Source organism: Anoplopoma fimbria, chromosome 2, assembly GCF_027596085.1.
Source record: "Anoplopoma fimbria isolate UVic2021 breed Golden Eagle Sablefish chromosome 2, Afim_UVic_2022, whole genome shotgun sequence".
In the NCBI taxonomy this organism is placed as follows: Eukaryota; Metazoa; Chordata; class Actinopteri; order Perciformes; family Anoplopomatidae; genus Anoplopoma; species Anoplopoma fimbria.
Window position 1 is genome coordinate 30,686,458 of NC_072450.1, and position 144,179 is coordinate 30,830,636.

Sequence of the window (144,179 nt, forward strand, 5' to 3'; positions counted from 1 at the left end):
ATTCAACAGTACCTTCCTTTATTGGAATTACCATTACTTAATAACCTTTGAATTCTTACCACCAGAGTGTACACCATTAGGCAAAAGTTTCTAACAGTTTCTACACAAGATGTCTATCTTATTAACTAAATTTAAAAAAGCGGACCATCTGCATTTAGTTCAATACCATGTCTCAATATAACAGAGGACTAACTTTAGTCCATCCCAGATTGACCATCTTGTTGATAGTGCTACAGGCTCACTGCGAATGACACTAGACTCTATAGCTCCTCTAAAAAAGAAGATAATAGAACAAAGGATGTTTGCTCCATGGTACAACCCTCAAACCCACAAATTAAAGCAAACATCCCAAAAACTTGAAAGGATATGGCATTCCACCAATTTGGAAGATTCTTGGTTAATCTGGTGAGATAGTCTTAAAATATATAAGAAGGCACTCCATAATGCTAGAGCAGCCTATTATTCAGCATTAATAAAGAAAAAAAAGAACAACCCTAGGGTTCTCTTCAGCACTGTAGCCAGGCTGACAGAGAGTCACAGCTCTGTTGAGCCGTGTATTCCTATAAACCTCAGTAGTAGTGACTTCATGAACTTCTTTAATGATAAGATTCTAACTATTAGAGACAAAATTAATAATCTCCTGCCCTCAACCAGTACCGATCTATCCTCAAATACAGTAACCTTAGAAACAGCTGGAGAACCTGATATATATTTAGATGGCTTTTTTCCCATAGACCTCCACCAATTGACCTCAACAATTCTACATCTTAATCATCTACCTGTCTTTTGCTTAAGGAAGTTTTACCGTAGTTAGCACCTCTTTACTAGATATTATCAATCTGTCTTTACTAACGGGCCATGTACCACAGGCCTTCAAACTAGCTGTAATTAAACCTCTTCTTAAGAAACCCACTCTTGATCCAGAGGTGTTGGCTAACTATAGACCTATCGCTGCGCTTAGCTGGTTTAAGTCATATTTATCAGATCGATCCCAGTTTGTATATTTAAATGATCAATCCTCAATAAACACCAAATTTTGACAAGACGTTCCACAAGGTTCTGTGCTTGGGCAAATTTTTGTTCACCGTATATATGCATCCTTTAGGCAATATTAGCAGGAAACACTAGATAAACTTTCATCGTTATGCAGAAGATACCCAATTGTATCTATAGATCAAGCTAGACGAAACCAACCAGTTCGCCAAATTTCAGCCATTCGTAAGGACATAAAAACCTGGATGACCTGCAACTTCCTGATGTTATTCTACTAGGCCCAGATCACCTTCGAAATCAATTATCTAGCAATATAGTTTCTCTACATGGCATTGCTCTAGCATCCAGCACTACCGTAAAGAACGTCAGAGTTACCTTTGATCAGGATCTTTCTTTTAACTCCTATATAAAACAAATCTCAAGGAAAGCCTTTTTTCACTGAAATAAAATTTTGAAAATCAGGCAAATCCTGTCTCAAAGCGATGCAGAAAAATGAGTTACTGCATTTGTTACCTCTTGACTAGATTACTGCAATTCCTTTTTAGCAGGCTGCTGTAATGAGTCTCTTAAATCTCTCCAGTTGATCCAGAATGCTGCAGCACAAAACTAAGAAAAGAAAATCATATTACTCCAGTATTAGCTTCTCTGCTCTGGCTCCCTGTTAAATCATTAATTTAAAATCTTCTCACCTACAAAGCTCTAATTGGCCAGGCACCATCATATCTTAAGGAGCTTATAGTTCCATATTACCCAACTAGAAAGCTGCGCTCAATCAATGCAGGGTTAGGATGGGAGCCAGAGCCTTCAGTTATCAGGCTCCTCTTCTGTGGAACCAGGTTCCAGTTTCAGTCCGAGACACGCTCACCACTTTTAAGAGCAGGCTTAAGACCTTCCTTTTTGATAGCGCTTATAGTTAGGGCTGGTTCAGGTTCGCCTTGGTCCAGCCCCTAGATATGCTGCTATAGGCCTACACTGCCGGGGGACTACCTAGGATACGCTGAGCTCCTCTCTACCCACAGCTTATTATTCATTCATTCATTCATTTTCCGTAACCTGCTTATCCAGTTAAGGGTCGCACGGGTGCTGGAGCCGATCTCAGCTGTCAATGGGCGAAGGCAGGGTACACCGAGGACAGGTCGCCAGTCTGTCGCAGGGCACTGCTTATTATTATTCTATTATATGCACACACACTAACTCCTAATATTGTCTCAGAAAATAACATTTTTACTTACAGTGAAAAGCACTTTTCTTGATGCAGTTTAGCAAAGAGGTTACCAATAGCTAACGTTAATCACCAAACAACAACACACATTGTGAGACAATGGGGATAAGTTCTAATGTTTTTGGTTGTATTAGGCAGTTTTGGGACATTACTGTAGCAAATAGATTTATAAATGAAAAGAATTGCGCTTTTGCATTGATTTGCATTTACCTCAACCTGCTGTAAGCTTATTGAGTAGTAATACGTCTATAAGTATTATCTCTGAAGTGAGAAGATGAGAAGGATACAAACCTAAAGGTTGAGGTTTAACTAACAACATGTTTCTATGGTGTGAGATGGAGACTGTACAGCTAAAATTAGCAGCAGAACCTCAGCAATAATGCTGTTGGCAATATTGATTGTGTGTTGTATTTTTACTGCCTTTTGAACCCCTGCTGTGTGTCAGCATGATGCAGTTAAGCTTAGATGGGAAACGCTGTGTGTTTTTTTGTGTCTCATAGGCCATATTCACAATAATGTGGATACATTTAAAGACATCCCTCAGATAGATAGGCTTCCATCCAAACTAGTGTTCCCAGATCGTTTTTTACAGCGCCTTTCAGACATTGCACCTACTGTTATATTTACTGTATTATACAAGTATGTAATTTGAGTAAAAAATGTAAAAAATGTAAAAAGCTGTCTGTCCTCCCTGAAACACCTATACATTAGGATTAGCATGAATGAGAAGAACAGCTTTGGGCCCAGTTAAATTACCACTTGTGTTAAACTGTGTGCGAAATGTGAAATAGTGCATAATGTCAAAAAAAATGTAATCAGTCCAAAGTAATTGTTTTTCCACCATTTGTTTCGGTCTAAAATGCCACTGACCATATCTGTAAAGATCAGCAAGTGCATTGGCCAGTGGTGACCTGGCTTTCTTCTTATTATTTTATTTTATTCCAGGTTACCATTTAGACTACTGAACACTGCAGTCATAACTGTGAGCCACTTTTACACACACTCGGGCAATGTTCAAGGCACTGCTACCCCAACATCCGCTTACTCTCTCTGTTCTCCTACCGCCTACTCATCCACCCACACACACTCTCCCAGTAAGAGTGCACAGCCCTCCAGCATCCTGTGTTACTGGTGGTCAAAGCACCACGGCGTCCCCTGAAGCTGGAGCCAATTACTCCCAGCAGCCCCAAACACTGTTAACAGACCGGTGTATATTTCTGTCATCTCAGGGCACACTTTTGACATCTGGAGATCACTACATGACTGCTGACCCATCAAAAATTGGAATGGGATGAAAACAGACACTGTCCTCCAGAAAAAGACCAAGATGCTGGCACATGCACAACACAAGGTTCAGCATCTGTTCAGAGTCTGTGAATTAGAGTCTGTTCACAGTGCACAGTCTTGCACAGATTTCATACATTCTTTTGGACAGTAAATATCACAACTGGGACAACTTTTATTTTGCCAAAGACCACTACCAACGCAGGTCAAAGGTCACCAAAAAACAACGTTTTGTTGCGGCCCTCAGGATCTGATACTGACCCAAAAGGCACCCTTTAGTGTAAATAAAGTGATTTATTTGTCAGTCCAAGTTTTTTTTTATATGAAATCAACATGACACTTTGTGATTCTAATTAATTGTCTCTTAAAAGCTTATGTTATTAAAGCAGAGGTGAAGCTTTCATGAAGTCAGCTTATTATTAATATTATAATAATTATCATTGTTATTCTTATTGTTATTCATTTTTCATTCTTCTTCTTTATCTTATTATTATTATCATTATTATTTTTATAACTTCAAAGTAGCTTACCTTTTAAGTAAAAGGCCTTATCAGCTCTTTGAATGGCTTTGCCTCATAACCACAAATACCTACACAGGTTTAGTCCCAGGTCAGTAATTACTTATATTATTATTGTAATATATAATGTACAATATATATAATATTATGTAAAATAAAGTCGGTGGTGGTACCAAGTCCAGAGGTTTTTAAATTAATCAAAATGGTGCATCACCATGTTTTTTCTAGAAAAACGCCACTGTCTGCAGCTTATTAAGACTACCTCTGGTTTAATGTCAGCTTTGACCCTTCAGTTGAACCTTTGATGCTCCTATTTTTAGTTGTAGTCTTAATTAATGGCCCTCACATAATTAGCATAATTGATGCTTGCTTCAATTCTCCATAGTGGATCACCTAATACAATTCTATTATTTATTAGAAAGAATTAGACTATAGATATAATTACAGAATATGCAATTCTGCTGCCTATTTTATACACACTTTATACAAGTTAATTTGCAACTCTCCTTTTCCCCTTTTGCTGTATTGTAAGTAAAGTGTTTGGTTGGATATTTATACAGCGAGCAGTAGACATACATTCCAATTCATGGAGGAAGACAGATTTTGACCCACATTGCCATGGGAAAAAGATGAATAAAAACACAATTTAGTTCATAAGAAGATGTGAAGATGGAACATACAATCATTTTTATTTTCATAATATCATGTTTATTCTCAAATGCACAAAGAATACAATCATACACTTTACATCTCATTTTTCCTTCCCCCCACCCCCAATCAATCCCCCCTCAAGTTCCTACCTCCAAGTTACCCCAACGTTCTGGGTTTTATTTAACTCATTTCCTTTTTTTCTCTCTCCGTAAGACATGATTTATTACATTTGCATGAATAAATGCCATATAGGGCTTTTATTTTTGAAATGTTATCAGTGTGTGTGCTCTTATCAGAGCTCCTCTGTGTAGCTGGCCCGGCTGTGTGTGCATTTTAGTGCATGTGAACCTCTGCTGTGACCCAGAGTCTAGCTAACCTCTACCGCTCTGCACTGCCCTCATACGGCGGTTACAGCTGACTTTGTTTGCAGCGTTCATGTCGTTGGCACCGTTAGCTGCTAGCCACCGGCTCAGCCATCCCAAAGTTGAAAGGCGTATTGAAGCATCAGCTTTTTAATTTTAAATTTATCACCATGAACTTTTTTAAAATTGAAATATTTAGTCATGTCATTGTAACCTTTCAATACCCAGCCGTTTTTAAAGATTAACACTCATACCGTCATTCAAAACCAGTCATTCACCCCTAACCCTGCATTGGGCAGGTGACTCCTCTTAAGAGGTTAAGAATTTCTGACTCAGCAATTAAAAAAAACAGCACAATAGAATATTTGTAAAGAAAAAAACACATCTTATATTTGCCTTTCAAATCAATTCCCAACTGGCCACAGCTGGCGTTCAGAATGTGGGCATTGCTGGCCCAAACCAAAGCTCATACTCAGACGAAGATGTCGAAGACATTAAATCCAGACTAGTTCTCACAAGCATAGAATTTCAAGATGCAAAAAACACACGCGCTTAACACTGGCCTTTGGCTTGGCACAAGCTGGCACAGAGGCCGGGTAATTGGCCTCTCACACACTCCGCTCCTCTAGAGCCGAACAAATAGAGAGACAAAGACGGCAGAGTCAGCTGGCACGTGAATAGAGAGCCAGCCAGAGATTTCCCCAGCAGACAATGCAGAGTGCAGCGACCACGAGACAAAGCGTTCACTTAACCACATCGCTGTCCTGGCATCAAGATGTGTGTGTGTGTGTGTGTGTGTGTGTGTGTGTGTGTGTGTGTGTGTGTGTGTGTGTGTGTGTGTGTGTGTGTTTGTTTGTTTGTTTGTGCAGCCTTGCCAGATGGACAACAGTGAGGGATCCTATGTGTTCGGTCTAAAGGGACTTGCCCGAGCGCTCCTTTAGGACATTTCTCCACGAGAGAAAATCAACTCGACTCTGCAGAACACTGAGTATTGTCTCAGCACAGAGAGTGTGAGAGAGAGAGAGAGAGAGAAGTAGAGGAGTAGAAACCTCTGTCTACCTGCAGGTCATTCCCCTGTGGCAGCAGACAAAACAAGCCTTATGGAGAGCTTCACTGGGTGTGAAGCTCTCAGGGGCTCCGCAAACAAGCACGTTCCTTTTTTTTTACAAGTAATTTAATGAACTTCAATTTCAATTAATGGATGAACAGTCTTGTAAAACCTGCAGTGCACTCTTACTCAGCTTAGGAGCTGCTGTAAAGATCTATGGGGCTTTTATTTTTGAAAAATACACAGCCTTGTTCTGAGTTCCCTGTGACTATACTTTAACTTCTGGGGCTTTTATTCTGAAGAAACTAGGTAATGGTAATGGACTGGTATTGGAATAGTGCCTTTCTGGTCTTCCGGCCACTCAAAGCTCTGCTGTTACAGCCCCGGACATATTTTTGAAATGTGTTTCTTTTGTATGGCTGTATTTTGTGTGAGAGTGAGTGCTCTGTCTTGTGAGGATCCTTTGCATCAATTTAGGTGTCTCTCTCCCTGATTGGCTGGAGTCTAGGGAGTGGTCTGGAGTGTGTGTGCTGCTGACTGGTCCATCCATGAACTGTAGGCTTTCCAGGAGTCTGCTAACCTGTGATCATTCCTGAAGACTTTGTTCAGACTTAGTGCCCTTGTTGGCATTGTGAGTATTTAAATTAAAGCTAGGGTGGGCGATTTTGGAGAAAACAGCCGTTGAGATTGTCGCGTGCTCTCTGGCCTCTCCCTGCCACGCTACTGGCTCCTCCATCGTTCATGTGAATTCAGTTACATTGATAGGAAGACGAAACACGCAGGGACGCACCAACGTCTGCTGCCAAGGTGACCGGACAGTCCCACAGCCAATAAGAACGGAGAATCGGAGCCTCGCTCTGATTGGTCAAAGTGTACATGAGCGGTGGCAATTTTTGGGTGCGGCCCACAGAGGCAGGGGAGAGCAAAGTTATGAGCAGATATTCTCAGAGCACTTCACCTACATATAGCTGACTGGCTATTAGGACAGTTTTGCCAAATATTACAGTAAAGAAATTACCCACCCTAGCTTTAATAGAATATTTTTGTTTGAAATAGCACGGAAACTTGAGGGGGTCAACTGCTATTTTATTTTATGATCTTTTCTACCGTTTTGCTGTATCCGAGGGTGCCAAATTTAGTAACAACTGTTAACTGTCAACTGTTGACGGTTTACTGTGAGATTTACTACAAACACTATTAATTTCCATATTAAAATGTTACAAATTACATAAATCTACCAAAAAAAACTGTCAAATAGTAATAAAGACCATGAATATTGATACATTTTCACATATGACTGAAGAGCTCCATGCTATAAGACAGATAAATGGACAAAGATTCCTCTGAATCAGGTGAATAGTATCAGGCTTGTTGCTGTCTGGAGGCTGAATCAAAGTATTAAGACCAGAGCTCGCTTGGACCTGGAAGTGAAGGTTGAGTCTAGTTGGAGGCCTTTCTTTTCTCCCAACCTCCCATCTCTGTGGCTCTCTGGTGGTTTATGGCTACAGACATGTTAGTAACTAAATCTGCCGTTTTGGGCAAAAATAACATTTCATAACTACTAACAAATGTTTTGACAATAACATAGATTTATGTTTGAAGTTTGAATGCTTTGTTTCCCTGTTTACAGCCAAACTGTGTGTTTCAAGTCAAGTTGCATTTAGGTGCATTTGAATGCTCAAAATTTCTATCTTCCAGCATAAGAAAATTATCCAAGAAGTTTTGAATAAAACTTGCTTGTAAATTCGCGAAGTTTAAATTTGTGCAACTTTATAGTTAAAATACATAATTGGACATTGTTTTGATAACATACAGTTGGTTTATGGAATCTGAAAGCTGAAGACCTCATGTCGTGTCTTCAGTATAACATGCATGTCTTCTATAAATAGAGCATCTTCCATCATGATTACAGACGTGCTTGCTGAATTGCATTTGAACGGTAAAGAGGTCCTCTTCTTGTGTTGATAACCCTTCTCCGACCTCAGAGTCACATTAAGTGCTCATTCAGAGACGGACACAATCTAAACCTATACCCTCACTCAGACTCACATAAGTCTGAGGTTTAAAATAGCTCAGCTCAACTCACAGGAAACAAAGGCAATTCATTTAAGGATGGCAGCCTCCAGCCGGGCCTCGTCTTACCTCACTTCTCTGAAGACATGAGAGACAGACAGCAAACTGCAAACTCAACACATTTACCTTCTCCGCTGTGTTTTCCACACATTTTTATACTCTTTACAACCTGCCGGGGGAAAGACAGGAAGAGTCTGTTTTTTTTTTTTACTGTCCATGCTGATGCTGCAATAAAAAAGCTCCCAAGAACCCTCTGTCTCCTACAGGGGGATGAGATCTTCTATCTTTTTATAGCAGTATTTGGACCTCACAGACAGATGTGGGACAGTAACCTGAAGAGGACTGACAACAATCTCATTTATTACTTTAAAAAACAGCTTCTTCACAATACTAACTTCCAGTTAGTGTTGCTTGGGAAGATGCTTTAATCAAGTGTCATTTTTGATCCCTTCCTTACCGTCTTTCACGTTTACATAAGAGAAAAGGGTTTTGCTAAAGATTTAGTATACATACAGTGTTTTAGTTTAAGGGTAACTTCCATATTCTGTTTTCATTTCCCATGTGTGTGTGTTTAAGTGACAACACCTTTTGAAGTTGGTCCATATTGAGGGTGAGTGCTACAGATGTCATCGCTCGGGGAAACTCCTCACCGTCCAATGTTTCCATTGACAGGTCAGATTGTTGTTAGAAGTAAAACCATTATGGAAAGAATCGTATGTCGTCTTTTTTTCTGTGGTTAAAGTCTGATTTGTAGAAAACAAATGCATGTGCATTATGAGCTGTAAAAGTATATCTACAAGGGCAGCAGTGAATATTTTGGTGTTAGAGGGTTATTGTCAGTGTATGACTGATGTTGAAACTCTCGTCTGTTCTGTAGCCTCCGAGAGGAGAGGAGTTGAAGCAGGTTGTGAAAGGTCTGCAGGGATGTGTCCAGATTCTGGAGGTGTTTCTGTCCAATACACAGAGGTAACCCTTTAATGGCTTTAAAGAATTACTGTAAAGCGGAGTTGTCTGCTCTCACCTTGCACATTTTGATGCTTTTGCTGGCATCTCATGATCTATTTCTTCTATATCTTTTTTTTCAGGTTATCCAAAGAATTCACATTAACAATATTATTGCGATATCTCTCTTTACTAGCAGCTGTTGCGCAAATAATTCTGCATTTGATAATTCTACTACTGCCGACATGCGGAAGAATCAGCTGTTATTGGAGTGATTAGCGAGCGATCAGCCCTTCCGAGCTGACTTTTTAAGTCACGGTTTGAGGCTTTGAGGAGGGCACTGGATGCAACCGAGATCTTTCATTTTCTAATAAATGCTTATTTTGTTCTCAACAACTATTGTGAAGTTCACAAATAACCGATAAGGAACAAAAGCATAAATGCTCTCCATTACGACAGGGACTTCAGCCACTGGAAGAGCTATGTGTGAGAGAACAGACAACGAAACCGGAAGGAAACGAGTGAGACGTGTGTTGACCAAATGTATGGGTCCATAATCTAGAAAACTTTGTTTAGTAACTGTTCATTTTAAAGTAAATTTGATGTCTGTGTGGGAAAGATAGTTACAGCACTGCAGGTCTTGCTCTAAATGAGTCTGTTTGAGCTTAAGGAGGAAGATTTTAGAGGAAGTTCTTAAGTATCAAGCAAAACCGTTTTTTTTTTTTATTAAAGAGTAGTGCAATCGTATTATCTGTAACCAAGCAACCAATGTACTTCCTGTTTAAACCAGCACCCACCTGCTCAGTGTACGTGAAAAGGCATGTGATATTCGTTTTCAGAGGAGCAAGTCTGGACGGAAATCATTTCGAACAAGATGCTGAAAAATCGATTTCGTTTTAAAACCCTGATTTTAAATGAAAACGTAGTAGTGTAGACAGGGCCTTAGACATTGGACAGCCTGGTGATATTTCTGCTGTGGTTATTCCTTCAAAAAGCAGCACCAAAGAAAGCTGACTGCAAGTAACATGAACGTTACATTCACATCAACAGCACTCGACAAATCACTTTAGCTCCTCTTTGTAGCTTGCCGGCTGCTTTGTGTTCTTGGTTTGTCCAGAGGCTTTGTGTGTCTGCTTCTTAGTGGGACGTAGATGAACTTCTTTCAGCCCTCGTTGAATAAGTCTTTACTTTCACATATATAGTAATATATATAGTTTAAGTTTCCTTTTTGTTGTGAAAGGTTTTTAACTAATACTTTCTGTTGGCTCAACACTACTGATCTGTGGCCACGCTCATCTTCAGTGATACTAGATTACATCACGCTGTTCTATTCTACATAAAAGATCAATACTGACAAGACGACACATCTGTCTAACACTAACAAATACGTCCATGGAGAGGGACAGATGAAGTAAAGTAGAAGGGAGTGGGTGGATGAGAGTGAGGTGTGAAATAAAAAATAGATTCATGGAAAAGGTGTGAGGAAAGCTGGGAGGAGACAACAGGTTCTTTATTATTCTGTGCTGATTTCAGCATAGCTCAGAGAACCATGAGTCATTATTTCTGTTTGTACATGTAAACCACTGCAGGAAAACATTGAGACTCTCTTTGGTTATTTACATGGTTTCAAATTCACAAAACGTTCTCTTATTGCCATCGTTGCATTTTCTGTCGTTTGCTTATGCAATTCATGGAGAAAAGTGAAACTGGGTAGCCTCGTGGAACGGCCTTAGCGCCTAGCTGGGTTAGCTTAGCTGCACTTTCTGTGGCGTTTGGTCCGGCTGATCTGGCTGGGTGTTGGGGAAATAACGTGGACGGTGAACGTCTCAAAGTTGATGAGTGTATTCAGTCATATGCCATTAGTGCTCTGCCACGGGGAAAAAAAAAGTTATGAGAAAAGATCTAAATTTCCCCGCTATGTGACTAATAAAGGATTATTTTACATAATTTTTCCTCATCAAGAATTATCACTTGAACATGGTGGGAGTGGTTTGTGTGTTCCTGTGACCCCAGGTGTGTTCTGGGGCAAGGACTCCTGGTGGGGTCCCCCAAAGCAATGTGATTTTCTGGGAGGGGCCACACTAAATTCCTAGAACATGAATCGGCCAAAAGGATCTGCAGAACTTCGCCCAACACTCACTGTATGGTAATGCTCTGCATGTTTACTTGCTAAGTCCTAGTTCCCAGTGCACAACTGTAGCCCTTCTTAGCCGCTCTTGGACAAAAGCCCCGATCAGAGGCAAAGTGTGAACTATTCTAATACTCACCAATTCAGCCCAGACAGATTAGTCCAGATTAAATACATTTCAAGCCAGCCTAATTTATTTTCTCTCTCAGGGTTTTTGTAATTTTCTATTCTCAAACTCTCAGATTTCTTCTGCCCCAACACTTGTAAAGAGTCAACTGAGCACTGTGTGTTTGCAATTTGATGTTTTTATGATTGAAATGTATTTTGACCAGATTTTCTTGGAGTTGTGGAAAACTATTAGTCATTTAATATTGTAATATGTATGGCAAAGTACCTTGACGATGGGGATCAAAGCCATGTCATACAACAGTGAGTCTGTGAATCTATAATCAAATTCCAACACATTTCTATATTTACGCATCCAATGGGGCCATTTGGTTGATCAGTATTTATTGCAAATTTAGCAGCCTTGGTGATACAAATTTTACTCTCAAAATGTACAAATCACCCCCCCCCCCCCCCCCCATTAATCAATCAAAAGTATTCTGTTGTGCAAACAGTAAGACTTTAACTGCAGCTCCACTGCTACTGATCTTTGAAAACACACTTCTGATAGTTGAACTATCTCAGAGGACCATCTTTCAACATGAAGGAGAAAAAACATCCCATGATATGAAACTGCCCCCCCCCAACCCAGATGTTATGTATTCAGCTCATATTTCCTCACCACACACTTTGGAGCTTTTACAAGTTGTCTCCTTCATCACTTTTTCATTTCAACAATCGATCCTTCTTGTGTCACTGTGTCACCTGATGATGTATTGTTGTTGCTGTGGTGATATTCAACAGAACTGCTCATTGAAAGAAAGCATTTCAGTTTGACTCTTTTTTTATTTATGTGAATTCTTGAGCACATTTGGATATAAAAATGAGCTGTGTTTAACCCCAAATATTGTTTTTAAATTCGGTCTGAGGCCCTCCAGTAGTTGGGGACCGAACAGTGCTGGGAAGTCGTGCTGTTGTTGTTGTTTCGTTAGAATGTCTCTAGCTTGTAATAACCACAGACATCCAACCAAAAACACACAAATAACCCGTAGACGTGGAGACGAGGGAGCCGGAGGTGTCTGTGTTTTAGGACCCATTCCTGCAGCCCTCTAAAGCAGGTGTCCAGCCTGTGCCTGCAGTCCTGGATGGACGTCAGCAGTGTGTCCCTTCAGACAGACAGAGGAGCTGCTCCTCGAGGAGTCTTCTGTGTCTTCTCTACTTGTTCTTGCTGAGTGTCCTCTGCTTCTCTGCATGCTCTACTATCTTCTCCTCCACGTAGAGGCCTTTACGGCGGCGGACAGCATTCATGTATTTCAGGGACTGGTTCGCAGAGTCGGCTTTCTCCCCGAAGTGCAGGTACTCTTCCTCAGTGGTGGGAACCCAGTATGGATCACTGCTGATCACCTGGAGCACAGAGAGGAGAGGGATAGAATGTCGTCATGTTGGTCCTTTTTGGTCCATTGTACTGACGTCTAACATCTTGTGACACAGAGCGTCATTCTCCCTACGACACAAACAGACAGCTGGTTGTGGATTACAGCAAAAGTTGGTGTTAGACTTTATCTAGCTCATATTCTTCATTTAATTGTTCATTACTGCATTCATACACACACACACACACACGAACACACACATTAAGAACTATCAGTAGCAGCACAGGCCGCAAGGACCTGCACCTGGGACAGATGGCAGAGGGCCAGCTCCATCAACAAGCGGATTACAGTGGACGCGCACACACACACACACACACACACCCGCACACACACACACACACACACACACACACACACACACACACACACACACACACACACACACACACACACACACACACACACACACACACACACACACACACACACACACACACACACACGCACAGAGTGATTGTCTGACTGAGTTCATGTCGGTGGACGGCTGGCAACAGTTTAGAAAGAGACGCCAGGAGCAGTGAAATGTGCTGAGGCAGCACTCGTATGAGTTACAATAACAGTGATGAGCAGTTATTTAAATGTCAGTCACTGTGAGGTATTGTCTTAGCTCTGGTATAACTCTGGAACAACCTGGGTTGACAAGAGGCAGCTGGGTTAAAGGAAGGTGTTTGCAGCTCAACAGTGGGTGCACGAGTCCATTTACCCATTTAGATTTAAATTGTCTGGTTTTTTTTGGTTATTTTTGGGGCATTTTACGGCTCGTAAAATCGGTGGAGAGATAAGGGGGAGTGAACTGGAATAAAGGGTGTGAACCAGGGACAGTTGATGGTTTTCACCTTGTCCAATAGGGCGCTCCCACATTTTGGAGTGAAGAACTAAATTGTAGCTTTAAGTTTCAAGTTCAGTTTCAGCTGAAATATACACTAATACAGATATAACTGTGATAAGCTTAAATCTGAGAAAAAGATTATATATATATATATATATATATATATATATATATATATATATATATATATATACACACATATCCCCCATGGGCTACCCACACACACATTCACGCACACACACACACACACGCACTAGTCGTACTGTCAGACAGATGCTTTGGCTGATCAATAAAAAGACTTATTCACACCATACTCAGTCTGCAGCTGAACAAAAGCTCCATTCTGATGGAAATCGAATGTAAACGTCCCCACAGGAGCCCCGAGCCTCCAGTTACACAACAATACAAAGCTGAAAAAACCTGCTCCCTCTGCCTCTGCGCTCATTCATATGTTAATACAATATCCCGGCCATATCAAATCGCTGTCAGGAAGAATGTTGACATCAGCACTAAGCAGCAGGCGAGTCCTGAAGCTGAGAGGGCTGGGGGACCGTGGGGGGGGGGGGGTTCAGGACTAAGTCTTTGTGAGGAAGCGTCTGCACAGTAATGGAATCGAACGGACAGGTTCTAATGAGACAAAGACAATGGCAACAAAACAAAGCATGCTGGGCTGGCTGGGGGGGTCGCATGTGTGTGCGTGTGTGTGTGTGTGTTTGTGCAGCCATGTGCTGCAGGATGGCGGGGGGTTAAAATTATGAAAAGGAGGTCATGGTGCGCATGCATGGGGCCTTACATGTGCTCTATGCTACGGGTCAGAAAGAACATTAACACCAATAATCCATTAATATAGTAAAGTAGAGTAAATATTTCAAGCTTTGCTATTTCAGCTTTTGGCCGCAAATACTTTATTTTGTGTGTGATGTGAGATTGAGTGACTTTACGTTCCATTAAGACTATTGGAGTAGCGTGAGCCTCCTCAGACCTCGCTCAGCACCGAGCATGTACAGAGGCGTTCAAACACTGCATTATTCTCCCAAACGCCAGAGGGCGTTCAAACTAAATGAACTGTAAAGAATCCAAAAGACAAAGAGAGTAACCCCAGAGATACGCCCATAGACTGTAGGTGTTACCGGCAAAAAAACACCAAAAAAACCAGGATTGTAATTATCCATAAACTCAACGCACCACACCGGCTGTGGTTTAAACCATTTTCTGCTGCGTCGGCTTCTCTACAGCGAGTTTAAACTAAGCTTAAATGTGGGCCCCATTAACAGAGCATATGTAGAGTCACTGAGGTATCACATTTAGATATCTCATAATGGGCCTCGTCTTCATCACCATCTACATTTGTCTTGTTCCCTTCTGAGGAGTCAGAGTTTGTATTGTCTCATTAAGCATGTTGTCGCGTACTGATAAGAGAAAGGTGTCCGTCTGTCTGTATCACCTCTTCGTTTCTATGGTAACCAAAGCCCTGACTTAAACCTGGCTCTGATAAGAGCTGTTAGAGGTGAGGACACTTCTTGATTTTAAGATGCGTGGCGATGAAGACGTGGACAGAAGCGGTTGTTTGGTCGACGGGGCGAACCGCAGAACATCGTTCAAAGTTGATGGGAAATGTTTTCACGAATATTCAATGTAAAGATGTCGGTCTCATTATCCGCCCGGAGAATTGGAATGTTATTCTTTCTTTCTTTGTTTTGGTTTTCATGTTTTTCTTGAAAATGGGCTACAGCAGAATTTCTTTGTGTAACCCTGTGTTGCATAATGCCAATAAATGATCCTTGTAATTTCAGCTCAGTGTGAGTCTTGTTGAGTCAGCATTTTGCTGACAGTTACTGTCTGTGGCGCTTGTCCCCTCCTCTCTCTCTCCTCTGATCTCTCCTCTGATCTCTGTGTCTCCCGGGGGGGCGGGGCTTACACTCTAGAGACACCACTTGGCAGCCCGGGACTGGGACTGAAACCATCCAGCTTTTTATATTAAGTATTATTATGTAAACAGATTCATGAAAGCACTTTCATGTTTTCATGAATCCTGTCCTGAGGACCCGTCTCATTGACAGTCAGCCTCGATGACCTACAGCCACACATAACAAGCTCAGTGTGTGTGTGTGTGTGTGTGTGTGTGTGTGTGTGTGTGTGTGTGTGTGTGTGTGTGTGTGTGTGTGTACATACAGTGTATTTGTTGCCTTACAGACTCTTCTCTAGAAACAAGAGCAGCACATTTATCTAGTATTGAATGCACTTCTGTAGAAAGTGGATGAAAAGTCAAAGTTATAGACTCATGCATTTAGTTGTAAGTTGTATAAGTACTCCTGGCTTAAACTTATTCAGTCTTATACTAACTGTTGCCCTTATATCGTTTCTAATGTTGAATCTGTTTTAGAGATGTGTTGACTCCACCTTTTGGTCATGTGGAGGCTGCAGTTTGTGGTGCTGCTGAACTTTATTGGTTGTATTGACAGCGTCTCTATTATTTCGTCTACCCCATTTACATCAGAGAAAATAGATTACATAACAGACAACATAACAGTCTGTATAATGGAAACACTAGAACCTTCGTGAAGGGAGGACAGTGGTATTTGACTGCATTCATGTTGGATCGCTCTACCTGAGAAAAAAGTTGGCAAAGAAGTAGAGAACGAAGACAACGCAAATACGACATGAAGCAATCGACACGTCGACATGGACTAGTGGAGCCAGGGATTGACCCGCCGGTCCTTCGAATGAGTACGACCCGCTCCATCACGGAGCCACAGTCGCCCCCTCAGCTGTCTCCGTCTGTCACATGACCCCCTCACCCTTCACATTGTGGAGGTCCCTTAACAGCATCCTGCATTGCATCCATTGATCTTAAATGTGCCATGTTGTGGAGCTCAAAACATTATATTTTCATGCTTTTTTTTGTGAAGTACAGGACACTTTTACCCTTTACCCACTAAGATAAATTCAAATAAAACATGTGAGAAAAAAGAATTGGTCTCTGGTTAAAGCTGTCATGATATAAAATATGCAAGAGGTCCCACAGAGTTATACAGCAGCTCTCTTTTAACCCCTAGAACACCAACTATACGGTTAGTAACACCATCACTAACGTCGGGTATATTTTACCCGATATAATATACCCGATAAAAAATACTTCTCATCAAAATATATTAAAGTACAAAAATACATGGCAAATTGAAGTCCTCTTCTTTTATTTTCCCCTATACAACGTCTCATAAAACGAAAAAAAGGTATCATGGGGGGGAACCTATAAAAAGGCTCTAAAATTAGTGAAAAATTAGGGAATCGTTAACGAAAATAATTCCTAATTTTTTTTTTATGGAGCTGGGAACTCGACGTTAGTGTTCTAGGGTTGAACGTGTGTCAAAATGAGTGAAAACCACTGATATAACGAGAACAGGCAGAGAGGCAGATAGAATGCAGAATGTGCATCTGTCATATAAAATATATAGAAGGGTCGGGACTCACCAGAGGCGCCATGACATAATATAATCACGATACTTAAGTCACTACATGATATTATTGCGGTTTTAAACATTGCAACGATATTGCAATTTATGACCTTTTTTTTCCCAACTGCACATGAACAAGTTTTAACTCACTTGAGTCAGTTTTTATTAAAGAAAAAAATGATTTTGTCAGTCAAGCAGACAGACTGATCAACACTGTCAGTAAAGCTTGTCATTAATACTGCACTTGACAAACAGAACTGTTTGTATTACCTGCTGACTTTACCCATGACTGCACAAGAAAAAAGAAATCTAGTGGACTGATAGAGCAATTGTTAAAGGTTTCATTTGTGTCTGCAATAAGGGATGTTACTTAATGACATTTTGATACCACCATTATTATCAGAGGAAGACTTTGTTGGTTTTCACCATTTTTAAACCAGAATATTTCTATAGCCAATGAAATACAATATTTAATCTAATCATCAACTATTTATTTTGACTTTGTTCAAATCTATAGTGGTGATTTGCATTAAAACACACGAATTCAAATGAATAGGAAATAAGAGATTGTATTTTTAATGATGTGTTCTAAGCTGCTTCGAGCTAGTGTTAGGAAGCTAAACAGGTCATCGTCATTTCTACTATCTGTTTATGTTGTTGTGAAACATCTCCCTCAAACAACTGGATTTACTCTTTACAACATTTTACAAGGTTTCATTTGAAGCGTGATGGAGCTTAAACGCACCACAATGTAACTCAATGGATCCTCCTCATCAGGGCCATTGCAGCTCTGCTCTGTACGTCCTAACAGCTGTTGTAGTCAACGTTACCAACGTTACCAACGTTACCAACGTTACCAACGTTCCTAACTCTCCTCCTCATGATTTCAACACAGATTTGTTGTTCACAGTGTTTCATTATCAGACCAAAAACTAGAAAGCCTCAATGCCCATCTGATCGCATATTTTTTACTGAATCTAGGCCGATGACCACGGCAGTAGAACTGTTTTTCGCGCTGTGATTGTTAAAGTGTGTCATTAATCTGCGGTTCTCATAACCCTCTGCTCATTTTTAACATCAAAATGCTCCCTCACTGCTGATTTAAGGCTCTTTTTGGCGTATATAAGGCTATGAGGGTTGTCTCCCTCTGAAATGTTTACAGCAACGCTTCAGGTGAGTGGCACTACTCCCTCAAACACACACACACACACACACACACACACACACACACACACACACACACACACACACACACACACACACAAGACTTGACTCACAACATGTCTTCAATGCAGGACTCAGGACATGGTTATGAAACCGTTACTTATACAACCACAGTTGTGGGCAAATCGCAAAAAAATCACGACATCTGCAATTGCAATATTCCTAATTTATATATGGCTTTGCTGTATCCATAGAATTTTGGCAAGCAAAATAATCAAGTTTTCCCCCAGCCTTGATAAATACATATGTATATAATACTCACCTCCCAGTGGCTGAAGACCAGCTGTGGACTGGCCAAGCCGCTGGTCCTCTTGCGAATCTCGTCGGCGAATCCAAAGCTCTCAGCCACAGGCAGGACGGCCTTGATGATGAACATGTCCGTCCCCTCCTTCATCTCTTCGTGGAGGACGCGACCCTCTCGCTTCCCCAGTACTCCATACACTCGGCCTGGTATAGGAATAGACAAAGGGTCAGGACATGCCCAATATGGACACATAACACATGATCAGATTCCATTTCAACAATCTAAGACTAAGGTTTGAACTGTAGCCCAACCACTTTACCAGTAGTTTGGAATTTGTGTACAGCTATTTTTTTGTAACTTCTTTACAGACAAATGGAACGATACAGATTTATCTAAAAAAATATCTGGTTTATTTGTGTAGCTCTAGTTGGAACTGAAGGTCTGCATGGTAGTGTCACTGTTGCTTTGCCGTAGGGTCTGTTTCCAATGTTTTCAAAGCCTTGTGGGAGCTGTAGTTAATGAATGCTAATATCTTTAGCTTTAGGAAAAACTGTAGACTAGAATATGGACAGAAAACTTAAAAAACAAGTCACATCTTTTTAGACAGACCCATGAAAGGAGTGGCCTATCCTAAGGCCTTTACACACGGGTTTTCCAAACTGTTGTTTATTTCATAAATACTAATCACACAGATCAGAATATTACGCAATAAAAGCAACATAACTTTGCTGAACAAGGTTGATTTGTTATAAACCAACAACACAGAGTTCCAATATGTCCACAAGCAGTGAACGTTCTCATTTTCATTCAATTTTCATTTTCAGTTTATTCATCGTAATTATTATTTATGCAGATAGCAATGACCCAGGAAGTAGGCGTGCTGCAGCACCTCCTAAAACAAGCAACTATCAACTGATGCAGTTGTGTTATAAAAAATATAGTTATTCCCCTTTTCTTCCTGGGAACGGGATATGTGTGTAGGCTCCGGTGTTCAACACTAAAGAGGAGGAGGTGCTGGGTGGCTGCTTGTGAGGAAGTCTAATAACCAGTTAGAAAGTCAGGTACTGAAGCCCAGCGTGGGCCAATTTACCAATTTCCTGAGCGAGATTGTGTTGAAGGCTGAGCTGAAATCAACAAACAACATTCTGATGTAGGTGTTGTTATGGCTGTGTGGAGAGCAGTGGAGACAGTATCCTCTGTGGCTCTGTATGCAAACTGGTGAAGGTCCAGGCTGGCTGGGATGTTGATGTTGATGTGCTGGAGAACCAGATCTTCAAAGCACTTCTTCAGAATAGGGGTGAATGTCATTTAGACTGGACACTGCAGAGTTAGGGGCTGGAACGATGATGGCTGTCTTGAAGCAGGTTGGAACACTGTCCCGTGACAGCGATATGGGCAGACTTGACAGCTGGCTCTTTGTCGAGGAGAACCAAAGCGAGCATTGAAGGTGTTCAGCTCATAGGTTTCTTCCTTTTTTCTCCCTGTTAAAGGGGTTTTTTAGGGGAGTTTTTCCTGTGCCGATGTGAGGGAAGGACAGAGGATGTCTCATGTGTACAGATTGTAAAGCCCTCTGAGGGAAATTTGTAATGTGTGATTCTGGGCTATACAAAATAAACTGAATTGAATTGAATTGAATCTGGCATCGTGATTCAAACATGATGAGGCTCTCCTGCTTTTATAGCATGTGACATTCTGGATCTCCTGCCACATATCTTCAGTGTTGTTGGTGTTGAGGTCTTTCATGAGTCACTCTTGGCGCCTCCACTTGGCCTCCTTGATGCAAATTTTCAGTCTTGCTCTGGGGATGCTGTATGCTTCCTCTTCACCTTTTTTGGATTGGATAGTACCCTCAGCTCTCCACTCATCCAGGCTTTGTGGTTGGGAATGATCGTTGTGATCATCACATCATCAACCCATCATTGCTGATATATGATGTCACTGTTGATGTATATTCCGAGAGATGGACGTCATTCTCCTTGGTGGCGGCGTACCTGAAGATGTGTCTGCTGATGAGCTTATACAATTCCTGTAGTGCATTTTTTGAATTTGCATCAGGAAGAGCAGCAACAAAAACACAGGTGAATTCTCTGGGCAGATAATATGGACGCCATCTTAGCATTAACAATGTCGACATTAGGGGAACATTGTCCATCTACTTCGACTACTTTTGAGCATCAGGCATCATTGATGTAAACACACAGCCTGCCTTGCGTTCTGTCGGAGCGGTATATAGTCAAGTGAAATGGCTTGATCTGGGATGTTATGATGAAGCCAGGTCTCTGTAAAGATGAGTGCACAACATGCATCTCATTTTCCAGTGACAGGACATTAGCTAGGAGCAGGCTGACTAGTGGAATAACCTTATGTCGTAAAGGGTTTAGCTCTTATCCTGGCTCTCTTCCCTCATACTTGGGTCGGTCACATTGCTATCGATTGGGGTCGGTCTGGTTGTGCGGTCAGAAGATTTTGTAAACTTTTTATGTTCTCAAGATCCGAAGCACTTAATCCAGTATTCCTTCTTCCTTTTCTGAAGTTGATGTGCGTATTTTTTGTCAATAATGTAGAGAAGTATATTGAAAGTACCGGAAGCCGCATCTGCACACACTGCCACTGCCACAGCTCATGTATGGTGTAAGAGTGGCGGTGTAACGGCGGATCTTCTTTACAGCATTATTGCGGAATGTCTGTGTGAAAGGGGCTACGGAGATCAGAGGAATCAAACTGAACTCCCGATTACGTAGTCAATTACGTACGCATCACGATGCATCTTAGAATTGAGACTAGTAATCTGAAGGTCTTATTCAGGAATTCCATCAACATGGATGCTGACTGAGCAGCATCAGCAGAGGTATCGGTGCTTCTCAGCAGCCAGACGGAGCTTAAAGTCAAGAGATTTTGGGATGTTTTTAGGTTTCACTAAAACAGCCTGCTCTGATTCAGCCGACCGAGCAGTTTGTGTACCGAGGTGCTGAGGCGGGCTTCTTACAAGCCCTGAGATATTGTTTACCGAGACGTTAAATTACATTTCAAGCCTCATCTACATCATAATGATTTTTCAGAGGACTCATTTTTAGCAAGTACCGAATACTATACTAAATAATGCTAACTTTACCTTTAAATTCATTTTTGAGTAAACCATTTAGAGTATATGTACCATGCAGGTACAGAACTGTGGGTGGAGACCATTCTAGTCTCATTTATGCAACCACAGACCAAATCCGACTAACTTCCCCTTTACTGGAGTGGAGGTAACCCGCTCAGAGACTGATATCTCAAAACCTGGACAAATAAAAGCCAAACTATCTACATCAATGGAAAGATAGAAAATGTGTTTTTTTTCACAACTGCTATTGAAAATAAACGTAGAAACTAAAATACTAATCAAACGGATCATCGTCAGACCAAGAATATTTTCTTTGTTTGGAAGAGATTGGTTCACAATGCTCTCTTACCCAGCACATCAGCGGTGGCCATTATCTCGCAGGTATACATGGCAGCCATGAGTCTCTGGGGCTGAGCCTGGAAAGCGTGACGGCAGGCCTCTTTCATGGCGGCGATCAGCTGGCCGGACACCGGCCCGTAGCAGTCTGCAGAGGCAGCCTCCGGCCTGCGCCTGGCCTGGATCGGCCCTGCTGCCGTGCCCTCCGCCGGTGTCTCACTGCTGCCTTCCACCTGGCTGTCTTCAACAGTCTCTTGGGAGATGGAGTCCTCTGGATGTTGTGGGGGAGCTGAAGACTGGATGTCCCACTTCTCCACGGAGAAGCAAACTCCCATCAGGGGCTCCTCACACATGGGCCCCGACAGAGTGGCGAGCTGGAAGCCGCTGACGACGCTGTTATCCAAGTCTCGTATAACAGCGGCCTGAGATCCAGCCTCGCCAGCTTTGACCCCCCTGTCCAAACACTGCCACACCGAGGGCCGCTGGTAGCCCTCCACACTGTTCAGCAGAATGTTGGGACCATATCTGAAAAACAAGAAAAGTAACTAAATCATTCATTTCTGTTAATATATAAACCCCAGGTATATAGTTCAGCCTCATTCCAAAGGATTTTCTTAAGACCACATATCATTTCAAACAAACGCTAGGGCGACATTAACATTTATTTAGATTTGGGTTTGTGTCCACTTGATACATTTAAGTTCAATATTCACTCTCTTTTTAGCTCTGTAGTAAGAGAATCCAAACAGGAAAGCTGTTGGCCGCAAAACCAAAAAGGTGAGCTGACTCCGGTGAGACGAGAGGAGGTGTACTCTGAGTATACAGTACCAGTCAAAAGTTTGGACGCACCTTCTCATTCAATGGTTTTTCTTTATTTTTATTTTTTTCTACATTGTAGATTAATATTGAAGACATCCAAACTATGAAGGAACACATATGGAATTATGTGGTAAACAAACAAATGCTCAACAAACCAGAATATGTTTTATATTTTAGATTCTTCAAAGTAGTTGAATGAGAAGGTGTGTCCAAACTTTTGACTGGTACTGTATATCAATGATGCTTGGTGCCTTAAACATGAGTTGATGTTAAGTTGATGTCAAATATTTTATGTTAAGATGCCGGTCATTCCTCCTGGTGCAAATTCTAATTCAATACTACAGGAATGCAGTACGGATTTTGTTTTGCTTGGTCATGTTGAATAACTGATGGGTGATAACTGCACTTGTTTTGCAACCCCGTGCTGCATAATAATAAATGATCCTTGAATCCCTGGACAGAAACAGGACCACACCTAACCAAAATCAGATTCAATGTGTATAAAACAGAGCAAATGAGGAATGAAGGCCTGTCTCAAATAAAGGCCCGGTTCCTTGTCCTGCAGTTGAGTTAAATGAAGGCCACACTTCCTGTAGGAAAGGGTTCTTATAGTCAGTATAATTTTATGTTCCATGTGAGCCCAAACTGAGTACATTTTGCCTCCCCTGATTCATGTCCATGCTGTGTCTCTGCTTTGAATCTATCCTAAAGGAGACACAGTCCATTTGAACCATGTTGCTGAAGCTGGTGTCAGACCTGCGAGGCCCAAAGGCCCAGACATGCTCCACAGCGTTCCTCCACTTCCTCCCCTGCAGCAGACTCTCCAGCTGGGCCTTCAGTCCAGTGATGGCCTCCAGGGTCCTTTGGCTGATGTCCAGACTCTTCCCCTCATTTAGGGACATGTTAATCTGCTCCAGGGTCCGGATCAGCTCCGTGCTTCTCTCCAACAGACTGGTCACCTCTGGCAGGAAGAACATTGGTGGCAAAGTTTGATAGAATAGTGAGATTACGACACTTCACACCTCTGTCGCTTCACTGTCTCCATTATAGTGTCAATCATTTCAGAAAATGTGTTTTTAAACCAATCACTGAAAACTGGTTTTCTAACCAAACACTGGTATTATAGGCTGCAGGTGTTAATCACTCCCTAGTTACATCATTTGGGATTAAGTGTCTTGCCCAAGGACAAATCGACATGGACTAGCAGGGATCGAACCGCCGATCCCCGGACTAAGGGACAACCGCTCTACTGATTCACTGCCCGCTACATTTTGTTGTGTAAACTTCTCTGCTGGCTGAGACAAAGCCGCCAGGAGGACAGAGGACAGAAGGAAAGGAGGACAGAGGAGATAGGAGAAAGGACAAAGGCCAGTAGGACAGAGGACAGAGTCAGGAAGACAGAGGACAGGAGGATAGATGACAGGACAGAGGAGATAGGAGAAAGGACAAAGGCCAGGAGGACAGAGGACAGGAAGACAGAGGACAGGAGGACAAAGGACAGGAGGAAAGAGGACAGGAGCACAGGAGGAAAGAGGACAGATGACGGGAGGACAGGAGGAAAGAGGACAAAGGACAGGAGGAAAGAGGACAAAGGACAGGAGGACAGGGGACAGGAGGACAGAGGACAGGTAGACAGGAGGACAGAGGACAGGTAGACAGGAGGACAGAGGACAGGAGGACCGAGGACAGGAGGACAGGTAGACAGGAGGACAGAGGACAGGTAGACAGGAGGACAGAGGACAGGAGGACAGGAGGACAGAGGACAGGAAGACAGAGGACAGGTAGACAGGAGGACAGAGGACAGGTAGACAGGAGGACAGAGGACAGGTAGACAGGAGGACAGAGGACAGGAGGACAGAGGACAGCTAGACAGGAGGACAGAGGACAGGAGGACCGAGGACAGGAGGACAGGTAGACAGGAGGAAAGAGGACAGCTAGACAGGAGGACAGAGGACAGGAGGACAGGAGGACAGGTAGACAGGAGGAAAGAGGACAGGAGGACAGGTAGACAGGAGGACAGAGGACAGGTAGACAGGAGGACAGCTAGACAGGAGGACAGAGGACAGGTAGACAGGAGGACAGAGGACAGGAGGACAGGTAGACAGGAGGACAGGTAGACAGGAGGACAGCGAGACAGGAGGACAGGTAGACAGGAGGACCGAGGACAGGAGGAAGGACAGATACTGACGGATGTCTGTGTTCTTCATTCGTTTTAAACTTCACTCAGAAATGTTATTTATTTTATAAACATTTTACGTTTGTTTCCAGTGAGATATTAATGACTTCATATAGTTACTTGCTATTGTAAACATAACTGTTGCTGCTCTATAAACAATATTTAGATATATTTTAAATATAAATTCTATCCATCCATCCATTTTCCGTAACCTGCTTATCCAGTTAAGGGTCGCAGGGGTGCTGGAGCCGATCTCAGCTGTCAATGGGCGAAGCATATAAATAATAATGTAAATTCTAATCCTGAGTAAAAAAATGTAGTCCTGAAGAAAAGCACAGGTGTTTAAGTAGATACTGAAATCAATACTAAACTCCGCAGGCTTGCCTGTTGATCTCATGCTAAAGTTTTCAGGTCATCTTTCACTTTAAAATGAGGGATGTGAGAATTGTGACGATAATTTGTTGGGATTCTTTCATCAGAGGTGAAGCGTATTTGAGTATGGCCTGAGGATGTCAGGCGGGTGGCAGATTAATGTGGGTATAGATCTACAGATCTCAGTCAGGAGGGAAGGACACCTGTACATTTCTTCTCAACATGTTCAATCTAGTGCGAAACAATGAACCTGTGAATGTCTCATTATTCTCCCTGCTGTGATTCATGGTGTATTACATCTCTCTATGACGACAGGGCCCTACCAGTGTAACAGCTATGAACACCTTGACCTTTAGACATTGATGACACAGTTTGTTTAACATATGCTGACACCTTTATCCTGCTTGCTACATCCAGGTCTTACCCTGTGGCAGGGGGATCGCCCGGACGCTGACAGTGGCCAGCCTGTTGGGAGTGGTGAGGGTGACCAGACCAGCAGAGTCCACATGCAGGGTGCTAGACGAACGACCCTGAGAGGCCTCTTCTTTCACCTAACAGAGCAAACGCACACACGCACACGCACACACACACACACACACACACACACACACACACACACACACACACACACAGACACATTATATGAAGTTTGTAATGAGAGACAACTGTTCAGTGTAAATGTTGCTCCTCGCTCCACGTCTCCTTCTAACTGCCCAATTATTATTATCTTCAACACAGAACTGTAAAAAAAAAAAATGCAACAGAAGACTTTCCATAAACGGGTTCTATATTGACATGAACTTGACTTACCTGGTGAATGATGGCTACTTTATGCTGCCTGCCCAGGTCTTCATTCACCATGTCCACTTTAGGAGTACGTACCACTGTTTCTCTGAATGGAATGATGGGCTTGGACGCGCTAATTTCAATTTTAGCAAACCTTCAAAAAGATGAGAGAAAATCCTGTTATTGACACTAATTTAAAAGACGGTTTGATCATCATTGTCCAGTAACTAAAGATATAACTTGAGAACTAAAATTAAAATACATCTGAAGGTCTGGAATGGTGACACGACCATTCCTCCCGTCATATGAATGTGGGTGTTGACTTGAAACACCCACAAGTTGAAACACAATTAACTTTTCGGAGAAACGCAACTTGACGTCACACTGTGGTGGCCAATCAATGAGCAGTGATCAGCCCGGAAGACAATCAAAGGAAGAAGAAGCTTAGATACTATGTAGCATTCCGCTGTTTAGCGAGCAGCTAGATGAAGGAGAGACACACCAACACAACCCTGTACAACCCTGTACAACCTTGTACAACCCTGTACAACCCTGTACAACCCTGCCATGACGGAGAACAAAGACGTCAATCGTTGTGCAGTCGTTTGGCGCTGTACAGCTCTTCAACGCTGTCAACCAAACGGGCCATTTAAGGGACCCTCCCACAACTTGGGCTAATCGCCACAACGCAATAATTTGATGTGAATGCAGCCTAAGAGTAAGAGCTAATATCATTCGTCCCAATTAATATTAATGTCCGATTTAAAATTCAAGGCAATCCATCCAGTATTTGTCAAGGCATTTCAAATGTCAACCTCTAGGTGGCGTTACATGAAAAGTCAGAGAATCGTCAGAGCCAGTAGAATTTGTCATTTGTTTCTGAGAGATCCTGCTGACAGAGGGGCGAACACAAAAACCTCCTTCAAATAGTAACAAAACAACATTTCAGATATATGAGAGAGCTTGCCTTTTAAATATCCTAAATAAAAGACACATTTACGTGTACTTGAGGAATGCTTTTCTGGTCTTCTGACCACTGAAAGCAGTTTATCACCACATGTCATCATCCACCCATCCACACCAATTCATAAACTAATGGTGCCACCTGTCCATCAGGACTTACTAAGCATTTATACCCATTCATACATCCCAGGAACAGCCAGCGGAAGCAGTTTGGGGTTTAGTGTCTTGCCCTATGATACATCGACATGGACTAGCTGAGCCGGGGATCGAACTGCCGATCCTCTGATTGAAGGACGACCCTGCTCTACCACTGAGCCACAGTCGCAGGAATATCACCTTAGCCTTAAACAAACATATCATAACATAAATGTATTTTTCTCAATCTCACCGAAATGATTTTGTCCCAAAAGAAAGTTTAAAAAACAAAACTGCTAAGATGTTTGCAGTTGGTGCGACTTGAGTTTAAGGTGCCAAAACCAAATAGGCCTGTGAACGCGGCATGGGACACCAACAATGATTAGGCTGTCAGTCTGTATTAAAGGCTTTACTGAACAACACAGATGCTTCTTGGTCAGGGGTCACTGGGTCATTCCTAAAAAGGTGTCTGTGTCTATATTTGTGTTGAGGCGGTGTAGACACAGGGCTGGGACATGCTGATTTAATCTAGCGGGCAGCAACAGAAAGAGGTAATCCCTGTCACTCACTGTGCCTGCCGCTGATATATTCTCTACCTCTCCCACTTAGCAAACGGTAGATGGTACTTGTATTTGCATAACTCTTTTCTAGTCTTCCTACCATTCAAAAGAGCTTTAACACCCCCATAGATACACTGATGGCAGGGGCTATCACACAAGGTGCCACCTGCCCATCAGGACTCTGACTAATCATTCATACCCGAGCGTACACCGCATTGCTCACCCACGGCCTGCAGGAGTCATTTGGGGCTCAGTGTCTTGCCCATCCTCTGATTAAACGACCCTGATCAACCACTGAGCCACAGTCCCCCACAGTAGTGTTATGTAATGATTGATTTACAATGAGTCACACTCTGAGCTATCACGAAGACGCTTGTGGCCGCTTTAGCCTCACGATGTCCCTCCTGTTAATGGCAATGCAGGTTAAAATGTAGAAGCACATATTAGAAAATATAAGGAGACATCTTCATGCTGAAGTTATCCAACCAATAAAACCCATCATTCCCATTATCCCATTGGTGTACATGATAGAATAATCACTCACTGTGGTATGGAGTAAACATGCCATTACATAGCGCCTTTAAAGCTCAGAAAGAGTGTGGGCATCTTCTTTAAAGCTGCACCAACTTCATTAGTTGATTATTTAACGGTTGTATTTACAGATCCAAAAAAAAAAAATGTGAATGCAGCTTTATTGGACACCCATGTGAATATCCGAATGGTATAGTCCAGCACTGTATTCTGATACTGAAGATATCATGAGCCAATCTACAGGCTCATATGGTTTGAAGGTACGGTATTCTTAAAATGCACAGGTTCTATAAAGCATTGGGGTTGCAGAAAACATATGGTTGCCAATATATTTAAGGCAGATACAATGAGAAAATGTGCTTATTGCTATTGTTCAGACAACTGAACTCCAGCCAATAACTGTCTTATAATGTGGAGCTTTTTTTACAATAGTTGCGGACTAGGGATGCCAGCTGAAATATGCTTCTAAGTAGCAATCAGTTCGACAGAAGTGAAATTATTTACAGCTTCTAAAGCGGGGGAATGATTTGAAATGCGAGCACAAACTAAATAAACAGCAGTCTTTAGTTGATCATAAACACAACGACATTGAGGGTTAGGAAGAGGAGTGACTAGATCTTCTTTGGACTAAACAGAAATACTGAGCTTTACTGTGAGCATTCCCCAACAATGCAGGCTTATTGAGTTTGTTTCAACTCTTGAGATCCCAAACATCCTATATATATATATTCCTGGATGGAATGAAATGATCAGTTTAACAGGACAGCCTCTGAATACTTGGTACCTGACCCAGTTCTAAAGAGAGATAATCCCCTCAGAGCGCTGAGGCTGGGATGTCACAGTCTCGTGCTCACTCGAGTGGCAGAGCTCATTTTGAGGTCAGCGCTGGTCAGGCTGCTTGCCAGTGATGTCACAAAGAGGTCAGACTGCCATCGGCGAGACGACGGGACAACCAGTCACCTAACCGTCCAGTGAGCCAGCCAACCAAGCTAGTCAGCTGGTAGCCAACCAGCCACTTGATGAGCCAATCAACGAGCTAAGAAAACATCTAATGAGCTATCAAGTCAACTCGCCTTGCATCTATCCAATCAGGAAGCCACATAGTGAGCCAAGTAGTCAGCCAGCCGGCCATCTCCGTCCCGAGCTGACTGGCTTAGCTCTAAACATAGCAGCATTATTTCACATGGCCTCCTTTCTTTAGCCATAAATAAAGTACAATGGGCAGTAAAGTGGAATGACAGACAGAGGCTTATTCCTAAATCTTGCCTCAGCCAGCAAAAAAGGAACCAATTCACGTTAGGAACCCTGCTCTTCCTATGATTAGTCATTTTTTTCCTCATTTGAATCCACTTGTCACTTATATTTAGACTGATCAAAAAATGACCCCCTCTTATGAACACTTGCCCACCCCTGCTGAACATTTGTGCAATTTAAAAAAAATATTCAAAAGTACCTCGATTGCGACAGATTTCGACCTGCAGAAATATAACTTTGACCAATGAAATTCTTTATTTCTTCTGATTTAATAAAAGATATCGCAGCCACTCAGCGTTACATCTGTCAAGAAGTACAAATACAACATGCGCCTTCATCAGTAAGGTGACCAAGAAGCAGATGAGTACAAATACAACATGCGCCTTCATCAGTAAGGCCTACTCTACAAAAGCATGAAGGTTCCTCTGCAGGGGAAGGAGAACTTGACGGGAGGACATCTATCGCTCAGGCTCTCCACAAAACGGCCTCTCTCCGATAAGAGTGCTTATATTAAAGTCACTCCTGAGTAAAAGTCATATTAGAAGCAACCTCGAGTTTGTCAAAGATCTCTGAAAGCAGTCTGAGAGCACCATAACTGTAGTAATGCTGTTGGTCTGATGAGGCATGGTTAGGCAGGATCTGGGAGACATGCCAATGAGTGAAGCCAAATAACAGAGAGATCCTAGAGAAAAACCTGATCCATTGAATCATTCACTTTCTAGTTAATGTGTCTTTCTGTGTCTCTGCTCACTTCTACATCTGGTTAATTGAATCTACTGTCTCTTCATTGAATTCAGAAGTGGATTTTTGGTTTTATTTTGATTTTTATACAATAGAATCTAATCATTTAGGCTGCGGGATGATCTCAGGAAACAGACATGTATGAGGTATTGGACGATGTCATCACTACCACAACAGGCAATGGGTATTATGTAGAGATTTGCCATCAAGTCATGATGAAATAGAATGTGCCTTTTTTCCCCCTTTTTAGATCACATCCATGTACACCAATTTAACAATATATGCCAAAGAAATTACTAAAAATATATTTCATATTCTTCCTGTTAAACTAAATATGACTTGTACTTATGTAAGCTAGTACCAACCAATTTAAACTACTATTATGACATCCATCCGTCAATCAATCTGCAACTTTTAGCAACAGGTGGGATGTGTGGAGCCACAATCCTCGTCCATATCCAGGCCACTTTCTCGCCATCCAATCAAATGCGAAGGATTTGATTGGAAGAGCTCTGCTAAGTGTCTTTCACTAGGCAATATGTCACAATACAGAAGAAAAGACAAATAACATATTTCTAACCTAAATTGAGTGACGTACTTTTCTGTAATATTACATCTCTTAAATTGATTAAAACACATTTGACCACAAGCATTCAAATGACCTTCAATAACATCACACTGTAGTACAGTAACATTATCTGAACCCGTGAACTGTTTTTGTTCAATTTCACTCACACACTTTTTACTGCCTGATTGTATAGTCACTGCATTTCTACGCTTGCTATATTGTGTTACTTTAAGAATAAGGCCTATTATTCAAACATGGCATCATTTGTCAAATTAGTTGTGGTATACAACTTAAATACTGAATACTGATACGAGGTTCTTAATAATACCATTACAGCGCTAACAATTCCTTTGAAAACGTTTTTAAGTTCCTTTCCTTTTGACTGTAAAAAATCAATGGTATTTTAACATTCAACTTTGTCTTTCTTGTGATACAAACAAAGCATAGTTTTCGGTAGCACTGTTAACAAACCGTTAACTAACAATAAGAATTCAAACCGATTAATGCTATCAGTTAAACGTTTAAAAGAAAGCTAAATTAAGTGAAGCAAAACTCAGTGTTGTCACTTACATAAGAATACTTGGTCCACCTTAAGGGTCAGCTTCACTTAAGTGAGCCTGAGTGAAAAGAAAAAAAAAAAACTACTTATCTACAACATCACTTCAAGCTTCCTCCACAGAATAAAGGTCAAGGCCTCCACTTCCCTCTCCACACCTTTCACTCCTGAAGCCAGTGCCTGCAAGATGCAGTCTTCATTCCCCTCCTTTTTCCTCCTCTACATCTCTGACGTCCGCTATCCTCCTCCCACCAAAAGGACATGTCTCACACTTTGCTGATGTCTTCTGTCAAATCAGTTCCACCGGCTGCCAAAGAACCACAACAAACGTAATTCAAAACAAAAGAAACCTGGTCCGACATGCTGAGAATTAAACTGCAAACTGATCAAAACCCAGCTCATCCCGTTACAAAGCCATGATCCACCTCACCCTTCATCAACACACTCCCCCTCACCCTGGCCAAAAAGGCAACTTTTTTTTTTTTTTTTTAGGAGTCACACCTTCAACACCCAACACCAATTCAACAGATTACATACCATCCAAAACATAGCAATTCAAATTGCATACAGACTCCCATAGTACATCAGTACCCATTATATATATATATCCACAGTTTGTCCGGCCCGTCCCAGAGAGAAACATCATCCACTCTGATCCACAAAGAACAAAACAAACCACAATGACTACGCATGATTACATTTCCCTTCATTCCATTTAGAGTCCACACACCTCGTGCATGTAACACATCATCTTTTTAATAATCCGTCTCTTCTACTCCTCCATCTTCTCCCTCAAGGTATGACTTATGGATAGAAAATGGCAAAAAGCCCCGAGCTATCTTCAAGGCTCATGACCTAGCTGACTAACTAGCCTGAGCGTTTCTTGCTGCTAGCCCCTTCACTTTAACAATCAGGTAGCAAGCAGCACACAGGAACTTTGCTTGGGTGGCCTCACAGGTTGTAGCATTTATAAACCGACAAATAAACCGCAGACATACTGCACTGCTACGTTCACAGCTGTAAGCTACCTGCTGACTTCTTACTCCTCAGCACACACACACTCTGGGAGCGTGTCGAAGGCCATCTAAGTTAGTGTAGGTAAAACACACCGACTATGGTCGGACAAGGACATATGTGCATATGTAGAACATCATCATGCAGGAACCGACGTTATGTTACGAGGGAAAAGGGTTATGAAGGGCTTGGGAAAATAGCAGTTTGATAATAAAACATACATTCTTCGACCATCCTTTTAACGTTCTGATTTTAATACATAAGGAAATATGTGTTATAGAATGATATATAAACCTAATCAAATATTTAAATAATAATAATAATAATGGACCTGTTCTTTAATAGATTTCAGTGCTATACTTAAGAGCTGGAGCTCCCCATCCACCATATTGTAACGTCACATTTAGCAGTGGGGAAATAGACTGATACAAGGGGGGTTTTTCGCCACTGAAAAGTCATTATGAGGTGCTATTGTAGGAGATTAAAAGCCTATTTCTACGATTCCCAGTCTTGTTTGGAACTGGTTACAATGCAAAATGACTTTTCTATACAATTCATTTGTTTTTCCTGGGGAACGTATTGCCCAATGAATACAAGGTTACAGGGAGGGCCTGTGTTTTACAAAATGTTCTCAAATAAAGCTCCCACGTTGCTCTGGAAACCGCAAAAAAACCTACCTTTTAACCTGCTCTTTTACTGAATTGACAGGGTCATATGAGAGCACAGCAGGGACACAGGACAAAACCAAAAATGATGAGTGAAAATTCTCTGAAAAGATCTTTCTACTAGTCTGTCAGTGAGCCGGTTTTGTTCTCCTGAGGAGGCCTGCAGCGTCCAGACAGAGAGGCAGCAGTCAATATGTGATGATGGCTAGATAATGGTGGTGCTCAGCCTCTGTCTCTGATCTGAGTCACTCACAATATGAACTCACACTGTATTCAAGCTCCACTACATAATCACATACATGTACACAGTCGCTGCACACAAAAGAGATAAAGCACAGAGAGACGATCAATGTGACAGAGACAGGAAGCATGAAAATTGAATATAAGGAGAGCAGACATCCCATAAAAAGCACAGTTATTAGCTCCGATACACTCGATGAGACCTTCAGAAGAGATGAAGTAGACAGGGCTCTACTTTCTCATGACTATGGCACAGTGGTTAAAACACACAGGCAGAGATAAAGAGACATTTGGAGACGTCGCACACACTGACCGCTCTCTGAGGTCGTCCAGGCAGCGTTGGAGATGGACCTCACCAGCAGTGACCAGAACATGTTCTCCTGTTTCCTGAATCAGAACCTCAGCACAGGGATCTGCCTGGTTCAACAGACGCATCCCACGCACCAGCTTTGGCATGTCACCTAACACACAAACACATAACCATTGGGGTTCCATTAGTCTGAATGGGCAGGTTATTGTACAACTGCATCTTAGGGAAATACGGGGTAAAAAAAACAACAAAAGAATTACAAAGCCTTGGGAGGGTACTACTATAAATACTATCCTAAAAAAAAAAAATTCTCAGGATAGTACTTATAACATCTTAAATTTGTGAGAAAGAACTTGAGAGAGAGAGAGAAAAAAAGAAGAGAAATTGTGTTTTATTTTTCTCAAGGAAACACATTGTTCATCATACCACAGACGCCACCATTAAACGCTGCAGTATGTGAGCTGTCCAGTGCAAAATATCTTCATTACATAAAAAAACACAGAAAGAACATGAAAAAAAACAAACATATTTGTATCTTTCTGGACCTTCAGCTGGCTCAGAGGCTGTCCGCATGGCGTCACAGCTCCTATGTGAGTGTGGGGCTTTTAAAAGCATTAGTTTAGAGCCCCAAACATCAACCCCCTTTAGTTATTGTCGGTGGTGTAATTGTGTCACATTCTTGAGGTGAGATTTTTCGAATCTATGTGTTGGATGTTGAGTTATTTTCTTATATTTTAAATGTATTAAAAAGTATATATCACAGGTATATTGTTATCAAATGAACACACACATTGCTCAAACCTGTGAATTCAAAACTTTTGTGTTTTCTTCCTCATGCCAGTCAGTGTAGCCAGACAGAAGTAATAAACCACCAAAACATAGAACTGACATTTTCTCCGTGACCCCCGTTAGATTGTCCCACCCACATTTTAACGCCTTTCAGAGGACACCGTAAACAGCAATCTTTAGGATTTGTCTGAAAACCCATTCCCAAAAAGAAAAGCAGGTCGACCACAAGGATGAAGTACAATGTATACAGATGTCAGCATTGTGCCCATTAAATAACACTGACAGAACATGACATTAAAAGGACCCTCAGCTCCTATAATTAAACTGTGTAGCTCCATAAGGACAAACATATCCTCTATGAAAACCATAAAAAAAATGTAATCTTTAATTCTATTTGATATGGCTTTCAATGTAGAGCCTTGATTTTTTTACATCCTGCACAAACCTTTTTAAAATAGCCAAGCTACCACCAATAGCCACAACAATATTTGTATCCACCAAACTCAGATTTGAAAGATGGCAAGAATGAGAGTCCTGTTACACCGAGCGGTTCTGTCTGCAGAGGAAAACACATAGAGAAAAGGACCGGGTAGAAAAGTGAGTCCATTCAAACCATGCAGTGGAAATGAGGCTTGAGTACCAATTTTCAACCAACAAGTGGTTTCGGCTGCTACACTTCTGTTTCCTCCTCTCCTCTCCCACCACAATAAACACAGACTACTAAAAAACACCTCCAAGTCAGGACAACACCAAAGCAGTGCTTGAGCTGTCGTGGCGTCTCCATCATCATTGCATTAGTATCTAACATTCTCACAATGACAATAACAGCCGATGTTTCCCATGATCACCATGTGATTGTAACGTATTATCATGCTAACATTTGCTAAACACAAAGAGCCGCCAAGCTTGATGGAAAAGCCATTCGTTTTCCAGGTTTTCAGGCATTAAGAATTGGACAAATGAGGCTGATTGGAATGATGGGTCAACATCATTGACACCAACAGTTGGGTGACATAACACCAACACAAGTGTAAAAAGACATGAGCAAAAGCCAAGACTGTCAAAATAAATATAACCATAAAATGAACAAGGAATAGATTTTCCTCTTTCTACACTGCTAACCAACTCATTCTCAAAGGACTGTCATTACTGTCAACGCAATGAATCTATCCCACAAGTCTAGTGTGTCCAAAGTGCATTGCTGTCCAACAACTATGACAAAACACATGGATAAGCCAATTCTGTTACACTGGGTCCCATGTTCCTGCATCACTCACTACAGCACCAAATAGATTAACCCAGAACTATTTCCTCCTGTATATAATATATATATATATATATATATATATATATATATATAATATAATATTTGTGACCAGACAGTAAAGTCTCCAGAAGCTGCCAATGGATTGGGATGGGGAGTGCCACAGTGGAAAGTAGTAAGAACTAAAGAATAAGAGAAATGTGGAATAACACCAGCCTGATGAATTATTAGCAGGTGTGTTCACCCTTCTGAGAGCCTCATCTTGTCTAAAAAAAAAGCTGAAGTGTGGGAATGTGACTTTCTGGAAGAGAGAGAAGGTCTACACTGCCTCTAAAGTGAGTTCTGAAAGCTGAACAAAACGTCTGACTCTCTCTGTTTTGAATGAGGTACAGCTTTGATTTCTGTCCACATTGTGAACACAGGATCTCCTTTCATTCTACTGCCAAAGGAGTTCTGGCCCTGTTCCTGGCCCGTCCGTACATCAGGACCATATGCATGTTAAATGTCGTGCTAAAATCAGTGTTAACGGCCTTCAGTCACATTTTTATTGATATTGCTATAACTTCTGTATTATCATTATCATTCTATTATGTCCACTGCTGCTGTCATTGGAAGTAGTCAGGATTTATCTATTATTAGTGCTACTACTTCTATTACTACTCTCGTTATATGTATCATTTCTATCGTATTGATTAACTTTGATTACTATTCCCTGAACTATTACGCATATTGGCTTTGCTTCTACCCTGGAGTCTTTGTGCTTTCTCGCCTTGCAGGTTTCCATGAATTGTTGTTGGTTTTTTAGGGGAGTTTTTCCTGTGCCGATGTGAGGGTTCCGGGACAGAGGATGTCGCATGTGTATAGATTGTAAAGCTCTCTGAGGCAAATTTGTGATTTGTTCCTCACACATCCAACTCTGATGCTAGAGGGGAGCGTCGTAGTTTGAAGCTTAGGGCCACATTAGGGTGAGAATGTATTGCATATAGGCAGACTGTGAATGGTATGCACGTATTCAAATAAATAAAATTGTTAGTGTGGTGTATGTTGTTTAAACTCAATAGAACCCAGTTTGCATGTGCCTCCAAAGACCTACTTGGATGTTTGGGTTCTATGGCAACCCGAACAATGGGCGTGGCCTCAAAGTTGAGCGGGGTGAAGGGCGGGCAGGCAGGGGAGGTTGACAGGGTGGCCGACTTCAAGACGCTCTCCTCCAGACCTCCGATACCTGATGGGAAAGGATAGGAGAAGAACATCAACTGACTGAACATCAAGGACACTCAAAGAGCGCAGACCTCCACGGAGGCCAAAGGCCCCACCTCGCATATCGCAATGATGAAGATGATGATGATGATAATGAACAAAAGTAGAAAAAAAAAAATCGGTATATTCGCCCTGTGATTCGGATTCTTTTACCTTGAGGAATGCTATACACTTCCACCAAGTAGCATGAAATTCGAGCCAGTAGTTTTAAGTAATTTAGTAAAAAAAATAAAAACAAGAATTAGAGCAAAGATATACATTTAGTAAATTGTTATTTGAAAACAAAAATAATAAAAAATCCACAGAGATTACAATTCCAGTAGAAACACTTTTATTAAAATTAAACATTGAACAAAAATGACATTAAACAATGTTTATAGTATATAATCATAGAATTGACTTGAATAGGTTGTCCCTGTTGTCACGATACTGGAACCAGCTAATTGAGTCAGTATGGACCTAATAACAGCTACAGGGATGGTTTTCCCCGGATGAGGTGGAACCGGCTGTTTGCAGTAAGACTCTGCAGCAGCTGCGCTAACATTTCCTCTCATTCTTCAGTTTAGGAAAAGCAAACAAAAGACTAATCACCCCTTTATAAACGTTTTCAAAGAGTCAAGACTACAAACTTATTCGATATACTGACTTCAACGAAGTCAACGATGGCTGAAGACTTGACTGTTCTTGGTGTTGGCTTACTTGACTCTAAAGTGGACTTGAGACATGAATGCACTAGAAGCTGGGGCACGCTGCTGAGCCATGAGCACAGCTGTTCTGTTCACTGTGCAAACCTCATTTTTAATTTGTCTGGCCAAATTTGTCAAAAGGCTCATCATAACGTTTAGATTGACATGTCTTTCAATGGGTTGCACAACAAAATGCGGTTATATTCCATTTGTTACACAAGATAAACATGAACAGAACAAAAACAGTAAGTCAATCATGGGGAACATTTTTTTGAACTTGCATCATAAGGAATGTAAACAGCATCAACAAAACAGTCCTCAGGGCCGAAACTATGGCCGACATCTTAAACATAAAAAAGTTAAACTTCAGGGAAACATGGTCCATCAACTTTGACTGTGTTTGCTAAATAACGGGGCTAACAGCTAACGAACGAGGTCGTTTTCACAGCAATATAAAATAGGTATAAGAGAGGGAGTCATGAATTGTTACACTTTTCACTTTTTTTTTTTTAATGCATTGGACCTGGTTTGGAATCAGTACCCGCTGATACGCAACTTCAAGTATCATGATGGGAAATTAGTTGTTAATCAGGCATAAAACATTAAACCAATGGTCAATGTTATTTGGTCAATAGCTTTGTCATTGACCAATAGTATTGGCACCTTCTGCACACTGCGTTCAGACTGACTTCACCCCGCCTCCTCATTCATCTGAATCAGGACAGACCTGACACAAGAAAAACTACAAAAAAAATATAAACGGCTAAAAAGGCAATGCAACGCCATCCTACTTTAGTAGCACAACTCATAGATTAGCAAAGCAATCCTCGCTATGGAGGATTTCATCATCTAACATTGTCTTGTTCTAACCTTTTTGAGGACATTTGATTTGAATAAATAGAAATTACAGATACACACTAGCCTTGTTGAGGCAGAAAAGGACCGAAAGAAATTAAAGTAATATAAATAATAGCAAACAGATCTGTATGGATTATGATATAACAAAATCATACTGCACTTTTTCACTGAAGATAATTCAGACTTTTTTCGTTATCGCGACTCCTTCTCTCTCTCTCCCTTGTTTCTACTCAGCTTCCATTTCTCTCAAAAGGATCTAACCCCACTGGGTTAGATCCTTTAAGATGTCTCACACCACAGACAGATAGACCTGTGTCTGTCTTTGTTTCATATATGTAGCTCCTCTACACTTTATTTGGAGTACGTGCAAAGTCTTGGTTTGTGGCTTTGTGTACAGAGCATGAACACACAGACTGACTGCTGTAACAGATGCAGGACACTGTTGGCCGCCTCGCACATAACTTGACCCTGTAATTACCCGAAGGTGACTCGATCCTGTCGGCCTTCCAAGCTGACAAAGAACAATAAAACCAACAGAGGAGGAAAGAAATGAACCGAGAGAACCTCGCTCAGCCCACAAGCTCTGCTGCAGACGCACTAAATGAAATGCTCAGCGGCAGAGCTGCAGCCTGGACTCTCAGCAGGGTCCTAACAAAGCGTCCTTTGAATGTGTTTCATTAGAAACAAGCATAAACACACCCTCACTGGCTCCAACACACGCTTCCATCTGTCTGACTGGGACAAAGCATGGCCAGGGGCAGATATGCTAGCACTCTGGCACTGAAGGAACTATCAAATCGATTTGATTCTAATTGATTGATGAGCATCATCACAACTGTATGAACATCAGCATAGCCGTCTGAAGGCTAAATCTCAAGTCCAAAACACACCAGCACCATAACATGGTCCTCATTAACACGTTTTTTTGTTTGTTTTTCTTCACCAATCAGATATCAGCCGTTGGGCCCACACCGTCTCAAATAGCTGGATCCTGATTGGTTACATAAGGGTCGATCTGAGCTGAGGGAGCCTAACACAAACAATTACAGCTGCACCAACAACTTCTACGGCTGCTTGCAATAACTGAAAATGAGTGAATGGAGGCAACAGCACTGCAAAAATAAAACAGAACCAACATTAGTCAAGCTCCAGAAGTCCGAGCCTGATGTTTCCTTCCATACAGAGAGTGATCCAGGTCTCCTCCACACAGTGAGCCATACGGCTTGTCAATTAATTGCACCGCATGGAATTTAAAATTCTAGCCCCTGAAGAAACGCTAAGGAATACTAAATAAAAGCTCACAAATGGAACCATTTTCCAACTGATATGACCATAATAGGCAAAACAGGAAATGCCAGCAGGAAACTGATCCAGGATACATATTGAACTACCAACCGTGCTCTGGATTAATGTGAATTAACAGTGAACAAAGAAATCTGTCTTTATGTCCAGAAACTGTAAGACCTGTACATTTTAGATGTTGTAGACCTTGAAGATTATTTTGAAAAGATTAAAATTAAGATCATTTAGTTCAAGACTTTACTAGAGTTCACAAGGAACCTGGACTCCCATGTGTCACTGGATTCTAACCAGGAGGCGGATCAGCAACCACTCTTCATTTACCAAACTTGCTTGCTTTAATGCCAACAAATAAGCGCACACACACACAAACACAAACACACACACACACACACACACACACACACACACACACACACACACACACACACACACACACACACACTCAGAACCAAGACTTGGTTATGTCCAACTGCAGAGCTCAGAATGACTCAAGCCTGAAGACATTTCCTGCAACCACAAGTGCAGTTGGCTGTTCTTCAACCGCCATTAAAACTGGCTCTCGACACACTAAAAGGAATGAGGGCGAGGTGAGGTAATAAAAATGGAGAGGAGGTTTGAAGAGAGGGGAAAAGAGGGATACAGGGACAGTCAAGCAACTGGCTTTATCGCTTATCTCTGTTTGATACCAGGAAGCAGTGCGTCATCTCTGGTCCATTGAAACCCCCCTACGGTTTGGTGACGCTTGAAAACATTTATAAACAAGATTTATTGGAAGTATGGTAACAATTGATTAGGATGAAAGTGTTTCACCTATTTATTACATATGGCCAATGCATTAGCAAGCTGACGGTTTTAAATATTGTCTATTAAAGTTTTTTTATGAGATGCATTTAGTTAAAAAGTGTGTGTTTACATTAAGACCCTCATCTTTTCTGTGGCAGGTCTTAAGTTGTTTGGAGAGTAAGTAAAAAAACTCTGGTAAGAACATATTGATGAGTCCTGGATTTGTGCGTAAAACGTTCGTAGACGCAGTTCAACACAGATTAGTGCGTACACTTGTTTGTGATCGAGGCCCACGGTCTCCCCTCTGGATGAGAAACTATTTTTGCGCCTTCGTCTTCATTGACCTCTCAAAGCATGCAATACGGTTTGTGGCATCACAAGGGGCCAGGTAGTGGACGGGTGCTACATTCCCTTTGGAGATCGGCAGCCACACCACAAAATGGCCGCCGATCTACAAACTGCAGCTCCCAGAATGCCTCACCACTCCCCCAGGTGTGAGTGTTTAAACCACCTGATTGAGGAAGGACTTAAGGGCTGCAGGAAACAGACGAAGGGGAGAGAGAGAGAGAGAGAGAGAGCACATGGCTGGAAGGAGCATCGAGAGCACACGTGGACTGGATAGTTGGAGGACATGGCCCAACGAGGAAGAACTAAAAGGAAGAAGGCCCGGTAGCCGGTGAAACCGAGGACACTCTAAGTTGACTTTTATTTCTAACGTTATTCAGTTTAACAAACCATTATCTCCCCTTGGACGCTTTTTGTTGTTTTGTATTTTTGTCTGGATAACAGAACTACCTAAGTTGTTAAATTATAAAAGAATAAAACTTCGCTTTTTCTGAGGACCTTTTGCTTTTTGCCTGCTTTTGTGTTCACTCCCTTGCACCACCCCACCCCAGCCGCACTTGTGACCTCCCGTGACGTCACAGATGGTGGAGATCGGCAGCCATATAAAAATGATGACCAGCTAAAGGGGGAGATACTGAGCCGCTATGGACTCACGAAATTTGGCAGGGCTCAACGTTTCCATAACTGGACCTTCCAAGGTGGGGTAACTCCCCGTTCCCAAATGCACAAATTACTACGAGTGACGAGAAGGTGGCTGGAACCAGACAAGAGCAGCCCCACAGACATTATAGAGACCCTAGTTATGGACCGGTACCTAAGAGCACTGCCTTATGAGGCCAAAAAAGTAATAAGTCACCAAAGATTAGCAACAGTAACAGAATTGGTAGAAGCAGTGGAGCAGTACCAGGCGGCCTCAGACATGCTCCGCCCTACTCGTAAAGACCCTCTCACTTCTGTCCCCGTCCGACCAGTGGGGCATCTCCAAAAAGGTCCTAAACCAGCCAACCCTCTCTCTGGCCCACCCACTAGCAGTGTTAATCCACCTAGGCAGCAACAAGGGTTCTTGTACCCTGAGTTGCGCCAGTGCTATCGCTGTGGCGAATTGGGCCATATCTCATGGCAATGTGAAAAGCCTGATGAGCCAATGCCCACCGCAGAGTCCGCTAGCAGCCCCCATGTCCACTTTGCTGCCCTCCTAGGGGAAAGTGGAGACCGCAGACCAACATGCCCAGTAATGGTGAATCAACGGGACGTAGAAGCCTTGCTCGATTCTGGAAGTAACCGGACCCTGATCCATGAATCCGTGTTGGACGCATCAGCCCCGGCTCATGGAGACCCAGTTCCAGTTGTTTGTGTCCATGGAGACACCTGTGAGTACTCAACCACTGTGGTGAAGCTGACAACCACTAAGGGCACGTTTAATGTTGAGGTGGGAGTCATCAAGACCCTTCCAGTTTCAGTCCTGATAGGTCGTGATTGTCCAGCCTTCCCAAGGCTATGGAGGGAAACCCAAACGAGACTCAGACGGGAGCCCCGAAAACGTAAAATGAAATGAACAAATGTTGTGTTAATGTGGCCGAACCATGCCCTCCTTCGACAGATATAGTCCAAGCCTTGGCAGGAGACTCTAGTGACGCTAAATCGACTGGTTTCTCACCCTTTGAACTGTTGTATTCCCACAAACCAAGGGGTCTTTTAGACATAGCCAAGGAGACTTGGGAGGAGCAACCCTGTCCGCACCGGACCATGATCGAACATGTAGGGGCGATGCGAGACAGGATGGCAGTGGTGGTCCCCATTGTGAAGGAGCACCTGGAGAAAGCCCAGAGAGATCAGAGTGCCGCTTATAACCGCGGAGCACAACCCAGAGAATTCAAACCAGGAGACAGAGTCCTAGTTCTGGTCCCCACGGTGGAATGTAAGTTCTTGGCTACTTGGCAGGGGCCTTATGAAGTAATTGAAAAAGTAGGGGACGTCAATTACAAAATACGGCAACCCAGGAGGCGTAAAGGTGAGCAAATTTACCATGTTAACTTCTTAAAGAAATGGTATGATCGAGAGACATTGTTTACTTGCCTTCACCCTAGAGAGGCAAAAGAACCGGCCCGGGACGCCGTACAGTTTGGTCCAGACCTCTCCCCTCACCAACTGCAGCAAGCAAAGGAGTTAGTGGAGGGTAATCCGGACATCTTTTCATTTCTCCCAGGCTGCACCCACCTAGTGGAGCATGAAATACGCACCCTGCCGGGAAAAACGGTGAACCAAAGGCCATATCGGGAACCGGAGGCCCGCAAGAGGTTGATAGATGATGAGGTAAGGAAGATGTTGGAACTGAATGTGATTGAAAAGTGCCTGGTCAAGTCCCATCGTCCTAGCAGACAAGCCAGACAACACGGTACACTTCTGTAATGATTTCAGAAAAGTAAATTAAGTGTCGGAATTTGATGCATACCCCATGCCTTGCGTCGATGAGCTTATTGAGAGTCTGGGCAATGCTCGTTTCATAACTACTCTTGACCTAACTAAGGGGTACTGGCAGGTTCCCTTGTCTGCAGGGTCAAAGGAGAAGACGGCCTTTGCCACCCCTGGAGGTCTGTGGCAGTACCGGATGATGCCGTTTGGAGCTCCCGCCACATTTCAACGCTTGATGGATCAGGTACTTAAACCCCACAAAGAGTATGCATCTGCCTATTTGGATGATGTGGTGATTCAGAGTCCAGACTGGGAAAGTCACTTGCATTACATTACATTACATTACAGTCATTTAGCAGACGCTTTTATCCAAAGCGACTTACAATCAGTAGTATATTGCATATCATTCACCCATTCACACACTGATGACAGGCTACCATGCAAGGTGCCACCATCAGACTCTAACTAACATTCATGCAACATCCAGTCCACACCGATGGCAAGGAGCCATGGAGCAACTTGGGGTTAAGTGTCTTGCCCAAGGACACATCGACTGCCGAAGCCGGGTATCGAACCACCGACCCTCTGATTGGAGAACTACCTTGCTCTCCACTACGCCACAGCCGCCCCATTTGCCTCGTGTGCAGAAGGTCCTGGAGTCCCTCCGACAAGCAGGCTTGATGGCGAACCCCAAGAAATGCAAGCTGGCTTTCAGTGAGACAAACTACTTGGGCTACACCATTGGACGGGGCCATGTCAAACCTCAGGACGCAAAACTCTGCGCTATCCAGGACTGGCCAAAACCATTGACAAAGAAGCAGGTGAGATCCTTTTTGGGCCTGGCCAATTATTACAGACGGTTCATTCCTGACTTTGCTATGATAGCGGCCCCTCTTACAGAACTGACCACAAAGAGACACTCCCGGATGGTGACATGGACCCCGGCAGCAGAAGAAGCATTTGGTAACCTGAAGAGGGCCTTGTGCTCAAAACCCGTCCTTACTGCCCCCAGACTTCAGCCGGGAGTTTGTGGTCCAGGCAGATGCCTCGGAGGTGGGTTTGGGCGCGGTGCTAGCCCAGATCAATGAAGGTGAGGAACACCCAGTCCTTTATTTGAGTCGGAAAATGCTGCCTAGAGAGAAGAATTATGCAACAGTCGAGAAGGAGTGCTTAGCCATAAAATGGGCCCTGGAAACGCTCAAATATTACCTGCTTGGTAGGAGGTTCACTCTAGTGACGGACCATTCCTTTACAGTGGATGGCTAAAAACAAAGAGACCAACAGCCGGGTAACTAGGTGGTTCCTAAGCCTCCAGCCATTTAACTTCTCTGGTGTTAAGGCTTCCACCTTAACACCAGAGTGTCGTCAATGATTTTCCTCTTTCTAAAAACACGGTAAGCTAATTTACCAACGGCTCATCATAAAGTTTAGATTTCATTTGATTAGTAGTAAGTTGACTGTTCACTGCCTCGATGGTTGCACAGTTTGGCTAGAGGCTGGTTTTAACCATCAACCATGTTACTGTTTGAGTGAATTCAAGTCATTTCAGTTTCAATTAGCTCTCTGTGTTAGAGATTGTTCATTCGTACTGAAAAACGACTGCGCTGCTTCAACCTCTCAGATCAATTCTTAGAACATTTCTGTGGCGCTCCACGGTACCATAGCCCAGCCCTATTATAGGGAGGACTGTTCCAGAAAGAGATTTGGATTCCATCATGAGTGCTTGACAGAGATTCAGACCAGGACTAGGACACATGAGGAAGTGGGACTTTGGTTCCTGGACATAATGCAGGAAGTCTGACTGTCATTCCCAGGAAGCATTACAGAGCCAGACGTATGGCATGAATTAGGTTCTTCTATTAAGAGAAGCACTGTAGCAGTGGAAAAAAACAGCAGATTGAAAAGCAATAAATACGATGCGTGGCTGGAACTTGTTAAATGTTCTGTGTGGATCGTGTTTTATTAAGTACAAGGCCAGAGCCTCGGAAATCTGCTCCCCTTTAACATCCTATGGAATTTCCCTTCCACTGGAAAGTCCCACTTAAGCATCAGAGAGCCAAGTGTGTGTGTGCGTGTGTGTGTGTGTGTGTGTGTGTGTGTGTGTGTGTGTGTGTGTGTGTGTGTGTGTGTGTGTGTGTGTGTGTGTGTGTGTGTGTGTGTGTGTGTGCCTAGATGTAGCCTAGATATGAGCATATTGGGAATGCATCAGTAGTAGGGGGGGAACTGCAGTACTGGCCAAATAACCCACAGACTATTATATTACCATTGCTGGGCGATACGGTTTAAAACGATATCACAATAAATTTGAAAACATCATGTGACAGGTGTATTTATCTCAAATAAAAAAAGGGATCACTTATGCCACATCATAAAAAAAAAAAATTCAGGGAAGAAACTCAGTTTTAAAACATGATAATTGGAATACATGTTTAATACTGTGCTCTAAGGTACACTGCTTCCTACAAGCGTTGCCACCGCCAACCAGTCAGGTTGCAGTTTACATGTTCGTCTGTCGGAAATGACATCATGTAATAATAATTATAAGCATTACATTTTTGAATTACGGCCAAATGTTTTCTGTGAGGTTACAGTGACTGCCAAAATCTAAACTGCCAAATAAAAAAAACCCCACAGAAACACACAGCTCTCCCCCGACCTGCTCTCCCCTGCTTGCTTTGTATCACTTTGTATGAAGAGCACCGTACCTCAAAGCTTGGTACGCTGAGGAGCGTGACCAGCGGGGATGTCGGCATGTGAAGGAGACCGGACTGCACACCCCGATATCAGCTGGAGGTTTAAAGTGGGGGGCCCAAATGCTCTTTGAGAAAGGTCCCGAACACAGCACCAGTAAGAAGGACAGAGAAAGTCCATGGCAGAGGGCACTGACACCCCCACACACTTCTAGTGGGTCACAAGTAATGATTGAGAGGGATTCTTTTAGGTGACTGTAGCGTATTATACCTTTAAATGAGTAAATGACTCTGCATTAAGAGAAGAGGAGATGTATCAAAGCTTTCCTCTGATGGCTTCCTATACTATTCCGTGTAATACACAGTCATCTTCAGCATAAACAAAATACATCAGGTCAAATGCATGAGCCACAATAGCACACTTTAGGACATTGAGAACATAAAACAACTCAATGTAGCTCAGCTGGCATCAGTCAGGTGAAACTGCTGTGTGTGTTCCACTAAAGAACACTCCACCATATGCATAAATCATAATCATAAAGTAAAAAAAAAAAAACATACTTTTTTTTAATGTAATCAGAACCGTGGGATCAAACCTCCACCATCTCAGCACTATTTTTAGTGATGTCCACCAGTAGTACAGTGCAGCGAGTCCACAGCGACAACACTCTGTATGACAGATAGGAGAAACAATACCAGGGACTGTTTGTCCAAACAACCTCAGTCTCCATGGAAACCTGGCTACACATAGAATGTATATAGGTGAGCTCCTGGATAAAAAATATTTCTAAATTGTTTCCACAACACTAATCTATAGCAACAAAACAGAGAGAAACACTAGAATCCAAGAAAGAAGAAGTCCAACAAAGACAACAGTGTCGTTCCATCTGAAAACTTTGAAATACGTGTATTATACTATACTATAGTATAATATAATATGGTAGGCAGCTCAACATGTAGATTCTCCCTCACTCTGCTCATGATGGTGAAGCACGTATCAATGTTAAATCTACTATGACATCAGCATTTCAAACAACCTGTGATAAATCATTCATAAAAGACTGAAAACTAAAGTGAACCCAAGCAGCTCCCCTGTGGAACACCGGCAGATATTTTCTTTTGCTGTCACAAAAAACTTCCACTGAATGAAAATCCTTACTGTGTGCTGCCAGAGAGCTACGTCTTCATTCTAAAAAGAGCTAAAAAGGTAAACACCATAGCAACTGAGCTTGGCAATAACATGCTACAGTCGATGACATCAGATGCTGCAGCAAAATCCAAGAGCAGCCCCAGCTCCTGAACTGGGCTATGAAACCCCTACTGCGTTAAGATTCATAAATGTGTCTGAAAAAGGTCATACGTATACTTATATTAGATAATACCACATTAATGCGTTTCAAGTGTAACTGACCCCTACTGATAATTCACCTGAACCGTCACTTGAAATTCGTTCAGGCATGTCTCTGTCCCTCCTCTAGTTCTGGTCTCTCCTGTGTCATTGTCTACTACAGTCCTCATGTTGAGTGAAATGAGCTGTGCTCCACATGCATCTGTAGAACACTGGTTCCAGGGTCCCAGCGGTACTGTTACAGTCAGCCTCAGCCTCAGCTCCTCGGATATCTACTTTCCTTCCTCACTCCCACCGTCTACCTGCTCTGTTACTGCTGCATACCTGCAGCGCTCGGCCCACTCCAAGAATGAGGGCATGCAGCCAGCGGGAAAAATGGAGAACACAGCAGGAGAGGGAGCCATGGAGACACTCATTATGGCTGATTGCTCTGAAATGCGAGTGCCAGTGAGGCTGTGGGATGAGGTCAGCTAGGCCCCGAATCTCAGTCTGGGACCAGGTCCCCGCTGAACAGAGGTGAAACAAAGCAGATGAACAGGAAATAGAGGTTAGCGGCCAAACCCTGCTCTGCCGACATATGCCTGCTGCCAAGACACACACACACACACCCCACACACACAAACACAGACAAACACACACACATCTGGGTATATCTATGTAGGCCGGTGGCTTTCTAATTTTACACTGCTCAGAGCTGACCTGCCTCCAGCCGTCCTCCGGAGTTTTCTCCTACTGATCAGCAGATCAAGTTTGCAAACACTGTGTGCACGCCCTGAAGAACATTTCAGTGGTGGCCCCGATTCACGGTGCAGGTTTAAGTCATTATGAGACAATCTGCTTAGCCAACTAAAGAAATGTCTGCAGAAACATCTGAAGGCAGCCTTGTCAGAGGATAACCAAGTTATCGATCCACTGGGTTCCACTGGGTTCCACTGGGCAGACACCAGTGGGTGGTGTGGAACAGCAAGAAAACGTGCCCATGCTGGATGTAACGTTACCTGAGAGAAAATACCTACATCTCTGTCTCCTCTGAATAACATATCCAGTGTTTACTCGAGCTCAGTCCAATCTGTTAAATTCAGTCACAAAAAAAAACTGAGCTCACTGTTTTCCCCCCACTGTCTCATTTGCCGCCTCCAGGGGGCCCAGGGGCCGCTAGGTGAGGAGTGTGAGAAGTCGGCAGGCGGTCAATTGCAAGATGAAACAGGTTACAAGGAGTTTTAAGTTAGTGTAAGTGACTGCATCCTAAGATTTTTGCGTCCCCGTGTGCATGCAGCGCGCACACACACACACACACACACACACACACACACACACACACACACACACACACACACACACACACACACACACACACACACACACACACACACACACACACACACACACACACACACACACACACACACACACACATTATCTCCTGGCTGGGATAAGAATAGATATCTTCCATTGGAATAAAGCTTGTTTTTGTTTTTAAGACAGGGAAATGATTTGACAGTCGACCATCATGTCGACCAACCTTTTTATCCTCATTCGCCGCTCGCTCTACTGCAAGACTACTTGATGCAGTTTATTATTGTGCTTTGTTACAGGACAGAAATATTGTCCTCCTCACCGTGTAGTATTATTAAAAAAAAAAGGAGGACTCCGGCTGCCTGCATCTTTTCTTTCCTCAAATATGAAAAACCAGGACTGTTTAACTCCAGTAGCTCCCGGGTAAATACTGGACTTGGTGAGACTGCTTTGATTACTGTGCACCTTATAAATGGGATGAATTACAAACGATATATTCAAAGGTCCGTGTCTCATCCCACCGGCTGATTTTTGACTTTTAACAGTGTCTGCGATTGTCTCTAATGCGTTATTTTGATGCTGATGTTAGCAGCCTGAACAGCGTGTGTGTAATCATCTACCATCTTGTTGTGTTTCAAGTCCAACACACTGCTGGGGAGTCTGAATCACAGGGTTCTTTCATAAAACGCCACCAGAAAGACAGACATAAAGCCCGACTGTGGGAATCACATTGGAGCATGTAACCTGCTGCAAGAGAAGACCATGATGTGGAGCAACTGTAAAGGTTTTAAGTGAAGGAGAATCCCTGTTCTCTTTCTTTTCCTCGTGCTACGTCTTTGCTCAGACAGACTAACTGACATGGTTAATGTGAGCTTCAAAGACCTGAGACTATGTTTGAGGAGTAAAATCTAGAGCAGCCAGCCTGAGAGAGACAGTGTGAGGGAGACCTAGACAGAGAGGCCGTGAAGAAAAGTGCAGTGAAGGAGAAAAAAAATGAGAGGAGAGGAGAGGAGAGGAGAGGAAGGGGTTGTGAGGGAGGAGGTGCGGAGAGCGGAGGACTGATGAGGTGGAGAATGTGTCTCATGGCTGTGGGATCCCAACAGGCCTCGGCTGGGACTGGAAACTGTGTCAAGGACGGCAGAGGAAGAGCCGAATGAGACAGGAGCATCAGAGGAATACACACAACGAGCACAACTAGGCTGTGGAGCAATGGTGGCCCAATTCAGTTTCTGTTCACATCATCAAGGTCAATTCATTCAACAGCAGACAAACCATGCATTATGCCCTCCACGAGACAAAACAAGACTCTATGTAGGGATTGTTAACTCCAGCACTTATACATTACAATACTAATACAGGAAGATTATCTGGTAGTTCAGGGGAATAGAAAAACCATGACTGAAACTAGTTCCACTTTTTACAACACCCATCAGGCTTCACTCTACGGTGGAGGGCCGTAACGATGTGTGTATTAAGTAGTGTAATAAGTGTATACATGCATACACAAACACAAAGGAAAAATACTGTGGGTTGGGGGGGGAGGGCAGATGGATGATGCACATCTTACACCATCATTGTTGTTGTTGCACACTCTAAAAGGCAACTTAAATCTCTCAAAACACGAATTATAAAAAAAATTGTTGATTATTTGAGTGATGAATTTCATCACATTTTATTTTTCAGAAACATAAATGAAATGGTAAATGGACGTGTACTTGTTTAGCTCCTTTCTAGTCTCTTAACCGCTCAAAGCTCTCTAACACGCTTATTGGCTTTGCTTCTACCCTGGAGTCTTTGTGCTTTCTCGCCTCGCAGGTTTCCATAAATCGTGGCTGTACCTGGACTGTGGTCGTGCCTCCTGCTATGGCCCTGCTGACACCAACTGCTACTACCGTTATTATTATTAGTCACATTACTATAACTATTACCTGTACCATTACGCATATTAGCTTTGCTTCCAGCCTGAAGCCCTTTTGCTTTCTCGCCATGCAGGTTTCCACGAATCGTTGATACAATCTGCATTGTGTGAGATACCTGACCGTCCAAGCTCTCGTGTCCATGGCGAGCAACAGGAACACAAAAGCCTCCCTTTCAATGCCTAAATCAGTCATCATCATTCCTCGATTTGAGCATTCCTCTTCAGGACTCGTGCGTTAGCAACACGCAGTTAGCTGCCACTCAAGTTTTTTTCTCACAACCTTGTGTGTTTGCTACGTAATTGTGCCTTGCTCAGATTCCATATACATATGCATATAACTGGTGGTGGCGTTATGCTTCACAGCTACGTAGCTGCTCACTGTTCTCTCCGATAACCTGTTTTTCTGGTCATAGCTGAACTCGACATTACATTAACGTCTTTTTGGTCTCAATTATCATTCAGATAAGCTTATCTTAGAATGATTATACTTTGGCTGAGTCCTCATAACCAGTCACCTTAGTGTGAGGTGGTATTGTTTACACATTGTGCGTGTCATGAAATAAAAGTTGTCCTAGAGTCAACTTCTGTATCAGAACTACCTCAGAAGCAACAACGTGTTACAAACAGCTGCTCGTGTCCGTACATGTTTTAAGGTTAATTTTGACTTTAGAAACGTAGTATATTAAACCTGAATATAAGGGGACCTGACAAACTGTCAGCATGTAAAGAGTTTGGATGATAATGTGTTGGTGGAACCTAGAGCCTACAGGTTGTTCTAGGGGGTTTAGCTCAGATGGTTTCTGTTAAGTTCCCATTGACAAGGTCTTACTGAAGGTCCACTAACTAACCTCTGGACAGTTCATCCTTGATGATATAAGCTCAACTTTCAAGCCAACATGGACGGCCCTAAAAGGTCTCAATAGTGGTACAAGTTTGACATCTACAGTTAAATCTGTTAAATCTGTGACACGGTCCCAAATAATCGTTTGTTGAAAATGCATTTCCTTTTTTCCCCCCTGCTAAACAGTCTCTATGATAAGCCAGGCTAAACCCATCTTGATTCTGCAGTATCTTTGCTCTAGATAAACAAAGATTACATTCATACTGATACTTTAGCATAACTGGAAAAGTAAAGAAATGTCTGACAGCACAGAGATGAAATTGATATGAATCATCTCACCATAAGTGAAATAATCACACAACTCCTAAATGTTTGATTATTACGTCAAGAAGAAAAACCCTCTGCACCAGGCTAAAGAATCTCCAAAAACAAGCATCAACTTTAACAGAACTCTCCAAGAGACGATGTCATTATTTATGATGAGACCTGCGCTGCACTGACATGAACCCAGCTGGCCTCTGCCATCATCCCTGTGAGGTTGACATCAGTAAAATCATTCAGTCGGTGTTCTGCTGAAGATTTGGGTCACTAGTCACCGCTGACAGCAGAGAGAGAGAGAGGCCTAATGCAGAACAAATGTTTTCATCAATGTTGAATCAGCATCATTCTTTTTCCTCCTCTCTCCTCCCACAGGACTGACTTGGCAGACTCAGGCTGTGGCTGAGTCTCCTCAGACAGCTGCTTCACATTAGGCCCTGATGATGAGAATTTGATGTTGCCCACGTCTTTAGCCCCTGTGACAAACTGCTCCACACCAAACACCATCCAGCCGGCCGTGTACTCTCCCCTCAGCTGCAATCATAGATAAATCCTGAAGCTGGCTGGGTGTATGATACTAATGGAAACCAGTGAAGAGAATCCAACAAAGGACTGTGTTAAGGTAGTCTGAGATTGAACCAGCCCCAATATATGCCATGTATTGGGGCTGGACGTTTTAACACACATCTGGTCTAAAAGCTCTGAACTTCTAGAGGTGGTTCTTACTGCTCTGCTGCCCTCTGTAGTGCAGTTTCATAGAAATGTATGCTACAAATAGACTACATGGCCAAACAGTTGGTGGACACTTGTACAACCCACCTGGATGTTGTTGAGTTGAACATGTCATTCCAAAAACAATGAGTGTTAGTCCTCTGTTGGAGCAGCCTCCACTGATTTGGGGCCAGCCTTTCCACCAGATGCGGAGAAGCTACTGTGCTATACTGGGAGCGGTGAGGTCCGACACTGATGGGTTGGTGGAAAAAGTCTGGCTCTCCGGTGGTGTTCAAGCTCATCCCAAAGGTGTTGGAGAAAGCTGTCATGTTGGAACAGGAAATTGACTTCCTCAAAATAAAAAAATATTCACCTAACATATTTTCTCAAGATGAAAATGAGACTTAAATAACAAGTATCCTTTGAAAACAACACCCTTTTGGCCCATGCTTCACCCTTCCACCGAGCTTCATCAAAACCAGGCCAGTAGTTTTTCAGTCATCCTGCAGACAAACTGGAAAACAACCGACCCCACAAACGTAACCTCATTTGAGAAGGAAACGGCATGCATAACAAACATATGACAACAATATGACCGAATGTATTTTTGTTTCTGTTGACTACAGCTTTAAACTTAACAATAATCAAATACCTAAAATGCAATAAAAAATGAATATGCTTTCATCAAAAACCTTCCCTTCACTGGATCTAAAAAGAAGTAGGCCAACTTCTGAAGAACCGACCCAGGCCGAAACTTTACTGCTATCCACAGAGAGCATTCCCCAAAGAGTACAGAACCGCTCTGCTTCACCACTTTGTACTGTTAAGAGACCTGACAAAATAGCCAACTCTCACTGATCCTCTGAAAGACAGGATGAATCAGACGGCACCGCGCTGTGATCGTTTATGAGACGTCACCATCAATATGTGAGCTGCAGGCGTCTCAGCATGAAGACTGCGATCTGATGTGGTTAAGTGAGGAAAGGGAGACCGAGTGTACAGGGTCACTGTGGAAATAACTGATCCCAGACCAGGAACACACGTGCAAAACACCCTGAAGAGCCTTAGCATTGTGTGGTACTATTATTTCATTTAGGGGAAGTCTGTTATGCATTAAAAACTAACTTTTCCTTCAAAAGGATACAACCCTAAGGGAAATGGAAATATTCAGCCTTTTGCTTTTTTGAAGAGCTTTTTTTTTTTTGTTGAAATTTGTAAAGACAGGGTTTTACATATTAGAGTTCAAGTTGAAGCTGCAGTAATTAGCCTGTGACGGTTTCAGCCAAAGACGGTGCTGATGGAGAAGGAGGGGAAAAAAGGTTGTAGAAAGGGCAGAAAGGAGAGGAAGAGCGAGCGACAGATATTCATCAAAGGGGAAGCAGAGAGAAGATAAGATAAGATAATCATAATAATAATAGTGTCTGGCTGTAATACAGATTTCTAACAAGTGCCTTGCTCAACGGACTTTTAGCCGGCTAGTTGTTTTATCTAACTACGGTAACTTAACAGCTTATAACCAGGGCTTGACTTTAAGCTTTTTCAGCCACTTGGCCTTCAGGAAAAAAACAAACTCAAAAATTCTAAATGTTACCCCTTGAACTTTGTTACCGTCATTGATAGTGATTATTTGCATAAAAACACATAATTCAAAAGATTAGGAAATTAAAGATTGTATTTTTCTTAATATATATTAATATATTAGAATATCATTAATACATCATTGCTCTGATAACAAATGTTGGGGGGGGGGGCATAAGTAGTTTTAATGAGGTAGTGTTAGGAAGGTAAACATTGTAAACATGAGTTTATGGTCTCAATCTCTAGTTTCAAGTCTTCTTAAATACAGCATGATGTTCATTTAGTACATTATGGTACATTTAGAGTCAAATAGACCATAAAGCAGAGTATGCTTTAGGGCGGGGCTACACAGTGATTGACAGGTCGACACCAGAGACGTATACGACTTCTCTACGTCACTCCTCCTCAGTCCAAATATGGTCACTGACGTAGACTGGTTGCAAACAGTCAAGATGGGAGAGGGCCAAAACACCAAACTGGAGGCTTCAAAACGTCAGCTTACAAACCAATGGATGACGTCATGACTACGTCCACTTCTTATAAACAGACTATGCTGAAAACCTTCTTTAAAAAAAATTGATTTATTCATGTTGCTCCCAAAAAAGGGGAACACATCATGATATTGTTGGAATAAGCCTTTGCCCAATACCCATTTAGACAGTTTGGGGCTTGAATGAACCATTATGTAAATAAATGGAACCCCCGTACATTAGCTGTTAGCCTCAATATTAGTTTGGTAAACGGGTTAGTAGACAAGATGGTAGACAGGTAGACAGGTAGGCAGACACCTTGGTAGATAGTTTGCAGACAGGTAGGCAGGCAGGTTGGTAGACAGGTAGGCAGGCAGGTTGGTAGACAGGTAGGCAGGCAGGTTGGTAGAGAGGCAAGTAGCCTGTCCAATCGTTACATTGGGGCAGAATGAAATGATTGGTGAATGATTACAGTCCTGACTGGAGTTACCGTCAGTCAGTGTTGGTGACTTGGAGACCTTCCTCTATATTTTGTGTCTTTTGGAGCCAGTGCTGCTAGCTACTTTCATTGGAAAAAATATTGGCAACACAGGGCTGAGTTTTTAGGGAGGATCATTCCTAAAACCTAGCGTAATCTCTTTAAATGATTAATGAAAACCCTCCAACACAGCTCATCCTAACTTCAGCGAGCTGCAAACCTCATCCAGTGAAGGACTGGGGGGGGGGGGTCTGACAGAGACCAGGTTGTTGGGAAGTCTTAGTCTGCCTGCCTCCGTGTGTGTGTCCTCTGTTATTCATTTAAAAGCAACCACAGTGGAGGGGTCTACCAACACACAAAGACAAACAGTGCTCTTTGTCATGAAGTCCACGCAGTGTGCCGTCATGTGGTTAGCTACAAAAATGATGTTTCCCCACATCAAATGCCGCACTGCGTGTATATGTGTGAGAACGTTGTGTGCGTGCGTGTGTGTGTGTGTGTGTGTAGTTCTTTCCCCTCTCCTCCTGCTCCAGCCGTCACATCATAATGGGGGTCTAAACAAGGCCAGGCCTGGTGGGGGTTTTACACAATGGTGCTCTGCTGGCAACTTCCTCCCCGCCTGCAGTCCGCTAACAGAACAGGAACGATGACTCCCCATCACAGCCAGACGCAAGTGAGCGCCGCAGTGTGTTCTCATGGATGTGCACAGGGCACAAACAGTTTTCACACTGCCTGCCACTAGTTCACTTTTCTGCTTAGTCATCAAGCTTCTTAGTGGAATGCACTGAGATCCCTGGGGGAAAAAAACAAGCAGACTGTGTCTTTTTCATCATTACTAGCCATCACACTTAAAGAGGAAAATCAAGAGAAACTCCTCCCTCAGGGTTTGTTTTTTTTATGCCGCACCCAAGTGGCAGTTCTAGTGAAGGAATGCCATGTGAGAGGGGGCTGAAGTTGAAGCTGTGGCTATTCTCCATTGTGATCATTGAAGCAATAATGTCAGAAACAGTGGGAGCTAGAGATCTGTGAGAAAAGTACTGTTAAAAACATGATTAAAGTCTTATTTAATTACGCTAAAGTTAACATTTAATATTGATGTGACAAACGAGAGCAACGCTGAAAACATCTTATCTTATAAACCTCAGAGTGGACAGAAAGAGGACAGCTGCCTTCATACGACTTTTATGCTTTCCCCGATGATTTAATAACTTTGCACTCTAAACAGCTGTAGAAAAAGTACTGCCAACAAATATGAGGTGTCAGGGGGAAAAGGATGGTGGACAGTTTCTCAGTTAAACGGTATACAGACTTATATTTATTAAGCACCTTTCTTTTTTCCCCGACCACTCGAAGCGCTGGACACTACATGTCAACATGAACACATTCACACACTGATGACAGAGGATTCATACAAGGTGCCTCCTGCCCGTCAGGATCTAGACATTCACACATCGAGTTCAACATCTGGACCAAGACATGGAGCGGGGGGATCCAACATCCCATCATTGATTCTCCCTCCCTGAGCCACTTTCTTTGAAATGAGTTGCTGTGGAGAGCCAGTGGAGCGAGTCGTCTTCCAATCAAAAGAGTGTTGGTTTCCATCCCGGCTCTTCAAGTCCATGTCAAAGTCAATTCACCATTTAAATGAAATGGTGACGCACATGAAACACTTAAAAAAGGCACTGAATAATAGATTTATTCACATTTTTGCCACTGGCAGAGTGTGCTGTTTTTATGCACGGTCCAGGGTTCTTTAATACCCTTACCCACCTGACCCGCAAACCGCCAACTCCATGCATTAGAGCAGAGGAATCTATACTGTATATCCAACATGCATCCAAGTGTCCACAAGTGTTACCAACGTTAGAAGAAAAAGGCTGTGCGCGCTTTATAAATTGAACTATTTACATTTTTATGACCTTCATTCAGTTCAAGTTTCACAGAATGTTTGTCACATGACTGTTGGTCTCAGCTGAGTCAATCCTGGCTTCAGTCATACTGATGAGCGAAGAATTTAATGGGTTTTTTTAGTTTTTTTTTAGAGAATCTGGTTACTACTGACGGTTTATTTGGGGGTACGTTTTTTAAATGACATGTAGAATAAATGAAATATATACCAATTAAGGCAGGGGTCTCAAACTCGCGGCCCGCGGGCCAATTGCGGCCCGCTAGACGATATTTTGTGGCCCCCACCTTAATATGAAAGTTTAATGTTAGTGCGGCCCGCAAGTTTTATATGAATGGCACTTTACAGTGTTGTGTGCGCAGCTGAACGAACCTACCAATCACGGTGGGTATATGGCTCGGCTTGATGCAAGCAGAGAAACATTCTCAATGAGTGACAGTGACAGCAGCGTTGCCATGGAGAGTTACAGCAGCGTTGCCATGGAGAGTTCTCTTCCGTGCCTGGCTGGCTGCCTCGTTTCTATTAAACGCGGACATTCGTCCCAGCGCGCTGCGTTCACAACACCTCCAAAAAAAAGTTTTTTAAGTTGCTGCCCAGCGGGACATTATACGTATATATGTCGCTCTCTGACAAAATAAATCAAAGTGATGCGTACGCGGCGAGATAAAAGAAAAGTAAGAAAATAATGTAGCCTAATGTGGTCTGCAGTCACATACCGACACCTGTCCGTCGGCAACAACAGTCCCCGATAAAGCAGAAGAGCTGCTGAGTTTGTGTCCAATGCACGGCCGCACCACAGCCAAGGATATATTTCAGGAGCTGTGCGAACAGACTGGTGGGCATTACCACGGATGGAGCCCCGTCTATGACCGACTGGTAGCGCTGGTTCAAAGAAAGTTAGAGGAAAATGCAGATCCAGCAGTCGTTCTGCACTGCATCGTACACCAACAGGCACTGTGCAGCATGTCATGTCTGTTGTCCTGAGATGTATCAGTTACATCAGGTCCAGGAGTTTACAGCACCGCCAGTTCAGGGCCTTTTTACAACATATGGTGATGTACTTTACTTTAGTAAAAGTACATCATTTAGTAGTGTCCTGAAGAGATTTTTTGACTTAAGAGCAGAAGTGAAGAAATTCATGGAAGATGACAGAATGGATGTTCCTGAACCTGATGATCCAGGGTGGGTTATGGACCTTGCATTCCTAGTGGACTTAACACAGGAGCTGAACATCCTTAACCTGAAGCTCCAGGGCCCTGGTCAGCTTATCACTGCAGCTTATGAAAATGTGAAAGCCTTCTCCGCTAAACTGAAATTGTGGAAAACTCAGCTTTCTGTAAAATATCTCAGCCATTTCACAACATGCAGGTCTCTCGTGGAGGAGGGCACAGCCTTCAGTGGTGGTGAATATGCCTGTGCTAGTGAAAACCTTCTGCAGGAGTTTGATCAGCGTTTTGCTGACTTCAAGGCACGCTGTGACACTTTCCAGCTGTTTGCTGACCCCTTCTCAGCTGATGTGGAGAGTGTCCCAAGTATGTTGCAAATGGAACTTATTGACTTGCAGTGCAACAGTGATCTAAAAGCTAAATTCAGAGAGGCACAGGGAAAAGCAGACATGACTGGACAATTCATGAGAGAATTACTTCCATCCTTCCCTGAGCTGTCAAAAATGTTCAGTCGGGTAATGTGCCTTTTTGGAAGCACGTATCTGTGTGAAAAACTTTTCTTGACTATGAACTTTAATAAATGCAAGTACTTAGTGATGCCCATGTTGAAGCTGTACTCAGAGTTTCTACTGTAACCTTGATCAGGGCAAATGTTGCTCAGCTGTGTGAGCAGAAGCGCTGCCAGGTCTCTGGCAAGAAATAGAATAAAGCACAAATGTATTCAGGGATTGTATGTGTTGGTTCAGTGCAATGTTTCAATAAGTTATTAAAAACATGGAAATAAAAAAGTAAATTTTCAAAAATATTGCGCTTTCTTGTAGTGCTTGAACATTGAAGTGGCCCTCCTATGAGACGACAATACCAGCAGTGGCCCCAAGCCAAATTGAGTTTGAGACCCCTGAATTAAAGCTTCGTTTCGGCTTTTTCTGCCAGAAGCGTTTGTCACACATGATACGTTCAAGGACCGTAGGTATTTACTATACAAGTATACGCATAAACAAAACATGCGATAGTACACACACATTTTCGAGAAGTGGAACCTGACTAATGCTGGATTTGAGGATGATACTGACATCAAATGTACAGACGAGCGACTGAGATACGTCCTGTAGACATCAAAGAGTAGAGAGATTGAAACTTAACTCTGTGAAGCAGCAACTACTGATCATTTTCATCATCCATTTATCTGCTGATTATTTTCTCAATCAATCTTATCGTCTTATAATCATCTAGTCAAATGTGGTTGTTCCATTCCCCATTGCCACAGATGACACCCTGCAAATATCTTCGTTTATCCGACCAACAATCCATTCATTTTTCGGATGATCAACTAAATGATTGTTGTTCCAGCTCTAAATTACAATACAGGGACACAGCCAGGCTTAGGTGGTGTCTATCTTTTCATACCTCCCCCTGTCATTTCACCAGGGTGTACAGTATATGGTGGTATTAAAAAAACAAAAACGTGCAAAACTTGGGAGGAGCTAACTAAAATGATCATAGCACCTTAAAAAGTCGGTCCACCTTAAGTGAGCCCTGGGCCCCCCCTTCACTCTTCGCTCTCACCACCTGAATCCCTGATGGAGATGCACTCACAGTTCATGTGTGGGGTTGCTTCTCAGCCAAGGGGAGTGGGCTCACTCACAATTTTGCCTCAGAACACAGCCATGAATAAAGAACGGTACCAAAACATCCTCCGAGAGCAACTTCTCCCAACCATCCAAGAACAGTTCGGTGCCTTTTCCAGCATGATGGAGCACCTCGCCATAAAGGCAAAAAGTGATAACTAAGTGGCTCGTGGAACAAAACATCGACATTTTGGGTCCATGGCCAGGAAACTCCCCAGACCTTAATCCCATTGAGAACTTGTGGTCAATCCTCAAAAGGCGGGTGGACAAACGAAAAAAAAAAACACAAATTCTGACAAACTCCAAGCATTGATTATGCAAGAATGGGCTGCCATCAGTCAGGATGTGGCCCAGAAGTTAATTGACAGCATGCCAGGGCGAATTGCAGAGGTCTTGATAAAGAAGGGTCAACACTGCAAATATTGACTCTTTGCATAAACTTAATGTAATTGTCAATAAAAGCCTTTGACACTTATGAAATGCTTGTAATTATACTTCAGTATACCATAGTAACATCTGACAAAAAGATCTAAAAACACTGAAGCAGCAAACTTTGTGAAAACCAATACTTTTGGTCACGGCTGTACATTGGTTGTCTGAGGCAAATGAACAGAGACAAACACATCAGTACTGAGATTACTGCAAATAAAAGCACAGCAGATATGCTTCTCAATCAATGAAAACATTTTTATAATCAACATGCACTTGACTTGTATTATTTAATCCTGCTACATAATTCTGAATGTAAACCAAAACGACATTGGTCCCGTGTCAAGACACTGTCATAAAGAAATCAGAGACAGACTTCTGGAAACCATCCAACACAATCTGCAAGGAGAGAAACCACCGGTAGATATCATAGTCTGAAGTCTACAGTCTGAGGTCTACAGTCTGAGGTCTACAGTCTGAGGTCTACAGTCTGAGGTCTACAGTCTGACGTCTACAGTCTGACGTCTACAGTCTGACCTCTACAGTCTGAGGTCTACAGTCTGACCTCTACAGTCTGAGGTCTACAGTCTGACGTCTACAGTCTGACCTCTACAGTCTGAGGTCTACAGTCTGAGGTCTACAGTCTGACGTCTACAGTCTGACGTCTACAGTCTGACGTCTACAGTCTGAGGTCTACAGTCTGACCTCTACAGTCTGAGGTCTACAGTCTGACCTCTACAGTCTGACCTCTACAGTCTGACCTCTACAGTCTGAGGTCTACAGTCTGACCTCTACAGTCTGAGGTCTACAGTCTGACGTCTACAGTCTGACGTCTACAGTCTGACGTCTACAGTCTGAGGTCTACAGTCTGACCTCTACAGTCTGAGGTCTACAGTCTGACGTCTACAGTCTGACCTCTACAGTCTGAGGTCTACAGTCTGACCTCTACAGTCTGACGTCTACAGTCTGACGTCTACAGTCTGACGTCTACAGTCTGACCTCTACAGTCTGACCTCTGCAGTCTGACCTCTACAGTCTGACGTCTACAGTCTGACCTCTACAGTCTGACCTCTACAGTCTGAGGTCTACAGTCTGAGGTCTACAGTCTGACGTCTACAGTCTGACCTCTACAGTCTGACGTCTACAGTCTGACGTCTACAGTCTGACGTCTACAGTCTGACATCTACAGTCTGACGTCTACAGTCTGACCTCTACAGTCTGACCTCTACAGTCTACAGTCTACTCGGGATAACAGAGTCAGTGAAATAAATGGACTGTAATGTGTATAATCAATTACCCTGAACGCACATTTGTTCAGCTGAACAGAGGAGAGAAGGTTCAAAAGACCGTGTAATAGTGGTAGTACTACAATTCAGTACTGACAAGAGTATGAGACAAGTTATACACCAATAGCAAAAGGCCAGATCGACAACAAGTGACATCATCAGGGCTATTTTAGATTTGTTAGGCTGAGTAGTTCTCCCCAAGACAAGTTTAACATTTGACCAAGGTACGTACTGGATGTAAGAACTTTGTTAAATTTGTCCTTTCCACTATATGAGTGTGTTAAATATCTAAACCACCTGTCTACAACAGAAATGTCTGACAGAATAGACACTCTCAGAGTTGGTGGAGCCAAATCCGTTTTGTATGTTGGATTAGCCTGAAGGACCGCTCAATCTCCCATCGGTGATTGAAGTAGGTCAGTTGTTGTGCTCATTGACGGCTGTTTCCACAGTTAGAGAAACAAGCGGTTTACTAGAACTTTTTGACATACTTCAGAACAGATGCAGACAGCTGTGGACTTTGACATTGACGGTAACATACTGTAGGCAGACCTGCTCCTCAAATCCGTACTAGAAAATAAGATGGCAAGCTCATAACAACTTGTGTACTTCCTTAAAAACAAAACGTAAAAATGTGTATAGTGGCGGATGTTTTTTTCTAATCGAAATAAGCGACTGCTAATTAGTTTGATTATTGCATGCAGTATCAGCACGCTCTCCTGATTCCAACATCTCTAAGCAGGTGAGATTACAAACTCTGGTCCATCAAAGAGAGGGACAGCCAATTTAATGCAATAACCCGAAGAAGGAAAGGGAATGTACTTACCCAGGACATTTCCTACAGGCACCTCCTCCAGCTCCTCTAGCTCTCTTCCCATCAGCAGGTAGAGGTTTTCCATGGAACAGCAGGACAGATGAGGCACCTCAGACACACCGTCCGAAGCCCTGACACCCTCTGGCAGCTGGCAGAGTGTAGACAAGCAATTTGAAATCATTTTTTAAAAGCAAGGTCAAATGGAAACAGTAGATGTAATGATTTTGTGGCTCAGATGATCTGCAATGTCTGCATGTATGCAATCGTTGCTTTGGTAGTAAGCACCACAGCTGCTGCTTTGTTGATGTAGCTCCATGTCCACTTTATGTTTTGCCTCCTGGCGAAGATTTGGTGACTCATTAGCGTTTTTTGTGTTTCTATTAGAATAACCTGACTGAGCTACTTATGTGATTCAGCATGTTGTGGTAATTCCTGTGTTGTAGTTTGAGCTTTATATAGCTGTAGGCCCACTTCGTTGCCAACTTGAGCACGGGTGATAATTTAGAGCTCATCAAAAATTGCACCATTAAAAATGATGCCGAATTGGCAGTTCCTGTTGGCAATGTAGCCGTGGGCGTACAAGCAACTTTCACTGAAAAAACTTGTGATTATGTGATTATTCTCAGGCAACTTCTCAAGCCTTTTCTCTGATTTCTAGCTTCATGGGTGCGTATTTGCCATGGACATTGGCTATAATGATATCCTCAGTTTAAGCGTAATTATCACACTCTAAATTATGAATATCACGTCTGTGTGTTCAGATTTGACTGAGTTAGGAAGAGGTACTAGAATTGGCCATCTGGCCCTTACACCCTGCGTCTTTAAGGCGGTGGCCTCCACACAGACAGTGTTACTGCTGCTGCATGCCCTTCTTTCTACATGAAGTTTGACTTCCATAATGGCCAGAATGTTGCGTTTCATTATTTATTTATAATTTATATTTATTATAGACTGAAAAGGCTCGAGAAGCCTGTGCTTATTTGAAAATAATAAAAACAACAAAAACAACTAAAACTCAGTACTTTAATCATGCTTATTCATCTAGGAAGACACAAAGCCTTGTGTTAACCATTGAAAGAATTCTGCCCATAGAAAGATGCTAAAGGGCTTTTATTTTGAAACTGAAACAGGAAGTGTCAGGAAGCCGCGTCGCCCCGCGTTGTAGCCGCGCCACGCTGTAGCCGCGCCCCCTTTCTGAACAGATGTTAGTGATCTGCACACCATACTGTTCATTTTAGAAAATCTAAGTAAATGTCTGTTCTTCTCACCTCTCCCTGTGCTAGTTTGTGACAGCTTAACCTTGAAATCATTTTTTTCTGGCGCTATAAACCAACACACGTGATTCTATGATTGATTATTCATTATTGTGATTCCATTCTCTTTCACCAGCTCCCATTAAAGGGTTTGTACCGCTCAAGCAGCGTGCCTTAAACAATCTCTGATAATTAAGGGGATTTGTTTGATGCAGTTAGGACTTCCCGACTGAACCATCAGTTTGGTTTGACTCTCTCTCTCACTCTCTCTCTCTCTTTTATTCGAATGTGAAACACTAGAGAAACATGGTACAGTACATGTAATGGGATCTTGAGTTAAAACTGTAATTATTTAACTAAAATACTAATAATTAGTTCTAGTGCAATTTATTTGTAAACAAGATGCCTCTTTTCATCCTGTTCCATCTCGTTAGTCATTGTGACAAAAAAAAGGTAATTCAGCTTAGAGCTCATTATACATTAATCTGATTATTATTTTCTGAATTAATCATTTAATCATCCAGTCTATCAAATAGTCTCTATACCAAACCCTAATATATATCAGATGATGTATGTGGGAAGCTGCAACCAGCATGAAGGACTGGACAATCAACACTACTTTTCCTTTGAAGATTTTCCTTGTCAGTTCCAGTTTGTGTGTGACGAGGCAGTGTGAGCAGAGCAGAACTCAAAAGGCAACAATGGGATGATTGGGTTCTCATTGGTCTGAGCCCACTGAACTACAGGTGTGAAACAAACCAACGGAAACCATGGAAACCCTGCCCAATTCCTTAAAAGAAGAGATGTTTTTGGGGGGCTGAGAGGTGAATCAACTCAACATTTCAGTTGCACGTTCCACAGAGAGAAGTACTGCAAAAGGTAGCTTGTTTACCATGCCGAGGCCCTGGGCGGGGTCATACTTTGGTCCCAGTACAAATACTTTCTGTCCTTTCTTCGCCACTCCGCTGAAGACCCGCGCAAACGCTATGAAGGTCTGCTGCTCCTCTTCCTCCTCTGGCTTTGAGTCTTTCAGTGTCAGACTCTCCATCTTAGCTGATAGTGAGACAGAAGACACACAGAGAGTGAGACTCAGTCACAGTGAACCATCGCACTTTCCTACATTCTCTGATGCTAGATCCTTTTCTTCTTCTCAGCTCAACCTAAAATAAGTCTATATATGGATATGTATGTATGCATATATATAAAAAAATACAATGAAGGATGATGAAATCCCAATTGAAACCCATTAAAACCACTATGTTTATTCCCACAGCCATTACAGCATTAAACATCCCATTCCATGATATAAGCATTTCAATCTAGAGCCCCGGCTTCACATTTGTACTTCACTATTTTTCCATCTCATTGATCCATTTTCTCATCACTGCTGTATTGTGGTGCACTGTAGTGTTTGATACGATGCATCAAAATCAATGCTGATAATCATTACCTGACATATCCCAGACTGTGAGGGGAAAAAAGGACACGTAAAATTTTCCATCCGATGATACACGAATAGAACAAACTGTCGACACAATTTCAGTCAGAAGCATTGCTACAAGTCTATTTGTTAAAGTGGTGTGCGTTTAGAGAAACAAAAAGATGGGAGGAAGAGTGGGGGACGGAGAAGAGTCAGCGAGTGGAGAGTCCGTTTACCGCTGTCAAGTGGTGCAGGCGGGCCTTCCTGTGGGGTCCTCTCTGAGTGGGCGGGGTCTTTGTGCTCAGCTGCCATCCTGTCAGCATGTCTCTGTCTAGCCAGCTCCCTGCGCTGGGCCATCTCCTCCAAGGTCAGCGGCCTGAACACACACACACACACACACACACACACACACACACACACACACACACACACACACACACACACACACACGCACACACACACACACACACACACACACACACACACACACACACACACACACACACACACAGGTGGAACATGTGAAGTGAAGGTAGATCCAGGAGGTCCGGTTTGACGAATGGATCCTCGTCGGCAAGTTGCCCTTTAGAGGATCAAATGAAAGACATGAAAAACAGCCAACCGGCTCGGCCTCTGGAGACAAGCTGCTCCTTCTGGATTTGACCGGACTTCATCCAACTCACTTGGAGATAAAAGGATACTCACACAACATCACCGTCTTCTTCTTCTTCTTTTTCTTCTCTTATAACCACCCTGTGCTAACTGGAAGGACTAGCCAGTCATGAAATAATATATCTATCATCTAGAGGTGTCCTTGACTAACAACTTACATAGTTGAATCTGATTGGCTAATTATTTCTTATAGTCAACTGATCCTTGAATCTTGGTTTTTTTCCCCCTTGCTTTAGAATAATGGACACCGCTGTTTGTTGTGTGTGTGTGTGTGTGTGTGTGTGTGTGTGTGTGTGTGTGTGTGTGTGTGTGTGTGTGTGTGTGTGTGTGTGTGTGTGTATGTTCACAGTGACCACAGTGAGCTGCTCACAAAGGCCTGAGTGACAGCATCCAACACATGATGACTAACCACTTAAAAAAAACAGCCCATAATTTCCCCCTGACAACAGCAGCAGCCCATTCAGGACCCTGAGACGGAGTAGAAAGAGGGCCCCAGCCCGTGTTCAGGGTTCTAACAGGAACCCACAGAGAGCAAACCCCAACCAGACGCTCTCACATTAAAGAGAAGCTTACATCTAAATGCTTCATGCTTCATCCATGACACCACAGTGGCTCACTGGTTATAATGGGACTGCCAGGGACTTCTGGTCTCTCCTGCTGCAGTTATGAGGTCGTGGCTTTCAAAACACGACATGGAGAATAGGAAGGGGAAAATGTGTGCTGGAAAATGAAACAATATATTGATATTAAAGCAGAAACACACTTCATCGCTTTTCTGCGGCTAACAGAAGAGGGTTTTTCCACTTTGGCTGGAGTGAAAATGAAAATGAAAATGAGCAGAGACGGAGAGGATACTCTTTCTGACGTTTGCATGTATGCCACATGGAAGCAAGATGAATCCAGAAAGTTTTGAGTTCTCTCTGAAAACCTGTTAACGCGGGACAGACCTGCTGCTCTACAAGTGCATGATGATTATGATGATGACGACCACACAGACAAGTCCTGGTAAAATGTCCATTTTTACAGTAAGGCTTTGATTTTTGAAAAGCAGATCCCATATTTCTCTAATGTTGTGGTTTTGGAGACATTAGAGTTGATGCCATCATTTACTGCATCTCAGTTTCTAAATAGTCTCAAAATGATGGCAATGATTTGTATCATTGGCCATTTCATTTGAACAAAGTGTTCCACCAGGTTTCACAGATCACATCAGGCTCTTTAGCCCGGATTGTGGGCCGGCTTTTTTCCTTTCCCCGCTCAGAGCCTGAAATGACCTTCACTTCCAATTTATTCTCTGCCTTTCTTCCCTCTCTCTTTCACCGCTTGATCCACCACATGATAAAACACTTCCTGAAGACAAAACGTGTTTAGATAACACAGAGTTTTTAAAGGAAATTTAAACAAAGACCCAGAGTTAAGGGAAAAAATGTATGGATTTCATGGGCCCCTACTTCTTTTGCTGTGTCTTCACCGATCATATCTATACAGCCAATGTGTTTATTACTAAATGTGTATAGAGCACAAAGTTCTTCATAGATCTAGCCTCTTCAGTTCAATCTGAAAGTGACCCAGATTGATGCATCTAACTTTAAAATACCAAGTTTAAAGTGTTATTCAGGGGGAGCGTGCCCCCAAACAAACACTGATGGTACATTTCAAACGGCACCAAACACATTGATGAGCCTCACTGTTATAACATGTACACAAACCAGTTTATTTAAACCCAATCCCACAGACAGCGTCCTGGTTAGGGTTCTCTGTACGTGACTGTAGCTACGAATGTTCACAACATTCTCAAACCAAACCTTCGTTCCCTGTTCACAATCACAAAAGCAACAAAAAATGTTCTTTTTTAAAAGCAACACAGTTTGTTACTTGGCAGATCTCAGCAATTGCAAGTTACAAACGACCTCGTTGTAATAAACTGGAATCATCCTTAAAAGGTGCGAGTTATGAGATTGGGAGCATTCCGATTGCCTGTCAGCGGCTCTCAACATGTGGACGGTGAGCCGACTGCGCCAACGGTGAAAGTGCTGACAGAGATAACGTTTTTTTACCTGAGGAAGACTTCCTTCTCTGAGATGAATGGTCCAGACACTGAAGAAGGAGCAATGTGAAGTTTGAGAGCATGCCGATCCTAAAGGGAGACTGTGTGGTCTACTCTCAGTCAGGAGGGCGCACAGCTCAATCAAAGAACACCCCAGAGAACAGTGACAGTGACAGACAGGTCATGCCTAGACATGTCATAGCTGACCTGATCTTTCCTCCTTGTTTATGGCTGACGTTTGGTGAAATGAACCTTTATAAGATCAGGGAACTTTGTTCAGGAGGCTTTATTATGGTAATAGTAAAAATATCAATTGTTCATTGTTCCCCAAAAGAATGCATATTACTCTAGTTTTGCTTTTATTTGGTTCGTCTCTGAGATGCCTCAACAGCACAATGGAGGTAACTGTCTTCATGCTCTCTGCAGTGAAAAAAATAAACAGCAACAAGTAGCTGTGTCTCCAATGCTTTGATGAATCCACAGATCAGTTCTCATAGGAACCATGACAACCTATGTGGAGACGTGTGTTGTTCTCTCGTACCTTAAAGGAATACTTCAGATGTGTAGAAGTGTGTTTGTATGAGTTACTTCTCCATGGTCTCCATTACTGCAGTAGAGTAAGATAGGAGTACCAACACAGGACAGAGAAATGTACTGCTGAGAATCAATATCAGTTAAAGAGGACATCGTATTTAGAATATGTTCACCTCTTTATACTGTTACTATAAACAAGCTGCAGTTAACTGCAGTGTCTTTTAGTTGTTTAACCAGTATATATATATATATATATATATATATATATATATATATATATAGATCCATTCTGGACCTCAGGAACTCATACCTGTGCACGGTCCAGTTGTTTTACAAGAAAGCCCTTGGAGTAGCTGAGTAAATGGTCCATGCTTTTAGAATAATTACCACACAACTGTCAATTTGACAACATTGTCGATGACCACCAGCTGATTAGAAGTGTTGGTAACACACACACACTGGGAGTCCTCACAAGAGGTACCAGGTCTGTGAGCCAGTCACAAACACAACTGCAGAAGACCAACAACCCAAGACCCAAAAACCAACAGAAGCCCTTCACACTGGTCATCTGACGCCGCAGAAAAAAAGATATAGTAGATGGGGTGTGCGAGTCTGAGTTACTGCCTGGTTATGAAAACAACGGCTGCCGGTGTTTTATGCGTCATTAAATAATGTTCTGAGAGTCCTACAAAAAGAGCAGTTGGCTGACACTAATCAGAAGAAAGAATCCTAATGGATTTATGAGCTTGTTCCAATGAAGTCCTGTGTAACTTCAGACCCACTGTGAGACAACTTCTCCCCCACTTAGGTCTAATACAAAACACATGAGGCATATCCACAGGACTGCAGCATCATCTACTGACACACACACTTACCTCTGTTTGTTCCGAGGCAAGGCCTTGGTGTCCACAGCAAACATCTTGGACACAAAGACAATGAGCGGATCATCCTCCCCGCTGGAACACTGGAGGAACGCTGGGAAGCAACCAAGAGGAGGACAAGGACTCAAACACACATCAGAAATCACAGGAGCCAGATTAAAGCCAATATATATATATCTAAAGTGGACAGATTTACCAAAATATCTTGGGACAAAATGTGATCATTTTTTAGTCAGCAGATAAATTCATACAACTTTAGTCCATGTGCTGGTGGGTCTGTTTCTCTGGGTTTTGTTAATTCAAGGACTCGTTTTATTTTGTGTCTATGAGGCCAAGTAGAAATGCTTAGAGAGTGGAAGACAGACACAAAATGAGCTTGTATTTATACTGCGCACATAACTGACCAATTGAAATTAGTTACACATTGTTCGTTTTTGAAAAAAAAAAGGAATAACTTCTCTATTGCATTTAAACTATATTGTGGATGTTAGACCTTTCTATACTGTTGGTCTGCACTAATCATTAATAACTGTTTCATGAGCAGGACTACCTTCATTTTTTATTTGGATCATGTTTGTATGTTTTTTTCCCCTTTTCAGTCTTCCACAGTGAACCCGTGCCATCTTTACAGTACGTAATAGTGAAGTCTGATGATATTATATATCTCCAGATAAAGAGTCCTGTAGCAGAAATAGAAATACTTCGGTAGTACAGTGTACAAGTGCTTAATTGGTTCTGTAGTTCAGTACTTGAGTAAAAGAACTTAGTGTTTTTCGAACACTGGTAACTGAGTTGATAAATGTCATGAAGTTAGCTAGTGCTAGCTAGTGTAGCTAACGTTACAGCTAGTGCTAGCTAGTGTAGCTAACGTTACATATCAGGATGCTGGCTTGAAACAGTCAGTTGTTCTGTGAGGCAGCTGAGCGTTACCGGCAGATTCAGGTACATGAAAGAACGGGAAAAGGCCCAGAGTTCCATTCCATGAGGAATGTCGTGGATGTGGCTTGAGGCAGATATGTAAATGTGAAATACAGGAGAGGTTGGGATTTCAGAATGTCAAGCAGAATTTGGGGAGGATCTGTGGTTGTTGCATAGCGGCTTCAGTTCACTATGCAACAGTCCCTGGCAGTGTCCTGATACTTACATCCCTATACATGGTTGTATTGCAGTGATGCTTGAATCTCTTCTGAACCAACAACAAAATGCTGACAGGGTTTTGCATTGCACTGCCAGTTCCACTTTTACAAGTCCTTGGACTCTCAAGAAACAGTTACAGGAGGCGTCTTGAAGCTGTCATTACCAACAAAGGCTTTTGTACGAAGTATTAAATAGATTTCAGTAAGCGTGTTCAATACTTTTTCCCTGTGTCATTCCATTTTATTACACATAACTTAATTTCTGAACGTATTTGTTTGGTTTTCTTTGCATGTATGGATTACTTGGGTTGTTACCAACATCTGGTGAACATTTCATGTCAATAGCACCTTTAGAAATTTATTTACTGAGAAAAATGGTGACGTGTTCAATACTTATTTTACCCGCTGTATAAAAGATGAAAATTGATGCAACAGATGTTGGGACGACCTGACTTTTACTCCCCAGTATGTGTACAGCTCTGGAAACACTGGATCCTACATTTCCCATAATGCAAGGGATAGCATCTTTCAGACAGAGCTTCCATGCCAAGTAAGCCCCACCTCTTTCACAAGCCCCACGGAGCCCCAGAAGACAGGCACATTCTTCAGGAATGATTCACTGGCCTTAATGTGTAAATAAGTGGAGGTCGATTTAAAATACAATACATTTCCAGTGTGTGTGTGTGTGTGTGTGTGTGTGTGTGTGTGTGTGTGTGTGTGTGTGTGTGTGTGTGTGTGTGTGTGTGTGTGTACCTCTTTTCAGCTCCTGCGTCTGTTCAGGTAACGAGTCAAATCTTCGTGCTCCGACACTCATCAGTTTCTCCACCCTCTCTGCCGTCATTTCTAAAGGACTGGGCAGTTTCTCACACACCATCACTACAGTCTGTGTTAAAGAACACTGGACACCAAATGCACCAAACATCCCCCAAAAAAGTGCTCAACGGAGTCAGACAAAGCAACAAAGCCAGCGATCACACAGCCGACAGCAGACGAAGGATACAGAGGACAGCCTGGGACACGGGTAACCACTGGCTGCAGATGGCAGAGAGGAGGACTTTGGGGTCGGAGTGACGCGAGTCCCTGGCCATGACCTTTACCCCCAGTGATGTCACCATCTTCTCCACCTTCTCCTTGTCTCTAGTCAAACAAACAGGATGGATGGCCTTTACTGACACACACACACTCTGACCTGAACCGTTCCAGTGCAGCTGTTTAGTGGAAATATGGGCGAGTACAAATTTTCTGCCATGGCTTAACATGATCCAAGCTCAGGGCACCCGTGTGGGTTAGAGAAAACAGATACAAACTGTGCCATTATTAACAAATACTGGACAACAGAGCGAGACTCCAGTTATGGCTTCTAGATCTGCAAGTAGAAAGCCGGAGATGTATCCTGCTTATTATTATGGGAAAGGTTTTGCCTGGGAATAATTATACTACGCAATGTGACTCTTTCCTCTCAGTTACCGATTTCATTTCAGATCATGGTGTTTCTGAGATGTGTTTTAATGTTAAGCCAGACATATTGTCATCCCTTTTCTTAGCCACAGATGTTGCGCATCCGTGAATGAACACTGATTCATCCACAGATTCATGAAAAAACGATTCATTAAAAGCCAAGAGCAAATGTTCACCGTCGTTTCCCTACATCTCTAAAAACGGAAGTGGAACAAAGTTAAAACCACCTGTAGAGTCACAAGGAGCACATTTCTGGGAAATACACCAGGTATCTTCCAGAGAACGTTGCTACTGATAAATGTGTTTGTCTTAAAAGTTCACAAAAGTTGCACTCATCAGAAGATTTGTAAGGATTTCATTCAAAAGGTGATTTGAAATGCTGGTAATTTTGCAAAAGACATAAAAAAAAACAACACCTGGTTCTGTTGTTTCTATGTCTCTATAACCTCTTCCATAATGTAATATTCTTAGCAATCCTACGCTGCCGTACAGATCAGCAAATACACTTCGCATCACATCGGTTTAGACTGCTACAGAGAAATCATTCAATTAAGAAACAAATACTGCTCGTGATCAAAAAAAAAAAAAAAGCAAGAAACTTTCACCTACCTCCTAGTGACAACAGCGTCATATAAACTCCAAATGTTATCCAGCACAAGCTGCACAAACAGCGTCTTCTTTCCTTTGGCCTGCAGCATGGAGGGAGACAAAGAGAACTCGTGAGAAGAAATACAGGAGAACACTGAGCACTGGTTTTCAGTCCATTACAAAGCAGCCCTTTTCTTTTTTATTCTTTGGACATTTCACTGACGTTGTTGTCTTTAATGAAATGTCAATGCAGAGCACCCCATGAGTGTCCATATAGTGGTTTTCTCTGGCAGGGAGCTGGAAAAATGATCCCAGCTCTTCTATATTATGATTGGTTAGCTGAAAAAACAATATTTCTAGTCTCTCAACCAATCAAAGCTCTACTACATGTCATCATTCACACCCATTCATAAACTGATGACAGGGGCTACCATGCGAGGTGCCACCCATCCATCAGAACTCTAACCTCGGGTAGACACATCGCTGAGGGGGAATTTAGTCGGATGCAATCTGCAAATCACCACTAGATGTCACTAAATCTTACACACTGTTCCTGCTAAAGATCATATAGGTATATTATGTGTTGCTGCTGTTAGATAGATTAGATAGATAGATAGATAGATAGATAGATAGATAGATAGATAGATAGATAGATAGATAGATAGATAGATAGATAGATAGATAGATAGATAGATAGATATTCCTTTATTGATCCCCATGGGGGTGCTGCAGCAGCTCAAGGACAGAGAAACAGATTAAGGTAATAACTAAAACATATTATACAATAAAAAATAAAATAAAAGGTTGTTGTTGACATTTTTCCTGATGCAAATTTAAAAAAATGCACTACAGCAAGATATGAGGTCATCAGCAAACACATGACAAAACAACAGATGGTATTTTTATTACGAGAGTAGTTAACGGAGCCACAGTGAATTATATTGCTTATGAATTCAACTTTATATTCATATGAGAGGAAGATTGTTACATTCAACAGTAATATATAGTCTCACTTTAAGATGCTATCAGACAGTGAGCAATGAACTCCCGTATGACAAAAAAACCCAACAGATAATAATAAGTTTACAGCAGCTAAGGGGCCTTTGTTAACGTTTTTAATGAACAAAGAAATATATATTTCATTAAGAAAAACAAATAATGAGGCCCTAAATAAAGATTATAGTGCTGATTGAATGCGAGATATCGCACCACTTCCAATTGATCCACAACATATGTCTCCATTCAGCACTCAAGCAGCAGCAGTAACCGTTTTTTGTTTTTTTATATTTCATGTGCAGTTAAAGGAAAATGTGAAATATACAGGTTAGGAGGAAAGAACATGGGAGAAAGATTGAAAGTACCTATGATAAACTAGATGTGTGACGTTACTCAATAGCTCCATTACCTGAGCTCCTTTCATGATCTTCTTTGCCTTGGCATTGAGGTAGAAATCTCCCCACAGGGTTTTGAGCAGCACCTCGGCCTTGATACCCATCCTCTGGCTGTAGATGTGGGCAAACTGCTGGATGCTACAAAACACAAAATCAAACTCTTTGTCATCCATTTACATTATTTTATGCAGGTTCCACCGTCATGTTTAGCTTCTTTTAGCTTTGAATAGAGCGTAGCTTTTTGTGACTGCTGAGAGATTTGAACGGGATCGTTGTCTGGATCTCAGCTTGCTCATTTGGTTACAGACGGTAACGTGGGTCTTGGGGTTCAGATGCAGAGCAGACTCCGGCATTTCCACTGGGACTTCATTGGTTTATTTCTAGATGAGAGTCGCTCCTTTTGTCCTCAACACTGACCGTCATACACCAAACTACCAGTGCAGCATGGAAACGTTATGTCACTGTGTTGTAGATTAAATGTTGTGAAGTAACTGACAAAACTGTCAAATTACAAGTTAGAAAAGGGTGAAGGAAGCTGCATTTTACTTTGAAAGTCCTCAACTGGACAAAAGTAGGAGGTCTTTTAAGGTGACAAACAGGTTGGAGTTTGTTCTGTGATCATGTTCAGGGTCAACAAAGGTCATGTGTATTAAATCTAAGTTGACAGCACCATCTAGTGGACACTGGAAAATGTATCCAGGGTTGTCTAAAGCTAGTGAATGAGTACACAATGAAATGGATTTGGGATATTGATTAAGTGGGTTCTTTCAGGGCCTAAACGCCGTCTTGTCTGGGTTCATAACATCATCCGGTGGCGCTCTGTGGATTTCATCGAGCCGTATTCACTGAATCCAGCAAGCCATACGCCGGCTGGTTTACTACAGCTGTATGGACCGAAAATAAACTATTTTACTGTGATTTAATTGCAATAAATGTACAAAAAGGGACGCCGAGGTAACAACATAATGATGGTTGTTTGTAAAAAGTCAGAATTCATGTTTTGTTAGTTCTCTCTGCAAGACAACAAGGACATCCCTTTTTAAATGCTTGTTTTCTGAACGGAGCTCGGATCGATCGGTGCTAGACTTTGCTTACATGGCAGGATGACAGTAGGAGAATCTCAACGCTGATTGGCTTTCGCAACACAGCGTCACGCCAATTTGAGGCGAATTTCGCAATTTCGCCTCATTCGCGCCGCCAGGTTCGAGCTCGCATCTACTCGCGTATATTCGCGTCTGTGCATTGACTTTACATGTAAACTAAACGAGCGAAAAATTCACTTCGCTTTTGGTGTGAACACGGCATTAGTCTGCAGAGTTACAGACTTATGGACAGTGTGCACAAAATGACTCAAAAAGTCAACCAGAGAGCCTTTAAACCCTTTGTGATGTCACAGTGGGACATCCCCATTCACTCAGTGATGCTGCCAGCCAACCGATACGAACACTAGTTTTCTATCACATAGAAGGAATATTATATTCCATTGAATGCTACAAACTCCTCCTCTTAGAGGGAACAAGCCTCACCTGAAGCCCCATCCATCGATGGCGCTGGCGAAGACCACATTTCCTTGGTCGGGAGAAAAGTAGAGTAGTGAGTCGTCAGCCTCCTCCACCCAGTCATAAACCTGATCTCCGCTCAACGTCCTGCCGTCTTTCTCTTTCTCCTCCTCCTCCTTCTTCTTCTTCTCCTTCTCTTTTTCTTTCTCCTCTCGCTCCTCCAGCACTTTGGACGTGAACAAAGTCCCCGTCACTGCATTCACCTACAAAAGAGCAACGCGCCAACACCAACTCTTAGTGACAGTGGTCTAGGAAACGCGAGCAGCTCCTTCATGTTCCATCAGCTAACAGTGTTACAGATGACTTGCATGAAATATTAAAAAGGGACAATAGAGTGAAAGAGGCCTGTGTGAGACGACCGCTCCTCACCTGTTCCAGGATCTTCTGCAGGTGTGTGTAAGCTTCCTGAGAGGTGAGTTTCAGCTCCACGATGAGTCGGTCTATCTTGTTGATGACCAGAACGGGCCTGATGTTCTCCAGCCACGCCTGACGCAGCACAGCCTGGGTCTACACACAATACCAAAGAGTCCAGAAATCACCTTTCACTTCTGTACTGCGTAGGTTTTAACCAATGTTTTACATGACTGATCACCAACAATGTCAATCCTATAAAAAAAAAATAGCCATTGTAGTAGGAAGTGATAGTCATTTTTTTTTTTTTTACATGCACAATATCTAATTAAAGTAACTGTGTCAAAACAACATGATGTGACGATAAGATACATATCATGAATATCATTTGATTTACTTAATTCTTTAAAAGGTTAATTCAAATATTTAAGCTTCAGAAAACTATTGGAAGCTTTCTTTAACCTTTGAAAAAGCTAAAATGTTAAAAGACCTAGTTTTGACATTTTGGGAAATCTGCATGTTGGCCTTCTTTATGAAAGTAAACTTAGAACATAGGGTGTTTCTCAAAGTCAAGGAGGGAACTGTTCCAATGTCCAGGATCCTTCAAATTCTGAGTCCTTTTCCAGAGGATTTTAAAAGTGTGTATTCTACGCGCTCCTAAAATACCCACAATCCTCGCCTGGCTCCTGAAGGAGGAGCCAGTTAGCTTAGCTGAAGACTGAAAACGGGGAAAGTGCTAGCCCGGCTGTCTTCGGGTAAACGCACAAGTAACTCTTCATTTTACACTTTGATTTTTGTACAAATAAAAACAATATATATATTTAACAGGTTAATTACTGAGCTTTAGGGCCTGGATCCAGATAGCTTTTTTTTTTCTGAGCAACCTGCATCTTTTTTTTCCAATTGTTCCCAACGAGCAGGCCGCCCAGAGAAAAGGCTCTTTTTTCTTAGCGCTCCACTGTGTTTTTTGGGGCCCAACCTCTCTGCCTGCTTCCTGCTTTTTAGAAAAGCGCTGGTGACATCACTGTAGGAAATGGAGAGGCAGCTTGCTTTGTTTGAAGTCATTTTAGACTTCATCTCTAAGCTTACATTTTTATCCAAGCACATCTCTTTTCCGCCCGACAGGTTGTTCTCTGTTATGTTCCGACTGCTCTTCCTCTCATGCTCCTGGCTCTACTAACGGCTCCGAGGCCTTTGTTTTTCTGGGCCCCTAAGCTGTGGAACGCAAACTCAGTATCCTCTTTCAAACTTCTTCTTTTATCGTCCTTATTTTGTTTATCTTCTGGCTTTTTTTTAGCTTGGTTTTATGTGATATTTTGGAATTAATTTATTTATTTGTTTTCACTGTAAAGCACTGTGTCACTTTAAATAAATGAAAGTTAATACTATCATTAGGGCGGCTGTGGCGTAGTGGAGAGCAAGGTAGTTCTCCATTCAGAGGATCGGTGGTTCGATACCCGGCTTCGGCAGTCGATGTGTCCTTGGGCAAGACACTTAACCCCAAGTTGCTCCCGAAGGCTTGCAACTGGATGTTGCATGAAGTTAGATTCTGATGGTGGCACCTTGCATGGTAGCCTGTCATCAGTGTGTGAATGGGTGAATGATATGTAATATACTACTGATTGTAAGTCGCTTTGGATAAAAGCGTCTGCTAAATGACTGTAATGTAATGTAATGTAATGTAGTATCCTGTGACCTAAGAATGTGACTTCTGTCCCATAACAACATATATATATATGAGGGTAACCCCCTGTCTCTACTCAAACATGATCTTTGGCTCTTGGCAGATTGAATGGCCTCCTTGATCAGAGGTAGAGGGCGTTAGGTCATGTGATGACACTTGTTGAAATAACTTCCATACTCACTATCTACTGTAAGTCCAATACCTGTTGGGGCTACATTGAGGTTTATGTTGAGACGCTCAAATCTTTTAGACTCTATGTATGTTCACTGGAATCTACAGTCATGTGTCTCTGGCAGAATGAGACATTACCTGTGGACACACTCCCTCCACGGCATCAACCACTACGATGGCCCCGTCACACAGCCTGACCGCAGTGGACACTTCTGAGGAGAAGTCGACGTGACCAGGAGAGTCGATCAGATTTAGTAAGTACTCCTGGTCTCCTGAGGAGAGAAAGAAATGCACACCATGTTTCATTTACACCAATAACAGACGGATGAGACAACTAACAAGTATTACGTGCATGAATTTCATTTTTTTCTGGTCAACATTTAACGCTATATACATCTTCCAACAATAATAACTTGCAAGCTCTGCTAAGTCTTAATAATACAAATACAAAATGTATTTTATTCAAGAAGGGCTTTTCAAGAAACTCACAGACATTTTACAAAGAATAGAGATAAGTATTTAAAAACATACATTAAAGGAAAAGACAATTAAGACATTTTAACAAACAAGTAAAGTAGTGAGAGGTTAAAAGTAGACTTAAAAAAGGAGTGTTTTCAAGAGATTCGAAGTGGGGCAGTGAATCTGAGTCCGGGATGTGAGGCGGGGGGCAGCAGTAAAGGCCCCGTCACCCTGCGTTGGAGGTGGGGTTGTCAATGGGGTCGTTAGAGATGAACTCTGACATCATGAACACGTGGGCAACGATACGATAACCTCACGAGAGCGAGGCGGCTGCAGGTTTTAGAGCCAGGCGCCGCAGCTGCTCTCCACCGACTGCATGGCCCAGTGCATGATGGGAAACGCCTGGCTGTCTCCTGATCAAAGAGCTGATTGGCTCTTAGTTTTGACAACAAACACCACGTTTTGAAAATTCTTATTTGCTGTGTAAATGTAAGATTTGACGCTAGATTGTTGGCTAGTGGACTCACGTTGTGCAATGATGATAATAATAATAATAAATAAATAATAAATAATGATTATTATCATAATATATAAGGTTATTTATTTAGTATCTGTAAATAAAGATATTTATTGAGAAAGCCTAATTCCAACTTGATGTCAACATTTTGTCAGTCAGAGAACTGGAATGTGTGAAGTCCATAGATTAACGATGTGAAGCATCAGAAAACCTTTTAAAAGGAGAGAACCATTGTCACTGATGGACACGCCATATAACCCAAACGTAGTCTGCAAACTACAGGTAGCCTACAGATGTAACCAACAGGATGTAAACATTTCAATGACTTCCTGTGACCTGAAAACTGTTCGACTTGATCGCAGTCCACTTTCGAGGCGAGGCGCAGTCAACTCGAACGAACCTATTAATCAAGGTTCATTTTGTTGAACGCCCTCTTGGTGTTTAGGAGAACAATGCAGCACACAGCTTCATGCTCACAGCGTTCCGTCTGCAGAGACTCACGAGAGTTTAAACAAAGCTTTAGTCGAGCCTTTGATTGGGCCTTATTAACTCACATCCTACCTCTGCTGTTTTCTCACTGTGCATTGATGATATTCATGCTTGCCTTTTTCTCCGTTTCAGTATTTTTTTCTTGATTTCTTTTTTGAGTAAAATGATTACTATTATTTTTTATAAATGTTTTATTGATTACAAATTAATTTATTGTTAGTGTGTGGTTTGGGGGGGGGGGGGGGAGTGTACTCTGTGAAGCACTCTGTTTAATTTTATTTGTATAAAAAGTGCTGATTATTGGGTTGTTTGGTTGGTTGGTTGATTAGTTGCTAAAGACCACTATATTTTTCACATTAGATTGAGCATCATAAAGGACCGCATCCACAGATTATATAAAGAATATACAATATGCTAAATTCACAATCAAATGTTTTTGTTTTTTTTAATGGTATGCCTTTCATGTTCTGGTAGATAGCTGTACAAATGAAGATGACACGCCATCATGTCCAGATATTCCACTGAGGTTACAATAGAGGCAGGAAATACTTTCAGCTACTGAAAACAGGAACAATACATGTCGGCATCTGATTAAATTAAAGTCATTTTTTTCACTTTTTTTGGATATCTTGCTATTACTGTGTTAAAACACCCGGCTGTGTTAGAACAGGATGTGAACTAATCAGAAGATCCCCACCTCCTCCGTCTGAAAGTCCAAGTGTCCTTGTGCAAGATGCTGAACCCCACAATGATCCTGAATATTGAGCCTTTGGTGTGTGAGTGAGTGTGAATCTATATATATATATATATATATATATATATATATATATATATATATATAATCTTTAGATTATATCCAGATGACAGCATGCATGGTGCCATCAGTGTGTGAATGTGTGTGTGAATGGGTGAATGTTGAGGCACTTTGAGTGGTCAGAAATATTAGAAAGGGAACCCATTTAGCTTTAACCTTAACCGCTAATGCTCTCTGCACCAAACACACCTGTAATACACAGGGCTCTGGTTCTCTCTCTATCTATTTCAAATGAAGAAAGGCCATTTAAAAAAAAATCACAAACCACAGCAGAAGAAGATCAGGCACAGGAATATTTATAGGGTTGTCTAACCAAAGTGAGCTTACCGTTTGTGAAATGCAGAGAGATGGCGCTGGACTTCATAGTGATGCCTCGGATCTGTTCATCCTCCCTGCTGTCCAGATACCTCAGCTGGATGATTCACACGCCACAAGTTAGAATCATGACAAAAAAACAGCTGAGCAACAGGGGCACGTGCAGCAGATAAAGCCACTCACCTTGCCAGCCAGTCGACTTGATATGATACCATTAGTCGCCACCAAGCAGTCGGCCAGAGTGGTTTTTCCTGCACAGATTCAGATGGTTCAGAATGATTCACGATGTAAAGCTTTCTGCGTACACTCTCACTAAACATTTTGACTGAGGCCAAAACCTTTTAATTACTGAACAAAGTAAACGTTTGATCAAATCTTCACTTCAAAGACTCAAAAGACTGCTTTTCTCTGATTTATATCATTATAAAATGAATTGACTGGAGTTCAGGACTGTTTGAGACGATACCTATGGGAAATTATGATGCGTTATTTTTTTTTCTACATTCTGTAATTTTATAAATACTGAACAATAAATCTCGGAATTAAATACATAATTTGAGATTAATTAACAACAAAATGAATCATTTGTTTTAATCATAAGTGGGCAACCCTAAAATGATATCCAATGTCTTAATGAGTAAAAACAAACACAATTCTGTCACAGTGGATCAGGGGTTCGCACAATAATCAGTTCGTTCCCAGACTTGGAGAAACATCTCCACAGTGAATAGATGTTTTTTTTCTTAAATAATGACATACAGTTTATGTTAAACAAAAGCTACTTCTATGTCCAGATATTTTAAAGCTCTTACAGTTAGTTAACACTCTGTGGTTGCACCTGTACGTTCTGGCAACTCGAGTTATTAAAGTTGATTTTATGTGAATAGCCGATGTGTTGTATAAAAATGTGCTCAATTGAATACGATATATATACATATGTATGACAGAAGTTCCTCATAAACGGCATAAGGTCTTATCCCGGCCTCTAAAAACAGGATAGGGAGTTTCCATGTGCAGACTCATGGAGTGGTCTGCTGGAGCAGCAGCATCTCGACAGCCGACATGAAGAGACTAAACAAACTGGTTAAGAAGGCCAGCAGTGTGCTGGGGTGTCCACTGGATACGGTGGAAGTAGTGGGAGACGGGAAGATGATGGCCAAGCCGTCATCCCTGATGAACAACACCTCCCACCCCATGCAGGACACCCTGGCAGCTCTGTACAGCTCCTTCAGACACCGGCTGCTTCACCCCCGGTGTGTGAAGGAGAGGTACCGCAGGTCCTTCCTTCCTGCTGCTGTCAGGCTGCACAACCAACTCTGCTCCCAGTAGACCACATGACACATGACACATGACACTAAAAACCCGTGCAATACAATATACTGTGCAATAATAGTTATACTGTCCGTATATATAATATTTCAGTTATTGTGGATTCTTTACTGTTTTTATTGCATATTCGCATTTACAATACTTTTTGATCTTGTTTTTTTTTTTTTTTTTTTTTTACTATGTCTCTTGTTTGCACTATGCTGCTGTAAATCCTGTAAATTTCCCCGTTGCGGGACTAATAAAGGATTATCTTATCTTATGATAGCGATGCTCCAGATACACGTTCTCCAACACTAAACGGAGGAGGGCTTAACCTCATCTTTACAGTAACCCCCCTTACTTATGTAGGGCTCGCTGCTGCTGGTTAACATATCAATAAACAGATGTAATGTCAGCGTGTCTACTCACCATGGTCAACATGTGCCAGAATGCACAGGTTCCTGATGTTGGCTGGGTTTCTCTGCAGTGCAATGATCTTCTCCAGGCTGGTGAGTCCCATGGCGAAACCCTGCAACACATGACAGCAGTGTATAGTAAGTGTATAGTGTAATGTTTTGTAACAGCCTGTATATTCAATATTTTTTTAGTTATTGTGGATTTTATTTTATTTTTACTTATGTAAAAATTCTTTCCTGTTTAGTACTTGTATTACTTATTCATAATACAGTTTTTTTAACAATGTCTCAAATTAAAATAAAATCCATAAATATTGAAAAATACAAAAAGAAAGTACTATAAATAAGTAATAAAAGTACTAAACAGGAAATAATTATTAAATAAGTAAAAACAAATTAAAATAAAATAAAATCCACAATAACTAAACAAATTTGTTTAGTTATTGTTATATATATTTTTTTATTTTAATTTGTTTTTACTTATGTAATAATTCTTTCCTGTTTAGTACCTTTATTACTTATTTATAATACAGTTTTTTTTTTTAAAACAATGTCTCTTGTTTGCACTATCTCTATGCTGCTGCGGGACTAATAAAGCATTATCTTATTTTACAAGGGGACCTTTATTTTGAAATACCCGGCAATGAAAACCGGAAGTGTTACATTGACGTCAGCAGCTTGACGCCGGACGGAGCAAGTGCGTGTTCAGTGTATTACCCAAATGTAATTAAAGTGCTTAAGTCTTATGGCCACTCCTGTACAACTGCGTGGACTTGGATTTTAATGAGCAGTCAGACAGTCACAACACATAGTGAGAGAACAGTCACGTGACAGCGTTACAATACAGTTATGTTGGTGTATCCGCGTACATAACCCCAAACCTGTCCCAGACACAAGAATACATCCCAGCCCGGCTCCTACGGGCTCCACACAACACCGCCAGCTGGTGTCAAGCAGAATACTGCAGTATTTATGACAATAAGCACATATATTCAAGACATGTGGGCATTCATAACTCACGCTGTTTTCCCCGGAAGTTGATGGAGCTCGTTAGCCACGCCCGCTCGCTATCATAGGTGCTGCGTTCAGAGAACATGGGAAAAACTAACTTTATCTTGCGACCTTGTTTTTTTTTTTAGCTTTCACCGGTTATAATTAGATAGGACACAACACTTAAGTGCCATTAAAGGCATGTTTTAAGCTGTAAATACTGCTAGTAAACAGCTATATATAACAGCTCTTTTATCTTTCTTTTTGTTTTTTGTTTTTACATATGGCAGTGAATGCAGCATGTGGTTGCCGGGTTACCACGTGGATGAATATATTTAAAAAGTTGAATTGAATGTTACAATAGATAGTTTAGGCTCTGTGTGAAGTAGATTATTGATACTACTGTTAAATGTATTGATCAGTTACATCTCAACATAATTGATACGGCAGAGGCAATGAAGGCCATGCTGTAAATAAACATGAGCTGCAGTTATGTCATGTTTAACTCCTAATACAATTTGAATATGTAATCAATTATCAGACATAATGTATAGCTTCTCCACTGACATCAGAGAGGTGGCCTACTGCAACAACATCGACATGCCTCTGACCTCTATAATCACAGACCTGCATATGGATCAAATCATGGTCATTTAACAACACAGGGTTAGGAAATGCAGTTGTAGTCCCATTTTGCTGCATCAGAAACTACTTTTTTTTTTATAAAAAACAGTCAATATTTCACACAAGCACTGCACATCCCCACAACTGTTTATTTTTTATCATATACAAAGATTCTGTTTACTCAGATCCCACAAAGCAATGTTACCTTGAATGCATGTTTAATATATGTCTAATAGAGTGTGGCAGTATATCCACAGTTTTTCATACTCATGTTCTCATCAACACCAAGTCCATCGTCCCCTTTCACACATGTCCAGACTCCTGACAGTTGAAACACCTCCTAGGTTTTGCTGTGTATTCACTTACATGATAAAAAAGTCCAAAATATAACTTCTTTGAAGCACTTTTTCCTCAAACTCTACCAAGACAGATTCATTATTTTTTCTCTACTTCCCTTGTCATCCTTTACGCTCTTTACTGCACTATTCCTGACCTTCAGGTTTCCCACTAGTTCCTATTATTTCAACTATTATTTCACAACTCTCAATTGTGTAAGTAATGCTGATAACCTTTAAAAAATATATATGTTTTATGTTTTCAGCTTTAATTTCAGAGGATTCAAGTGATGTAGTAAAGTAAAGAAGTTCATGAAGTCAGCCTGGCTACAGTGCTGAAGAGAACCCTAGGGTTGTTCTTATTTTTCTCTATTAATGCTGAATAATAGGCTGCTCTAGCATTACGGAGTGCCTTCTTATATAGTTTAAGACTATCTTGCCAGACTAACCGTGATTCTTCCACATTAGTGGAGCGCCATATCCTTTCAAGTTTACGCAATGTTTGCTTTAATTTGTGGGTTTGAGGGTTATACCATGGAGCAAACCTCCTTTCTTTTATTAGCTTCTTTTTAGAGGAGCTATAGAGTCTAGTGTCATTCGCAGTGAGCATGCAGCACTATCAACAAGATGGTCAATCTGAGACGGACTAAAGTTAGCGTAGGAATCCTCTGTTATATTTAGACATGGTGTTGAACTAAATGCAGATGGACCGCTTCTTTAAATTTAGTGTAGAAACTTTTGCCTGATGGTGTACACTCTGGTAGTAAAACTTCAAAAGTTATTAGATAATGGTCCAATAAAAGAGGGCTCTGTGGAAAGACTACTCAATTTTCTATTTCAATGCCATTCAATGTCCCCTGCTCTGGCCCCAGGGATGTATGTTGCTATGGCCCCTGGTGTCGCGATCTTCACGATCAGAATAGAGCTGCTGCAAACAAAGTATGAAAATGGTCTTTTTGATGGTGAAGAATTCTTTAACAGGGAAGAAAATGGTAGGCACAGTCTTGCTTGACCTAAGTGCTCGGTTTGATGTCATAGACCATGATATAATGGTGACTAAATTAAATAAATATGGATTTAGCGTTATGGCACTCTCTTGGATGGTCAGTTATCTATCTGAGAGATCGCAGTGAGTCTTCTTATAATGGTTGCTTATCACACTGCGGATACATCAGCTGTGGGGTTCAAACAAGAAAGTTGCTTAAGCCCCTTACTCTGCGCTATTTTCACAAATGATCTGCCTATGCTAACAAAGTAATTTATGCAGATGACATGACCCTGAATATTTACAAAACTAAATGTATTGTTTTTGTCTCTAGGAGCATACATCTGTCTATGTCAGGTACGGCAATAGAACAGGTCAAGAAGACCAAATCATTGGTTGTAGTGTTGGATAAACAATTGTCATGGTCTGAGCACATTCACATCATTGTGACTAAAATGGGAAGGGGCATGGCAATGATCAGAAAGTGCTCCACTTATTTAACATCCGCTATTATTTGTCAGGTATTACAGTCTGTGGTATTTTGTCACCTGCAGTACTGCCCAGTTATATGGTCAGCTGCAGCAAAGAAAGACATAAATAAACTACAACTAGCTCAAATTCAAACGGCCAGATTGGCACTCCAGTGCTCAATAAGGACAAATATAGGATATATGCACCCTCACCACCTCTCAGTTGAAATTAAACTCCACTGCAGCCTGCTTATGTTTTTTTATAAATGTAGTATTTAATCAGACACCTGAATATTTCTTCAACCAAGTACAAAACACATGCAACAGACAAGACCATAACACTTTAGCCAAAACCATTGCAGATAGCAATGGAAAGATCGAAACGCCAGATGATGTACGATTTGCACTAATACACATGAGATGCATGACTAATCGCATGGCACATCTAACTCCGCACAATATGCCAGTTCCTTACACTAGGGAACTATTTTAGAAACCACTGCTCGAGCACTTTGAAGCTGAACTGGAAAGTTATGTTAAAAGCCTTACTACACAGAACCATATTCTTCAGGTCAAATTATTCACAATTGACCCTGGGCAGAGACCAGCAAACGACGAGCAAAGGACAACAAGGAGACTGGGTGTGTCTCCAAAACACTGTGACGAGGTTGGACTTGAAGGACTCTACAATGTCATCCTAGCCACTACAACTTCACTCAAAGTTGAAGGTAAGACTGTTTGGTATCACCTTAATCAATGCTGCAGGGCTGAGGAACCAGGGAGACAGACAGGAACGGCTCAAGGAGAGCAGCGACGTCCATTATAAGAACAAGGTGAGGAGGAGAAAATAGTGCTTCAGAGACTTGCAGTGATTGTCAGGTGAAGGTTCATATCCCGATGAAAGAACTTCAGGACTCTAAAAGAAACCAAAGTTATAGTTCCAAGATGCACTATATCAAACATTTTGATCAATGATGAGCTTTGTTTTGGTGATAACACGGTTGATTGCAGGGGTGGGGGCAGAAGTTCCCACTAGAGTGCAAAAGATAAAGACAGACACCAACACAAACCCAAACAAAGAAATAGTGACAAGCACGAATCCAACTGAACCTCAACATGTGACAATACAGAAGGCTGGCAGAGAACTGTGCACTGGCAGAAGGAAGGATATTAGCCTCTGATGTAAGCCCACCACTTGGGAAAGTGTAAGTCGGTGGTTCGATACCCGGCTTCGGCAGTCGATGTGTCCTTGGGCAAGACACTTAACCCCAAGTTGCTCCCGAAGGCTTGCCATCGGTGTGGACTGGATGTTGCATGAATGTTAGTTAGAGTCTGATGGTGGCACCTTGCATGGTAGCCTGTCATCAGTGTGTGAATGGGTGAATGATATGTAATATACTACTGATTGTAAGTCGCTTTGGATAAAAGCGTCTGCTAAATGACTGTAATGTTATAAATGACTGTAATGTAAGTCCTACCATGTGATATAATAACTAACTGTGATAGTATAGCAATCAGGATGGCAGGTCAAAATGAAAATGAGATCCAGGGACTCAGAATTAAACATTGCATCAATTTAAAACGCGACGGATTTATGACTATCAAGAGAGCAAAAGACCTGATGTATATGGCCAAGAAAGATTTATGATGATCAGAGAAGAAAACGAGATATAAAATGGACAAAAGAATATGTGCAAAATCAAATAATAATGGTAAGTAGGGTGCACACTCCACAGTGAAAGGTCAATAAGTTCAATCAATGGATTCAATTTTCAGATAAACAGGTGGTCAAAGATTAGATTGCATATCACGTTATAATACAACAATATAGAATAGAACCAGTCCCTTTCTCACAGGATCTTTCTTTGGTTTTGGATGCTGTGTGATGCTAATGGTAGGAGCTAATCAGTGGTGGGGCAGACACAGCAGAGGCTCTGTCCAAGAGGCCTGAAAGACGTTGACTGGGAAAACTTCCACCGTTGGTGCAAGTAAATGACAGTATTGTGTTTCCTGTTTGTATCACTTTAGGTCAGAAATCAAACTTAACTTCAGAAAAAAAACACAATAAAATACCAAAACGTATTGAAAGATTGGGATTATGCCAGCATTACAGCATTAGAGCATGTTACAGATGGTACAATTTCAAAATATTTGAAATTTAAATATTATAATGACAATGCGGATAATAATTGTGGGATAACCAAAAAATATTAACAAAAAGATAAGATGTATTCATGACAAAAAGAATGTATAATAATTCAACATTTTTTTATGATAATAATAATAATGACAATATCTGTAATAATAGTAATAACATCATCATCACACTAATAATATAACATTGTCAGAAAAAGTGACAAATTTTATTTAATAATTTCAGTATTGTAATATCATCCATAGTAATATTATGAGCACAGAAAGAAAAATAAAATAAAATACATTTAAAAAAAGGACAAGACCAGAATAAATAATAATATACTCAATAATATAATTGTATATGTGTGTTTTTAGAATAGCTTTTTTGAAGGGGGGTTAGGTTAGTGGCTTAAATGTTAAGTTTTGATTGAACACATGATTTAAGTTGTAGATATTCTGAAAATTGTTTTCTGCATTGCAGTAGATATCAAACCCTATTCTCCATCAGTCACCCAATCACACACGGGACACAGGATAACATCATGTCCAATACAAAGTGAAGGATGTCCTATATTTTCATGAACTACAATAAGAAGGGACCTTAAGTTGCCTTTAAAGTTTTGAACACAGATGTTGATTGTTTTATACACCACATGTACATGTTTTAACAAAATCAGTACCTTAGACAAACAAAGTTCATAATCATTATTAGATTAGATTAGATTGGATTAGATTCAACTTTATTGTCATTGGACAGAGTACAAATACTAGTACAACGAAATGCAGTTTTAGCATCTAACCAGAAGTGCAAAAGAAGCAGTAAAGGTGCAGTGCAATGTGCTGGATAAACATTTACTGTATTTACCATAGTCAGACGGAGGACACTCTCTTGAAGATCAGTTCAGAATGATAGGCCACAGCATGTTTTTCTTATTTACGCTCAGTCGCACTGCGCCAATTTTAGTATGCCCTGATAAGGAGAGGTTTGCCGAGCTGTGAACTGCCAAAGGTTGGACTCACTCCAGATTTCATTCTGAGTTGCTAGAGACTCTAGTAGGGTGCTACTCTATGGAATAACCCTCAGTTTGCTGTAATATTCTTGATACACAGTAAATCTATAATTGCATTAAACTCTACTCAATCCATTTAACATTGAAAAGAATATCCATAATATTGAAAAGTATTCATGTTTTGGGGGACTTGAAGACTTCCAGGCACGTTTGTAGGTTTTTCCACCACAATGGATTTCCTGGTGATACTGCAGAACCACCTTCAACCCAACCACAGAGAAACTGAAGAATACGCTGCTGTCCACTATTGTGATTATCTGTCTGTGACAGACCTGCTTACACAGCACAAGCAAAAAAAAAAGCTACTGTTGTTGGCTGCATGAACCAACGCAGAGGGTTTCATGTAACTTACTTCCATCACCTGAGGAATTGAACACCCAGGGGATTCACTTTATTTTAGGTGTTTGAGAAATTTTAATGAAATGTCCTCACAACAACGGGATACCTCTTACTCAACCAGGGTCGTCAATCAGGATGGTTCTGTACCGGCTGTCTGTGACCCATCTTCAAACTTGGAATCTGTAAGTTTGGCCATTTTACTGTTGTTTTCTGCCTTGCCCCTAATTATTTCCACCTGTGTCTAATCAGCCCCCGTCCCCAGTGTATTTAAACCCTGTGTAGTCAGTATACAGTATCAGGATACCCAGTGCTTTTTTTTGCTTGACACCTTTCATGACTGATCTCCTGTATACCCATACCAGCTTTTTATGGTTTATGCTTTTAGATGCTATTTAAGAAAGGAGATGCACTTCTGGTGACTAGTAGTTCTCTTGAATACCTATGTTGAATACACTTATTGTAAGTCGCTTTGGATAAAAGCATCTGCCAAATGACTGTAATGTAATGTAATGTAAACCATACCATAACTTTTATTTAACTAATCCACTGGTTTCAACACGTGCTCTTGAGTCCTGTTTGTTCCACCAGTCATAACCAAAACATGCTGCCAATAAAGAAAACACAGCCAAGAGAAAAGGACTCCCCATCCTGGTGACCAAGAAAATGCAGGACAGGCTGGGAATCAAAATGTTAATAACTCTTTAGGTACCTTTCCATGTTGGATGTTAGTCATTAGTTAGGAGTGTCATCAAAGGGCTCTATTGATTTAGCTTGACATTGAGTACTAGTACACTGTTTGCTCTGTCAGTACACACACCCACCCTTAACCACACAGAGACTGCAACCCCACTTAAAACCAGCATACCAACCTGTGTGTGTATATATATAAATATATATATATATACATATACACATATATAACATGATAGAAGTGACAGTTGAAATGGGAGCGCTGACACAAGTTGTTTTTTCAGTTTAAGTGTAGGGGCTGGATGAAGTGGAAGTGACAGTTTAAGTATAAAAAAAAGAAAACACATGAAGTGTTATTTGAAATGTACGCAGTAATAGGAGTTGAAGTGTAGACTCACATAGCCAGACCTATCTCCACAGCGCTGTGTCAGCACTAACAAAAGGTCTGCTCCACACATCATCATTTTGGTAAAAAAAACGCTCTGGCATTATTCTATTTCTCCGGCGTGAAGCACAGGATGCAGCAAGCCTTGCAAAATAAATAGCACAGATAACAGAAGAGGAGGAGACTGTTGTGTGACATAGGCGGCCAGTGGCAGGGTTATACCCACGGTCCACAGCCAGTGAGTCAGACTGTAGCTGAAGGGTAAACATTGAAAGCAGTTAAAGTGTCACATGGTGAGTAAGTACTGAAAGTAGATTTAAATGTCAAAAAGAAGTGTAAGAGCTGAAAGCAGTATCATTGCCAGTGTTAAGAGTAAGAGTTTGTGACAAATGATGAGTCGGATGATGTTCTGAACTGGTTTAAGGATCTGTAGCGTAAGTTAACTTGGAAGGGCAGGAAAAAGCAGCAATTTGGAACATAGTTTCATTAATATGAATAAAACATAATGTTTATAATGGGCCAAGATCATCAATTGGCATTTTGTGAAGGTCAAGATATTTTCGCAGTTGCTTCCTCTGTCCCTTGAAGGTTTGTTTTGTGGGAGAACCGGCTTTTGCACTTTATCAGGAACACAATACAAACATGGTTATTAGATCCCTTCAGGGAAGGGAGAAAAGCTTGTGTGTGTGTGTGTGTGTGTGTGTGTGTGTGTGTGTGTGTGTGTGTGTGTGTGTGTGTGTGTGTGTGTGTGTGTGTGTGTGTGTGTGTGTGTGTGTGTGTGTGTGTGTGTGTGTGTGTATGTGTGTGCGTGTGTTATGGCAATCCGCTCACCTACCTCTATTTCCTGGAGGGGAGAAAAAAACCTTCTCAGGTAATTGTTGCAGTGCTGGGTGTGACCCTAAAGAATGTCAAACAAAGAAAGATTGGCTAGCTGCTAGTCTTAACGGGGCAATAGAGGATTTTACCATCCGTGTTCATTCTCCACAGCAAACACAGCCGTCAGTCAGCTGGTGTGGAAACAACAGCCCTCACCTGCTCCCTCTGGTAGCACTGACACCGGGAAGGTAAGCCTGTGACCTTGCATTGTGATTGGTGAGCCCCTTGCTTGTTTTAGCCTCAATGTGAGTGAAAGTTTCAGGTTTTCTCTCTGTGAGCTTTGTCATGGCTGAGTTTGGATGAAAGAAGTCCCTGTTCTGAGAAAGATCAATACACTGTTAAATATGTTTGATACCTGTTTTCTATCTCAGTGTGACAGTTTGAAGGACCGGTAACCTAGGAAACCTTAGTAGGGCCTGTAGCTATGTAACGGTGGAATGAAAATCTCCTTTAATATCACTTGAAGCACTAAACAAACAATAGCTAACGGATAACTGAGGCCTGAGGCCATGACAGGCAGATTTATTGGGCTTTTTAAAGCTGATTCAGAGGTGTTATTCTGTTTTACTGGCACTTTCCTTGGATATTTCCACTTAGTGAGACTTTTAGATGTTTTCCCTAATTGCAGAGGAAACTTTTGTACCTCCACTCACTGTTAATGTTTTGAGTCAACCAGAGGAGAAATTATAGGCTTCTAACATAAATTGTAATCATGAATATATTGGAATTGAATCCAGGAGACTAAAGAGATTTTCAAAAGAGCCAAATTAAAGTGAATGTGCTGAGGGGGAAACATATCAGGACACTGCACAGAGAGGCTAGTGCTGGTGCTGACACACACATGCTGATAGATATGCCAGAATCCAAAGGTGAACTAAACAAACATTTTAAACTACATCAGCCTGCATATTGTACAGGATTCTCATTTGTTGGCTCTAATGAGCCTTCCAGATATAAAACAGAGCAGCAGCTGGCTTTCAGCTAGAACCTACGTAACATGACTCAGCTCATGTTTATCATGAAAACAAACAAAACCACTGGTACTGTAAGAGCCCCGCCCAACCTGGAACATGAAGAATTAAAACGGAAAATGTCAAAAAGCGGTTCGTCCTTCAATCAGAGCATCTCCTATTCGATCCCCGGCTCCCCTAGTCCCTGTCGGTGTGTCCCTGCAAGACACTTAACCCCATATAGATCCCGCTGGCTGTTCCTGCGGTGTGTTAATATGTATGAGTGGTTAGATGGTCCTGATGGGCAGGTAGCACCTTACATAGTAGACCCTCCCATCATTGTATGAATGGGTGTGAATGGATGAATGATGAGATGTAGTGTTAACGAGCTTTGAGTGGTCAGAAGGCTAGAAAAGAGCTTTACAAGTACAGTCCATTTACCATTTACTGTTAGGAACTGTTGCATGTTGCGCTGTCATTGTGAGTTGTATATAAGTGGTGTTGGCATTTTTATTGTCACTTTTTATAATTTGATATGCAGCTCAGAAAGAATATTGCTGTAGCAGATTATTGGAATTCAAACAAAGCACAATGAGAGATGGTATCGAGCTAGAGAAGCTGGTTGGGCAGAAGATAGACAGGAGGTCACCTTAGGTGTAGTCTCCCAGCAGAACACACACACACACACACACACACACACACACACACACACACACACACACACACACACACACACACACACACACACACACACACACACACACACACACACACACAGCATTATTAACTGCTTTCTACTGTGATTTGTTGCTAGGCTGCAATCTCTCTCTCTGTTCAATTTAATGTGGCTCCATAAACATGAACGTTTTCTTTTCTAGCAATGTTTGCAAAGTACAAAAGTAAACAATAATATTAGTATGAATATTAACATAACATTACGATTGTTAAATAATTAGGATATATAAACAGTTTTACAATTACATTCAAACAAACACGCGTGTGTTTCTGTGTGTTTCTGAATATCAATTTACCATCTCTCTCTCTCTCATCGGCATCATGGAAGGGTGACGTTTAACACAGCACTGTGGGTTAGTGTGTGTGCTTCTTTGTGTGTGAGTGTAGTCCCACCTTGGCTGATAGTCCACGCAAATGTTAACTGCACCTTCTCAGATAAAGTGCAGGCTATAGATCAACTTATCATAAACATTCAGACAAGCACACACAGTGTTATTTGTGCTAATGAGCCATAACTAATCCATAAGCACCTTTCAATCCTCAAGAGATGAGAAAACTGAAATATCAACTCAATCTTTCATCAGAAATCCAAGATAACATCAACAGAGCATGGAGAGTTTCAATAATATCTTCTATAACTGTGCATTTATCAACAAGTACGATTTCAGTCTTCAAACTGTTTTTGTGTGTAAAAGGGCTGCTGTGAGCACAGATCTGAATGAACCACTGTTCACTCCAAAGGTAATACGTACGAGTTAACTCAAATATTGGTGGGGACAATTTTGTGTTCCCAAAATATTGGTAGGGAGGTGTCCCTACCGTCCATATGCAGATCTACACCCTAATAGTAAATAAACCTATAGGTACACTACAGTAAGCATTCTGCTTGTAGCCATTTTATGGAATCTTACCTTTTCCCCTGACTCATAGTATCATGACTCAGTAGTTTGAAAAGGATAGATAAAGTGCAAGTCACACGGCTTGACAGAGAGGAACAAAGACAGAAACATGGGTGTATGAAATGGAAAGTGAAGCGACTCAACTAGGACATTCAAATAAGTAAGTAATAAGAAAATAAGTTCAATTCCGTACGAGACCATTCTCCATGATAATATCAAATGAGATGAAAGTGAACCTTGTTGCCAACCTCAGTGTTAAATGGCTGTTTCTTTAGAATAATTGGATCAGTGCATCGCCTCTGTGTTGCCCTTATAAATATCAGCTACAGGCAGTGCTGCATGTCCATTGGTAGGACCTACAGTATATCCTAACTTCTTGTGTTTGTGTGATCTGGTGCTGTGTTAGGTTGGAGGGATGTTTGACACACTGTATGAGTGGTTCTGGTGGGACAGAATCTGGCTGCCTGTGAACCTGACGTGGGCTGACCTGGAGGACAGGGATGGCCGGGTCTATGCCAAAGCCTCACATCTCTACGTCACTGTCCCCTACACCTTCGCCTTCTTACTCATCAGATTCCTTTTTGAAAGGTAAGATCCACACTCTGTGCTTCTATTATCCCATACTGTACCAACAGCACATCTCTCTCCGTCAAAGGATTATACAGTATGTTACTGTGGGAAGGATATGTTTGCTGATATTCGAACTAACAGTGAATGCGTCCCACAAACAAGTTTTATAATTTTTTAATGTTTAATAGATTGCTAATAGGACTGAGATCATCAGAGGAAAGGGATATGTACAACTGTGTGTCTTCAGCATATGAAGGGCACTGCTCCTCCTGTGTTCAAGGTGGAGTGTTTGATTATAGTATATTGCGGGATAGTTTAAAGTTGCTGTGAGATCTTTTAACTGGTTTTGAATCAGTCTCAGTTTAGTCCTGATCCTCCATATCAGCGGTCCTCAAACTTTTTTGCGTGATGGACCGGTTACATGTAAGACAATATTTTCACGGACCGGCTTTCAAGGTGTGGCGGATAAACATGACGAAATAAAATGATACGACCGGCATGAAAACAAATATAAAATGCATAAAAAATACAACTCGCCATAACACTAAATCAGTGGGAGCCCTGAGCTTGTTTCTCTGCAACGAGACCATCTCATCTGGGGGTAATGGGAGACAATGACACCCGAAGTGCGTTCCTTTTGTCCAGTGTACTCCATCATTTTGTTTTGATTGCTGTCACTGCAGAAAAGCCCTCATTTTCCCTAGCTTGTGGGCTTACTTTTTGAGGTGACGTATCACGTGACCGAGACAAGCATCTCGACATGTGTCAAGAGGCACAGGCGGATGTAACTGTGAGAGAATCCGGTCATTTTTCAAAATAAAACATCTTTCAGACACTGATAATCAATAAAATGGAAATAATAGAAGTTATTTATTCCTTCTCTGCGGCCCGGGACCAAATGACCCACGGACATGTACCGGTGGTTGGGGACCGCTGGTTGGGGCCCGCTGCTCTATATGACCTCCATCAGTAAACAAGACCATCAGAGAGAAGCTGGTCTGTTTCTATATAGTTATTCTTAAAGCTCGTCAAATTTACACAATGAATTCCATCATAGTAGCTTTAATTGATAATAATTCATCACAATAATTATCATATCATAAAATCTAAATCTCACCAGTAAAATTTCTCTGTCAGATAAATGTAGCATTATAATGTTTTCCTCTGAAGTAGAAGTACATAGTAAGTAGTATACCGCTGATTTGCATATTTTTAAAGTGCTTTGTAAGTTATTTTGGGGGACAGTGATTCAGAATGATTTAATTTTGTGGAGGCCCCAAGCCGTTTACTACCTTCCCTTACTTACAGCAGTGATTCTGACTGCGATAACTGCAACTTGTGTGTACATTTAGTGATTTTGTTTCACCAGGCAAACACTGGGCGACACAGAGTTCAGTTTGCTGGTGTTAAAACCCCCCAGGATATCTTGGATGCACCACAGGAGGCAGTTAGCTTTCCAATACATTGATAGATTGCCTGAGAAGCCTAGGTTGTATTAGCTGATGGTAGAATATAAACAGCTGTCCAAATCGCCTGCCCAAATTCCCTGGGTAGGTATAAACAGGTGCAGGGAAATGGAGCTCCTTCCTGTGTCTGCCATGGAAGAAAGCAGTTCATTTGGCAGTTCATTGGAACTTTCTGCTGCATTGAGTTTGCTGTGTTCCTTACTTCCTTTAGTCCATAACACTTAGTCAACAAACAATCAACCGAACAAAAAGACATTTCACCCTGACCGTCACGGTTCGCCAGCTGAGCAACGCCCTGGAAACATGCAATAAGTTATCATGACAGAATACTAATAATAGTCATATAAATAATCATGGCTACTTTTAATGCATCTGTTATTGTAATGTTTCCGTCCTGTAGTGATGCACCAGACGAACACATTTTTGGCTGTTTTTTTTTCTTTAGCCTTATTGTCCCTTCCTCTCACTTCAGAGTCTGAACAGTTACTTGCAGTGTGAGTGAATAAAGGAATCTTTGTGTACATGTAATGTTGATGCACCAGACGAACAACACACACAGTTATCACTGTCTCATTGACTGAATGTATTTCTGTACTTCTGCCAGGTGGCGTAGTTTCACTGTGAACATCATAGTTATATGTAAATAAACATGCCTTCAATAAAACTGCATCTACTGCTTACTGTGACATTGTTAGAACTGAACCCTGTGTGTGTTAAATGTATTCCAGGTGGATAGCAACACCACTAGCAGTCTCTGCTGGGATCAAGCAGAGAGTCCATCTGAAAGCAGCGGACAACCCCATCCTGGAACGTTACTACGTTACTCGGAGTAGAAATCCTGCTCAGGTAAACACATTCCCACTCAACTGATGCTCAACATACTGCTAAATAAGAAAAGAACATGAAAATAAAGACAACATCTTAACCAGTTTGGCAATATGGGCTGCATTCAGAAAAAAACACAAAATCAGATACAACCAAATACAGACACGTGCTGCAAAAGAAACAATTAATTGTGATTGTAAGTAAGCTGGCTATAGTTACTCCCAGAACCCGCAGGGACAAGCAAGTTAAACAAGCGGTAGGTTTTGCTGACATGACGAATAAAATCAATGTGCCCCTTCTACAATAACAGAGAGGGTTGGTTTACATTTTGAAATATTACTCCTGCCATTAAACTGCAAATTATTTTTGACTAATTTTACACCATAAAAGGAACTGTGTGAAGCTCTAAGGGAGATTAATTGTCAGATATGGAATATACTATTCCTTACTATGTTTTAATTAGTGCATAATCACCTGAAACAAAGAACAGAGTTAAGTGTATTTAAGTTTATTTAAGTACATTGTGCTGCTAATTCCTTTCTATCGATCTTCTCTTCAAGTAAATATCTGAATGAAGGACTTTTGCTGTCCAGTGTTAATAGTTTTACTGTTAATGCATGTTAGTGCATGTTGGTGCATGTTGGTGCATGTTAGTGCATGTGAGCGTGCCCCACTGGTTAGCTAAATCAAATGATGATCCTACTCTTGGGTCAATTTATAAATCAATAGAAAGATGGTCTTATATGCCAATTTCTTTAATAGTGCAAATAAATATACTTAAGATGAATATCATTCCAAAACTATTATCCCTGTTTCAAAATATACGTCTACCCCTGCTATTATCCCACTTCACTAAATAAAGGAAAAACTGTCTAACACGTACATGTACAATATATTGTAATATTTAAAAGCTCAGGGAACAAACATGAAACCTATATGTATTGTATTGTAATCTTAAATCTTAAAACAGCTATGTATTAAATATAATTTTCCAAAAAGCCATTTTTAAAAAATACTAACAGGTAAGAGGCTTTATAACGGAATCCCGATATAAACGATTAACTCCACCACCTCTTTCTGAAAAGGAACAATGCTATTTGACTGTCTTAGTGAGGGGCGTAACTCAGCACTGTATGACAGGCGGGTTTTAAAATTCAGATGAATCCTGTACTGACTGATCTCTACTGACTTAAGATTTGCAGGAGAAATTTTCTTTGGGTGACTAGGTTGTGATATGTGCAGACGAACACAAACAAACTGCAAACAAAGTCTTAAATCAATGTGACTATGGGCGCTTTCTAGGATAATGCTGCTCCTGCTTAAACTGTATTTTTTTATTCAGTCATATATTTTATTAAACCGTTTTGTCTTGTCTTTGCTTCTTTCGAAGTAAGGTAGTGTAAAGGTATGTCTTGTCTTATAACCATGTTATATTAAGATATTGTCATATTAAAGTTATTATACCCAAACTGTCTGAGCTACTTACTGGTTCAGACTTGAGCTCAGAACAGTTGTGCAATGCAGTGAAGAATATAATAGACATTTTGGATATTTTTTCTTTACTTAGCTCATGTAGTAAGTGGTTAAGATACGTGGATATAGGAAACACAGGCCATAAAAACAATAATTTGTCTCATTTAAAGATGCTGTGAATAAAATAATTAGTTACAAGTGTTACAGTAATATTATAATTGGTCACTATAAAAGACCCTTTTACAGCACTTACCACCTTTATCATAATAGTAAACATCCCAAAAAATAAAAAAAGTTTCCATGCTAGCGATTAGCATTAGCAAATTGAAGGGTAACAGCCATTATGAACAGTAAGTTAAAAACAGTAAGGTCTGGCTATATGTTAAAGTATTATAGACCAAGCCCAGCAGTTCATGTGGTGGTTTTGATGGTGGAAATAGCAACTAGCCAATTAGCACCTTTTTTTTGTTTGTTTATTTGGTATAGGGACAGCGCTTATTAATAAAACATTACCGTAAATGTGCCACAGTTAGCCAAGAGGCTATTTTTCATCTGTAGTCCCTGGATAGATTGTTACAAAGTCATCCTAAAAAACAGAATATGAGATTAAAATTACAAAGTTATTCATCATTTATCCTTTATAAGCATGCAGGAACAATAATTCAAGAATAGAGAATATTAACCTAAGTAGAAAAATCATTCAGGAAACTCTTATACTACATTGTCAAGTACTATTATGACAAGCAAATACATTAGGGATAATTATGTTGAATAGAAACATGGACTAAAGACAAAATGATGCTGCATTGTTAGACACTGAAAACATAAAGAGCAGAAGCACAGACATACAAGCAAAGTAGTAGTTGTAGTAGCAGAGTATGTTAGAAATATTAATCAGTCTGACACATCGGAACAACAATAAAATACATTCACACATAGATGAGGGTTGACTGACAATTGCAAGATAGACAGACAGGTGACATCAGACAGTCCAAGGGAAGTTCAGCACGGACAGATTGAGGACAGTAAGGTGCAGTTATGTTTTAGTGCTGACAGAGCTGGGTACTAATTAACCATTTCTTTAAATGAACTTTAAATGAACTGTATGTGTCCAATGGTCACTGGGATGGAGTTTCATTCTAGTGCAGCTTTTCCAGATAATGCAGACTGACTGAAAGCACTTTTCCTGATTGGGATAATGCATTCCCCTCTTTCTGCACCTCTTGTGAGATGATATGCAGTTGTTCTTGTGGTAACAAACTGCCTGAGAGCAGGAGATGCCAAGCCATATATAATCTTGTACATGACACAGTTTTTTTTATATTGGGTTATAGTGGTTTTAGAGTAGTTGTGCTAGCCTTTGACCAGGTTGTTAAACAGTAAGTTATATGAAAAAAAATGTAAAAAATACAAAAATTAGAAAGCATGTATATCGTAAATGCCTCTGTTGACATGTAATCTCGTCTAAACCTGAAAGTTGAAAGATTAAATTTGACCTGGTTAGAGACATTTTTACTTGAGCTTTGTAGAAGGGTTTTGAATCAAACAGATATTCGCGATACTTGTATTCAGATACAACCTGTAGCCTCTCCAGATACCAAAACATCTGGCTCTACACTGGCAGTGTTTGTTTCACATCGGCACAGGAAAAACTCCCCTAAAAAAACCCTTTAACAGGGAGAAAAAAGGAAGAAACCTATGGGAAAACATGCATACTGTTTCTGGACACATTTCGGTGTAAACAGCATTGCTTTCACAATCCATGGAGTTAGTGAGATAATTTGCAACTTGTGTCATATTACTGCCATGTAAGTAAATTACAGTGTCATCTGCATAAATTTAGATGTTGTTGTCAGGACACGGTAATGGAAGATCATTGATATATAAAGAAAATAGCATTGGACCCAGGGTAGATCCTTGTGGGACACTTGTTGACAAATGGAGGGCAGTTGATTGATAGTTCTGTACTTTAAAATACTGGGACCTATTTAGCAAATATGATTCAATCGATTTAAGTGTACCTGAAGAACAATTGAAGTTGGGTTACTCAGTCATGAGAATATTATGATTAACAGTGTCAAATGCATTGTTATATACTGGACAAACATTTGTATTCACATTTTGCAAAGATAGCTACAGAATCAATTGAGTAATGGTTGAAAGCTTTTGCTACTTCATCTTGGATATTTGAAAGTTTTCCATTTATGTTGTAACGGTAAGACTGGTTGCTTGGAGTGCTAGTTAGGTCAGCGCCTAACAATACTTTTGCCAGGTTTGTGATTCAATATTTTTAAGTTAGTCAATCGCACAAATGTATAGAGCACAATAAACACATAAACACAATACTTATATCTTGAACCCTCCAAAGTACATCCCTAAAAGCAAAACATTTAGTATAGACCACCAACCAATTGAACACCACAACAGATATCTCTCAATGTTAATGCAAATGTATTAGTAATTCACGTGCAGACAAAAACAATACACATAGTGAACTTTCAAGAAAAATATCCACAGTCAGACTATGGCCACCTGCTCGGAGAGAGTGAAGTCCCAAAACTCAGTGAGCAGCACCAGGCCATCCTGTCCAAAATGCTGAGAGAGGAGGACAACAAGTACTGCGCCGACTGCGAGGCAAAGGTCCGAGATGGGAATACTGGAATCTGGGAGTATCTATCTGCATCCACAGGAACCTGGGTGTGCACATATCCAGGGTCAAATCAGTCAACCTGGACTTCGTTTCAAATCCAGAGTATACAGGATATACCAAAGCCATGTGCTTTATGAGGCAAACCTTCCAGAGGGATAAATATGAGAATAAGATGTTCTGTGCACTCGTATCAAATGCATGAGCCTGTTTTTTGTGTGCAGGTTTTGAATAATTAACCACCAGAATGTTCCTTCTGATGGGAGATAGACATATATCTAAATTACCCACACTCAATCCCTCTAATTGTTTGTGTATGTGTGTGTGTGTGTGTGTGTGTGTGTGTGTGTGTGTGTGTGTGTGTGTGTGTGTGTGTGTGTGTGTGTGTGTGTGTGTGTGTGTGTGTGTGTGTGTGTGTGTGTGTGTGTGTGTGTTCACTCTTTTTCAGGCAGACATTGATGGGCTGTCTAAGAAAAGCAGTTTGTCAGTGAGACAAGTTTTACGCTGGTTCAGAAGAAGACGCTGTCAGGACCTTCCCGGAATATTGAAGAAATTCAGAGAAGCCAGGTCACTACTTTGTGTGTGTTTGATAAAAAAGATAGTGATTCTAATAATAATGCATCACCTCTAATAGCCATAATCTATGAATGTCTCTTCTCTGCTTCCTACAGCTGGAGGTTTGTCTTCTATCTGTCGGCATTCATCGGAGGAATAGTTGCACTGTATGATGTGAGTAGCCAATATGATTGGAACAGTAGCCCATCTCAGCCAGAAACTTGAAATATTAATGTGAAAAGCTATTGAGAAAGCTGTGGTTAAATGTTTAAGTTACAAGCAGCCTTGTGGTGTAGCTATACCCTTCTACAATGAAATGAAATGCACAAATATAACATTTTTCTCTATGTTTTTGTAGAAAGACTGGTTTTATGACACTTCGGAAGTATGGATGGGTTTTCCAAAGCAGGTTTGTATCCACTACTTTTTAATCATCATATTACACCATAATGGTCATATTAGCATCAGTATTATTTCATTTCAACCATGTGGAAAACTTGAACCTCTGGTCTATTTTCACTATAAATAACATATCTATCAAACAAAGTAACAACAAATGTCTAGTGCTTCAGAATAGTTATGTCATACAAAAACAAATTTTTCCCAAATCTTTTTTGTACTTGTAGGATATATTTTTTGTTCTTGTAGGATATATTTTTTGTACCTGTAGGATATATTTTTGTACTTCGGGATATATCTTTTTTTGTACTTGTAGGATATATTTTTTTGTATGTGCAAAACTAAATGCAATACTTTGTTGATAGAGTGTATATTTTGAAACCACACTTTGTTTGTTAGTGAATAGCAGGGCATTTTTAAAACATATTTAGTTTGTTAAGTTTTGGGAGAAAATCTGCTGCATAAAGAAATGCTCTTTATGAAAATGTCATAAGATAACTTTGTGAATTGGCTCTATATAAATACAATTGACGTGACTTGAAGATGTATTCCACCAGGCAGGAGAAAAAAACAATGTGTGAGGACTACTACAGGTCATGGGTGTCATATCTTTAATGTCTGAACACCCAGAGCCTCCTCAAATAAAGCATGCCATGTGTCAATGACTCTGAGGCCTCTCAAAATACCAAACCATGACACAACACAAATCACACACTCCTTTTTGTCTAATACGTTTCCACCAACGGAAAGTAGAGCTTCCCAAAAGAAGGTAATCGAACACTGCTAATGGCCCTTGCCCAAATATTCAACAGACTCTGCCTTAATTGTAATTTATTGTTATTATTATTTTGGTTCTATTTTGGTTCTTTGGTTATTCAATTTTTTTTCTCTTTGCTGATCCTGCCCCAGCGTAAGCCATTACTACAAAATAAAACGTAAAAAAAATTACATTCGCTATGGAAAAATATCCTGCTATATTTATACTGGCTAATGTTTTACTCACTGCGAAAGCTTTCCTGTGACCATTTAAACATAGACTCTTCCATTCTGCGTGCCGTAAATCGTTTCATCTAAAGCAGGGATTCAGACGAGGTGACAAACATTGAGAATAATGAAATAGAAATAGCCAGTCTTCTCGCTGATGGTCTCCTTTGCCATACAGAGGAATGAGTATTAAATTGAGTCTCTTTCATTAACCAGCACTGCAATATCATGACATACCAGTGCAAGCTTGCATTGTGATACTTCACAAGTGTGAGTACTCTACATACTCGGAACAGTCCGTTACAAATGCTATTTGCATCCAAACTCACAGCTTTAGCATAACTGTACTGCTTTTCTTTTGGTTTGCATTTATTATTCCTAGGGATTCTACGCTGCTCTCCTATTGGTCTGATAAACTGGTTTCATCACTTATTTGAAATGATGAAACCTGTGATATCTGATCCCATAGCTTCAATACCTGCCTGTACTAAGATTTAAAGGATTGGTGTTGAGTGGACAATAGAGTCTTCTAATGTTCATTCCTTCCAGCTTAAGGGGTAAGGACAAAGAGCAGAGTGACTTACTTACATGCTGTCCATGTCTTCCTGACTCTGTTTTCTGTGTCTCTCTGTCTGCAGTCCTTGCTGGAGTCTCAGTACTGGTATTATATCTTGGAGATGAGCTTCTATGGTTCTCTTCTCCTAAGCGTTGCCTTTGATGTCAAGAGAAAGGTAAGAAGCAGTTTTGAGAGGCCAAAATGTCTTCTTTGTTGAATCTCCTGCTCTCCAGGGGTCTCATTAGTAACAGTTGTGCACAAACCGGGGCCTGAAAGGGTCGTACTCCATTCCCAGACAAAAGTTGTGATCTATAAAACCAAACTTGACGGGAGAATGTGCTCACCTGTACAGAAACTGTGACCCAGACGTACAAACATTTTGGAGACACAGACGGTGAGGGGGCGAATGGAAGCCTGACTGTAGAACTTAAATGCAAGAGGCTTCATTACAGGTATAATGATGCCTCTCACATTTAGTGTCGCTTCATATCACACTCTACTTTCTACTTGTATATTCTCTTTATCATAAAAGTGTTATTTGTGCTTGTACTAGTGAGCCATAACCATGAGCACATTTCAATTGTAAAAAAAAATACAACTTCATATTTCATCAGTGCTGTCTGCTTTCCTCAGCTCAGAGGAGAGGTTTGGACTACCGACACTACTAACACTCAAACAGTGTTAAACAACTGCAGAATAGAGTGTCAATAGTTTTTTATAATCTTCTAATACAGTGCAGATATCACCAAGTACGATTTTAGTTTTCATGAAGTGAACAATAGATACTCTGGCACTGTTAGGGCTGCCTCAATGGAAGAATAAGGAGGGAATGAGTGTTCAGGGACCAACTCATTCACCAGCCCTTACATTTCTGTGTAAATTTAAGGAAGCTTTCTTGAAAAGTCTACAGGAACTGACTGACAAAAACAGTTACCTATGCACAGTGATGCAGACCCTGAACTACCAGACAGGTTGAACGCTTTTTTTGGTCTGGTTTGAGAAACCCACTGGAAGAACATTGCCATTCCCAGCCTCTCAGCCACCATCACCATTCACAATGGAAACAAATATAGTCAGACAGTTGTTTTGACAGTTGGACAAAGACAAAGCATCAGACGCAGGAGATTAAACCCCAGCATTACTAAGCCAATGCTCAGACCAACTGGCCTTAGTCTGCACTGACATCTACAACTCCTCATTTAGTCAACAAAAAGGTCCTTTTTAAATACTTTCTCAAAACAGAAAGAACATGTGGACTGAATGATGATAGGCCTGGAGCCCTTAAATCATTAGCTTAAAGGCATTTAAACACATTGAGTCTGAATTCCCACCTGATGGACTCACTATAATTTCCATATCACCCATTCTGGTTCACAGAGGATGCACTCAACCTGGCACTGCACTCACCATCCAACATCTGAAATTGAAATACTCCATAACCATTGCCATAACTAGAGCATCCTGTCCATTAGTAATTACTGTCTGGTATGGCAATTGAACATTTGCTGCATTGACACAAAAAATTTACATTGCACACATTTTTATTATTATAAACTATTTATTGTTTGCAGAAGTTCTTTGAATTTGGTGCAGTCTATTCTGTATTTTACCTCTTCAAGTCCTGAACAACAAATGCAGTGCTGACAAATTATCCCAGTGATGTAACTAGTTGGGCTTAAGCATGGTGATGTCAGTCGCCATGCTTAAGCCCATGGTGATGTCAGTACTGGATGATGATGATGATCTCTAGAGGGTGATTTTGTTGATCCACTGACCTGTATTGTGCCACAATCAAAAATGTGCTTTGAAAACACTTTTGCCCATGACAAAATATTTTGAAATCTAATGGCTGGATTTCCATGGTCCCCTGAAGTAGTTTAGTGCCTCCATCAAGACAAAGTTTCAATCAGCACACAAAAAATGTAAAGACTATATTTGTTCTCCATGTTAATTAACACGTTTTATTTTTTCTTCCTATAGGACTTTAAGGAGCAAATCATTCATCACTTGGCCACACTGGTCCTCTTATCATTTTCCTGGTGTGTCAACTACATTCGAATAGGAACGCTGGTTATGATTGTCCATGATGCCTCTGACGTTTTATTGGAGGTCAGTCACAGCCACACAAATTCTAACTGCCCTTTCCTCTGTTGATACTGAACGGCATTGGCATTGTTGTTGGCAGAATCGTCCAGAATGAACATAATTCCAATGGTTACCTAGCTAGTTATGATTACACCATGATACAGCAGAAAATGGACAGTAAATCAGTTAAACTTGCTGTGTTTTGAAATATGGTTGATTAACAATACAACTCATTTATCTTTCAGTCTGCAAAATTATTCAACTATGCCAAATGGGACAAAACCTGCCAAAGCCTTTTTGTGCTGTTCGCCTTGGTGTTTATGGTAACACGACTGATCATCTTCCCGTTCTGGTAAGCTCATAAATGAAGTGCATGTGTGTCAATGTTTGAGAGAGAAAATCTGAACACTATGTGTATGCATTCAAATGCTATACAACAGTCAGCTCTAATGCATATTTCAGGTTCTTTCCATAGATTCCGTTGGATTAGGACATTTAAACGTAGTTGTTTTCTTTCAAACTAAGAAAAGCATGTGTCTGCTCACACACTGGACACCTCATTAAAGTATTCTGCACATTTGTTAAGAAAATATATAACGTTATTTATCCAGATGAAAATTGTTACATTACAAAGAGTGCAAATATATAGAGAGCAATTAAAAAGAGAAGATAAACAATAAATAAATTGTGTACAAGTTGCCTCTTCCATTCATTACCACTATTTTATGCAGTTAACCTTTCTGCATAGCTGGGCTAGATAGTTAGTTTAACTGATTACACAAACAAGTTGTTTAAGTTCTGTTGGGCTTGACTAGATTACCTAGTTTAGTTAAACTGTAATAACAAAAATGAAATCTACAAACATATCAAGTTGTTTTAACACATGTAGTCACTGATAACACTGGCATAAACAGCATTGCTGCCTCCTTACTGGCAGTATTTCAAAATGCAATGTAGTATAAACATACACTTGGCTGTACACCCAGATGATTTCACATATCACACAAAAGTTTATCCTGTCGGGCTTCAGGAAATTAGTTTGTGTTCGGTAAGCCAGAGCACAGAACAATCAGCGTCCTGTGATGAGCTAGGTGTGTTTGACACGAAACAGAGAGGCCAATGTTGGTTCAAAACTAATATGGTGGCACCTTAAGAAGTTAGTCAGTTATACCAGCACTGGAGGTTTATTTCTTTGAATACCTTTAAAGGTCTGAAAGAAATATGTTGCTGTTTAACATAATCCTTGACTCGAAGGAATGTGTTATGGATATACATGTAACTGGTTTGGCCTGTATGCCCCTCTTCTTTTACTATTTCCCTTGTGTTGTTGTATTGTATGTGTCCTAATATGTGAAATTGTTTTTTACATTAAACTGCAGCTGTCTTGACCAAGACTCTCTGGAAGATGAGATCTGCACATTCCTAGCTTAATAAAAAATCTAAATGAATTCATTTAAGACAAATTAATCAAATAAACCAAGGGTATATGATAGTATTTGCTGAAGACATTATTAGCACAAAACACATTTAAAACGTAAGACTATAGATTTCAGTTTGGTGTGTCTTATATCCATTACCTCCTTCTGGGTCAACAGATACATCACACCTCAATCTGCTCATACAAGTTCTACAGCATTTCATTTTTACTGAAAAAATGCACAACAAAATCTGATCACACAGGACACAGGTCACATCTGGATTTTTAAAGACTTTGACGTTTCTATCCTGCTGTGTTTCAGGCTGATCCACTGTACCTGGGTCTACCCCGTTCAACATTACCCTGCCTTCTTTGGCTACTACTTCTTCAATGTGATGCTGGTGGTTCTTCTCTGTCTGCACATATTCTGGACCTACCTCATTTTCCGCATGATCAGAAAATTCATGTTTGGCACTGTAAGTTTGTTGTCTATCAATATTTCCAAATCTGTTTTGATGGACCATGAACATAAACCCTCCAACATTGTACTGGATGAACTGAAGTATAAATCCAGCCTTACCCTAAACGTAAGACATTTTGTTGACCAATCCATCCACCTTGACACACTACGTTCTACCTTACCTCTGATGGACAACTATAACGATAACTATACTAGTGAACAATTACAGTCGAGAAGGAAAATTCCAAAACAGATCATTTTGAGAGGTGGTGATATCACTGTGTTCCCTGATTCCATCCTTTAACCTGATGAGTAGAGAGTTCATAACTGAGAGAAAGGATGGACAACTCTACCAAAATGAAACCGTAGTTTTAATCAAAAATTATTATTCTTAAAATCCGATTTGTAGTTTGAATATCTCTTGCCTTTACAATGACACAATGGTGTATTATTTCTGACTCATGTAGAAATACATGTTGCTGTTACCAGTTGTTACAATACATAACCTGCCAGCACTGATGATCATTTAGCAGACTTACCTCATTATGTCCACCTGTACACAAGTTTGTCTCTAGCTCTGTGTGTTGCTGTGTTAAAAACAGCTTGCTTAGCTACCCGGGGCAAATTATACACATATATTCCCCAATACTATTACTGTAACACACATCAACACTGAATGAAAACAGGCTATGAGATAATTAACAGTTGATATTAACACCTAATCTATTCTCACTGATGGAGCAACAGAGTGCAAAAAATGTAGTTTATAAAAGATTCACTGTTTCAACTGACAACAACCCCAAACTCCTGCGCCTTGTTCTCTGCAGAAAATGTTCCAAATCTGCTTTCAGGTGGATGTCTGGTTCTATTTGTATTTGCTCCACCAGCTGCTTTTTGAACATCCACTATTTCTCCTTCCATTTTTTCCTCTTTGCAACCCTTATCCTTTCTTTACCGGTATTTCCCTCTTTCTTATGTCACAGCTGACCAGAGATGAAAGAAGTGACAATGAAGAGGAGGAGGAGGAAGAGAGCAGCCTGACAGAGGATGAAAGTGAGGACCAGCATAAGCTTGGCAACGGATTGGCAGTTGGTGAGAAGGAGGACAAGAAGGACAAGAATGGATGCTTGTCTCCACCGGAGAACATCTGCCGGTCAAAGACGTTACACTGACTCAATATGATCAGTAGAGCCAAAGATGGGAGAAATACACCCGGCTCACTCTCGAAGCCTAAAATACCACAGCTTGGTCAGTGCTTTCTACTAACTCCAATGTAAACCCAACCGGATCATTAGCAGTCTATCAGAGCAACTGATGTATTTTAAATAGTGAGATAACCATTTAGGGCAGATTGGAGGGGAGGTTGTATGACCACTCACCCAGGAGACCACTGTTCTTGTCCTGTGTGGAACCAGAGGTCAACTTTGACTTATTTTACTGTAGTTTCATTACATAAAATTCCAGACTTTACAAATGCCAGTTGCACAACAAGCAGTTATTTTTCGTAACAAATGTACTTTCTTTAACCCACAACATGATCTTTTTCCTTAACTTTACCCAGTGGTTTAGTTGCTTAAATAAACCTAAAAACTAAGTTAACCTATGTTGAAAGTTTACATTGGAAAGGGACTTGATGCATGTACTGAGCAAAAACTGAGCTGCCATCTCTAACAAGTCTAAAACTGATGCAGGAGTAGGAGTAAGAACCGAGAGCGTCAGGGTTTGAAGCTATGGACCACTGACAGATTCATTTGATCGTACATGGACTGAAAACAGGACAGCATGTGATTCCTTCAGATACTGGCGCACAACCTAGCCCAAATAAGCCTTGCTGTTCTCAGAGTCTTTTTATTTACCTCCCTAACAGCGTTATCTGTGGCAGAGCTTCAGTGCCAAGAGAGACCAGTGAACCAAACAAGCAAACGAAACACACAATCCCTGCTGTGTGCTCATCACCACGTCTAATTTGTTTCATATTGTTTGATAAGTGCAAGAGCTGGTTCATTGCTTTACCTCCCTGTTTCATCCATCAAGGCCTGCTGGCTTTTATATCAACCTTCTGTTAGCTCGCACCACTTATTTATGGTCACAGGAATGGTATCCTGTAACACAATAAACTTCTCCAGAAGATTACCTTTATACCTTCATGCACTACTGGAACTTGTACACTACTGTGGTTAAAAGTCAATATTTAATACTGCACTGTCAAACAGTGGCCTTCCATGAAAAATTCCCATCTTGCTATTTAGAGAGGGAAACATTGTAACAATATTTAAGATCAACACATATCAACTCCTATTGTCCATGCACACATTTGTATGATATATTTGAATTATCCCATAGATAACTGGACAAATATTGACAAAATGTGATGTTTAGATTCATTAAAGCAAATATGACTTGGATACATTTTGGGTCAATTCATTGGAATCATATGAGATAAAAGGATATCATTTTCATTTCTTAGTGTAAAGAGAAAAACTCAAATGATACTTTCTGCAGCTTGTAGGGTAAGTGTAACATCAATTTTGGTTTTCATCTCTTCATGTATGCAAGGGAGGCGCAGACATCTGTACCCTGACCAAAATGTATGTCTGCTAGGACTAGTGGCATCAACTTCTCATATGTGGAACATGTTTGCGAACCCTTCCTCCTAACATGTTAGGAGAGGTTGGGGTTGATGGGTTCATCAACAAAACCTCATACGTACTAGTAAAGTAGTAATTTTAACCCAAATCACAACATTTCCCTAACCTTTGTTTAGTTTTGGATTGTACAGATGAAGGAATGGGCGTCACATCATAAAGGACTTCTTTGTGTTTATTCTTGAGAACATGGACATATACATATTTTGTTGTTTTTGAGAATGACTCCTGTGATGAGCTGAACATTACAGATATATAATATATAATGACAGTCAATAGAGGACATGCCTTTTCCAAATATATACAAAAGCCAAAAATATTTTTGGAAGTGTACACTTGCCTAACATCACTGATTCTGTACCAAATAATTAAATGAAGTACTGTGTTTGTTACTTCTCATCACTTAACTGGAGAAAACAAGCACAGAAAACTGGTTGTTGGTTTATTTTTATTATGGAAATACTAAGTGGGATTATGGATGATTCATAGTCAGTGTTGTAGGATACAACGTTTGAGCCATTGGCAAGCCTTTTATAAACATCCTAAAAAGAAAATTAGGAAGGATGCAAGAGTTAAATTTCTTGAAGCAATATGAAGATACTGTGTTGTTGGATATGCATTCATTCTTTATTTTTTGATGAAGTTCTGTCAGATCTAGCATATATGAAGTGTCACAATTATGTAGTCTTGAACACTGAACTGTGTAATTCTTATGCCATGGCAATACAATTGTGATAAACTGTATGTATTAAAATTGTTTTCTGAATGATTACCTTTTGTTCTTATGATTCATACTGAGAATTAGTCTTCTTGGGTTTTATATTTTTTAAACAGTATTTTTAAACAGTAGAATTGTCATACCATCAAGCAGGGTGCTGACCACATGTTCAACAGGCAAAAGAAAAAGATTCTGGTTGGATTGAATGTTTATGTCCTCTTTACAACTGAGTGAATACATTTAAAAAAATGTGTGAATATTTTTAGGCTTGTTCCAACCTGCATCTGCAGCCAGAAGACACCCTCAATTTTATATATTTTACCACCCTAGACCTTACCATGATTTTATAATGCAGATGCTATTATTACCAAGGTGTCAGAAGCCAACAATACTATTTTCACCCTGTAGAAGAGCCAATGTGGTTATTTACACCCTATATAGCATGGCAGAGACAATCAGTAGCTAACAATGCTATCAGCTCCCTATCCAAGCAAACATTAAATACACTATTTGTATATGTAGCCTACTGTGGACTATGTATATTTTTCCTAAACATAACTAAGCAGTTTTGTTGCCTAAAACTAACCAAACTGCGACTGAAAACTGAAACTAATAATAATAAAAAAAACAAGTTAACTAAGTTTAAAAAAATGATCATGGGATTTGACCCGTTCATCTACAACAGCGCACTTCCTATACATACTTTGTTGCTGGTTACATTATAACTACTATTAAATCTTTCTGCTAGAAAGGGATTTCTGCAAAAAGACGTAGCATATTCAACTTGGCCGGTTATACACAGCTGATCAGCTGTAGCAGAGACTGGTGGATTTTGACATTCCAACTGGGAGTGGGTCACTTCCCCAAGGGAGTTCAAATATTGTCTCAAATGAGGGTTACATGGATCGAGAGATGGTCAGGCAGTTCGGTGTGGCGTCAGCAGTGATATGGCTCTGGTACCAGACCGTGATGGTCGATTTACATCTACATTCCGGCCCTCACCTATAGTCATGAGATCTGGTAGTGACCGAAAGAATGAGATTATGGATATAAATGGCCAAAAAAAAATTATTTTAGCTATTTCGTAGGGTGGCCGGGCTCAGTCTTAGAGATAGGGTGAGGAGTTCAGACATCCGTAAAGAAGCCGAAGTAGAGCTGCTGCGCGTCAAAATGGTCCAGCTTAGGTGGTTCGGGCAACTGATCAGGATACCTCTTGGAAGCCTTCCTTTAGAGTTTTTCTGGGAATATCCAATTGGTAAGAGGCCCAGAACACTCTGGAGGGATCATATATCTCATCTGATCGGGTAACACCTTGGGGTTACCCAGGAAGAACTGAAGAGCATTGCTTGGGAGAGGGACTTCGGGAATGCCCTCCTAAGCATGATGCCCCTGCGACTAGACCCCAGATAAGCAGATAGAAAATAGATGGATGAATGGATGGATGGACTACAGGTTACATACTTTGGAGAGTGTTTATAGTATTCTCAGTAGTGTTGATAATTTATTTCTCTGTGATAACAAATCAAGTCTAATTGACTTAAAGAAAAAAGCATTATTACACAGCATTGAGCTATTAGTGTAACGGGTGTGGTGTGGACTCAAAAGCAGTACGACTGAGACGGAGTAATGTTCAGAAGCTTCATGTAAAGCGGAACACACAGCAGACAAACAGGCAGGATCAGACTCACGTAGTGGATTCCTATCAGCAGAGCACAGAGCCGTCAGGGAAACAGGCAGGCGGAAACCAGAGGAGGCGGAGGCTAAACTCGTGGTCGGGGACAGAGGGCTAAGGCGGCTAACCGGGGTAAAGGCAAGGTAGGAATCTGGTGGTCGGGGACAGAAGGCTGATTCGTTTACCGGGGCAGGAACAAGGCAGGGAAGTCCAAACAGGCAGGGTCGGCAACGGGAAATCAGTCCAAGAGAAATTGCTGGAAGGTCTGGCATGAATGCGGCGAACGATCTGGCAGGGAGTGTTTGTGAGACAGAGGTTTAAATACTAAAGGAAGTAGGTGCAGCAGAGTGAGCAGGTGAGAGTGATTGTGCTGATGAGGTGGGTGTGGCTAACAGGTGCTCTGAATGAACTGATTAGGTGAGTGAGAGATGGCCGGGGAGAAGGGGGCAGAGCTGTGACAGGCTGGTGAGGTGGGAGTGGCTGCTAGATTAACTGAGGGAGAGTGAGACAGGATGACAGGGAGCGGCTGGCAGGTGAACTGAGTGAGCTAATAGGGTGAGTGAGGCAGAGTGACAGGGAGTATGGAAGCTAATGACAGGGGAGTATGGGGCAGAACTGTGACAATTAGTGTTGATGTTACACACTAGGGTGTTGATCATTTTCTCTCTTGCAGTGAAAAAACAGCTTTCATATAGTAAACTTCTAACACCCATTCACACTGGACATTGTCACTGAAACTTTACACACTGTCAATATTTGGGAAAATACATTTCAATGTTCAATTCAATTCAATTCAGTTTATTTTGTATAGCCCAGAATCACAAATTACAAATTTGCCTCAGAGGGCTTTACAATCTGTGCACATGCGACATCCTCTGTCCTTCCCTCACATCGGCACAGGAAAAACTCCCCTAAAAAACCCCTTTAACAGGGAGAAAAAAGGAAGAAACCTATGGGAGAACGACAGAGGAGGGATCCTTCTCCCAGGATGGACAGAATGCAATAGATGTCATGTGTACAGAATGAGCAGCATAACAGTTCTTAGATACAACACATTCAATGTATATGACATAAATGATTCATATAATAAGACTACTTATAATAACAGCAGCAATTATTACAGTAGAATTATAGCCATGAAAATAGGGATAGTAATGTGACTAATAATAATAATCGAAGTAGCAGTGGGTGTCAGTCGGCTCACAGCAGGAGGCACGACTACGGTCCAGGTACCACAACGATTCATGGAAACCTGCAGAACGAGAAAGCAAAAGGGCTTCAGGGTGGAAGTAAAGCTAAAATGCTTAATGGTACAGGTAATAGTAATAGTAATGTGACTAGTAATAATAATAATGGTGGTAGCAGTCGGTGTCAGCAGGGCCGTAGCAGGATGCACGTCCACGGTCCAGGTACAGCCACGATTTATAGAAGCCTGCGAAGCGAGAAAGCACAAAGACTCCAGGGTACAAGCAAGTCAATAAGCGTAATAGTACAGGCAATAATAATAGTAATGTGACTAATAATGATAGTGGTAGTAGTAGTGGGTGTCAGCAGGGCCTCAGTAGGTGGCACGATGACAGTCCAAATATAACCCCGATTCCTGGGAACCTGCGAGGCGAGAAAGCACAAGAACTCCGGGGAAGAAGCAAAATCAGTAATGTGCATAAATAGGAGATTAATACATAAAGAAGGAGGGAGAGAAGAGGAGAGAGGAGCTCAGCATATCCTAGGTAGTCCCCCGGCTGTCTAGGCATATAGCAGCATATCTAGGGGCTGGACCAAGGCGAACCTGAACCAGCCCTAACTATAAGCGCTATCAAAAAGGAAGGTCTTAAGCCTGCTCTTGAAAGTGAAATGTTGTTAATTTAACACTTAATTTACTATTTTGTAGTGTCAAATTACATTGTATAAACTTTGTTTTCAATATAGCTTTTTGGAATATATATTTTAGTGAGTCAAAATCACAAGTAACTGCAAAATATCACATTCAACAACTCACCTCCCAACTATGTCAGGTCAAAATATGAAATATCTCATGAGAGTACAAACCCACTTAAACTTTTGACCAGAGGTCTGCATAAATAAGGCAACATGGAAAGACATACAAGGAGGAATCTGATGTTCCATACTTTATAAGACCTTGACATGGTTTGTCGTAACAGAGCTCATCTATGTGCAAAACCTTCAGAACCCTGTCCTGATGCAGCCTGACCTTAAGGCATGGTATATACAAAACATGCATTTTCTGGAGATTTTGGCTCAGTGGTAGAGCAGGGACGTCCTCCAATCAGAGGATCGGCGGGTTGATCCCTGGCTCCGGCAGCCCATGTCGATGTGTCCTTGGGCAAGAGGAGGAGGGTTGTCTGGAACAAGGGGTCTTGGGCAAGGCGGACAGGCGGAACCCCTCTGGATGGCGGGGGATGACCAGGCTGACGGATCCTCTCTGGAGGTCGGGCAAGGGGATGACCAGGCCCAGCGGGAACAGGAAGCGGGGAAAGCTGCCCAAGCGGACAACCTTGTAATACATTTTTACACTGGGTATCCAACTAGTGACAACTAATACGTAATTTAACACATCCCTCTAGCCCCTCAAACCAAGACAGAAGTCTCAAGGGGTGACTGGCTTTGTGACACAGCGGGTTGTCCTTCAATCAGTGGATCCATAGTGGCAGGTGGCACCTTGCATGGTAGACCCTGCCATCAGTGTTCAAATTGGTGGTTTGAGCGCTATGAGTGGCCAAATCCCCATCTCTGTGAGATGCAAAAAGTCATACCTCTATGCTGGATATACTCAGATGAAACTGATATTAATCATCAGCTTTGTCTTTGAATCAGACAGAAAAAACAGATTTCCCAAAATGTCTGAATTTACCTGTAAAGATCACTCAGTGTGAGCTCTCTTCCAAGTTTCTACATCTTGTTTGTGTAATTTGCATATTGGCCGATGACATCTGTGTTGTACTATGACAAACTCATGCTCAACAAAATCATATACATCCCCCTTTCAAGTAAGGATTTTTTCAGAAACACTTCTCATTTACTATCAGAGCTGGATCAAGGTTAGTTGTATTTGTTTGAAAAAAAAAATGCAGACAAAGACTGGGTCCGTATTTATGAAGTGATCAAACTGTCTTTATTCCTTTGCCATGTTATCCAAAGCACTTAAATAATTTGTTGTTCTACATCATATTCCCTCAGTACAGCCACAAATCCAAACGCAGCATTATGTTACCACATCAGATACACTGTATAGCCATCAGTAGCCAGGAGGGAACAATAAAGAATGCATGTTACCGTGTGGAATTTCATAACCGAGTTATAAAACATCAGAGATATCGCTTATACACATGCAAATAAAACCAGGTGAATGGTAGCAAACATACCACCAAATCAACATGTGCTCGTGCTTTATGCTTTAAGCTCTTCACCAGGAGTTAAAAAGACACCTTAACCATGAATAAGTAAGAAAATAAAAGTCGCACACAATCTACATACACTCAATATAGGATATTGCACTTTGAACACAGTATATACAAGACATTTTACAATGCAGCACATTGGTATGATAAACCCCAAAAAGATAACACAAATAGATCCGTGAGTCAAAAATCAGTGTTGCGGTAATGACTGTAGAGTCTGTTTTACTTCTGTTCTTCACGTGTAGTACCGTGATTATTTCAGAAAAGCTTCGGTGTTGTCATGGGTAACAGTGGCGTTGATGGTTATGTAAATATGAATTCATGTTTTCACAACTGAAGCTTCACCAACAGCAGCTGCTCTTTTCTCATCAGTGACAGTTGACCACAAGCGCAGCCCAGCACCTTCACACAAGTGAATGGTCTTTAAGGATTTTGACCCCAGGAATTTATGTTCATACTGGATGATTCTGCAGTACATGATTTGTGCCACTATTCAGTGCAAATGCAAGAAGCATTCTGTCCTTTATTGTAGTAAAGTAAGGTTGTGGAGGCTGGAGTGGTCGATGGGTGTGGAGCACATCTGACGTTCCTGCAGAAGATTGAAGTTTGTGACACTAACACTAACCAACGGTTACCCATATCCTTACCATCCTCGTCTCAATGGCTAATCCCACCTTTGTTCACCTTTTATCTCCTTGACTACCAGTTCATTCTAATCTTAATCAGCCTTGACTCTTTAAATGGTAAATGGACTCTACTTGTATAGCTCTTTTCTAGTCTTCTGACCTCTCAAAGCCGTTTGACACTACATGTCATCATTCACCCATTCACACCCATTCATACACTGATGGGAGGGGCTACTAAGGTGCCACCTGCCCAACTAATTAACATTCATACACATTTATACACCGCAGGAACAGCCTGTGGGAGCAATTTTGAATTAAGTGTCTTGCCCAAGGACACATCGACATGGACTGATCGAACCGCCAATCCTCTGATTGGAGGACGACCCTGCTCTCCACTGAGTCACAGTCATCCAGATCTTGGCCTCTTTTTCTGGCCCTGGTTTTTAATCCCTCAACCACCTCTTCGCCAATACTCCAACCATGTCAGCTAGGATGCCCAACCCCAGTCAGGTTAGCCTTAGATGTCCCACTGTCTTCTGGATTCTTTTTCTCTAATCTCACTTGTCTACTACCCTGTTTTCTTTTGGTTTGGGGCTCCTCCTGGCTGAATGGGGTTCTACTCGGTGTGTTGACTGATTTTTCTAAGAGTTGCCTATCCTTTAACCATAGCTTATTTTCCATAACCGCTATCTTGCCCCATCCACAGCATCCTGTAATTGCAACACAGATTAGAGTAGAAATAGATCCTTTCAAAAGAGTTTGCACTGAACATAAGCCAGGGTTTTGCTGAATTGTCCAGTATCAACATCCCATCTGGTGATAAAGGTTTGTTTAACAAGTGTTGGGTTTAAAAGACCGACATGACATTCTGGACTGAACTCACCAATAGTGTTTTTTTGGTGATGTTTTTGGGTCAATATCTTTCAATTAGAAAATGTTCTTGTCAAAGAAGAACAATAATTCAGTGTGTCTACCAAACATTTAAACTTATCAGGATGTAAAAGCCTTCAAAACTGCATCACACGACACTTAAACACATTGAAACCCACAGAAGTTATCTTCAGGTTAGCAGCTCCTTAAAGCGACGTGACATACTGAACCGATTTAATGGAAGGGATAGTCAGGAATATATTAAATTGTAGTTTCAATTTAATATGACTTGGGTCTTATTTGGTCATTGTTATCCTAATAACCAATATCAAATAATATTATTCATTCATTATGGGTGCAGTCCCTTTCAGTTTTTACCTCCAAATAAAGTGATTTGGACAGTACAGCCTGTTTACAAGCTCTCTTACAAATCATGTAGCAATTATACATTGTTGCCAGATCTCAGCAAATTGGTGAGTAGAAATAACGGTCAAAGTTATGAAAATTTGATCAAAGTTGTAATAAGCTTTTATATTTCATATGACTAACTTTACAAAAACAAAAAAACAAGAATTTAACAAATAAAGAAAGAAAAAGTATGTGTGTATGACTGCAACAATTCTAGGCTGTTTTCATGAAGCTGCTGATTTAAAGAACCTCAATTATATCAGGAGCGGATGACATGATTGGCTGATGACTCATAACTAATAAAGGACAATACCGTCAAACCATATAATCAAAGAATATAATCAATAAATGCCACTGTAAATTAAATGTCAGGAGAGTCCAGAAAACTCCATTTGATCCACACAGGGAACACTTGTCCTCATATAAGGAGGTTGGGTCCAAATCGGGAAAGTAAACCCCACTTAACTTCCCAAGCTTTTGAGCTTCTGTTCAGGTTACTTTTAAGAAATGAAAAAAAAATGGACTGAAGTTTGTCCAGTTTATATATGTGCAGTTCTTTCATAGATGATGTGCATCCTTTCACCGATAACGTACTTTCAGTATTTGCACAGTCACCCGTCTCATGTAGTCCATCTGTTTTACAAGATGTAGAGTGGTTATGACTGCTCACTGCCACTAGGTGGAGTCCGGATCTTGTGAACAGGACCCACAGCATCTCTGTTTGTACAGATCCATGTAACACAGCTTCAGTCTCTTCACCACATTGCAGTACTGGGTGGTGTCCTTGCATTCACCTGCATGAGAACAAAACAATCGATATAATCACTAAAGAAACATGCATTTCTATGTTATTTGACAGGTCCAATAATTCCCTTGAAAGACAGTGATGTAACTGTATTTGCTTAGAAACGTCCCTGGAATGGACTTCTGTGTATTTGTTTATAATTAAAGGCAGGGACAGAATAATGGGTAAGTACTGTATATTTATATAATATACTGGAAATAGGAAAACATAATTTCATGTGTATTATATCTAAACTTCTTAGCATTTCTTTAGCTATTAGGGACCATCTTAGTTGGGGGACCCCAGACAGTCGCCCACCCTCATTATTTGAAAAACACATACGGTGTCACACACACACACACACACACACACACACACACACACACACACACACACACACACACACACACACACACACACACACACACACACACACACACAGACACACACAGACACACAGACTTACTCCCACAGCTGGTGGTGTTGCAGTTCTGCCAGGTGGCCGGCTGCTGGATCCAGGCACAGTGCTGGTCGGCCAGAGTCCTGCCACTCCTGCGGTGAACACAGTCCACCCTGCGGGACTGAAAGCCACTCCCACAGACTACAGTGCATGCCCGCCACGCACCAGGACGCCACTGGACATCACACAGGTCAGAGGAACAGTTGCGTACCGACACAGGCCTGAAAGAGGTTTTAGTACTAACACAGTCATTACTTTTGCACTCCACTTTTTTATAGATCTCCTGGAACCTGTTATACAAAGCAGATTTAATCTCTGGAGAACCATGCAGGGTAATACCTGGAACCCCATTAAGAGTTTCAAGCAAATTTTAAATATTTTTGGGGATAATGAAGGACACATATTGTTGTTTATGAAGGTAATCCCTCGACATTTTGGTAAATACCTTTATAATTTTCCCCCATAAATCAGATGAAGAAATCCATATCAATGTAACTTCTGATTTTTAATTAGAGCTGGAGTCAGTTAGTTGTAGTTAGCCTATCTTAGAATAAAGACTTAAAGCAGGGGAAACAGCTTGCCTGGGGATATCCAAAGTCCCAAAATAAACCCTGTAAACACATTTTTTTGCCTGTTGTATCTTGATTGTTTAACGTATAAAAAAAACAGAAATGTTATATGACAAGGAGTGAAAAACTTATTTCTAAAAGAGTTATGTGTTGGAACTTTTTTTACGGAACAGTTCATCCAACTGTTATAAGACTACCTCTGTCCTAATATTTTTTCCCCCTTTTAGATCTGATCAAGGCCACACTGTCCATGAATGGAAACTGTCCATGTAAAAACGTTTTCACTGTACATGTAAAAAATGTTAATCTAATCTTTAATTTGTAAAATCTAGAGGTGATAGTAGATGTACTTTATGCTAAACTAGGCTAACCACGTCTAGCTCGATTCTATACTTAACACACAGACAGGATATTGATCACTCTCATCTCACTCCTGAAAAGAAAACAATTTAGTCATTTGCTGTAGTATTACTTTAAATGAGCTTAAAGACAAATACTCAATCCTGGCAGCAATTACATTTTGTATGTATTAATAATAATAATAATAATAATAATAATAATAATAGGGATTTTCATTGTGTTTGAACGTGTGTGTATACCTGTCTCTGAGATCACAGTCTGTGTACGAGGAGCCGTTGGCATGTTGGCAGATGACAGATCTCTTCTGAACGGTGGCAACGTGGCCTAAACACCTCCCCGAGCACTGAAATTGAGTAACATAGAATTTACACGTAACACTACATTCTCTACATTGTGTAACAAACACACATAACTCTGTGTTCCAGTGCGTACCTTCCCCCAGGCACTGGTTACCCAGGTGGGACAGTTATTGGCGGTGCACTGCTCTGAGTCTGCGGGCCGGCTCGTCCTCTCACAGGCAGCTGCTGTCAGCGTCCTCACGGTACCTTTGGCATCCAGCTGCTGACAGGACACCTGCCTCCTCTTCCAGCCTCCTCCACATGAGGCCGAACACTTGGACCACTCTGACACCAACCATCTGAAAGGAAGACATGACACAAGAAATGCACATTACCAAATGGGAGATATCTCTGCTTGTGAAAAGTTCTGTGATATATAACATAGAACTTTCTACTCCTGAACTCATTTTAATTCAATACAATTAAATTCAATGTGGCTTCATTTGCATGAAATAAAAATAAAATAACAATGTTGCCAAAGCATGAAAACATTTAAAAAGTACACAATAATATCAACATGAACGTGAACATAACAAAACGCTTTTTATATAATATTATAAACATATATGACGTTGTACAGCTCTGTCTCAGCCTCACCTATCAAACAGTGACCACATACTCTGTTTTCTATTGGCTGCCATGATTTTTTGTGTCTTCCTATGTTGATTTCCAGGCTTCACTTGGTTAGGATCTGTCCCTGCTTTCTATCTCTGACAGTTCATTCTGTCTTTTTAGGGCCAGATAACATTGTAATCCACTTTTGCTTTTAGTTTCTTCATTCCAATTTTCTAAACAGTTCCTTGCATTTTGTTATTATTTGATGGACTCTGATTGGTGTTTGGATACCAGTGTTGTTGTTAAACTGGTCAGAGTGTGCCTGAGAGGAGGAAGTTAGCCTCAGCACTGGGATCAGCTCTTAGGGTTGGAGGGCTTTGGGGTGGAGGGTGTCTGGGGTCTGGATTTAAAGTGGTTAACATCATGGTGCTCTCTTTTGAATGTAGACTGTGGATCAGTGGGTATCTCCCTAATTCTGCTCTCAATGCATTTGTTGGTGTGTTTCTGTGTCCGTGTTAATGTTTCTGCAGAACTCAGCATGTGAAGACTCAGTTCAATGTCTGTCCAAACGGGTATAGCTATGATTGGGTGGATCCCATGCTTCAATCTTCTTCAAAATAAGAAGAATTGACTGTAGTTATATAAATAGCACAGAAATATAGATTCCTATGAGTTATGCCAAGGGTTTGATCTAACCTTCTGACGGCAGAATCTACTTTATACCACACCAAGAACCCCCTATGTTCTGCCTTTTATGGTTTTTCTGTTAACACAAACGCACTCTCTATATATATATATATATATATATATATATATATATATATATATATATATATAAATTACAGACAATGAAGGACTGTGTACTTGATTGCATTGTTAATTGTTTTAAGACATTAAGCTAGTTTGCAATACGTATAAATATTTGGTTTGGTTCCCACTTTTCAAACATTCTGACCTGAAGAAGATCCAAGTAGGATCCAAATGTAGTCATTAATAAAAATAGTGGCGTGGAAAAGTGTGCAGGTGTTATACCTTTTTCCACAATGACAGTATTTCAAAAAGCTCAGTGACTAATTCTCCATCTGAAATTGTGCATCTGTTTTAGCTCTGAAAGCAAATTTAATTAAAAAGAAATATGGAAGAAATGCTGCAATATCTTGGGAGACATGGAAGAAAAAAACCTATATGTTCATTCTTTCCAAGGGCAGTTTAAAACCAGTATGTCTCATATGCTCAGAGACCATGGCAGCCATGGCGAGCCCAATATGATCAGAATCCTAATACAGTAATTCACTGCTAAAGTGCTGTAAAGTGGAGGGCAATCAGGCTGAAACAAGTGGTTTCCTTTACCACAGATATAGTCCCTGCACAAAATTCCTCTTTTTAGAAGATGGGAAGAATATAATAGCTTGTTTTTTGGGGTGACATCACTTCACATCTGAATGAACTGAATTTAAAGCTGCAGGGCATGGGCAAGTTAGTTAAATTCATTTTTCTATAATAAAGTACTTTATTATAAACAGTTTTCAAAAGCACTCTGTTCTGCATTGTCTTTTTAAAATCCAGCCCTTATTTTACTTGAAACGAGAGAAGAGCATTTATTTAAAAACTCACCTCTTCATGAAGCACTACCCTGAGCCTTCCTCGTAGCACTTATTGTATTCGTATCAGTTCGCTGCACTTATTGAATTCATATTCGTTTACTGCACTTATCCTATTCGTAGTAGTTTGTAGCACTTATTATATTCGTATTAGTCTGTTGCAATTATTGTTTTCGTAGTAATTTGCCTCTGCACTATACTTTTGCTCTGGTTTATGCTTTAAGATGCTTGTTTAAGAAAGGAGATGCACTTATGACTTCTGGTGACTAGTAGTTCTCTTGAATACCTATGTTGAATACACTTCCTGTAAGTCGCTTTGGATAAAAGCGTCTGCTAAATGACTGTAATGTAATGTAATTTAATAATAGCTTATGTATTATTTATAATTCATCCAGTTCAATTTGAAAACTGACAATAAATATTGTTGAGATATTATTCAATTTAACTTTCTTTATTTGATTTGATTTGATACATACACAGACGCTGCTGTGTATGTATCAAATCAAATCAAATAAAGAAAGCTACACTACTTCAATATATATGGCACTAAATCATAGCGCAAATTACATATTATCGAGATAATATTATTGTTCCAGACCTTTGCATGAGGACAATCTCTCTAAATGGACCTTGTTGAAATCTGAATTGAATAGCCCTGCCATACTCCCTGTGCAGGATCTGGCTTTGTGTTGGACCTAATCAGATGATCTTCTTTCAGAAATGACATCATGATGCCTCTATGTAATACCTGGGGGGGCAGTCCTGTCTGTTGCAGGTGACTGGAGTAGTGATTGGTTTTGGTATGTGCTGACACATGGTGGTCTGAACAGCCTTTCCATCCAGATTGACACAGTCAATCCTCCGCAGCCAAGTTCCTCTATTCCCACAAGAAGCACTGCATGTGGTCCATTCTCCAAAACGCCAGCTGAACTCTGTGGACCCAAATGTACAACATAATCCATAGCATAGAGGAACAGTAACGGAGAGAAGATTTCTGAACACCATAGGAGCCAGAGAGCTTTAAACCACCATCCAACTGCCTGAGACAAAGACAGACAGCTGATGAGGCACTATATAATGCATGATGTACCAAGTTACTCTGTGGAAGGGTTTAACACAACATACTGATGGAAACCACTTTACTTCAATCGACCCTCTGCCAATTGTCCATTTTTTTATATACAGTACCAGTCAAAAGTTTGGACACACCTTCTCATTCAACTACTTTGAAAAATCTAAAATCTGAAACATATTCTGGTTTGTTGAGCATTTGTTTGTTTACCACATAATTCCATATGTGTTCCTTCATAGTTTGGATGTCTTCAATATTAATCTACAATGTAGAAAAAAAATAAAAATAAAATAAAGAAAAACCATTGAATGAGAAGGTGTGTCCAAACTTTTGACTGGTACTGTATATATATATATACACTTCCCACATGCAGATCTACTTAATGCTCACCTTCAATGTGAACGTCCATCCAGGCAGACAGCATTTGTCTGGTACTGTTGATAAGGGTCTGGCATCGGTACCGGCCCGAGAACTTAACCTGGAGTGTATTGACCTCAAGGACACGGCCTCCAACCAGCATCCTGTGCTGCAGACCTTGACCCTGACCAGGACCCTGAGTCTGTTCTGGAGTTGAAACCTCCTTCAGGGTCAGGTTGTTGTAGTCCCACAGCACTGGCAGTTTGTGGTCAGCGAGGACTGGACACCCTTTGAAAGGCCAAAGCAGAATGAATGTTAATATTTGACACATCGATGGACCGTTCTGTTTACAGGTGTAAGGGATTACCATTGCTATAACAAAATTCGACATTATTTAAGTAATGACATACATAGATTAAAATTGGAATTGTGTCTTGGTAATCTTTTCTTGAATTAAAAATCTAAAATTGAAATATGTGAATACAAACTATATAAAAAGCGTGAACACCATAATGTAGCTTAATGACAAACAGGTAGACCATTAAATGCAGATTGCCGTCCCATTTTGCTACACAACCAAACAGAAAATAAACCCAAACTATATCATATGTGAAGGATAGAGAATGGGCTAAGGAGTCTCACAGCCAGAAGAAAGAAGCCATTTTAAAGTCTGCTGGTACGGCAGCTGATACTTCTGTATCTCCTTCCAGACTGCAGCAGGTTGTGGTTTGGGAGGGTATCGTCTTTTAATTTCCTACTGATGCTCAGTAGATTGGTACCAATAATGGTCTGGGCGTGTTTAATCAGCCGCAGTAGAGCTCTCCTGTCCTGGCCGTACACTTCCCATGGAAGTTTGTATTGTTTCCTGTCAGGATGCTTTCTATTGCTCCTCTGTAAAAGATGACAAGAACTTGGCACAGGACTTTTGCCTTCTTAAGTTCACTTAAGAAATAAAGCCGTTTATGAAGATGTGCTAAAATCTCAAACTCCAATAAAAATGACCATCGGGTCGTTTTGTCATGTATCTGCTGATGACCTCATGTCCTCCTCCTGTCGTGCATTTTTTGAATTTGCATCGCAAGGAATGTAAACAAGCAGCAACAAAAACACTGGTGAATCTCCTGGGCAGATACCAGGCTGGCATCTTAGCATTAAACATCTGTGACTGTGTTTGAGCATCAGGCATCATTGATGTAAACACACAGTCCGCCTGCCCCCTTGTTACCAGAGTCTTGCTTGCTGTCGGCGCAGCCCGCCCGTTAAGTGCAATAGCTTGATCCAGGGTGTAATGATAAAGCCAGGTTTGTGTAAAGATGTGTGCACAACAGTCTTGTTGCTGGATTAGCCACGAAGAGTCTTATTTCATCCATCTTATTTTCCAGCGACTAGACATTAGCTAGGAGCAGACATGGTTGTGGAATAAACTTAGAACCAAGCCCTCGTTCTGGATCAATCACACTGCTTCTGAGGGCGTTTTGTTCAGCTGGTGTCCCCATCACGGTCAGCCTTGAATTGGGTTGCTCTGCAAGAGATCTGTGTAGCTGGAACCTGGGAGTCTTCATGTAGCTTTGCTCGCTATTACTGTGTCAATGTGGCTGCTCTTCATGCTATGTCAGCGGCAGTTATGTCAACAGCTTCCCTCCCTTAGTGCAGTAAGCATTCCTTCTGGCCTTGCTGGTATAAGTCATCCAGTGCTAAAACACTGGCATCTGGCTGGTTGTATGAACTCTGGATGACCGCTAGACTTGTCTGTCACTCTGAATCTGGGTGAGAACATTCTGAAGGAACAGATGAGGGTTGTGTACTAGGGCGTGGGCCCTACGTCATCGCATGGTCACAGGTGACTTAGTTGGTATAACAACCCGACCTGCTCATATGCGAGATGGAGATATCCAGTGTTAAAGCACCACCATCTGCAATTCAGAATTCATAGAACCGTAGTTACATTCGTAACTCTTGTTTTATGTCCCCAGGTTTTTGGAGATATTTGTCTCTGAGATTATCTGGCTTCATGGAAGTAAAATGGAGGTGAAAGTGATGTAGTTTGTCTGCTATTGTTTGAACATGAGGATGTACAGGATGTGTTTGTATGCATGCTTGTTGGAGTACCTATACGTAGAATGTCTCCAGGCTTGATAAAGACACTCGTCCCACGGTTTGATGCCATGAGGACCCTTCTCCTGTTCAGCTCTTGTGAGACTGGAACTACCTTACTTCCCCCAGCAGGGCTTTGACCTGAATACACACAAACACACACATTCACATAAAGAAGTGCATACACCGACAGTGTCATTGCAGATAAAGACTATGTTAGAAATGACCAGCTTTTCAGAGTACAGTACCAGTCAAAAGTTTGGACACACCTTCTCATTCAACTACTTTGAAGAATCTAAAATATAAAACATATTCTGGTTTGTTGAGCATTTGTTTGTTTACCACATAATTCCATATGTGTTCCTTCATAGTTTGGATGTCTTCAATATTAATCTACAATGTAGAAAAAAATAAAAATAAAAATAAAGAAAAACCATTGAATGAGAAGGTGTGTCCAAACTTTTGACTGGTACTGTATGTGTGTTGATTTTTGCAGTATTTGATGAAACGTTTTGTACTTGTGTGTGAACCCACCATAGACCAGCAGGACGGTAGAAGCAGTGGACTTTCCGATGGCGTTAGTAGCTGTGCATAAGTAGATGCCTTGGTTGTGCAGAGAAACATTTCTGATCCACAGTGAGCCAGAGGGCAGTGAGACAGCAATGGCTCCTAATGGTCCATTCTTTTTGTTCCAGGTCACTGTGGGTGGAGGAATGCCTGACGGAGAACACAGAGGGACCAATAAGAAAGTTTAGGGTAACACTTTAGATTACAGACCCATAAATTCAGTGTAATTATTTTGCATAGGGTATCAATAAAATACTTACTGGATGGTATATTACTGGATACAATTTCTATAGCTATTAAAGTTTTAACTTTTAAGTGTGCACAATGAAAGTTGATTCATAAGGTGGTAAAGGCCAAGGTATTCGCCATGAGGTATTCAACCTTTGTGGGATCTGCAAAGAATTCGAGATGTTCAAATCTCAAATTGCCATATTAAGAAAAATAACGTTTTTTAATTTACCTACATTTTCAGAAGGAAATGTGGTTTTGAGCCTCACTCATCTAACTTCCTTGCAGATATATTACTGTCTTTCCTTGCAATATCCTAGCAGTCACTTCCTGACATGAAATATGAGTGACCCCACTCCACCTGATTTCAGTGCTGCAGATTTAATTGTGACACAGAAGGAGGAGCAGTTCAGTCCCTGGCTCATCAAAGTCAAGACACTGAACCCCACAATGATGGGCCAGCACCTTGAGGCACATTTTAAATACTTTGGGGAAAAAAAGCGCTAAATAAATGCATTTCATGAAGTGAGAAAATGTACTTTTTTTGTCATTTGGGTGAACTGGCCCTTTAAAATAAACAATAATACAATATTGTAACCTACCAGTTACAGGGCAATCCAGAGTGAGGTTGGCGCCTGGGCGAACTCTGATACGTCCTCCAACCGTGGACCTCAAGCTGTGGCCTAACACCACCCCATGGTCTGAAACATTCCTCCATGACACTGCGATGGCTGGTGGCTCTGAAGTTTCACACACAGAGAAAGAGTATCAGTCACTCATGAGCTAATGGAATTGAAAACGTTATCACATTTGCAGAGCTTTTGTCATCTGTGTGTTTTCTTGTTAGTGAATTTACTTTTTAAGTTACTGGTTTAATACCTGCTAGACTAGACTAGACACAAATTGTTTTCAAGTGGGATACATAAGAGATATATTGAATACCCAGAAAGTGGGGGCTGTATGTGTTGTGTTATACAAATAAACTTAATAGGTAAATGTATTTTAAATGTATTTAAAATGTATTACGGGGACTGAAATAGTAAATCGTAACTATAGATTTGCATAATAATGACACTTAGGATACCTAAAGCAAAGGACTCACCTGCCACCAGTAGCTGAGATGTCTCTGAGTATGAGCCGTGTGTGTTGGTGGCTGTGCACTTGTACTGGCCTCTGTCAGACACTCTGGGCTGAAGGATGTGGAGTCCTCCGGAGCTATCCCAGGATACCCTGCAGACAGACAGGGGGGGGGGAAGAGGTACAATTAATACAGAGGAGGTAGCTCAGTTGGGGGACTTCTAAATTATTTTAGACAAGTACTTCAACGTTGAGCTACAAATCAAGAGACAGGTCTGAAACAAACAGAGACAGAAGAAACACTGAATGAATATATATTTATATATTTTGAATATGAACTACAACTTTCTGGATAGCCAAAGGGACACTAAGACGTCGGCTCTTTACAGGATTGAGTTTTCTAAATAGGCTTTCAGTTTCTCCTGATCAAATTAGGGAGAGCTCTTAAGAACCACAATGCATCAGGAAGATACAAGCAAGTACATGCGATTCCAAACTGTTAGTCAATGTTCAGGAGGAATTATATTGTGGCTTGCTCACTTGCCTGTGACATCAAGATAATAAACCATATTCATGTGCTCAACGGCCAGCTGCTCGTCCACCACGCTGCAGATTGTGTGCTCTGCATGCAGAGAGCTGGGTAGGGTGTTGGAATAATTGACAGCCCTGCTCATAAACATTTCAGATTTGTGGTTTAACTCACAGGTTGTAATTGTGGAGAGCCAGTCGCATGCTCTGAAAACGCCTGGGAGCCTTAAGGAGAGGCTTACTTAGAATCACTACTAGGGGGCTTGTGATCTGTCTCCACTGTGATACAAACTCATACCACTATTGCAATATTATCATTATTATTGTGATTCCATTTTGTATCATTATGGCCAATGTTTGTATGGTATAGCTCTCCACTCAGCTCATGGTGAAGTAAGACATCAACGAGAGGAGACTGTAAATATAAAACATTGTTCAACAATATGTGCTCAAATTGCTTTTTCAGTTAAATGGTAAATGGACTGTACTTGTATAGCTCTTTTTTAGTCGTCCAACCCTTCAAAGTGCTTTAACACTACATGTCATCATTCACCCATTCACCCCCATTCATCCACTGATGGGAGGGGCTACCATGTAAGGTGCCACCTGTCCACCAGGACTCTAACTAACATTAGAGTCCATTCCCATTCACAAACTTTTTGTAGACATGTCGACACTCCGATCCCATAACACTCCTTAGAGTGACCTATCAGCCCTGTTGATAGGTATAACACCACCCACCACAGCCTTCAGCGGTGTGGTGTTGGCTTCCTGTGGGAACCTGTGGAACAGCGAGGCCAAGCTCTTCTCCTGGCCATAGGAGGAGCTGCCAGGCACAGAGCTCAGACTGCAGGGAAGGGAAGAACTGTTCACTACTAGAGGCCCCGCTGGAGTCTGAGCTGAAGGAGTTTCTGGTCCACTTTGGGCTTGGACTTGCATTGTTAAGCACCTTTAGAGTCTTCTGACAATTCAAAGCTCTGTACTCTACATGTCATCATTCACCGATTTACACATATTGATACACTGATGGCAAAGCTACAATGCAAAGTGCCACCTGCCCATCAGGAACCTAAACTAATTCACATTAATGTATCCAGTCATACACTGATGGCAAAGCCTTTAGAACCTGCACGGCTAATGACTTTGTGTGATTTAGCCAGACTCCGCCCCTGGGGGCATGGATGACTAGCATTAAGAATAACCATATAGAAACAGCCAATCCTCTCATTGATCATCTTCTTTACTAATGGAGGTTTTAGGTATAGCATTGAGACCGTTTTATAAAAATAAAATATTTTTTCCCCCTCAACATAAGGAAGCAATTTGGGGATTTCTGTCAAAGAGTTCAAGTTTGGTGATGTTTGGACACACTGTCATTGATGTGTGGCCAATGCACATGTTTGGAACTTGTGGTTCAAAATAGTGTTACTCACCTGGACAGTTTCTGATTTATAATACTATTTTTGCATTTGTATGTGTAATGATTTAAATGACCTCAAAGGTATGTTTCAGGTACTCTTGTGGAAATATCCTGCAAGTTTTGTGGTGATTGGCCCAAAGGTTGCTTAATTGAGCCGAGCCCTTTTGATGTTCATTGATCAATATTGTCAAAAATAATAAAATCTTAACAAGCTTTTGATACATTTTGATACCCTTGGTCTACTTACTGATCCACCAAAAATGTGGTAGCAATCAGACCTACAGTTTAGGAGTAAAAAATGCAAAATGGCAAAAATGGGAAATGTAGTCAGGCTGACTTAAGTGGTTCTTGTTTTTGTTTTTTTTACGAAAAGTTGCATCTTAATTTTTTTTACCATTTCCAACAAAAGTGCCATTACTCAATTCCGCAAGTTATTTGACAGTTACTTCTCGTTTCAAACCCACTGGCCCTCCCACTTGCCCTGCGGGTTTTTGAGGTCTGGACCAGAATTACGTGGATTATATACCATTTTATTTTCGTATTATTTACATTACATTATTTATTAGGTATAGCTATGAAGGCTGGTATAATACATGTCTCACTTTCACAGTCATTTAAGGTGGTTCTTATCACACCTATGTTCAAGTGTCCGATAAGTTAGGTTTTTAAATTGGTAATTTAATGCTATAAAAAGGGGTGTGAGGTAAAAATCGTTAAGTCTTCACTGAGCCAGAGGTTCAGGCATTGAGAGAGTAGGGGAAACTTTCACTTTCCAAAACCATGATTTTCTGTTTCAAAAACATAGACTGTGTATTAAGATCTTTATATACAGTCTATGGTTTATACAGTCACTGACTGTGTCAGCTTAGCAACATTTCCACTGACTAGTTAACCAGCGCTGTTATCCTACCGGACATGCAGATGGAGTTTCTGAAATATGAAACCTATATCCTCATGGGATTAGGAAAGAGTTGGTTTTTTGGTTTTGATTTGGACTGTTTCTATGACACATAGTTCACTGAAAGTATACACACAGTCTATGTTTATATTAATGGGCATAAATGATAAGATGATCAAAATACATCAAAGTTTGACAGAACTTTGTGGAACTCTTGTATGACTGGTTTGTCAGCAGTATCTTCAGGATGTTACCTGTCAGTGTGCCGCAGCAGAGCTCCATCTTTGGTCCAGCTGATTTTGGGAGGAGGGAAGCCCTCTGCAGGACAGCGTATGGTCAGTGATCGGGTAGTATTGGTGAGGAGGGTGCTCTGTCCAATGCTGATGTTGATGTTCTTCTGAAAAGCCAGTGGATGGGTGTGCTGCTGTCTGATTATTACTGGTCTTTTCGCATTTGATTCCATTGACGATCGTTCTGACCAGTTGGGCAGTCTGTCTGTGAGGCAATCAGATACAACACAACATAAAGCTTAATCCATAGATTTCAGACAAAGATATGTTGGTTGGTAAATGACATTAACAGATATTGACCTTCTTTTAAAATGTATTCAATTTAATATATTATATTTTCCTGTTATTCTTTATCAACCAAGATGACAGTGTGTGTAAGTACAGTGAAAAAAGACAATGGCCTGTATTTTTCATCTACCTCCTATTTGTTGGAAATTAAAAATATATAGGCTTTTACAGTATTTGTATATATGTTGTACAACTGATAAGTAAGTAACTTGTTTTTTTCAACAATATCCACAATTATCAAGTAATCAATAAAGCCGAGAAAGAAAAAACGTATCCAGCCTCGTCTCCTAAAAATGTTACCTCATACAACAAAATTGCATTGATAATTATGAGGGAAAACTATTTTTTCTCGGATGACGTTTGTTTTTGACGTATCACAAATATTTTTCTAACAGAATGCTGGTCATGTCTTCACGAAAACCAAAAGTCAACGTTCACTTATTTGAATTGTATCCGTAACTTAAACAACATAACAATCAGAAACTAAGTTGTTCTACTGAACTTCACAATTTCTTCTTTTTTTTTTTTGCCTGAGCATGTTTTAAAGTATTGCTTTGTTTCAATTTACAACTTATGTTACAAAAGGAAAAATCTATTTCATGTCAGAATACGGCTGCACGGTGGTGTAGTGGTTAGCACTGTCGCCTCACAGCAAGAGGGGCCGGGGTTCAATTCCCGGGCTGGACAACCTTCTGTGTGGAGTTTGCATGTTCTCCCCGTGTCAGCGTGGGTTCTCTCCGGGTTCTCCGGCTTCCTCCCACAGTCCAAAGACATGCAGCTTAGGTTAATTGATGTCTCTGAAATTGCCCGTAGGTGTGAATGTGAGCGTGAGTGGTTGTCTGTCTATATTATTGTCTGCCCTGTGATAGGCTGGAGACCTGTCCAGGGTGTACCCTGCCTTCGCCCATTGACAGCTGGGATCGGCTCCAGCACCCCCGCGACCCTTAACTGGATAAGCAGGTTACGGAAAATGGATGGATGTCAGAATACGGTTGCCATTTAAGACGGACCTTATTCTGCCAGGAAATAGATTTTTTTCTCGTTACATAAGTTCAATTGGAACGTAATTTTTTAGAGGACAGGGTTGCTGTCAAAGTTAAAACATAAAGTTCTAGTAAACTGTTTCATTAGTGTGCTAAATATGTGTGCAAGGAAGAGCATATGATGCTGAAGGACATAGTTTTTTTTAGAGCTTCTCAAATGAAAACAGGAAAGGAACTACAGAGTTGCTGATAATTCTCTTTGGGTTCATCACTACGAGCAGATGCTCTGACATTACATGAGCATTTGATCCATTGTTAATATTTACATGTTGGGAATAGCAGCTTTGATTTGCACCTTCCAAGAAAAGCAAATATTCTTCATCATCTAAGTATCACTAAACAACTAAGGAAGAAATTTGCCTCCAATTTGTTTTTATCATGCTCCCATTGTACTTACAAAGAAATAGACATAACAGCTTGTGAATTATTTTTTACACATTTTCCCAAAGTTTTCTGACAATATTTGGCATCTTTATTGACTTTGGAAACTCCACTAGCATTAATTCACACAGCATACGTTTGTTGCATTGTAGGTTGGACAGTAGGGTTGAAGATTACAACCTGAACAATGCTATATATATATATATATATATATATATATATATATATAGGCATAGGCATCTCAGTTATAATTACCTTTAGCTTGTCCTCCACCCCCTGTAGTCCTGGTCCAGAGCTGGGCAGCAGACATGTGGCTCAGCAGTGAGGAGATGAGTTGTGAAGCCTCCTCCTGTTGCATCTCTCCTCTATCAGCCTTCAGGGTGATATTAATCAGCCTCTCCTCCACCTGTGGCTGCAGCAATGCCTCTTGGCCACCAGGGGGCAGCAGAGACACACTAACTCCAAGCCACATCAGCTCGATGCCTGAGGGGTGCCTATGGCAACTAGGCAGCATGTCCTCCCATTTGGGGGGACTGGCTGTAGCCAGTCTGCCAGTTGGTTTGCTGTCAGCACCTATGAGCTGGAGGGTGAAGATGTCCGAGGCTGGTCCAGCGACACACTTGTACACCCCGATATCATCTGCATTCAGAAATTGGATCTTCAGAGAGCCAAATTTGGTGACGGCCAGATGTTTGGAGCTGGAGAGGAGGCGTCCGTCTTTCAGCCAGCGGATGTACTCTTTGGGGAACCTCCTGACGGGGCATTTGATGACTAGGGAGGTGTTGGGTAGGAGGTAAGCGTGGCCACCAACGGTCAGGTGGAGGCGCTTCTCCTTCCGGGTTTGGATGTAGATTTTGTGAATACCCATGAGCACTGGACACTGTTTAACCCCCTCCTCATAGCCTCTGGTCTTTGGTGGACGTCTCACTGTCTGCCTTACTTGGTTCTTCACCAGAACCTTCTGGTTTTCTTTGGGTCTCATCTCTTCTTCTGTTGAAGGGAAATAGGAAAGTGAGAGGTTCATTTTTAAATGCAGACAACAATTATACAAATTAATGGATGAATCTGTCATTTTTAATGAGACAGAAGTCAATAAAGAAACAAGACAGGTTATCGACAAAAACACTCAACTATTCCAACATTAAAATGACAAGTGACTGGGCCTCCTTGAGTTTTTGAGCCGCCTGACAGGCTAGGTCTACTTAAAGTTTGTTGAATTATGATTTAAAAAAATGTGAGAGCAGTTCCAGGCAATGGTGATTATTACTTGATTGATTGGTTTAAAGAGTACGTCCACCTCCATCAATATGAGGGAATCTATGCCAAGGAGCACTGCAGCTGTTCTGAAAGCTTGGGGTTGGACCTTACATAAACTGAGGTAACGCTTGTTTGTTTTCAATGCAACATTTATGATTGAATGTGCCAGATCTTAACTCAGCCGTGTCTGCATATGTGTGTTCACACTTTACACTTCAATGCAACCTGTCTGATCTGATAATGATCAGATATATTTCGTGATCAAAGGAGCGTCTGCAAAACTGTGGATAATTAATGTCCTATAAGATAAGATAAGATAAGATAAGATAAGATAAGATAAGATAATCCTTTATTAGTCCCGCAGCGGGGGAATTTGCAGGCTTACAGCAGCATAGAGTAAAGTGCACACAAGAGACATAGTAGAAGAAAGACAAGATAAAAAAAAAAATTAAAATAAAAAAAACAAGTATTATAAATAAGCAATAAAAAACAGTAGAAAATCAACAATAACTGAAATATTATATTTACAGACAGAAAAAACTATTTTAACTATTTGAACTATTATTGCAATAAATTGCTATAAAGTCTTTAGTTTGTTATGTTTGCTGCTTACTCATCCTCCATGCAGTATGAGAAGACTTATTTAATTGAAAAGTAGCTGCTAACAAAGCGCCGCTGCTTCGGTGATAAACACGTAGGGATTTTCCTTCAATCAATAAATACTCTCCAGTTCTGATATACAGAACTGATGCTATTGAAACATCTATGCTAACTTCTTCCGGAACAGTTAAGGCACTCAGATACTAACATATTGTCAATAATAAATAACAAAAAAAGTATTAAAGTATTCCATAATACTTTAATACTGCCCAAGCCTTTGTAGGGGAGATTTATTGACTTATTTTTCATCCTGTGACTGCAATGCAGTGACTGCATCCAAAAATATATGCCTTTGTGGGTACAACCTTAATGCACTTCAGTTACCACCAACTCTCTGAAGGCTAATCATTTCACTGTAGCGGCATGTGGAGTTTGAGCGCTGATCTTTGTGAATTGGATTTAATATTCATTAATGATTATGTTTAACAAAACTAATTTCAGCATATATCCTAATCAAATAAGTGCAGATCCCAAATGAGCCCTGAGACGCTATTTGTATGGTAGCACAGCTTAGGGAACTGCATGGTGGCTTTGTCTTATTTGCACAGGTTTAACCTTTTGTAAATTTGCTCAAGTATTAAGAAAAGCAGAAAATTCTTCAATTCCATCTAAAGTACACCTCTCAATTTTTTTTTTTTACAGGTGACTATTGATACACTCCTACCTTGTGTCCGACTAGTCCGCCTTAAGTTAAGTTTTGGTGACGTGAAGTAATGCAACCGTGGTGTAGTGCATTTATAGCCTAAAGTGAGACACTGACTGAAATAACTGACAGCAAGTTTCAGGATAACTGCACAGTCAGCACTGATGATACTAACAAAAATGGCAATAAAGTCATTTTGTGTTTTGTGGCGATCAATGGAAACATAAGGGGCCGATCACAACAGGAACAGCCGCTTCAGCCACGGATCTCGTGTGATCGGCTCCTGAAGCTTCTTTTGTGAAAAGAGAAACAGTTTGACACACTGGAGGACATGCTTCATGATTATGGAGTCAGATAAGTCTCAATATTTATTAATGCACACAAAAGGATTCACAGATGTATATTGTTTATATATGAATTACTCACCCCACACAAATATTTTTGAATTCACGCAAATATAGTTATCATTATATATAAACAAAAACAAAAATATGAATATTTATGTTTAAGATAAGATAAGATAAGATAATCCTTTATTAGTCCCGCAGCGGGGAAATTTGCAAAAAAAGTTTGCATATATTTATATTTAGACTAAGTCATGTGAATGTGTTTTTTCAAATGTGAACATATAATACATAAATGTATTATGAAAAAAAATATGTGTGTGTTTGTGTTTGTTCTTACTGGGACAGGCCATCATTCGGCAGGTCCGTACGAGTGGTGGAGAGGTCAACCCTGAGCACAGCTCCCTGTGCAGCGCCTCCTGGTGGCCCGTGGCGGTCAGCTGGCGACACAGTGGCTCCCTACGCTGGATCCCCAAACCACAGGACACCGAGCACTACATGTGGAAACAGATTATATTGAATAGTAAAGAAATGTTTGTGACAAACACAATTCCAAGGTCATGACAACTGAACAACTGAAAACACACCTGTATAAGCCATTAGCCATTAGCCAGCACTCTCTGTGTTTTCATGAATGCCATCCAGGTGGCAATGATATTCAACATGAGCATAAGGGCATCAATATTTAGGCTTAAATAATGTTCATTTTTTCAGTTCCATCTTTTTGTATGATCAGGATGCTAGTTTTAAAAGCATAATCACACCAGAAAGTGTTGGGGCAAGTGGGTTAAGTTCTGTAGGGACCAAGCTAAATGCAAACACACTAGCCAGCCAACACAATAGCTCTGCAAATTAGTTGGCTTGCTGACTGTTAGTTAGATAACTATTAGTTGGTGGCTTGCTGGCCCATTTCTAACTGGAAAAAAGAGAGCCTGAATCCTGATGTGTCTTCTAGGTAAGCCGCTGCTAAACCATCTTCCATAACTCAAGTCTCTCAATGAACATTTGTCATTGGTTGGGCTCAAACAGTGAAATGTGTTCCTGTGATTAATAATCCATATTCTAAGATACAATCTCCTACAAGAGTTGTTATTAGATGTTGAAACCATATTTTCTTAAAGTCAAACAACGGTCAACATACAAAATTCATCACTAATAAAATTTAGTAGCATGTCCAAGAATACTGCCACTCTTTCAGTGGCTCTACGCTTCAAACTATAATTCTCTAGGTACCCCTTTCGCGACAGTTTTGCACTTGTCGGGTTAACCATAGACTGTATATAAGAATTGGACCCACTTGTTTGTGGACAGCAGGTTTTAAGGCCTCGAAGTTCGGCATTTCTACGCTCGCCTTCTTGGATTTGGGCCATTTTGCAAACAGTGAATGGAAGTGACCATATTTGGATGACCTGTCCATCACAAGGTAGCCATTCCCTAAAGCAGGCCCTCCTTTATTGCCTGTTTGATTGAAAATGGGACTATTATTTAGCCTGGGTATGGCATGTCAGTTTGCGCTAGTTGCATGCATAGTGTCTTGTAAAATGAACTTGGGTGTTCAAAAGGTTTGAGGTGAAGTTTCCCCTCGCTACATGCAGACATGTCTCTTTTAAAAATGTAATTCCAACGTAGATTTACTTAAATTTAAGGTTTACTTTTGTAACAAAACTACTTGTTTAGGTTTTGGCAACAAAACTACTTGGTTGGGCATTAAGTACGTAAGCTGCATAACAAAAGTAAAGTAAAAGAAGTCAGCATTGACTTGGTTTCACACTGGACACGAACAGTGATGAAAGTTCTACATTTGTTTCTTCTACATCCATGTTTTTTTTTCTCCCACAACCATTAGGCCAGAATTGCTGAAAATTACAGTTTCACTTAAAGCCTCTATAACTAAACAGAGTTTATTCAAGTGATGTATTTAGCTCAGCATGTACTCATATGGGTATATAGGCTGAGCAGGATTAGATAAACGTGGATGGTGCAACTGAGTTCAGGGCTCTCTGGCTCTTCTTTCCCTTAAATGTCAGCATTGTCAAGATTTTCTGCTATTGGTTATTACCACCAATTTGCCTTCCATTTCTTTCATTCCGCCACTTGCTGGAGCTCACCTTTCCCCAATCTCCTCCTGACAAATGGGGCAGACAGTCAATATTGCTGCAGCCTTTGTTCGTGGCAGGTTTGCCCCCGGAGCAAGCCCTGTCTCCAAGTCTTCTACGGGCTCCTGTGGACAGGAGCTGCTTACAGTAGACCTTCCGCACTTGGACACCCCCACCACAGGACTGGGAGCACTGGAGAGAGGAAGCAGACAAAGACAATAGAGGTATGAATGGAGGATTTTATTTATCAGATTTCTTATAAAACATACAATAACATAGGTACAAGGTCCACACCTGTTGCCAAGGCTCGGTCTCCCAGGCTGGAGGACAGTCAACCTGGTTGCAGGGTTGCAGGATGGCAGGTTTGAATTCCCTGCACTCGTCCTCTGACACAGTCACAGTATCCTGCTGATCAAAGGACAACAGACGCATGCAGAACACACTCCTGGTTTGTATGCCGACGCCGCAGGACGCAGAGCAGCCGGTCCATGCTGTCACCTCCCATCTGCAAAAGATAATGGAAGAGGTCAGGCACAAAATACTGCTAAATATTAGGACACAAGCTCTCTGTAGGGGATGGACTGTGGAAGTGGTAACGTTTTTCCATTTCATCCATTACATCTCTTCTTTCTGTCTTGTCATTTCCCACACAGACTGTCCAGGAGAGATCAAATGTGTAGTACTGAGGATGAAGAAATCAGGGCAACATGTATCTGAAAAGTCCATCATCATTTTTAAGTGGCATTAATCACTCATGTTTTGTTTCTGCTTGGAACATTCAGGATTGTCTCAAACTTGGTTTTTCTTGAATAATGCCTGATGTGGCAGCTTTTGCATTTTGGTTATTTTCTCGCACAAAATATTACGTGAAATGTGAAAATTAAAGGTGAAAGATTATAAATATTGTCACTTGAATTTTGACTATAGAGGCCATTACACTGCTTTAGCAGGCAAGTAAAAATCCTACTGCAGCTAAACCAGAGGTAGCCACGTGAGTCGCCCACAAGGCACGTTCTAACAATAGCACTAGTCACCATGGTGCTCCGTCTAAAAATGACATTTAATTGTTTTGCTGTTCTTTTTGAATCAAGAATGCTTGCATGAATGTAGATTTGAAAATGACAATATTTAAAATAACTTTTTAAAAACAAAAATGTTTTATGTATATATGAACTCTGACCTTGTCTGAAGTCGAAGTTCAATATTGTGCGCAAGACAAACCACCATCTCACTCTTTGCTGAGACAAGGAAGTGGGCGCAGCTACGATGGGGAGCTAGATGTGGTTTTTACCCCCCTAATGTTGTGTGTTTAAATATATCTGTGTTTTCCTACCATGGGAAATCATTGTTATTGTTAAATTATTGTGAGGAATCATTAATATTGACATGTGATCAGACAGTCTCTTCACATATATTATTATTATTATTATTAAAAGGTGATCTGTGCAACTTTATGTTATTCAGGAAGTTTGTATAAAACAAGTAGCCCTTCGTACTACTTAGTACCCTTGAAGTAGCTCTCAGTTTCAAAAAGGTTGGTAACCCCTGATCTAAACTATCATCTCTGTAAAAATAAAAAAAGCAAAATCCATTGGACATATTGTTTTATTAAAATTGTTACATATTATGCATGTCAAAGATGGGCATTAGCACTGGTGCACTATAAAATAATGATATAAAAAAGAGGATTTCTTGGAATTCTGTGCACACAGGTGAGCACACAGCCAACAAGCTCGTGGTCATCTATAACTGTATTTTGATCAGCTGTAGTTGGATGCATTGTCTTTTATTAAAAACAAAACATTAAGAGAATTGGGCACACTATTGAGCCAATCTCCAGATGTGAAAAGAAAAGGTTTCCTCAACCTGCTTTCTTTCTAATGGACAGGAGGTGTCACCATCTTGGTTTTGTTTTAGAAAGGTTCCTGTTTTATTTTAAAGTTCCCTACCTCTTGTGTCTTGTGTTCATTTCACTTCCTGCCCTTGTATGTTTTCCCCTTGTATGTTTTCCCTTTTGTTCATTAAAATCACTGTTTCATTTTGTAATTGTTTCTCCTGTTTATTAGTGATTCTATACACCTGTAATATATAAGTTTTGTTTTGGACTTTTGTTCATTAAAATCACTGTTTCATTATCTGTCCATCCTGGGAGAAGGCTCCTCATGTGTGACTAGGGGAGTTTTTCCTGTGCTTTTGGGTCACAGTCTCAAATTTGTAATTTGTGATTCTGTTAAAACTGTTTGTTAAACCCTTGACAGAGGCAAAGAACTTCAAAATAAAACAGGAAACATTCTAAAATAAAACCAAGATCGTGACAGGAGTAGGCAAATGCTCTGACTGCAAAAATAAGTCTGCTTGTAAAGAGGTCTATGAGAAAATGACCCTACTCCTCACTTGAATTATTACCTCAGTAATCATTGTAAACATGAGTTTATGGACTCTAGTTGCTAGTTTCAAGTCTTCTTCCAAACAGTATGATGACATTAAGTCAATCATGGTCCCATTCAGCATGCAAAATACCCAGTTGCAATCATGGATTCAAGCCAAGGCAGCTAGACTGTATACACTTTGCACACACGTCACTAAGGTCACTAACACAACTACAAAACGCAACAGATGGATATGCTCTGCAACAGACTATGCACAGCACACTTGACAATTCGCTATCATGAAGAACTGTCAATCAGTAAAGAGGTGTAGCAATGTGTATCCATAGCCCTTAAGAGTTAACTTGTCATTTTAACGGTACCTGGATACTTTTGGCTCCCAAAAAACAGAAGGTGACGTCATGATGGCTGTGTCCATTTCTTTTACACAGTGTTAGTGTTACGCACATAGATAATCAGCTCAGTAAATTATAAATCCTACATTTTAGGGTCATGGAAAACTGATCACACCTTTGTTATATACAGACAGTTTCTTAATAGCAGTGGCTCTAAGGCTGTGGTTGGTATGTGCTGATGCTGTGGAGCTCCCCTTTAGTGTTCTGGATAGATCCATAATACTGCTACAAAACTGTATTCAGCTTGGGCTTCTTAAACGAACTGAACGTCAATGTAAATTACATTGTATTTATATTTTTAAGAGTTAACCAAGTCTGAAAGCAGTTCAAAGCCCATGTTGTTTGCCTAACAGTGCAAGCTTCATTTGTGCTTGTCTTATTTGTCTAGTTTAGCTGATGTCATATGAGCATACCTGGAAGTATGCACTGATGTATCCAGTCTTCTTTCCCTCCCTTTGTCCTCTTTTGCTGACCATTCTTATTTAACTCATGTGTTATCTTAGGAAATATGTTCATTTTTGCCATGCACGTTTTGCTACGATCCATGAAGGTAGCAAAGCTGTAAAGCCGAATGAAATATAGTAAAAAAAGTCCTGTTGCTTTTGTACTGCAGCTGTGACTTCTACACCAGAGTGGTGTAGGACCGGTCACCAGTCCTAGGGAGGAGGAATTCTGTGTAACAAGTTCTGAAGAAACACATCAACAATACGAAGCGATCTCAAGTACGAGGCTGCTGTCTGGGCAGAGATGGGTCATATTGTGTTTGCAACCTTGTTTTATGTTTAAATTATCGCGGTTGCACAGCTGGTTCCGTCCGCCATCTTGCTCTCTCTTTTTCTCTCTCCTCCCCCTCCTCCACACACACACACACACACACACACACACACACACACACACACACACACACACACACACACACACACACACACACACACACACACACACACACACACACACACACACACACACACACACACTCCCCTCACCATGCAATTGTTTTATTTTAAGTTAGCATGCTTGTAATTGTATAATACATGTTTGTTGATTTTTATATAGATTTTCGATCAGTATTGTTGAAGATAAGTTTAAGTTAGTGCTTGGATTCAACCCTTCACTCCTTAATGTGGAATAGTACTTTGACTATTGACATTTTGAGTGAACACACATTTTGAGACTCAATCCACAATTTGGTTATTGGTCCCTGATCCTAGGGTGCTGCCCTGTTATTATTAATATATCTTAATATTCCTGTTGATATTAATAATTGTATTCATATCAAATACATCATTATCATACTTGCTAATGACCAAACACGCTCCTGCTCCTCCATGTGTTAAGAGTTGCACATGGGCACAACCTATCAAACCAGGTGAGCTCTGTAGCCAATTACAGTTAGTGAAACAGTGGCAACTGGGACCAAATACAACTGTCCAAAAGAATACCATTGGGGAGCGAGCAGAATGAAGTAAAAGTAATATGCGTGCGCAGCTCTTTGACTTGCATGCGTGGCTACTCCACGGAGTGCTATCTCATGTGTGCTCACAGACCTTTGACATTGATTTGCCGGCATAATGGTGCTACATCAACATAATCAATTTAAAATGGCCATTTGTCAGTGGCAATTAGCCTGGCTCACTTGAGAACTTTTTATGTGGCTTGTAACCTTGCGGTGTCTCACCTCGGGGGGCATGGCTCAGGGTAACAGATGCGGATCATTACTGGGGGCCTGCTGGATGAATCACACAGAGAGTCCTCCACTTCCTCACCCTGCTTCCTGTTCACACACCTCACAACTGCTGTCTGCTTCCCTAGGCAGAGAACACAGACAAGAGTCAGATGGACATGAATAATAGTAATGGACAAAAGTTCAGAGCACTTAAACTCCCCAACATGCATTTCAGAAACCTCACCAGCAGCACATGTGGCTGAGCAAACAGTGAAGCCCCTGTAGTCCCAGCTGTACAGTTCCTTTGTCTGTATGTTAAGGGCCGAATGTTCCTGGAGGCCTGCAGAGATACCTGGAACATTTGTACATGGCCCATGGGTGCAAGGCCTCTGCAGCTGTGGTCTCTCTTCACCACACTCCTCCTCTGGAAGGTCCACCTGCGTCTTGGTGAATGAGAGTAGCACCTGGCACTTCACCTCCCGATTTTGCCTGCCAGGCCCACAGGTGGTGCTGCAGGCTGACCAGGGCCCAGGTACATATCTAAACAAAAGGGGTATAGAACATTCCTTTGCATTTACCATAAAAAGTTATATAGTTTAATATCGCAGAATGTTTAAGAGATGGACAGAAAACAAAGGCGTCTAGTTCAATCGAGAATGGTTAACAGGTTACACTGGACTCTAGCAGAGCTGTTTGGTCCCATTTGGCGGCAATTCAAAAAAGTGTTTTTAGTGGTAGTGAGTAATTTAGTGTGCCTGCCAAGCTGGTAAAATCCTGTAACAGATCATTGTATGATGTGCATTCGGTTTAAGTCACTTCATCTCTGCAAGTTGTACCCCACTGTCACTCACCAAGAATGCTTGTAAAACCTGCTCATTTATTTGTTACAGTGCAATGACTAACCAGCAAGAGAGTAATTGGTGATTTAGTGAGAAAATGTGTGAAAGTTATTATCATTCAAAGGTGGGGCCATAAAACATAATCTTGACATTTAAGGTTGCGTTTTAGCAAGGCTTCAACTTGAATTTAGATTTATCACCTATTTTACAGAATGGTGCTTAAAGGTAACATATTATGCAAAATGCACTTTTTTTATGGCTTTTAAACATAAATATGTGTCCCCAGTGTGTTCGTAGACCCCCAAGGTGTCATAAAAGAACACCCTCTCTTTTTCTCCTGCTCTATCTATCTGAAAACCTGTGTAAATAAGAGCTGGGTGATTCCTTCCAGGCAGCTCTGCCATTGTGATTTTCTGGCTTTCAGGGACCTGCTCACACGGCTCAAGCTAAGAACGCTACTTGTTCTGTTGTTGGCTGTATGAACCAAGAGAAAAGTCCATCCACTGAGGCCGTGAACACTCAGCGGATTAACTTTATTTTTAGGTGTTTTCAGGATTTCTTTTAACTGAAATGTCCACACAACAACAGGGTAACTCTTTCTGAATGAGGGTCAGAAACATTCAAAACTAAAGCTCTGGATGGATCTGGAACGCCTGTCTGTGACACAACTTCAAACTTGGAATTTTTTTTTATGTTATTTGGTTTACTGTGTATTTAGCAGACTGTTTGCCCTTTTAACTCTAGCTTAATGCAACTAGCTTCAATTATAGGCCAATTATAGGAGTTATGTAGTAAAGTTAGGGAATACAGAGAGAGCCTGTGTGGACATTAAGCCTCATATTAAGCCAGTTAAATAACAACAGTAGTAGGTTGGATGTGGGTAACTGTTTTTCCATGTTGCCTTTTGTGAAACTGTGTACTGCAATGCAACTAAGCTGGCTTTGTTAGCACGAAGGCCCGTCAGCTCTGTGATCCAATTCAGTGTGTGTGCTCATTGCTGCTCTGGTGAGTGTGTAGATTTACTTGACGACTGCCCTGAAGGAAAACGGTTAACTGTATTGCATTTAAAAAGCAGTTATCCCCTTTGATTGGATGTGTAACGTTAACTTTGGTTTGTGAGCACCGGTCACTAACTTCATCCAGCCGGTGGTACGGGGAAGCTCGGCTCCCCTTGAGAGAGACATCAGCTAAAATAACCTGTTTCATATAATGTCATTAGACTTTTGCACTGGGGTCATTATTTTTGCAGCAATTCACACAGAGGCAAATTCCTTGTATGTGCTAACGTTTTTTTGTCAAAAACCAATTAAAGTAGCGAGTGAGTGGGCGAGCAGGGAGAGAGAGAGAGAGAGAGAGAGAGCCATGGATGAGCTCAGAGGAGACAGCTGTTGATCAGAGTGGAGGAGAAATGATTAGTAGTCTGTAAACGTATTATTGGTGCTTCCCGACCTCAAAAGACGATTTAAAGTCTCTTCACCATGAATATTCTAAATTCAAATTCTCTGTGTAATATAGTATTTCTTCCTCCATACCTGATAAAACTGTTTTTATCAATCTTTTACACTGTTTGTAGCTGTTGCCACAACCGCACCTATATGATGATGATTTTGTAGTAAACTATAACTTTCCTGCTGTCTTATTTACTCTCATACACCTTGATGTTATAACATGACAGTACAAGTATATGTATTTACATACAAATTTTAGCTCCGCTACTTTCTGCTTTATGTGTTCCCAACATATATTTCAAAGTCAGTCTATGAATACAGAGTTTTGGGCGTTTTTACAAAATTTACAATTACTATTTTATTGTAAAATATGTTCTTTCACAAAAGTTTTATATAATTATCCTGTTTTAAAGGTGATTTCATACATGTAGAAGGTTAAAAAACCTGATCCATTTTTTTTTGTTTTGACTAGACTATGAAAAATGTTATCCTCAATACTGACTGTGAGCAACACAACACATGTATCTGTTTGAGTGAAATGTTATTTGAGTCGACAGATGACGGTATGAATAATAC

The 144,179-nt window shown here is 41.0% G+C and overlaps 3 protein-coding genes across 4 annotated transcripts in view; 1 reads left to right on the forward strand and 2 right to left on the reverse strand.

The window, feature by feature from the left end:
- Positions 1–11,808: 11,808 nt before the first annotated feature.
- Positions 11,809–82,725, reverse strand: efl1 (elongation factor like GTPase 1). Its single transcript, XM_054617562.1, has 23 exons — positions 82,700–82,725; positions 81,693–81,792; positions 80,139–80,206; positions 79,968–80,052; positions 77,500–77,633; positions 75,525–75,662; positions 75,123–75,358; positions 73,611–73,734; positions 72,227–72,306; positions 71,160–71,296; positions 70,913–71,035; positions 69,018–69,117; positions 65,126–65,265; positions 64,362–64,522; positions 62,229–62,364; positions 36,787–36,918; positions 33,644–33,791; positions 26,128–26,257; positions 25,742–25,868; positions 23,526–23,730; positions 21,964–22,475; positions 18,530–18,714; positions 11,809–12,730 (listed from the first exon to the last, which is right to left on the reverse strand). Exons 2-23 carry the CDS (start codon positions 81,781–81,783, stop codon positions 12,542–12,544), a joined length of 3,381 nt encoding a protein of 1,126 aa, XP_054473537.1. The 5' UTR covers positions 81,784–81,792; positions 82,700–82,725; the 3' UTR covers positions 11,809–12,541.
- A 7,200-nt stretch (positions 82,726–89,925) lies between these two features.
- Positions 89,926–110,015, forward strand: LOC129102735 (ceramide synthase 2-like). 2 transcript variants are annotated; one of them, XM_054613006.1, is made up of 12 exons: positions 89,926–89,996; positions 90,691–90,767; positions 93,570–93,751; positions 95,928–96,045; positions 100,593–100,711; positions 100,816–100,873; positions 101,058–101,108; positions 102,721–102,813; positions 104,619–104,747; positions 104,969–105,075; positions 106,463–106,616; positions 107,584–110,015. In XM_054613006.1, the coding sequence occupies exons 3-12, from the start codon at positions 93,579–93,581 to the stop codon at positions 107,770–107,772; spliced, it is 1,191 nt and encodes a 396-aa protein (XP_054468981.1). In that variant the 5' UTR covers positions 89,926–89,996; positions 90,691–90,767; positions 93,570–93,578; the 3' UTR covers positions 107,773–110,015. The 2 variants fall into 2 exon arrangements, with proteins under 2 accessions (XP_054468981.1, XP_054468974.1); XM_054612999.1 differs by lacking the exon at positions 90,691–90,767 and having other exon boundaries at positions 89,987–89,996.
- Positions 110,016–114,745: 4,730 nt separating this feature from the next.
- LOC129098895 (ADAMTS-like protein 3) overlaps positions 114,746–144,179 on the reverse strand; it is a 171,998-nt gene continuing 142,564 nt past the window's right edge. Inside the window, 17 exon segments of the mRNA XM_054608027.1 lie at positions 114,746–117,752; positions 118,209–118,423; positions 119,371–119,474; positions 119,564–119,768; positions 122,374–122,557; positions 123,088–123,342; positions 125,164–125,289; positions 125,683–125,865; positions 126,546–126,683; positions 127,046–127,173; positions 130,121–130,361; positions 132,124–132,858; positions 135,113–135,266; positions 136,881–137,060; positions 137,163–137,373; positions 141,329–141,458; positions 141,561–141,856. Coding sequence (XP_054464002.1) covers positions 117,634–117,752; positions 118,209–118,423; positions 119,371–119,474; positions 119,564–119,768; positions 122,374–122,557; positions 123,088–123,342; positions 125,164–125,289; positions 125,683–125,865; positions 126,546–126,683; positions 127,046–127,173; positions 130,121–130,361; positions 132,124–132,858; positions 135,113–135,266; positions 136,881–137,060; positions 137,163–137,373; positions 141,329–141,458; positions 141,561–141,856 — 3,604 coding nt within the window. The 3' untranslated portion in view covers positions 114,746–117,633.

Excerpts from the sequence above, each read along its gene's own strand:
- efl1 (XM_054617562.1), bottom strand. The coding sequence starts at position 81,783 with ATGGGACTCACCAGCCTGGAGAAGATCATTGCACTGCAGAGAAACCCA. Across the intron at positions 80,207-81,692 it reads TCTGGCACATGTTGACCATG|GAAAAACCACTCTGGCCGAC; the intron begins GTGAGTAGACAC and ends GAATCTGTGCAG. Across the intron at positions 62,365-64,361 it reads CCGCCCAGGGCCTCGGCATG|CTGCCAGAGGGTGTCAGGGC; the intron begins GTAAACAAGCTA and ends ACACTCTGCCAG.
- LOC129102735 (XM_054612999.1), top strand. Across the intron at positions 93,752-95,927 it reads ATCAGATTCCTTTTTGAAAG|GTGGATAGCAACACCACTAG; the intron begins GTAAGATCCACA and ends AATGTATTCCAG. Across the intron at positions 104,748-104,968 it reads CCTCTGACGTTTTATTGGAG|TCTGCAAAATTATTCAACTA; the intron begins GTCAGTCACAGC and ends TTTATCTTTCAG.